The sequence below is a fragment of the Eurytemora carolleeae genome, unplaced genomic scaffold, assembly GCF_000591075.1.
Source record: "Eurytemora carolleeae unplaced genomic scaffold, Eaff_2.0 scaffold321, whole genome shotgun sequence".
Classification (NCBI taxonomy): Eukaryota; Metazoa; Arthropoda; class Copepoda; order Calanoida; family Temoridae; genus Eurytemora; species Eurytemora carolleeae.
The window spans coordinates 63,676-177,363 of NW_019396506.1; the positions used below are offsets into that span (position 1 = coordinate 63,676).

The window sequence follows — 113,688 nt, forward strand, 5'->3', positions numbered from 1 at the left end:
TTTAATACCTAAAAGTCGAAAATTAAAAGAAATATCAAATACAAATTTACTTAATTGCAATTTTTAAACACCAACAATATTATTTAAAAACTTTTTCGTGCATTATGGTGGGAGCGTGGAATTTTGCAATGCAAATTTTACAGAATTTTTCAAGAAAAATGGAAGCAGGAATATCTCACGAAATATGTTAATTGTTGCCAAAAACTTTTAATTTACACAGAAGAAGAACCCCTTACAGATAAGATGGCAACAAAAATTAAAATTTCAAGCGGAAAAAGGTGCGCGAAGCCAAGGATTTATTGCAAGGAAAGTTATTTCAAAGGTGTGCGCATCTTTTGTACTGCAGTGTACTGTCTCTGGGCGGTAATGTAAACACAAGACGGATGTCGAAGCTTGACATGGGATCCATCTTTCACATAAAAAATCAATGAAATATTCTGGTTATAAGAAACTATTATGTGAATTATCAAAATTATCAAAATTCAATGTTTTAACCTCCTCGGATATTAAACGAACACTGATGCATCTATTCATTTTTACAAATTCCGCCCAGAGAGAACTGGTTTCAATATGTACGCAGAGTATACGTAACTGCAATTAACTTTCTTTACACGAAGCGAAGTGTTTTTAAAAGTACAAACTTAGAATCGGAGTCTCGTCTGTTGGAGGGAGCCCTGACATTACTGTCATTAAGAACACGGTCATGTTCAGCATTGTCGAGATACCTCAGGTCAAACACTTAATAATCACAGTAATACAAAGTGTGCACGCTTGTGAATAAAATCGCCGAAATGTTTCCAATCAGACATGAAGGTAAAATGAGGATTTCTTAATACTCATTTCTCCTTATTGGCTGGATAATGATATATTGCTGTGGCTTCTGATTGAAAAACAAATTATTTATCCAGTGAGAACCAGGCGCGCAACTATGGAGGGGCATGGGGGCCCCCTAGCCTGAATAAAGGGGGGGGGGGCAAGAAGTCTTTTATAGGGGGTCAATATTCCTTATTTAGTTTCAAAAATAGCTAGTTTTCTCGAAAATTTGTAAAAACTATGCCACCACAGTAATTTTTTCTTAAACCTACACTCCTTAAGCAAACTCAAATTCAACTATAACATTTTACAATATAAACTCAGATTCTTCAATTTTCCCCTTTTCTTAGAAAAAAACCCCAAATTCGGATTTTTAAAATTACATTCACACATTCTTATTCAAATTGCCTCACCAGACTTAAATTTGCCCCTTTATTCAACATTTGTAACCCTTGATTTTTTTAAATAAGCCACCAATTATTTTTAAATTCATTTTTTTTATCTCCTAATGTTTTATAAATACAACCAACTTTAGAATTTACAGCCCTTGTTAAAAAAAGCCCCTTATTTTATTTAGAGAATGCAAAAAAATAACCCTTAGTTTTAAAAAAGCACCTTTATATAATTTTAAAATAATAAGGAAAATTTGACCCCAAAATAAAGATTTAATATTTCCCACACACAAAATTTACCAAACTGAAAAAAGTCCCTAAAATAAAATTTGCCCCAAAACCAAAGATTTAAGATTTCCCCAAACTTGCCCCAAACTGAATTAAATGTCCCAAAATATAAAAATTTTCCCCAAAAATATCCTGAATTGGTAAGCTAGTTTTTTTCATGGTTGAGTATAATACACATTTTGCTTGTCCCCCTCCCCTATAAATGTTTAGGGCCGGGGCCAAACGTTTCTTCGAGCTACGCGCAAGATAACTGCTCTTTGCCCCCCCCCTAACTTAATGTATAGTTACGCGACTGGTGAGAACGCCATTGATATTTTGCGGGCAAAATAAACTTCTCATAGAGCCAACATTTTAATGGTTTCAATGAATTCGTTAATCTACTACATAGTTTAACAATTTTTCAGTTTGGGTCTTCTTTTGACTTACCCATTAATTTGAACTGTCTAAACCAGCACTTCAATTGCTCTAGGTTTAGATTGAACAAATCTGGATATAATGTAAAAGTTATAATTCTTAAAGGGAGTGTTAAGGTAAAATGAAAGGGGGTATAGGCTAAAGCCTAGGAATTTTAGGACTTGATCGTAACAAATATTCAATAATAGTTCTGTCTGGTGTCCCTGTCTCGAGAAATTGATATAAAACTGTGTCCGAGTTATACAAAAACTCAAATTTACTTGGCATGGTATTTGAACAGGGAATAGGAATAAAGGGAAGGGAAATAGCGCTGGTCTGGAATGAGAAAGCCAGTCGCACTACTTTGCAGACGAGTTCGGTATCACACACGCACATTCTTTTGGTACAGACACACAACATGACTACAGTCAAGGAAATTGCATAACAATGTCGTCAATTTTAATTAAGCTTTAATAACGAGTATTTTATTGTAAACTTTAATCAAATTATATTCTTTGCATGAAAATTTCGCTTATAGTGTTGACTTAAATATGTAAATAATATACTACATGTGTATAAAACTTATTTTTAAGTAAACATTTTCAATAAACAAATGTACTCTCCTAAACCGAGATTCATATGTACTGTATATACCTACAGCACACACCTTCGATTCGGTATTCCTTACACACACTCTTTTTGTACAGACACACACACATCACGTTTCCACCCCCTGTATTTGAATCAAAGTTCAAACAGATAATATTTAGCAAATACGGAACGAATCTGAAAATTACGAAAACCCAAAGATGCCTATCAAAATTTAAATGTTATTGTTTTTCATTTTTAGGTTTCTTTTTATCATGCGATGGATTTTTTAGTGCAACTTTTTAGCCGCTAGATGTTTCTTTTCTCAATATTTCAGAGATTCCATTTTGGAGAGACACCTAGCGGCCAAAAAATCTTTTAAAAAAGTAAATTTCTAGACTTTATCCTACACCCCCTTTCATTTACCTAAAATGAAACTTGTATTTAAACCGTTTTTGTCAGGTTTGAAAAAAAATTATTAAGTTTTATGCCTAGAGTTATCTTTTCCCCCGACTCTGCTGGGAGCAGGAATACAAACCTAAACAAATAAATATTAAAAGGGAGTATTTCTGAAAAGGTTATATATTGAGGATGTGCTCATTCTAATCGGTTTGTTGATAATTACTTAAATCAATTTAAGAAACGAAGTAAAAAATTAGAGTGCTAGGGAAAAAAACAAATGGGGGGGGGAGGGTTAAGTTAAATTATTAACTTACAATGCTAAAATATTGATGAGAACTACAGGTTGTATATAATTAAACAAGAAGAAGGTTGGTCGTCTCCAGATTACAATATAAAATCTAAAAAAAAAGTATTTTATTTAAAGTAATTCTCAGCTATAGCATTTCTTTCTTTACAAATACTTCACAGAAACAGCGATAAGGCCTTCATATAGGCACGCTGTGGCATTGACAGACCAAGGTTATAATGCAAGGAAAGTTATTTCAGAGGTGTACGCATCTTTTATATTGCAGTGTACTATGTCTGGGGAGTCTGGGTGGTAATGTAAACACAAGAGGGATGTCGAAGCCTGACATGGGATCCATCTTTCACATAAAAAATCAATAAAATATTCTGGTCATAGGAAACTATTATGTAAATTATTAAATTATCAAAATGTAATGCTTTTAACCTCCTCAGATACTAAACGAACACTGATGCATCTATTCTTGTTTACAATGTCCGCCCAGAGAGAACTGATTTCAATTTGTGCGCAGAGTATACGAAACTGCAATTAACTTTCCTTGCATTATAACCTTGGTTTTTACTAGATTAAAGTATAGTTTATTCAAAAATGAGATTAAATGTAGTTTAAATATAGCAGAATTTAAAAGCTTTTTATGAAAACACGACACTTACATAATTAAATGTTGTATTATTTACACAGCAGCTAGATATCGGCTTCAACTGTTCACAATTAAAGCTTCATTTATGAAAATATGCGTCAATAATAAATATTTTTAAAAGGAAATGAGTCTTTGACACAAACATTTTCTAATCATTATATATTTGCTACCTGATGGTGGAAACCTTTGATATTTCTCAAACTTAGATTATTAATTGATCTAACAGAATTTTTAGTTTGAAATGCGTTGCAAAGGATAATCAGAATTTGTGGCAAAGACTCAATTCCTTTTGAGCTTTTAAAAATTTGGCTGTCCTTGTGAGAACTTTTTTCCCTTTTACTTACGTAACATCACTGAAGGTTCTTTCACAACAAGGATCTGGCATCTTGTTCCCCCTTGCAAATATCTTCTTCAGTTCAAAAACGTCTAGAAAACGGTCAAAACGCTCTTTAAAACAGTCAAAAACGTGCATTAAACGGCCAGTGAATTTCATCTTTTGAAATCAAATTTCTTTAAAAAGACTATTAAGTTTTTTTTGGGGTGGTGGGGGTTTGAATTATGGAGATATTTAAATAGTCCAATTATTTAAGCTTAATTATCAAAAACGGTTTAGGCCATTCAAGACTTTTTCATCACCATTCACAATAACTTTATGAATTGAAAAAATAACCATTTTTGCTTTAAAAAGAATCTTAAGAATAATTTGGAATAAAAGTAAAAAATATGTATTCAAAAATGAGAAAAGCCTATTAACTATCAACTATAAATATTTACCTATCAAATATCAACTATCAACTATCGATCATCAAGTATCAACTCAATTATTAACTATCGACTATCAACTATCAACTATCAACCATTAACTATCGACTATCAACAGTATACCTGATGGTGAATACATGGCTAGTATTGTCTCGCGTTCAACTTTAGTCATCGTTATGTTCATCTACAAAAATTTTAACACAATAATTTTGTTCATGAAAATCATCATTATTTTGTATAAAAAGGGGGCAATTGTAATTGGTCAATCTTATTAAAGAAAGAGGGTTCGTAATTTATCAATAAGAATTTTCAAATGTTTAAAACTAAAATCTTAAAATTTTTTCAATAACAATATGATATATATCTTTAACCTTATTTCTACTAACGATACGTCCTAGCCCTAGTGTAAAAGAGGGGGGGGGTCCCAGAACTCAAGGCCCCGGCCCCCACCCTCTTTTTCCTTATTGTTACACAAATCTATGTCATTTCGTATATTTTGGAAAGCCCCTGGGGTCTTTATTATATATGCAAAAAAATAGTGAATTTGAAGAAAACAACCATATTTTTAGAAAAAAATGTGCATGAACAAAAATTGGACAAAATATTAAACATTATACATTTTTGGAATTATCAAAATATATTTGTGTATTAAATAAAAACTAGGAATGTGCACAAACACTATGCAAAATGATTTGACAAAACTTGTGCATAGCCCAGCTTTTACCCTAAAGTGGGGGACTAGTGATGGTTAAAATTAATTTGAAAAAGCTTCAGACCAAAAATTGTTCATGCAGTTATTTCCAAAAACATTAGATAGGAAAAGGGCTAAGACAATTGCGAAGGAAAAAAAACAATTTAACAATAAGTATCTAAATACCCTGTGTTTCAGCGCTCTGAGTCCAAACTTTAGTTAAAATGTGATTAAAAGTACAAGAAGTGCAAGAAGTGAAGGAAGTGCAAAAAGTAAAAAAATTGCAAGAAGTGCAAGAAGTGTAAGAAGTGCAAGAGGTGTAGGAAGTACAAGAAGTACAAGAAGGGCAAGAAGTGCATGAAATGCAAGAAGTGCAATAAGTGCAATAAGTACAAAAAGTGCAAGAAGTGCAAGCAGTGCAAGAAGTGCAAGAAGTGCAAAAAGTGCAAAAAGTGCAAGAAGTGCAAGAAGTGTAAGAAGCGAAAGAAGTGCAAAAAGTGCAAAAAGTGCAAGAAGTGCAAGAAGTCCAAGAAGTGCAAGAAGAGTAAGAAGCGAAAGAAGTGCAAGAAGTGCAAAAAGTGCAAGAAGTACAATAAGTGCAATAAGTGCAATAAGTGCAATAAGTACAAGAAGTGCAAGAAGTGCAAGCAGTGCAAGAAGTGCAATAAGTGCAATAAGTGCAATAAGTGCAAGAAGTACAAGAAGTGCAAGAAGTGCAAGAAGTGTAAAAAGCAAAAGAAGTGCAAGAAGTGCAAGAAGTGCAAGAAGTGCAAAAAGTGCAAAAGTGCAAAAAGTGCAAAAAGTGCAAAAAGTGCAAGAAGTGCAAGAAGTGCGAGATGTGCAAGAAGTGCAAGAAGTGCAAGAAGTGCAAGAAGTGCAAGAAGTGTAAGAAGCGAAAGAAGTGCAAGAAGTGCAAGAACCTTAGCCAAGTAGCGAAAATGACAAATACAAGAGAAGGAGGAAAGAAATATAAAGATATCTCAGAGAGGAATGTTTCACCGTTGTAAATCTAACATGTATTTCTTTTATTAAAGGATCACTTCAAATTACATTAACAGTCCCTTTAAATGACATGTTTAACTGACCCTTGATATATCTCTGGACCACGAGGCGAACTTGAGCTCACACTGCTGCGCGTCAAACGGATAATATGTTACATCTAGCGCGCATTTGCTCATATAAATAGATTGGGTCGCGAGCAGAACATGCCCTGTATTCCAAACCTGAAAGAATATTTAAATATCAATGTATATAAACACAGTTGAAATCTATTTTTGTTTGTCCGATCATAACTCAGGAACCCCTGGACCTACTTGCGTCAAATTTTGATTGGGGAACTCGGGAGAGTCTCGGAAATGTTCTTAGCTTTGAGATCTAAGTTGAGTGGGTCCACTTTTAACTGGAAAAATGGCTAAAATCGTTATTTGCGATAAATCAACGGGACTATAACTATGACTTCCCTGGGCATCAATGGGTTCCCAAGCTAGTTAGTTTATTATAAAAATGGATGTTTCTAGAAAATATGAGCCGAAACTGTAGTTTATTTGAGTTATGGTTTGTCAATTAATTTTTGAAGTTCCGTAAATAAGAGTCGACAGTGCCTTAACTTGTATAAATAAGAGTCAACGCGGTCCCATCTTGAAAAATTCAGAGTCGACAGACCCTTTAAGTTCCGTAAATAAGTGTCGACAGTGGTTTTAAGTTCTGTAAATAAGAGTCGACAGTCCCTTTAAGTTCCGTAAATTAGAGTCGACAGTCCCATTACGTTCCGTAAATAAGAGTCGACAGTCCCTTTAACTTCCGTAAATTAGAATCGACAGTCCCTTTAAGTTCCGTAAATAAGAGTCAACAGTCCCTAATTAAGTTCCGTAAATTAGAGTCGACAGTCCCTTTAACTTCCGTAAATTAGAGTCGACAGTCCCTTTAAGTTCCGTAAATTAGAGTCGTCAGTCCCTTTAAGTTCCGTAAATAAGTGTAAACAGTCCCTTTAAGTTCCGTAAATTAGAGTCGACAGTCCCTTTACGTTCCGTAAATTAGAGTCGACAGTCCCTTTAACTTCCGTTAATAATAGTCGACAGTCCCTTTACGTTCCGTAAATTATAGTCGACAGTCCCTTTAAGTTCCGTAAATAAGAGTCAACAGTCCCTTTAAGTTCCGTAAATTAGAGTCGACAGTCCCTTTAAGTTCCGTAAATAAGAGTCAACAGTCCCTTTAAGTTCCGTAAATTAGAGTCGACAGTCCCTTTAAGTTCCGTAAATAAGAGTCAACAGTCCCTTTAAGTTCCGTAAATTAGAGTCGACAGTCCCTTTAAGGTCCGTAAATTACAGTCGACAGTCCCTTTAAGTTCCGTAAATAAGAGTCAGACAGTCCCTTTAAGGTCCGTAAATTACAGTCGACAGTCCCTTTAAGTTCCGTAAATAAGAGTCGACAGTCCCATTAAGTTCCGTAAATTACAGTTGACAGTCCCTTTAAGTTCCGTAAAAAAGTCCCTTTAACTTACATGAATAAGAGTTCGTAGCTCCCGACCTTGTTCTCCATCTCCTGCACTATTGTACAGAACTATATCAGGCGACCAAACCTTAAACAAATTATTTTTAAAAACCTTCCCATTTTCCTAGGATTTGGAAAACTAGTTCTTAAACGCTTCGGAAAATTAGTGTAACAGACAATCACATTACTGTTAAGTTTAGGAATCGAAAAAAATATTAATTTTCTTTGTTTTATTCATTTTCAATAAAAAAACTGAATTGTTAACGAAAGTTAGCGTAATCCCATACTTACCTTACAATTTTTTTCGGAAATAAAGTTCTAAATTTTGGCACTTAAAAAAGTTCATTATGATACTTTTTTCTAGGACTTTTTTCTGGTTTCAGTATTGCCTGTTGTACTCAGTACACTGAACCTCTATAAATATGTACTCTGTGTGCAATAAATCTATGTAATTTTATTAAACTTTTCTATTTTTCTTGGAATCTTGGAATCGAGGTTTCGTGAGATGATTTGGCTAAGAGTCTATAGTTGTCTATGATACGTATATTATTGTTCGGGATTGGGATAAATATTTTCAAAACATTTTATTAGTCAACGTAACTTTGTCCAATCCTACCTTTTCCCAAGGAAGCCAGGTTTCAGTAATGTTGTCATAATCTAAAAAATTTTATATCATAATTTTTTCTTTAAAAAAAGTATTTCAAGAAAATAGAGAAAAAAACATGTTTAAAACATTCCTTCTGGATCCCACATGAGAAAAGCATCATGCCATCTTGTGATTATTTCACAACTTGTTGTCAGTGTCTGATCTCTCTCATTCTAAAAAAACAACATAAGATTTTACTGTAAAATAGTATAACACTCTGTGCTATAGATCGACTCAAATAATTGAGCGCGTGATTGAGCCTGCACACATGAGACCAATTGTTGCATGATCCAATTCAGTACAAGAATACCGGTCTTGAAGTACAAGGATACCCGTCTTGTAGTACAAGGATACCAGTCTTGTAGTACAAAGATACCAGTCTTTTAGTACAAGGATGCCCGTCTTGTAATACAAGGATACCCGTCTTGTAGTACAAGGATACCCGTCTTGTAGTACATGGATACCCGTCTTTTAGTACAAGGATGCCCGTCTTGTAGTACAAGGATACCCGTCTTGTAGTACAAGGATACCCGTCTTGTAGTACAAGGATACCCGTCTTGTAGTACAAGGATACCCGTCTTGGAGTACAAGGATACCCGTCTTGTAGTACTAGGATACCCGTCTTGTAGTACAAGGATACCTGTCTTGAAGTACAAGGATACCCGTCTTGTAGTACAAGGATTCCCGTCTTGTGTCTGCAACTCGCACCAAGGCGTCACTATAGTGTACCCAGAGCCAAAAACTTAAGACAGAGTATTTTGAAATAACCCATGGTATTGGCAACCCGGTCTTATAAATATAGGGTCAAGCAGTTTTGTAGATACCAATATTATTGTTAAATAAAATTATTTTATTTGGTTTCTTTCCTTTTTTTTTTCTTATTTCTGACATTTAAATCTACACAACCTCATAGACCCCGGAAAGGAAATTTATGAGTTTAATTCAACAATACTCTCTTAAATATCCGACTCAGTATGTACTTGACCCACCTGTCAAGTACACGCAGTCAGCTGGTTCGACTTGGAGCTCAGTGAATAAATTCATGTATTTTTAGGGCTTACAATAGTTTAGTTTGAAGAAAAAAAAACAATTTTTATGAAATTTTATTAACGACAACAAATAATGCATAACATCATTTTTATTGTTAGCTGATTTATTAATATTTTGTAAGAATAAGCAGTCTGAAAAATTAACACATGAATTGAACACTGAAAACTAAAATATCGGAGGTTTACCTGGTTGCAAAGATGGATTACAAAATTAGAGTTTACGGTATCTGTTTAGTTCCTTTATTAATACTTTATAAATCCTTTTCTTGCAGTTTTTAAGTCTTCAAATCAATGAAAAAAAAATTCTAAATCAGTTCAGATCTTATCTATAGAATTTCATTACTTGTCCGTCTGTATTGGTGTTTGTTTGTTTGTCTGTCTGTCCGTTTGAATCCAAATAAACGTCAAAACAGCTAAACCGATCAGGCCCGATTTTTGTGGTACCTTGCGCGCGTTGTTACCTCAGGGAAGGTTTATGCATAATCGAATCTTTAAAAATTTGCCTCTAACAAAATTCGATTTTTGAAAATTTGAAAAATCCACGTATTTTTTGTTTTGTTTTACAATGTACACAAAGAAAACATGTTCACAATTAAAATAAAAGATGGGCGCGAAGCGTCCTGAAAGCCTAATGCTTTCAAAGCAAAATCTTACCATGTCAACAATATGATATAGAGCCAGCTGAATACTCACGTTTACAATATCCATTGCATCCACAACTAGAACATATTGTTAGGGTCAACAACAACAACAACAACAACAACAACAACAACAACAACAACAAAAGAGAATATTTATACCAAAACACAAGAATATTTCTTTAAGAGGAAAACTGTTGATTTTTTTTAAAGAAATAATATCAGGTGACTAGAATAAAACCAATGAAAAAATTGTAGCATATTAATCTTCTTGAAAAAAATATAGTTCACTCATATCTTAATTGTCTGAGAGATTGTCCAGAGCTGGGAACTATTGTATTTTGAGTTTCGAAGTTTCATCCTCAAATTGTAAGTGCACACAGTGGATATTGAGATCAAGCTATCGAGATTATGAGTACCCAGCTCTGGCTACAAAATAACGAGAAGTTTTTCAAAGAGTAACGGATGTGTGACCCAGTAATTAGGACTAGAGTGCGACATTTTTAAAAGTTCTAAAACCCTAGTCTTTGAAAATTTTGGTCAGTCCCTGATTTTCTTTGTCAATTTAAGAAAGAATTTGTAATACTGCAAGGAGAATTAGTAAAAGATAAAATTAAATCAAACCATGAGTACCAAACACAAAAATTCTCATGAAATGTTTTAAAAGGATATTACTATGGATACCCAATACAACTATTTATACCTGGTAGGATATTATAGCCAGTAGGATATCCATTAAGTAGATCTGTGGACAGCTAAAATTATTATGCAATATATTTAATATTTAATCTATATATAAATTTGGCTTGTCTTGGTGTTTGTTTGTTTGTTTGTCTGTCTGTTTGTATCCAATAAACGTCAAAACGGCTGAACCGATTGGGCCCAATTTTTTTTATGTGACATTACGTGACCACAGGGAAGGTTTATGAATGATCAAAATTTCAAATATTTTTCTCCATCAAAATTCGATCTTCATTAAATTTTTGAAAATTTTGAAAATCCACGAAATTTTTTGTGAAAATCCGCGAATTATTTTTGTTTTGTTTTACGATGTACACAAAGAGAACATGCTCACAATTAATTTAGAAGATGGGCGCAAAGCGCCCTCTAAGGCTAGTATTTAATATTTAATTTTATTTTAGAATTTGGTTCAGCATTTCGAAACTTTTAAAGCGATTAAATGATAACAATTTAAACAATTTAAAAATCTTAAAACTTTATCAAAGCCAGAAATTTTTAAGAACAAATAAATTTTCATACTTCCACTTTACAAAAATGCATTGAATAAAGTTCATTTCACTATAGTTTTAGTAAAAGAAAATATTTCCATTTACTGATAGCGCCGATGGAGGGATTCATAACTCTAATTGGATAATGAGCTAGATAGAAAGATAAATATTACTGCCATACTATTTCTATTGGTTCAGAATAGACAACCAACACATGACTAAACCCTGATTGGATAAGGCTCTAACGGACTCGACATACAGGACTGGAAAGATGGGGATTAAAATTTACCCTGTAGTCAGCTGTTTTTATTTCACGTCTGTAACTACTGAGTTTCTTGTTTGGTCTTTCAGTTCCTAAACATTGCAGATATACAGTGATAACCAGAAAACTATGGAATAGGAATTCGACTATTAGACTCTATTTATGACTTTAAATAGTACAACGAATAAGAGGAACGGCAATTGTGCAGTGTAAACAGACTAATGTTTCACCTAATAAGTGATTTGATGACATTCTGTAAAGCTATTTGCCTTTTAACAGCATCAAATTAACTTCAGATTGCTTTAATGTCGTCTCCCTATTCAATAGTATTCCGGTTATAACTGAATTACTTTAGGTTCCTATATATAGCAGATATATTACTTTCAGTTCCTATATATAGCAGATATATTACTTTCAGTTCCTATATATAGCAGATATATCACTTTCAGTTCCTATATATAGCAGATATATTACTTTCAGTTCCTATATATAGCAGATATATTACTTTCAGTTCCTTTATATAACAGATATATTCCTGTCAGTTTCTAGATATAGCACATATATTACTTTCAGTTCCTATATATAGCAGATATATTACTTTCAGTTCCTTTATATAACAGATATATTACTTTCAGTTTCTATATAGCAGATATATTATTTTCAGTTCCTATATATATAGCAGTTATATTACTTTAAATTCCTATATATACCCGATATATTACTTTCAGTTCCTTTATATAACAGATATATTCCTGTCAGTTTCTAGATATAGCACATATATTACTTTCAGTTCCTATATATAGCAGATATATTACTTTCAGTTCCTTTATATAGCAGATATATTACTTTCAGTTTCTAGATAAAGGAGATATATTACTTTCAGTTCCTACATTTAGTAGATATATTACTTTCTGTTTCTAGATATAGCAGCGATATTACTTTCAGTTCCTATATATAAATAGCAGATATATTACTTTCAGTTCCTTTATATACCCGATATATTACTTTAAGTTCCTTTATATAGTAGATATATTACTTTCAGTTTCTATACATAGCAGATATATTACTTTCAGTTCCTATATATAGCAGATATATTACTTTCAGTTTCTATATATAGCACATATATTTCTTTCAGTTTCTATACATAGCAGATATATTACTTTCAGTTTCTATATATAGCAAAGTTGGACAAAGGGCATGTATCAAACTCCCCTATCTCAACACTAAGGGCAAAATCATAGTGGGGTGTCTGGAAAACACCCCCCCCCCCAAACTTTAGCAAACAAAAATAATCCAACCGTTAAAGACCCAATCTAAAGTTCCGATGGTTTAACTCGACTAAAAAAAACAAAGTTATTAACCTGCAGGGTTACAAACTTGAAGAAGAAAAGAGAATAATGTGAGAATTCTCATTCTTGATATTTATAGAACTGATAATATTTCAACCCAATATCATATCCAGATCTTACAGGGAGGATGTAAATAATGTACACTGTGCAAACTCCGAGATAATTGAAATATAGAAATATATAAATATATGTCTAAGGCTAAAAGCTTCATAATTTAAAAATTAAGCCAAAAAAGTGCATCAAAAATATAGATTTTCCTAATTAAAATAATACTGTTTGTGCGTGACACCCTGTATTTAGTTACAGATGAAGAAAGATGTTTATTTAAGGAGATTAGCAATAAAAGATAAGAATCTTAAAGGGACTGTAAGCGTAATTTCTAGTGACCTTCAATGTTAAGATGGTAAATTCACAACGGTACTCAATAACCCTTCATCTAATCTAAAATGTGATAGAATTGTCGTTGTATACATGTATACATGTATACATGTATATATAATATGTATATGTATTTGTATACAGACCTCACTGAAGATTGGTCCATGACAATTGATCCATGAAACATTGTGTTTGCGGATGTTTATCTGTTTTTTGATTGAACAATAAATATTGGTAAATTTTCGTGTTCTAAATCATCCAATTTTTAATTCGTGGGCGATTGCGCTAATTTCTAAAAAAGGAAAAATCGATTATTCCTTTTCCGTCTCTGGGTCGTTGAACGAAGTCAAACCTTATAGAAATCCAACGTATAGAAACTGCTACGTAAAGCAACAAGGCGTATTTTCCGGGAGAACATTTTTTATATCTTTGAGAAATTAAACGTTTTTGTAAAACATTGTAGCTTATCATTATCATTATCATAATTTCTATTTTTTTTAACATACTCTAGACATTAAAGGATCAAAATAGTTCAATACGTACATTTGTACTGCTATAAATTGTGTTTAAGGTCCCCCAGATTTTATTATGTACTGACAACATAAATGAATGATTATATGGTTAAACATAAAAATGCGTGTTACTATTAAAAAAGATATTTTGTAAAAATGCTATCTACAGTTTTATTTTTAGAAAAAAAATTCTTAAAAGTATAAAAAAAGTTCTCCAGTAATGCTAATATGATTTCATAAAATTCCGTTTTACCATTTAAATAAAAGGATTTTATGAAAACTATATCTATTTTACACTGATTATTTAATTTCTCAAAAATATAAAAAGTATTCTCCCGGAAAATACGCCTCGTTGCTATACGTACCGGTTTCTATACGTTGGATTTCTATAAGGTTTGACGCCCCGTTGAACTACCCTCCGCCGATTCAAATACAAATCAAGAATCACCGATTCAAGACACATAGTTGAACCGTGCTTAGATCTAAGTCTGGTTCCTGTATATCTATATCGTTGATAAAATTTTCATCATCGGATTAATTTAGAGAAACTCACTTAAACCATACTTGAATATTTCCTTTTCTGTACTTTCTGAACTTTTAAAATACACGGATTCCTGTCCTGTTCTAAGTTACATGTTAAGTTAAAAAATGTTTTCTTATCTTTAGACTTCGGAGATACAAAATGGAGGCACGGCAACTACAGGGTGTCCCAGGAAACATGAAATAATTATACCTTTTTTTAACGAAATGAACTGTAAAAGTATTTAATATACAAAAGAGTATTTAAAGAAGCAATTTTTTCACCAACTATCATTTAGATAATTATCTCTCATTATCTACACGTCTTTAAAGTACATTTATCTTTATATTCTATTCTGAAGAATAAGCAGATTATTATAATATCTACGGTTTTTTTCATATTGATAATTATGAATTCAGATATTAAGTAACCTTTTATTTTAATGTATGCTTATTAACTGTTTATGCAACAAAACTGCGTTATTAAATGACATTAAAGATAAGGAGTTTATTTACTAATAGAGTACAAGTGTTTTATGATAAATATTTGTTAAAATGATTATTTTATCTCAGTTTTTCTCTGTCTGGAAGGTTACAGGCATAGGCGTTAAGTTTTTGAAGTGTAGACCAAAAAGTTTAAAAATAAATTATGAAAACATTGTTTAAAACAGTGCAAAACTGAAAAAAAAATAACAAAACTGCAAATTTTCGTTGTACCCTATCCATTAAACTAATCAAATGCGTTTGAAATTGATTTTCGGATAATTAAGAAAAGAACCGATATAGTTTTCATTTTAAGTAAAACCGCTAAATTGTTTAATAATACAAATAATATTTATCTATATATAAATTTGGCTTGTCTGTCTGTTTGTCTGTTTGTTTGTGGCTGAACCGATCGGGCCCAAATTTTTTTGTGGGACCTCACGTGACCTCAGGGAAGGTTTATGATTGATAAAATTTAAAAAAAACGTTTTATAAAGGTTTTTAATTTTATAAAAAAATTTAAATTCTTGGAAATCCGCGATTTTTTTTTTAAATCCGCTAAATTTTTGTCTTCTTTGTTTTTAAATGTAAACAAAAAGAACATATGTTCACAATTTAAATAGAAGATATATTACATGTAGCGAAGCGCCCTACAAGCCTAGTATATATATATTAGAAGACTGGCGAATCTGAACAATTCAAGAAAATTGACAAAACTCATAAAATGAATCCACAGTATATGACCTTCTGAGTACAAAAAAGTAGTTCCAAGGAATAAAACAAGAACTGTCAAAAAATATAGTATACTGAGCTAAAAACTTCAGAATGAGATATCACGATCGCTTAGTCTGATTATCTGTACTTTTGATTTTCTTCTTATAATCCTCATTTTGTATATTTCTACTCATAAAAGTTACGTTTGATATTAATTACAGATATTAGACTAATATTCGATGCGTTTAGAGCATTTTAACAAATATAAATTTAATCATGTTAATATATGCAGACATTTAAAAAAAAACATATTTTAGGACTATTTTAATTTTAAACTTTAGTCTTGATAAACATTAATCCAATGTTTATCAACGTTTAATCGATGTTTAGTTCAATTGATATGACACCATCAACTCAACACCAGAATTCAAAACCGGTTTTTTAAAAGCTTAAGAGTACATCTTAACAAGACAAGCTGATTGATTACATTTTTAACTTCTTTCTTGGATATCAAATGCGTTATAAAATAATCTTGGGTTTATTAAAACGAGGAGTTTAAGCATTAATCTTGATATCCACCACTCTAAAGTTCTAGTTCTAGTGTTGTCCTTAAACGTCACAGCTAAATCTAAATAACCCCTTTCTCACTCATTAGCTCACTCATTATAACCCTTCTAAACCAATCCAGTCTCAACCTTTGTGGATAACCCTGTATATTGTTTAAACACAGGTAGTGTTTACATAATTATCTGGACGTACAGACACAGAACCTCCCTAGTAACTAACTGGCCCTTGGATATTATGTTAGATCCCAGTCTTCAGGGATTCAGGGATTGTAGGGGTTCCATGCCCCGGAGATCTAGTTAGTCATCTTTCAAGTGATTCAACGCCTTAGCCTTTGGTTTTATCTCACCAATTCACTTATACTTTTTTGGTAGCCTTAGACATATACATTTTAAAACTGCAAAGCGCTTGTTTTTAGCATAAATATAAAGGAGTATTACTGCTCGAGTTTTGCGTAAGAGCGTGCACACATCATGGTTTATAGCGATGCGCTCAAACTTTTATTTAATTTCAGGAAGGTTTTATCAATTTGTAATATAAATAATTGCCTTAAATGATTAAAAAACAATATGTTTAAAGGTTAAATTTCAAGAATACGTTGACTTTGAAGTGTCGCAACGACTTGGGAGGTTGGTGTTACCTAACCAACTTGCTTATACTTTTTGTAGCCTTGAACATGTACATTTTAAAATTGTAATTGGCTTTTTTCTATAAGCCTTAGTTTAGAAGGATTATTTTTGAAAAATCCTGTTAAAACTGTGACAGACTACAGTACCATTTCACTTATTTAGTTATCCGCAGATACTCGTAAAATACTTGCTTTCTAACAGTATTGGATTACATAGCATTGCATAAAATTCGTCTTTCTATTCCACAATTAAAGAAGAAATGTAAAATGAATACATATTTGAATTATATTTAATGATTGTGAAACTAGACAAAAATGTCGGGGTTCCACACATTGGAGTCCAACAGTTCAGTCCATGCTAATGAGACTGGACTGACAGCAACTCATGTTCTGAAGGTAAGATATATATTTTGTGAATGTTGGTCAAATATTTTTTTACAAAGAGTTATAAATAAAGTAATTGAGTTTTTTCCACAAATTCTAATTTTTAAATTCCTATATCTCTGCAATATGATGGTGTAAAACTGTGATATTTCAAACTTAGATTTTTTATCAAAAATAATTCATATATTTAAAAATCTATGGTCTACGACATCGAGTTGCAAAGATATAGGGATTAGTACATTTGAGTTTGTGGCAAAGATTCAAATCTTTTGAATTATTTTTAAATAATTTACTTTGAGATAATTAATTAAGCCTACAGGTCACCAATCAGTAAATTATGGAAAACATATTTTATTAAATTTTAGATTATGGGACGTATGCTTTATATTATGGACCCTAAGGAGAATGCATTCAAGGATATGGATAGTATTCCGGAACAGACCTATATTCAGCAAGTAATGGTTTATGATTATTTTATTATTTGTTGGGTGATTAAGTGACTTTATCGCCCTACAACAGGGCGAAAAAGAAAATTTTTCACAACTATTTCTATATTTCAGACTCTTCCCTACTTCTTCACAATGATAATACTTGAATGGATTGTACTTATACTCAAGGTAAAACATGAAATTAATATTTTAGAGGAACTCTGAGTGTAATTTTAAGTGACCTTCCATGCAAAGATTCCAATGCTCGATTTGCAACAGTACTCTTGAAACATTAGACGGATAAGAAATTTAGAAGATACTCTCGTTTTTCTGACTCGACTCCAGGGCTTCTTAAAACAAAGAATGCATAAGTTGAATTCGAAAAGAAACCGCAAAAGAAAATAAACAGTTTAAAGAAACAAAATCAATGATATCTCATTCATACTTGATCGGACAATGCTTTCAAGGGTACCGTTGTAAATCGGACGTTGCCATCTTTGCATTGAGCTAGGGTGACTTAAGATTACGCTTACTGCCCCTTTTTGTAATTTGGCCGAAGTCGAACACCCATAGTTGCGAAATTGCGATAAGATAAATTATACGGATTTGAACTCATTTGAAGTTCTATATGAGATTGTGTACTGAATTAAAAATAAGTGGAATACCCACATTTTTGGAACAAGGAACATATTTCCTATCGCACGGAACTGTTTCAGAGTGAGAAACGATTTAATACAGTGAATCCCATAAAACTGTGGGATAGGGAGTTAAGATTTAAACAAGTGTATGTGATTACGTTATTATAATGCAAATAAAGTAATTGAGCCTTTGCCTCAGACTCTGATTTTATAATCCCCATATCTTTGCCACCCAATGTCGTGGAACTCAAATATTTCAAATTATGAACTCTGTTAGATCAAAAATATAAGTTTTAAATTTCAAAGGTTTGTAACAATCATATTGCAAAGATACATGGACCAGAAAATTTGAGTTTGACTGAATTCCTTTACTAGTGGCTTGGGGTCTGTGTGCGACGAAGACTGCCTAAATTCAGTTTGTCATGTCCTAAGATTAGTCTAAATGGTTTTAAAAGATTAATTTTTCAGAACAGTCCAAGGTACGGAAATCATAAAAAAAATTGGCAAAAACTAATAAAAAAGGTTAAATGAGTATCTCTAATTCGCAAGATTGGCTGGGTTGTGTTCTTAAGTCCAAAATATCAGGATAATGTGTTTATTTCTAAAAGGCTGCACACTGAACTAGATGAAGGATAATGTCAAGTTCAAGATGCATTACTGGCACAGGACTTTGTGACCTGTAAGCTCAGCTAGGAAAGGAATTGAGTCTGTGTCACAAACTCTGCTTTTCTAAATCCTTTATCTTTGGATTCCAATGTCGTAGACCTTAGATATTTCAAACTATGAATTCTTTTAGATCAAATAATATAAGTTTGAAATATCAAAGTTTTACAACATTGGATTCCAAAGATATTGGGATTATTAGATCAGAGTTTGTGGCAAAGACTCAATTCCTTTATCCAGTTATCTATACTTGTTATGTAGAAATTTAAAAAAATTTCATTCTTTTCAACAGCTCTTCAATAAAAGGAGTTGATATTGAAGACCATACACGATTTTAATTTAATGCATAATTTATGTTTGTTTGATGTGATGGATGAATTCCTATAAAAATATTATCTCTGTGAATGTCTAGGCTAAGACTCCCAGACTAAGTGACGGAGTGAGGATGAATAATTTCTATAAAAATATTATCTCTGTGAATTTCTAGGGTAAGACTCCCAGACTAAGTGACGGAATGATGAATGTTGCCCATGGTCTTATCATGTCACTTACAGAGTAAGTAATAAGTTTTGAAAATTACTTATTATTGATTAATATTTTGTACTTTTTGAACAGTAGTTATTAATTTTTCATATTATGTAAGTTTTAAGCAGTTAATATTATTTTTTTTCATATTTGTAAGTTTTAAAAATACTTGTTAACTCTTCATCTTGTTTAAGTTTTAAACATTAATTATCAGTTTTTTTTCTTCATGTTTGTAAGATTTGAATATTATTTACAATTTTCAAACAAGCTTAAATTTAAAATTACTTGTTCATTTTTCATATTTTGTAAGTTTTAAACATTACTTACCAGTTACCAATTATCATTTTTGTAAGTTTTGAAAATTACTTATTTTATTTTCATTTTATTTAAAAATTAATAATTATGATCAACAATATTATATTTAGCGTGTATATTTCCGGTTTTTTATTTATTGTGTTTACTTCTGGTTTTATATTTAGTATGTTTAATTCCGGTTTTATATTTAGTGTGTTTAATTCCGGTTTTATATTTAGTGTGTTTAATTCCGGTTTTATATTTGGTGTGTTTAATTCCGGTTTTATATTTGGTATGTTTAATTCCGGTTTTATATTTAGTGTGTTTAATTCCGGTTTTATATTTGGTGTGTTTAATTCCGGTTTTATATTTGGTATGTTTAATTTCGGTTTTTTATTTAGTGTGTTTAATTCCGGTTTTATATTTAGTATGTTTAATTCCGGTTTTATATTTAGTGTGTTAAATTCCGGTTTTATATTTAGTGTGTTTACTTTCGGTTTTATATTAAGAGTCTAACTTTTCATTCATAGAAACTTCCGTATTTAGTGTGTTTACTTCCGGTTTTCTATTCGGAGTCTACCTTTTCATTCATAGAAACTTCTGTATTTATGAACTGCCCTGGGATTCGACATTTACATGGGTGGGTAAATATATACTTTTTTATATATATAGTTATGGATATAAACATACAGTGATAACCAGTAAATATGGAATAGGAATACGACATTATAGCAATCCATAAGCGTTCTGATGTTACATAAGCAACTAACTTAGCAAAGCAATTAAAGTAAAAAAGGGTCTATTGTTTAAGTGCTATGTCTAATGTTCATTGAACTAGTTTAAGTCCTAACTTGAGATTAGAAGTCGGCTTCCTCTTTAAGAGTTTTCTGGTTATTACTGTATGATAATAACAATTTTAGCTCTTAACTGTTTATTTTCAAGCTGCCATTTTCTTTATACACCTTTAAGCACATTTTTTTTAGTGAACAGAAAATAACTTTAATTAGCAAAGGGATTGAGTCTTTGTTAGATCAAATAATCTCAGTTTGAACTATCAAAGATGTACCTTTCAGGTTGCAAAGATAGAGGGTTTAGAAAATTTGTGTTTGTGGCAAAGATTTCCCTTCTGACATTTTTTTAAGTCAAAATTCTTATTCTTAATTTTCCCAGTTTTAAACCCAATATTTTGCTTTTTTTAGATTGTTGCAGCAATAGGAGTTGATTTTGGATACTATTGGGTTCATAGAGCAGCTCATGGTTAGACCAGTTTTTTTTTTATTAATTGTCTTTCCAGCATTACAAATTGTTTTTTTTAATGATTAATTCGGGACGGACCAAAATTTTCTTAAACTGGGACAACCGTAACGCTTAGCCAAAGTTAAATACAATCTTCCTGGGAAATTCGGGAAAATAAGAATATTTCTTGAGATAGGTTTGATACATAATTAAAACACAAGCCATGGAAATAATGCTCATGAGGTGGATTTGATGAAAAGTAAATGTCATCTAGATTTTTAAATGCACTGTCGTCTCTTAGCGAACCCCCCTGCCCCCACCCCCTCCACTTAATTTGTGAAATCTATGGTTTTCAATGGGCGATAAGCCCTCCCTCCTTATAGAGATATAAAAATCACTAACTACGCCCTCGTCTGTCACTGTTCGTCACACTAAAAAGTAGTTCATCTTTCGGTATTTCGTTCAACTACTACTATAGCTATTCTTTAAGAACAAAATCGTGACGGATAGCGCTTAGTCTTACCGATAGATCTGGATAACAAATGTGTATAATCATAAATTAAAGAGTTTAGCGCCCTTAATCAGTGCAAGTTGTCCATCCCGTGGGCCCTGGTTGGCACACAATAAATAAAGTGGCATTTTTTAGTACTCAAGGATATTTTTTTAGAGATAAACTTGCTCTGGGCAGCTCATCAGGTTCACCATTCATCTGAGGACTATAACCTGTCCACAGCACTTAGACAGTCAGTGTTTCAAGCATTCGGCAGCTGGGTAAGCATTTAATTGATTTTTTAAGGGAGTGTTCGCGTAAAATGAAAGGGGGAATCACTACTAATCTGGCTTCTATCTGTTGCATCTATAAGGAGAAAATCATTAAAAAGGACTTGTACCGAAGAATGTAGCGTCCATACAAATTGAGAAAGTTGCACAAATTATTTAGATATTTAAACCTATAGTATCGATTATTTTTCGATGCATTCGTATAGTTAATATTTCATAGTATTTGTTTTATATGCCATGCACTTAAAACGACGTGTTTTTCCGCTTGGTGTCTCTGCCACGTGTAATCATTCAAAGCATAGAGAGCAGAGATACTTGACGGCCAACTATTTCGTCGTTTTAAGTGTTTGGCTTTAAATTGATTTTTTTCGATCCGAGTCGTATGTTGCAACTTTCTCAATTTGTATGGACGTTATGTTCTTCAGTATTAGTCGTTCTTAACAATTTTCTCATTTTCGATGCATAGATAGAAGTCAGATTAATAGCGATCAAAAGCGCTTATTTTTCGCTGTGAGCTTAAACCCCCTTTCATTTTTCGCGAACACTCCATTTAAGAGGCAGCTATTCTGACTTTCAATGCTACTCCTTAGTTTTCATAATTATTTATTTAAGAGGGTTTTTAGCGTAATTTCTGGTGACCTTAAATGTCTATAGTGAGACATTTTCGATTGTTAGCGGTACCCTTTTAAATTTACACCAACCATCGATGTCAGGATATCCCTAATTTTCCAGCTGACATGTTGGCGACGGAAAACATGGTTCTAGGTCCAGAATTCGCCGAGTAAATAAAGGAAAATTTCTGTCTTCAGCGATTACCAGTAATACAATTCCTAAGACACAAAAAAGTACAGTTAAATTGTTGCAGTGAGTTGAGCAAAGAAAGTTTAAAACTAAAAATAAAAGAGCATCGAGAGTACTAGAATGATGAACTCTTCTCACAATATTTTGGCTAAATTATCTTTAAATTTCAACCCACTTACAAAGAACATCTTACTACTTTTATCATTATTACAATTTCAATATACCAATTCATAAAAATAATTGTTCAGGAACTTGCTTTTATGATACAGATTTAGCACTTGAATAGAGCTGCAAACTTTTAAATGAACGGAAGAAATTAATCTTATTGGTTACATCAAATGAACCATCCCCTTCCAGGGAAATTCTTGTAAGAAGTGGTTAACTTTAGTGTACATCGATCAACTACTTCTTTCCATTAATTTTATCTATTATTTCTAAATGTGTTCTAAATTGTAGCCGTTCTATCTTCCCCTGGCTTTCTTTATACCTCCTCAACACGTTGTAGTTCATCACGAGTTTAATCTGCTATATCAGGTAAACCGTTAACTCTTTCTTTATACCTCCTCAAAACGTTGTATGTAGTTTATCATGAGTTTAATCTGCTATATCAGGTAAACCATTATCTCTTTCTCGGTGGGACTATTTTTGTGTAACATAGGGGGGGGGGGTTGGTGGATTTCACCTTCCCCATATGATCTTGTCCTGAGATAAGATAGGGGAGGTTGATACATGTCACTAGTCCATTTTTAAGGCCTACTTATTTTGAAAATGGTAGACACCTGTTTGATAATGTAAATTTTTGTAAAGATGTGAAAAATAAAAAAAAAAAACTACAAAAGATCATGCTTTTCTTCTAATGCAAAAAATATTTGACATCAAAATCAAATATGGCCTAGGGCCCAGAATTTGAATAATAAGTTTTGGGGGGTTTTGACTTAATATTTATAAAAAATAACATTACATGAAAACTGTTTTCTGTAAACTTCACTCTCCATTTTAACTTTATCTTAACTTGATTTTTATTTAAAAACTTTAATTTTGGATTTCTCCGATCCCAAGATCCCATAAACCTCCGGAGAGTGTCGAGCTAAATTTTAAATAAAAAAAGGTTATTGATGACATCCCCTAATCTTCACATAAAGATTCATATCATAATTCATAATGAACTATTCAAATATTCATAATAATGTAAAATTTATAATTTTTTTTATAATTTGTGTGAGAAAAACTAATTAAAATTCATAATGAACTATTCAAATATTCATAATAATATAATATTCATTTATTCTGATTCAGAACATTTGTTCTTCTCGATAGCTTCTCAATAACATGAGTTAGTAATAAAAAAATTGAAGATTTAAATCTAATATACTTTTCCATTTAATTTGTGTCTTGTATCTCTGCTATTTGGCAGATTATTATATTTGATTCAACTTTCTAGTTCTGGATTCATACCGAGGTTGTGAAAAATATAGGATTCTTGGAGAATATACTTAACACTGCTAGTCATCATAGGGTTCATCATGGTAAATTTAACTTTATGTTGTAACATTACATACAATACAATACATTTGTTGTAAACTGCAGCAACACAAGAAGAAATAAAAGAACTTCATAATAATATAACATTCTGAACAACATATATATTGTAATTTAATCTATATTTGTTGAATACAACATCAATACAAGAAGAGTGAACTGAACTTCATAAGAAATATAACACTCTGAACAACATATATATTGTAATTTAATCTATATTTGTTGAATACAACAACACAAGAAGAGTGAACTGAACTTCATAATAATATAACACTCTGAACAACATATATATTGTAATTTAATCTATATTTGTTAAATACAACAATACAAGAAGAGTAAACTTAACTTCATGGTAAATATGCATTCTGAACAACATATATATTGTAATTTAATCTATATTTGTTGAACACAATAAGAATAAAAAAACTTCATAGTGAATATAACACTCAGAACAACATATATGTTGTAATTTAATCTATATTTTTGAATACAACAGTACAAGAAGAGTTAACTGAACTTCATGGGAAATATAGCACTCTAAACAACATATATGTTGTAATGTAGTCTATATTTGTTGAATACAAGAATAAAAAACTTCTTAATAAATATAACACTCTGAACAACATATATGTTGTAATTTAATCTATATTTGTTAAATACAACAGCACAAGAAGAGTAAACTGAACTTCTTGGTAAATATAGCCTCTGAACATCATATTGTACTTTAAACTATATTTGTTAAATACAACACAAGAAAAGTAAAAACTAACTTAATATTAATTATAACACTCGTATACTTTAATCTGTATTTGTTGAAAAGCAATGCAAAAGAACTTCTTGGTAAATATAATAGTTTGAACATCATATATCACGTACAGCCGGGTGTACAGTAGAATATCCGAGCTGTGCCAAACTTTGCGGTCCTATTTTGGACTATACCGCCAATTTACAATTACTAACGCGGCAGTCCTGTGTGATATGTTGTAATTCAATTTACCGTTGTTGTAAAGCAATGCAAAAAAAGATTATTCTCTTAGGTGCAAACAGATACTGTCTGGACAAAAACTACGCTGGTGTTCTAATTATTTGGGACAGGTAACAGGGGTTAATGATTATTTTAAAAACTAAACAATAAGATAATTATTGAGATTGAAATAAAAAAAACCATTATTTTAGAATGTTTGGAACTTTTGAATGGGAAAGAAGTGACATCAAGATAGTTTATGGATTAGTGGATCAGCCACAGTTCTTTAATCCTATCAGCCATCAGGTAATAGTATTTTTGGATTAGTAGATCAGCCTCAGTTCTTTAATCCAATCAGCCATCAGGTAATAGTATTAATGTATTAGAGGATCAGCCACAGTTCTTTAATCCAATCAGCCATCAGGTAATAGTATTAATGTAATAGAGGATCAGCCACAGTTCTTTAATCCAATCAGCCATCAGGTAATAGTATTAATGGATTAGAGGATCAGCCACAGTTCTTTAATTCAATCAGCTATCAGGTAACAGTATTAATGGATTAGAGGATCAGCCACAGTTCTTTAATCCAATCAGTCATCAGGTAATGGTAGTTTTGGGTTAGTGATTAACCTCAGTTCTTTAATCTTTCCAATATGCCGCCATACATACAAACATAAATAATTCGGCCTTTAAATTTTTTTTATTTCATGGATTTATTCAAGTTATGTATATTGTACAGGTTATATATGACATAGTGACATATCTGTAAAAAATTGCGTTAAATGGTTTCTTGGTTGTCAATACTCTTTTTGAAAAATACATACATTTATAACAACTAAATTATGCTTTGAATTATGTTTTATTCAAAACAAAAACTATTATATAATTTTAACTAATAGATAAAAAAACTAATCTACAAAACCTAAAAGATAAATAAGCTATATACAGACAATAAATTTACAAAAACAACTTGAGATCCGCAAAATTGTACATTGGAATAAAAAGAATGGGGAGAATAGTATTTAAGAAAACCCTTTAAATTATTTCATCAAATTGGCCCCTTTTTTCTGAACCTATTGATGATTGTTTATCAGTAAATCCCGCATTGAAGATTTTATAGAAAAAAGTAGAAAATATTTATTTGTGTCATCACAATTTAGACTGTTCCAGTTTCACTAAATGTCTCCATATGTATGTGCTGTTCCTAAAGTATTAAAGAATAAAAACTTGACATCAAGAGTTTGTTATGATAACTTTTGAGCGCAACTATTCAAAAGAAAGATATGTGGATTTATTTAAAATTGTCAAAAATTCGTCAAAATTTCTTTAAAATTTATATTTACCTCCATAAATGAAACTCCATGCCTTCGTTTTCTTTTGTATCTTCTCTCCTGAAGTTTATTTTTGATAAATTGGTATATTAATTAGAAATAAAAAAAATAAAATTTGAAATTTGAAGTTTGATAGATGTAAATAAGGATGGTTTAGGTTTTGATATAGCTCACCCTGTCATGAACCGTTTTTGCTCTTAAAATACTTTTCTGGCCCTTTGGTAATTCATCATATATCTCTTCTAAAATATAATTTGTTGCCTAAAGAGACTGTAAACATGAAGGTACTAAGGCAAGGAAAGTTATTTCAGAGGCGTATGCATTTTTTGTACTGCAGTTTACTGTCTTTGGGCGGAAAAGTAAACACAAGACGGATGCAACAGCCTGACATGGAATACATTTTCTCAAATATAATCTATGAAATATTCTGCTAATAGGAAACTATTATGTGAATTTTCAAAATTATCAAATTGTAGTGCTTTTATCCTCCTCAGATACTAAACGATCACTGATGCACCCATTCTTATTTACAAAGTCCGCCCAGAGAGAACTGGTTTAAATGTATACGCAGAGAATACTCAACTGCAATTAACTTTCCTTGCATTAGTACCTTGGTAAACATAAACAATAGATTGACATATCCGATTCATTTGCTTCATTGTCTTTGCAGTTTAGACAAGTTACTTTACAGAGGAAATCGCTTTTGACATGACTCAATTTTCAGGATAAAAAATAGGAATATCTCATCTAACTTTGATCAGGTTTAAAAAGTACCGTTGTGAATTGTCCATGCAGCACTTTAAAAATGGATAGACACCAGAAGTTCCAAATACAGTTCCTTTAATCCTTATCTGTATTTATTTATTTTATTATTTTGTTTTATCTCTTTGCATGAACAAAAATCTAAAGTAATATATTGACAATGTACACTGAACAGACTTCAGAGATAAAACAAGAAAAAAAAGATTCTAAGATGCTTTTAAATTGTTTTTTAAAAATCTTAAAATCTAAAATTTTACTTTTGGTCTTTTCTTCTAATTGGAACATGTTTCTCTTTGAAAGCATGATTACCTTACCGTTTAAACTGATAGAGCTGACACTGAACCCTGAATATATAGAGGCCTGGCTCAACTTCTTGCACTTCTGAAAATAATATTTTAAACAAACATTCAGTAATTAACTTACTGCCTGTTTTTCTTTCTTTTTCAAAGATTCCCTTTGTTAACAACTTCAGTTTTATAAACGGCGTTAACAGAAGATATGTTAACGGTGTCAGCTGTTACTGAGCCATTAACGATAATTTCAAGTAAAAACAGTTGGAAAAGTTGGAAGACAGCATTCAAAAACATCCTAACACATAAAAAACGTCACATTAAGTTAAAAATCAATAATTTTGTTTCAACAACATCTATTTCTGTCTGTTAACGTTTTCAAAATTAACGGATGTTGCCATTTATTAAAAACAGCCTCTTCAATCCCCCCAACACTATATGCCCCGTTTCAATAATAAATACAACACTGGACTTTTTTAAAACTATTAGAGTTTCCATTTTTCGAATGATATGATCCAGCTTTGCGTATCATCTAGGAGGTAGATTTATAAATAAATCGGTTAAAAAGAGCTTAGAAAAAGGTTTGGTATGGCAGGCCTTTACGGATCCAAATTGATCCAGAAAAAGAAAAAACCCTAACCACTGGGCTCTGCTAATTACACAACTTTTTACCTGACTGGGTTTAGAGAACGGCTGAATAGTTTCAGAAGTCCTAAAAATACTAGAATAATAATTTCTTTCAAATGTGTCCCAAAAATTCACTCCCCCCCCCCCTAGAAATAACCTTGTCCCGAAAAGTAGTGCACAGGTGCATCATTGTTTTTTGAGGTTGTAATACAAAATTTTATTTTAGGGGAAAAATTTTTTTGCTATAACTTGAAGGGGCTGTAGACAACATTTCAAATGACCCTCTAGTCATAGAGCGGCAAGTCATATTCACAACGGTACCCTGGCTAAAGCTTCGTCTTATCAATAAGAATGGATAATATATCTATTGTTTTCTCTTTAAATGTGAATCAGGCATGACCTTTTTCTTAAAAAAGGGTCACTTGAAAGTACAAGGACAGTCCCTTTAAGTCAAATAATTAGGTATAAAAAGAATATACCTTCCGAAAGAAGAGTTTGCATACGATAAGTCATTGTAATTTGAATCCCTGAAGAAAAAAAAGATTCGGTTTAGAAAGCAGCGATTTCAAAATTATTAGAAATTTAAATTTTTATAATAAAATCATTTCTTAAATGAAGGGATTGATTGTAATTTCAAAAGAGAAGGAATGCAAACCAGAAATTTGTTAAATATATTTTTGAACTATCACCTTTTCTCTGTAGAAATATCTCTTCTGTTGAATGAACTATTGAGACTGCCAGAGTTGCTTTCACTTTTTCTCATTTCACTAAAAATAGGGAATATATCTATAAAAGTTATAGCAAAGAAATAAGGATCTCAATTTAGTCTTAGTTTTCAATACTTTCAAATTCCAAACTACCAAAACATAAAAAAATACAATATTCTTAAAAACAAGAAATCAAAAAATGTCTGAATAAGAATATTGGTCTTTTAAGATTGGTTACAATTTACAAAAAATAGTGATGATTTGTGTATTTAGAGGAGGTTAGTTAAAATCTTAAAAAACATTTATGTTTCTACAACCTTTGTAATTAATGGTGTACCTCAGTTTTCTGATTTTTATCTTGATATTGTCCCAAGGATTTCCCCAAGATGTGGATGGTACTTCATAACCTTTTTAAACCATTTTCACAGCTCTTTTTCATAAGACAATTTTTTTTTTAAACTGGCTTACCCCTTTCCCCCCCCCCCCCCACTCCGTGGTCACAGCCAAATCGTTTGATCCCCTTAAGCCAGTCTATAGATGTGGCAATTGTTCAGAATCCTGGTTTAGAATTGAGCAAAAATTTAAACTTTCTAATTATGAAACTGGAAATAATGCCTAAAGGGATTGTTTCCATCGGTTGATCTGGTTCCTCCTCCATCCTTCCTCCACATATTTTACATTTTTATTTTTTCATCATTTCAGTCAAAACTTGACAAGAACAAATGTATAGCCTTTTGAAGGAAATTGTTTATTTTTTCAAAAAGGAAACTAATTGTGTTCTGCTAAACTACCAACTTCTGAAATCTTTTTTTTAGATCTAGATATTTATTTTGTAGTAGAGATTAAGATATTTCAATTGTATTACAAGTTTACAACTTTCATAAATGGAAAAACTACATTATTTATTTTCTATATAAATGATTCATATGATAGACACAGATTAGACTTTGAATGCCAGTGCAATATTTCGCAGCTGACTCCCTCGTCATCCATTGCTGNCCCCGCCATAGCAACAGCTAGCTGGGTCAGCTGGTATCTGGCTAGGAGACAGAGAGTCACAGAGATGTGTTGTTGCTAGCAGGGTTAGGGGGAGACTTCTAAAATCAAAAGTTTAATGAATAAGTTTGAGATAGAATCCATCTCATTTAAAAGTTTCTGTCTCAATAGAGATTTGTATTACATATTTTCTGTATTAAAATTTAAAATCCCTTGGGGATTCCATTATTGATCTCCAGATAGTTTCAGCCTCGTTGTCAAATTTTAGATCATCATAATCAGGTTCTCTAGAAACGTTATAGTGTCTGTTATATTTTCTCACAAGTTATCAATCAAGATTCTTACCTTGATTCTACAGCTATTTTTACAGCTGCCCTTTCAGCATACATGCTTGGAAGGTAGTCATACAGGTTTTTGATCTGAAATATATTGTTCTAAATAAAGGTAAACAATTCAATATAGCACCAAATCAATAAGGAATCAATGAAACTTCCAAGATTTTAAAACTGAATTATTTGAAAGTTTGCTTTTAATAAGTTCTGCAATATATTAATCCTAAAATTGGGAGAATGATCCAAAAACGATATTGACAACACGTTTGTTTTTGGGTTGTTTCTTGGATATATGAATTTGGTTAAACTATTAAATTGAATAAAATGCTACTAATGTACTGTCCCATCTACACTTCATGATATTGTTACCTCTGCAAATCCACGAACAACCTCTTCTGTCATAGGTATACCATCCATCATATTAGTTGGTAACGAATCAAAGAATCCATCTTCCTCATTCATAATTCGGGATCTTCGCCTTGCTCTAAATATATTTATATCATTTGCCATTATAAACATTTTTAAAGTATGTTTTTTTTATTTTTTTATGAGCAACACCTTTCTGTGAATCATTTCTTATTTATCTCTTGGTTCATCCCAATTTAAAAGTTTACTTTGTGAATATAAAGTTCAAAACCAAAAAAACCTTAGCTTTTTATTAGAAATATAAACTTTTTAAAAACTACCTCATTTTGACAGTTTTCCCTTCAGAGTAGGTGAGAAATACAAGAAGTACAAGAGATACCCAACAAATTCCTAAATCTCTTAATTGTACTTTTTATGGAAATAAAATAAAACTGAAGAAATTCCAAATTATTCATTATTGCCCATCTTGAAAACCCCACAATTTCAGATTAAAATTACTTAAGAAAAACCTCATTATCTTAATCTTAATAATTTTTAAAACTTGATGTTAGTTTTATGTTAAATTAGCAAGTTAAAAAACATAAAAAAGTTTTTACTTCCAAACAATTGACTCAAGATTATACAATTATTTCAATAGATTTTAAATTAAGATTGTTCCTATAAGTGTAACAGCTAAAACAATCAAGGTTTCCTGGAAATAGTTTTTTTAATGATTTTTTACATTTTTATTGAGTTCACATGTTTTATTGAGTTTCACGATTGATTTTATACATTTAGGTTATTTGCACACTCTGCACACTAAAAAGGGTAAAAACAAAATTTCATTAAGTAAAAACTTTTGCAGTAAACTTGTTTTTAAAAAAAATTTCCCCGCCCCGAAAAAAGTCCTTACTTTATAAGAATCTAACCTTTTTTTCCTAATCGTTTCAAATCATCTTTTTCCCGTGATTTCATTTTATAAATTAGACTAAATTCCTCTACATAATTTGTGAACACAAATCTTTCCAGATATGTATTGGTATACAGTTTTTCCAATTCCACTCACCTCAAAGAAGGACGGGGCCTGACAACAAACAAGAACTTCTTTTAAAAATTGATTCTCTCCAGAAACAAGCCTTTAAATATAATGATTTTTATATGTTTAACGAAATCATCATAAACTTCAATTTCACCATCCAACCAAAAATTTTATTAAAAAATTGAACCTGAGTAAAACATCTTTCTCTTTTAAAAGCTTGTCACACATAAGATCTGTATTCCTCGGAAACCCATAGGTTAATGAGTACACACACGGGTTCTAATCACTTTTTTTTTGGTAAAATTCACTATTTACTTTCTACGCCAATTAGTCTGTTTAAAAGACATCCTGTCCTTATTCTTTGAAACGACACTGAACCAGAATAATTACATCACAGATAATTAATTGCACCATAGAATTATAATTATGCAAATTAGATATCACTTAAGTTTATAATGTTTAAATAACAGGAGCTAGGTAGCATGCAAGGAAAGAGTAACTGAATATGGATTAGGATAAGTTGAAGTTTGACGGTGCAGTTGGATCAAATTTCAATTGTTAAATTAGGAGTTTGTATAATTTCAAAGGTTATTGGTATAAATCGACAATCTAAAAAGTGATTCACTTACTAAATTATCTTTTAATTAAAAAAATATTGTTTAAAAAAAATCTGCAATGTTTTCGTTTTGCAAAAATGCTTTGTTCGGCGACCTTGTTAATTTTTGCAAACAAATATAGGACATTTGACCCTTTTGATTGCAAAATTAACCAGCTGTATCGTTTATTCAATTTTGAAAAGAACGAAAATAAAGTTTCATTAAAAAAAATACATTTTTAGGGTCTTGAAAATAAGAAAAAAATTTTATTTGCTCAACTCTTGGAGTAAGAATTAATGCATTGGCTTTATTCTATTCGACAATAAACAACATAACAGGATGTCAAGTATTAAAACAATTGGCTTGAAGTTCTTGTATAAATGATATTTGATATCAATGAACTAAGCAAGCATCTGCATTCACGTCATACATTGTGTATCTATCTTCCTTATATTCTATATGTAACTTAGGTTTATGTAACCTAGAGATTTCCTTTAAAGTTAACATTTCTAAGCCTGGGCACATTCCAATTTAATGGTTAAATAAATTAACGAGACGTACAGGAATATCATGTCACCAGTTGTTTAGTTTGTTAACGAGGGTTGTTTATCAAATCAAATGAATTGTTTTGATTTAAAATTTCAGAAAATACAGAACTCGACAACTTATCGAACAATTAATACAAATTAGAAAAAAAATATCTTTCATGTTTTATGCGATTTAAAACATTCAAATTGAAAAAAAAAATCCCTTTATTTTTCGTTCATTTTTCCCATGAAGGATATTTTTCGTTCAAAATTGTCAAAGCGCCGTTTATTCTTCATTTTATACAATTTAATTTAATTTGATACAATTTTACAATGTTGGCAGGAAGCTATATGTTTTCTATACTAAGCTTTTAAACGAGGCTTATTTTCTTTTTTTGATTCATTTGTTCCTATGTTGTACATAACAATAACATTAAAAAAAACATATTTCAACCTCAATATGAAACTGTTTAGCAAGCTAAAAGCGTTTTATAGAGTAGGATCAAAGTTCTTTTAAAAACTGAAAACGTGCTAACTGAATCAACGAGGTTATAGTGCAAAGAGTGCTTGTGTACGCTAATCCTTTACTAATTTTATTGGCCATTAACTATACCAAGAGCGTACTGCATATTTGTTGATTCTGGCCTAACCTATAGGATATCAATATTAGTAAACAGTTGTAAGTGTACAGTACAGCTTTCTGAGCACACAAGTAGAGAACTATCATCCCCCCTGGACTGAATTATCTAACAAATATATTTTTAGTTATTCTACTATGGAAAAGTTTTGGAGAAAGCGAGATCTATGGATAATTGGATGGATTTCTTTTTTGCTTTTGTGAAGGGCCCAGGCTGGTTTCCAGGAACAGAAAGGTTGGGAGATATCACCTTCGTACCAGAGGTATTCAAATTCAAAAGGAATTGAGTCTTTGCCACAAGCTCTGATTTTCGAATTCCTATATCTTTGCAACCCTATGTCTTAGACCTTAAATGTCTCAAACGATGAACTCTGTTTAGTTTAAATACAGTGGTAGGCGATTATATCAATAGAATGAAGACGACTTTCGATTTTAATTTTGATTTATATCAACAGCAAGGATTAAAATAAACATAGAAGACTTGTAAATTTCAAATTCGAAAAATGCTTATTAACAATTAAAACTTAAATTGAAAGTCGTCTTCATTGTATATCTATAATGGCCTATCACTGTAATTAAAGTTTGAAGAATAATAAAACTACACATCAGATTGCAAAGACATTAAACATTTGGAGTTTATGGGAAAAACTCAATTCCTTTAGTATTTACAAATAATAACCAGACTTTTAAAGCGCTTCGCGAATTATTTTCCCCAGAACTTGTACCCTATACTGTCAAAACAATCTACACTGGTTAGGCGGGTCCAATCTACATGGTAAATTGGGATTATCTATTTGTTTTATTTCATGCTTTGTAGTTAAATAAAAATATGAAATCTAAAACCAGTTTAATTTAGCTTTTTCTACTTTTATTCGACAAAACATGGAATGATTCTTTCGGTGAATGATCCATCGTCAATGCAAACTACAGTGATCTCCAAAATGCAATAGAATATGAAGACGACATAATAGAAATACTTAAGTGTTTATTTGATGTTGTTACAAAATAAACTAGACGCTTAATAAAACATAAAAATAAGGGAAATGGGCCTGTTTCCACTGCACGATTGCTGTGTCTCACGCTCATTGGACTTTTTAAAGTTATAACTTGATTCTAAAAGTCGTTTTTTTAAAAAAATTTTCTGATTTTATGTTTATAAACCCGTCAACATATAAATAACGACAATACTGATTACTAACAACAGGAACCAGTTCGTGATGTTTATAAACCCGTCAACATATCAATAACGACAATACTAATTACTAACCACAGGAACCAGTCCGTGATGTTTATGCTCCCAAGATATCCCCTCTCCTTCATGTTTACACAGTTCTACACTTCATTATCAGCATCATCGCCGCAGATCTTGTTGTTAGGACTTTACAGGTAATATAACACTTGTGCCCGGCCGGGGAATTAAAAAATCCAATTTTGAAAAACATATAAATTTTAAAAAAGAAAAATTTTTAGACTTTTTAGTTTATTTTACCCCCAGAGTACCCATGGGTTCCCTCAAAAAATGTCAGCCTGTTTGGTCAAGACATAGCTAACATATAAATATATATACAAATATATAATCAATTTAGCAATGTTTCATAGACCAATTGACATTGACCAATCTTCCGTGAGGTCTGTTCTCTACTTAATTATATAAAAGAAGAATTTATTTTTATATTAATTAGAGAGTTTTAAAACATGGGTATTAAGCATAGATATGGTATTAAGTAACGACTTCTATATCGTCCTTAATACAACCAAAATTGTTTCGCTAATAGCCATGGAATTTCCAAATTGTGGTCTACCATCTTAAATTACATTAAGAATTTGTCAAAATTTCAATGTATCTTTATCAATACAAATAAGCTATAAGTTCAAAATTTAAAAAGCTTAAAACATCTACAAGTTGTAAAAAGTATGAAACCAAAGACGATTTTAATGTTGTCTCAAATTGTCCATGTTGATTAAATGGTTTACTGTAAAATGAAACGTAAGCAGAAAACTAAATGTATGAAAAAATTTAGAATTATATTTAACTGATTCAATTCATCAGCAGATGAATATATACTGACTGTGACAAAATAATAAAATTTCATTTTTAATCTAAAATTTTTATTAATATCTATACATTCTTTAAGGATATGGAACAGTGGACATCTCTTCTAGTTATTCTCTACATTATTGGTACCTTGACTTCATTAGGTAATCTTTTATTTATTCATTTTCCTAATTCATTAAACTCAGCTTTGAATTTTATGGAAAGTATATTTACTAATGTTAGTAAATATACTGAAAAAGTTCTAAAATTTAAATTTACAAAAATAGTTTTTTTTAATTCCATGGGCAACGTCTGGCCAGTTAGCTAGTTTAAAAGAGAAATCAAATAATAGAATAAAAACACTATAAAGCAGAAAATGTGATGTCTAAAACCCACTTGTTTCAAAGAGGCTATCAACTCAAAATCTTTACGGTCCAGAATCAGACTTAGAAAAACTCTATTGATCGATTCTCTAAACTCTCAAATTTTGCGGATTTTCTGAATTTTCTCCGAAACTACTCATCTGAACTGTTTAAGATTTTAAGGTGTGATATAAATAACATATTCCCGCACTTCTGTTTTTGTACTCATCTAATTTAAGCTGAGCTGAACACCTTTGAATGGTTGGTTAATTACATTAAAATCCGAGACAGTGTCTAAACTGCAACTAATCAGAATGTCGATCCAATTCAAAAGTTTAGCTCTGAGTAATTCATTTTCTTTTATTTAGGTGTTCTTTACGACGGTACAAGATGGGCTTGGATAGCAGAACTATCAAGGTCATACAGTTTCACCCTCTCTTTTTATTCAGATATTTTTTACAAAAACTACCTTTTTCGCAAATTTGTGCAAACAAAGTTGTGCAAAACATAAAGAGTTCTTGACAATATCATTTTTTAATGAGCAAAGGTAAATGCAAAATTATTTTTAAACCTAAAAAACTAAATCTGACAATAGGATGTTGGTTAAAATAGAAATTCAGTTTTCATATAGTGAATCCCAGATATATGAATACATAGACCGTCATAAGTTTTTGATAATTCTAAAGAAACTTCTTCTTATTTTTAATTCAAGGTAAATTAATATCCCTGAAATAAGAATGCATTTGATATTTTAATATTTAACTCATTTTTCCGCGGCATTTGATCTTAAATATATAATACGCGCGACATTATATTATGTATTCATATATCTGGGATTCACTGCAGAAGAAGAGTCAGGCATTCAGGCAGTAGTATACCTGAGGATCGATTGCTAAGCATTTACTGTCATGTGCCATTTTAAAGCGAGACATATAAGCATTTTGGAAAAGACAGAAAATCCGAATAATGTTCGTTTTGAGAAACAACAAAAAAATGTTTGATAAACAATATTAATTTTCTACATACATGAAATTAAATAAAATATTAAAGACTGACTAACAATATTAATTGTAATAATTGTATGTTTTTCTAGATTTGTTTTAGCATTTTGTCTTTAATATATGACATTTAACATTAACTTTACCATTTGTTTACATTTAATCATATGATGTACATTACATGCACAATGAGTGTATGCATCACATGTACAATGTAAAAGATTGTACAAATGTATTGCATAAAGTACATATTTCAGGTGTATGGTTAGTTTAGTTTATCTGGATGTTTTGGCTCAATTTATGATCTTTCCACCCCATACTCTTCAGCTGGCCTTCACAGGTTAGAATATTTATATCAGCTGTTATCCACATACTCTTCAGTTGGCCTTCACAGGTTAATATATTCATAACAGCTGTTATCCACATACTCTTCAGCTGGCCTTAACAGGTTAGAATAATTATAACAGCTGTTATCCACATACTCGATCTTCAGCTGGCCTTCATAGGTTAGAATATTCATAACAGCTGTTATCCAAATACTCTTCAGCTGGCCTTCACAGGTTAGAATATTCATAACAGCTGTTATTCACAACAAATAAAAATTTAATGACGACCTTTACAGCATACACGGGGGCTGGAGAACGTTCCTTAAAAAAACGGAAGTATTGAAAATTAACCGAAGAGTCCAAAGCGTATGTGTTTCAAAATAACGGCGACTTTAGTTCTTTTTTTCTGCTTAAGATTGCAGAAAATAAAAAAAATTGTTTGGTAGAGTATTTAATTGTAGTTTATTCGTCATTTGAAACTTGTAATTCGTTTAAAAGATTACATAGTGATCTGAAGTAAACATTTTTTACATTTAAGTTCAAACATATCTGGAGAATTTAAAAAATGTCGTATTCATAACTTTCTGATAATGGAATGCTAAAGATATTTCGTTTTTTAATTAAATAATTATATGGAGCTCTTTAAAAATGTACCCGCATATTCATGGCTATTTATTTATTTTTGCAATTTCTGAGATTTACGTAAAAAAAAACATTAAATCTATTGAAAAATTGGTAAGACAACATTTCAAAAATTCTTTCGATGACTCAATATATCTGGGGTAAACTGTATCTTAACCATTCTTTGCTAGGATCTGCTATCGTGGCTTCTGCTTGCTTGGCTTCTGATCTAATGGGAAAGAAGGAAAAAGCTGAATAATTGGAAGAGTGATGAGAGACAAATTATTGATTTATCAATTTTAATTAAATAAGTACTAGTTTGTGATTAAAAATAAATAAATATATAAGATAAATGAAATCTAAAATTAAATCTAAAAAGGCTTAAACCTTCTCTGTCCAAAAATATTCTAACACTGCGAACCAAAATAACAGTTTATAAATAGTTAAATTATTTAGAATTGAAGGGTTAACCACAGTGAGACTTTAATTACGACCAGAAACTCTGTAAATATAACAAAGTCTTGAATTGTCTTTCAAAAATTGAACAGTCTTTGAATGCCACATTGATACATTTAATAAGGAAAGAAACTGGTGTTTAGTCACCTTAAACCATAAATGTAAGTAAAAATGCTTTTTTTGTTCGTCTCATCTTTTATGTATAATAAATTGAAGCGGTCTCTTAAGTAGGAAGAACAATTTATAATCATTGGAAGAAGAAGTTGGAATAATTAAAGATTTGCTCAGTAAAGAGGCGCCATTTTTAAGATATTAAAAAGATAAGAAGAAGTTACAATACTTGAAGATTTGGTCGGTAAAGAGCATTTTTGAGAACTAAAAAGATAGGAAGAAGTTACAATACTTGAAGATTTGGTCGGTAAAGAGACGCAATTTTTGAGAACTAAAAAGTTTATAAGAAGTTACAATACTTGAAGATTTGGTCGGTAAAGAGACGCCATTTTTAAGATATAAAAAGATAATTAGAAGAAGTTACAATACTTGAAGATTTGGTCGGAAAAGAGGCGCCATTTTTAAGAACTAAAAAGATACGAAGAAGTTACAATTCTTGAAGATTTGGTCGGTAAAGAGACGCCATTTTTGAGAACTAAAAAGATACGGAGAAGTTACAATTCTTGAAGATTTGGTCGGTAAAGAGACGCAATTTTTGAGAACTAAAAAGATACGTAGAAGTTACAATTCTTGAAGATTTGGTCGGTAAAGAGACGCCATTTTTGAGAACTAAAAAGATACAAAGAAGTTATAATACTTGAAGATTTGGTCGGTAAAGAGGCGCCATTTTTAAGAACTAAAAAGATAATTAGAAGAAGTTACAATACTTGAAGATTTGGTCGGTAAAGAGGCGCCATTTTTAAGAACTAAAAAGATAAGGAGAAGAAGTTGCAATACTGAAAGATTTGGCCAGTAAAGGCCAAGGGACACCATGCTTTCATGAAAGTTAATCAATGTAAAACACTTCATCTGACATACAGTTAAACCCTAAATGAGCCATACCTCAAAAGAATTTATCAAATGTCGTCTTGACAATTTTTTATGGGTTTTATACTATTTTACGTAAATCTCAGTATTTGCGAAAATAAAAAAATAGCCATGAATATGCGGGAACAGTTTCAAAGAGCTCCATATAATCATTTAATCAAAAAACTAAATATCTGCAACATTCCAATATCAGAAAGTGAAGAATACGACATTTGATGAATTCTTTCCATGCATGGCTTATTTAATCTAACTGTAAGATACGAGAAAATTTGTGCATCTTTTTGCACCATCATTTGATACTTTTTAGACATTAAGGACTTAATAACAAACAATAAAATTTTATTTTCATTTAATAAAATACTGAAGAACAACTAACAACGAAAAAGATTACAATTAACATTACTATGAGTTTGAGATTAAAGTTTTCAAAAAGTATGAATTTAATTGAAACATTTCTGAGTAAATGGGACCTTTGTTTGAAATTTTCGAAAAATTGGAGGGTAAAAATAAATTTTATTTAAATGGTTTAACATCGAATGGGACAGGGGATCGCCCAGGAAAAGTATTTTAACCCGACGAAAATGTTTCAATAGCTTTTATAATACATTTTAGAAATTGAAAGTGAATGTTATCCATAGAGAGGAATGTGAATCATCAGAAAATACTAGTTTATTTGTAAATTTATGTTAATTCATTGTTGTCTCATAAAGCAAAGGTACTTTGTTGTTTCAAATTGATTTAAACATATTTAATTACAAAAGCCACAAACAATGATCCTCAAAAGAGTCGAATTTACAAAGTAATTGGTGTATATATAAAATATAAATTTCAGTTTATGACGGTGTTTGTATCATTCCCTTGCAGGACCGATTTGCCGAAAAATGTGATTGGGGAACCACAGAATGTTCTTTGCTTCTTGGCTAACCAGTTAAAGTTGAGTGGTTGATATTTTACAAGGGTAATACAGGGTGTCCCACGAAACATGACAGTTGGTGAATAGTTTTCAATGTCTTCTTTCATGTCTTTTGTTAAGTTGTTTGATACCAAAGATGATGATAAGAAATACTAAATGGCAGTTATATTATGGAAAAATTGAATTCAAACAAATATATATTTGAGTATAAGTTTTGTTAAACGAAATAAACTGCAAAAAGTCTTAATCACCTTATACAGTATATTTTGAAGTTAATTTTAACATAATATGACTGCCATATAATATTTTTTATCATCGTTTTTGGTATCAAACAACTTAAAACATTATGGAAGAAGACATTAAAAACTATTAACCAACTGTCATGTTTCGTGGGGCACTCTGTATATATGGAGGAGCACATCTTACAAAGATTCCATAGATCCTTCAACAGCTTTCCTTAATCTTTGTTTGCATGCAAAAGTATAATTTCGTCATCAATTGCATTGAAATATAAACAGATCACTCAGGGTGTAAGTGTACATCGTAAAAGTTTAAAATATACAAAATAAATAAATAAAATAACAGATAATGTTTTCAAGATAAAATGAATTTAATTTAGTTTTTTTCGGAACATCGTTGAATTTGAATTTTTAAAGAGCTCCTGGGATTGTAGTAGATAAGTCCAACCCGGAAGTAATATTACAAGATGGCGCTGATGGTCCGGCCCAAGCTGGAAACTCTGACAATCCAAACAAGGGAACTCCCCACGTGTTTATTGCAAAGCTGAAATACACAGAAAATGGTAAAGTCATTTTTAACGAGTTCCATCAACAAATATAAATAATCAGCTGAATGCCTGGAGTTGTCCAGGATTATTTCATTATTCATAGTGTCAAAGATACATTTCTCCTTAAACTTGGTTATTTTTAAATGTGTTTTCTCTATAAAAGTGACTTGCGAGTTTCTTGCTACAGAAACATAAACGGAATAATGAGAATTAAAGAATGGATATTTCAATGTAGGGTCAGCTGAAATTACACGTATGGTCCCTTCGATCATTATAAAATCCCTTGAAAGAAAGTGATTCTATTTTTTTGTAGGAACTGCTTATTTTGATAAAAATGTTGAATTTTTAATCTGAAAACAGTCTGCTCATTGTATGAAAATTAATTCATTTTATTAAGGGCATTACTAAAACAGGAACATAAAAGGGGTAACACTTTAATCCAAATAAAATTTAATAAAAAATGTTGTGTTCACTTTTAAAAAAAACTTACTTTGTAGTGATAATACAAATAATGTTGAGAAGAAATCCAGCTTTCATCATATCTTGAATTAAATGTTTACATCAGTTTAACAACGTTTTTTTAGGGCAACAGGTCGACGACTACTGTTAGACTTTAGTTATAATTTTGAACAGTCTAATGAAATGTCAAAATAAAGTGAAACAATTTTAAAGTTTCAAATGTTAAAATGTGCAAAAAAACGCATTTTTATGAAAATACTGTTTAGGTTATTATTGATGTCACTTCTTGGTAATTTTCATTATATACGTGCTATTAAGTTAAATTAGCTATATATTATGTTTATAGAGCTATGCTAAAAAGTTTCAATGGTTTTCTGATTTTCTCCAAAATTTTTTGACCATTTCTATTTTCATAAATTCAAAACAAAATAAAAAAAGAAATTTAATTGTATCTTAAACATTTCTGCTTTGTAAAGAAACTTATTATATCTAGAAATAACCTTTATATCCTGACAAGTACACACAAATATCATAAAATTACCTATAACACTATTATTTTGGTACGACATGTTAAAACGTTTTTGGACTTCAATTTCGAAGGTTCTCGCTGTATGGATTATATTTTGTCCCGAGCTTTAGTGAGTTAGGTTTGAACCAATATGATAGTGTTATAATAATTATTTTGTAAATTATCTCTCATCTTCAAAAAAAAACTTTTAAAAAACCTGAAGTCTTCATTGTGCTGTGGCTAAACACAATAGCATTAGGTGCTGTAGCAACAGGAAGCATGAAAGCATAACTACAGCAGACAGCTGCTGTCATCATCAGATAAATGGGATTCTGACATAACGACAGCGACATCTAAATAATTACACATTTTAACCAGTCCACACAGGTAAAAATTACAAATAACACAGATGTGATGAGCCTGGGAAGAAATCATTAATATTGTATTATCTGAGACCCCTTCTTGATGGAGACCCCTGCCATATCATTGGAGACCCCCAAGCTTGTTATCACTAACCCACTGATTTGCATTCCCATTATCAAGCTCTATCTTGAAATTAACCAGAATTTCATTGGAAATTTAAAATATCTGTGTTGAAATAGATTGTCTCTAATGTTGCCAATGAAAATCAATGGGTCCCCGTGTCATTGGAGAGTTTTTCCCATGGCATACCAATGATGATGATTTTTCCCAGACTCACATGACATATGCATGTATTATTATTTGTAACGTCTTAAACGACAATGATTGTTTAATTCATTGTACTTCATTTAACAAGCCACTTTGTTGATATAGAAATACATGANATATATATATTTATACATAAGCGAAGAGCTTTATTTATAGATTAAAAGTTTACCTCGGTTACAAAAGTTGTTGCGCATGATATAATAAGATTGATTTGCCAGGTTTCCAGGTATTGTAAACTAATGAGCTTGCTCGCCAGGTAGTTGGATAGTCCAGAACTAAACACAGATTGAGACCTTGTCAATTCTATTCTAAATTTTCTTTAAAAAGCAACTGATCTTCCATTTCTAGAGTTAAATGTCATATTTATACCATGACCAAACCTTTGTCTACTCATCGACGGCTGAAAAGTGAGAAATTCATATTTTTCAAGCTGAAAATGGGTTGGAAAGTATTTCGAGAATCTAGAGTTTACAATAGCGTTAAATGTGAATTCAACGCAACTGACTTCAAATAATTTTCGAAAATTCTAATTGTTATATGTTCATCGCGGTTTTTGAAAATTCGGATAAAATATTTATTTTCTTTAACTTCCGGAAAGTAAAAGCTTCTAACTATAAAGCAGCTTGCAAGCTAATCTATCAACAATAACTAGCGATCCTGTGGATATAACAAGGTCAATGGTTAACAGCTCTTACATAAGGAAGAGATAAACAAACAAAATTTGCGGGAACATCTTATAACAAGAAACAATGCAAATAAAATACTAGGCTTTGAGGTCGTGTGTGTTCTTTTATTTTTACTTTTATTTAAGCTTTGATTCCCCGCAATATATCAAATACTAAATATTATTATGCAGCCTATACGCAATATCCCCCGTACTGAACTTCTCACCTACTAACTTTCCGACCTACTGCAATATCGGACCTACAACAGCTGATTAGTTGGGGGTTAGGTCAGGTTTAGATAATATCTGAGCTGAGCTCTGCGGCTAGGACAGGCTAGGGGGCCGAGCGCCGCGGCTCGAAAAAGCTAGGAAGCCAAGTCATGCGGCCAAAAGTCCGGTAAAACTGCACGTGCTATAGTAGGTTAGAAGTGGAGTATATGGGATGTGCGTAGGGTGAAGGATAAACCATCTACTAAATAAAACAAGTACTTCACCTGGCTGTAGCATCTGCTAGAGCAAACCCTCCTCCTAATAGTAATATTACTCCCCAGGGTAACCGTTTCTCAACTAAAGTACGGGCTGTTCAAGTATACAGTTGTTGACTTGAAAAGTCACTATAATAAAATAAAGAGATCTAAAATGGATATTTCTAACATTTATTTAAAACGAAAGTGTTTTGAAATATTTGCATTTAAGGCGGAGTTAAAATTGGTTGATTTAGAAATTAACAAAGGAATTAATGATGAATGTTGTGGGTACTTCATGGGAGTGATGTAGATCTTCATGTTGGTGAAGCAGATCAACAGGATCTTGAACAACAGGACTTATCCAACCTAGTAGGCAGAGATCGCGGCTTGTCATGCTGGCTATGAGCGATTATGTTGTCTCTGGAATGCATGATGAACTGGGAACCCTTCGGGTAAGAGCGTCTGCTGCTATCTGAGTATCTGCGTCATCATCATAAAGGAGTCAAGAGGCTCCCTGTGTCGGAGCTGTTACTAGTTCAACTGTCCTAACATGACTGAATACCGGGAGGGAGCTGGGATGAGCGGAGATTCGACATGTGGGCACTACATGAGGAGGAAATGGATTTGAGTACACATACATCTAGAGAAAAGGCTGGGGCATTTGAGTCGGAAAAATCGTCTTCCTTATATTTCGAATTAATTTTAACAACAGTGTTCTTGCCTGGCTTCGTTAGTTTTATTGAACGTATTGGGTCAACTTTACAATGGGTAGTCCAGACTGGGCGGTACGACTGAATGCATATACAGTAAATGCTGTACCGGCTCGAATCATGCAAACTTTCATTCAATGCAAATTTACGATTTTTAACCCGTCCTAGGTTAATATGATGCAAGCCTGCACCATTCTGTAGAACCTAATTATTCGGTTTTCTCTTTTTATTGTGGCTCAAATTTGATCTCTTACCGGGGACCGAAAATAAGGAATTTGATATAGGGCGCTGAACTTAAAGTGTTATAATATATTTATAGAAAATAGAAAAATAATTCAAGATACGTGGTTGAACCGTCTCTAGACCTGGCTCAAATTCATCACTTCCGTTTCTTAGGCAAAGTTGCAATAAGATTCAAATCAAATCAAATCAAGTAATTCTATCTTGGTTTAGTAGGTCTGGACTCAAGAGTAGATTTCCTGGAATTTGCTTTGAAAAGACGACATTTGTTAGTATTTTAAGAAATCTGCGGAAAAATTCATACAGAATGGGAAATTCAATATAATGATGAAAAAGAAATAATTGATTCTAAAATTAATTTATTAACAAATTTCTACTGACAGTTGGTAAAAAGTTTAGAATGTCTTCTGCTAAACCAATACTAATATACCAAAGACAATAATAAAGGAGTCATATCATAGTAAAAATAATTTCAACGTAAAATATACTGAAGCAAACGATTTTTTAAACGAAATAAACTGCAAACAACCTTTAATATCTAATAAAGTGAATGGAAGACGACATTCAAAACTATTTACCAACTGTAATGTTTCGTGGGACACCCTGTATGTTCCTGAACATCTAATAAGTTTGCTGTTGAGTTTTAGTTTCAATTTTCGTTGTCGTTATTAAATAATTTTTAAAAAACATTCTCAAAATTATCCCTCAAAAATAAACAATTTACGAGGATTTTAAAGATTGAACTTGAGAATCTAAAATGCACCGTAAAAACATGAATGATATAAATTCCTCTACAATACTGCATTCTCAGCTCAACTGTTCTGTCTAGACAGACACTCCCTTTAAGCTTGTTATATAACCTGTATGCCAATCTAACAATGCTTCTGAGGGTTGTGTACTAGAAACATTTTTAGGAAGAAGAAATAACATCCAGACAATCAAAACTGCAGGGGTAGCGCTGCCAACAGTTGCCTTAAAGGGACTGTGTACTTATTTTGTTAATGTGAAGGGGTTACATTTTTTAAATAAAGAAGATTGCAATTTTACAATTAGGGAGTTTCACTAAACATAATCGTCTTTTAACTTTTGATTTTAAAAAATTTCATCAAAAGTTGCATGATAATGTTATTCGAGGGTGAAAAAGATAACAGGACTTGCCGGGAAAAAAGTGCTTATTTATCTTGGATTACATTTTTTTTGTCCCATGGGGTCGTTAAATAAATTTTGTTCTCTGTTTACCTTAGTAAAGAAGCTTGCCCAGCCTGTAATAAAAACTGGATCTTGGAAGAACCAGAGAATGACCAACAGGATAAAAAGAATTAAAACCTTTAAAAAAAAAAAACAATCTTTGAAAAACGAATTTAAACTTTAACCTTATCCAGGTTCTGTTTTGTTTTGTTTTAAAACGTAACTTTGATTGTAAATCGAAAAAATGTTTTTAAAAAGTTATCGAAAAATATTAACAAAAGGGCTTTCTTAATATCTAAATTTTAAGATTTGTAACTTAATTATTAGAATAGAAATGGGCTTTTTTGATTTTTTTTATATCACCGTCCGTCTTTTAAAAGTTAAACTTGTTGATGTTTTGATGAACAAATTTGAAATCTTGCAAATTAGAGGAAATATAGAGCCCGCATTCTTGAACTTAATACCTCTAAAGTGACTCTCATAAATCTGTGGAATCGTTCCTGTTTGTATTTGATGTTGTCAATAGGAAAATGATTTGTCCAAAATGCTACTTAAGTTAAAACAAAAACAATGCAGAAGGCTGTGTTTCATGTTTCCTAGATTCCATAGTGTTATTGAACACCCCTTTATGCATATAATTCTGACCTGAATTTCATGAAGAGACATTTTCCCCAATTCTCTTTTCTTCCCCGCCAGGATATTCTTGACCTTGAGTTCTCCTTCTCTTGTTGGTTTAGGACTTCCCCGGGTAGCATAGGCCTTAGTAGGTTTTAAAGGGATTGTAATTTTAAGGGATCTTTCATTCGGGCCAATTCACAATGCACGGGCAGCCGTAGTACATTTGAATTTCCAAGCCGGGTCAACCTTTCCGGTCCCAGTTTTACCGTACCTAGCTCTTTGGACAGGACTAGCCAGTGCAACAAGGTTGACGCGGTCAGACTTTAATGCTGCATATAGGTTGAATTTACTTTTACTAAAGAGGCAGAGGTGCGTGAACGGTACTATAAAACCTGAATCTGATCAATAAGTGAAAGAAAAATTCGTTTTTCTACTTAAAAAGATGTTTATTTATTTTTTTCTCCATTGGTTTTGAAGCTAGAAATACTTGAAATAGGGTTCCCTGAGTTAGTTAAATAGACATTTGCTCAATTAATTTTCTTCCTATCTCTCTGAACTTGTAACTTTTATATCAATCAGAACAAAATAAAAACTAAAAGTTCATATTTTCTACCAAACCAAGTGTTTCTTATTTAATACCTCCATTGCAATAAGAAGGCACCAAGCTGCAAGTGTGTTGACCAGCATTAAAGGAACATTGAAGGCCATCCAAGTTGCATAACTGAGTGGGGCCTGTTTTATAAAATTTATGAAAACAAATTCATTCAAACATATTTTAAGCTCGAAATATTAACTTGTTCATCACATCAGCAGGTGACGAAATATTAACTTGTTCATCACTTCTTATAAGAAGCAGGTGACGAAGTTGAAAAATGTTTGGATTTTAATATTTATCTCTTCATTACACGGAGGGAACAGAGGGATGCAATTTATATGGGAGGGAATTTTTTATTGCCGAGGCTTCCCAAGATCTTGTTAGGTCCTAAAGCATCACGAGCGTGATATCTACGGGACCCAACAAGGTCGAAATTTAACATCTTAATTTACATTAAAATCTACCCTTTTCAGGTTATACAAACTATAAAATCTATCTAGTTTTGTAACACATTTTTGAGTTGAGAAATGAAATCTAATTAATGTTTTCAATGTTGTAAACCCGCAAGTTCTTGACAGAAAAATTCGCAATTTATTAAATATCATCCCTAGGTTAGCAATCTAACATTGTGACCCCATGGTTTCATGGTTGCAATGTAAATATCAGGGATTCAATAATTCATAATTTTGCTCAAAAGTCGGGAAAAAAAAATGTAATTGCAAAGAAAAATCAACCTTCCCGGTTCCAAATTCTTTGTTGAGAGTAGACAAGACAACAAGGTTAGGTGGAGATCCAGTTATAACCCCTGTTCCTCCTGAAAAAATCAAGACTAAATTAAAACAAAATTTTTAAGATTTTATAATGTTTGAAATTACCGATGTTTGAAGCGTATGCACATGCTAAAAGAAGAAAGTTTCTTGACTTTGAATCCCGGGGTTTTTTGACAGTTGTCTCAATATCTTTCTGAAGAAAAAAGTATTTTCGGGATTTTGTAATTAAGGTTCAAGTTTTTCACAGAGATTAACAGAAAACAATGGAATAGGAAGACGACATTATAGAAATGCATAACTTTATTTTTTTTTTAAATGAAATAGCCTTACTAGACACTTAAAAAATCGCTAATTTAGTTGCCCTGTCTCATGCTCATTGAACTTTTTATAGTTATAACTTAATTCTTCCTATTTCAGAGTTTTCTAGTTATATCTGTAATATATACTATTTCCATAATTATAATAAAAGATCCCCGTAAAATGTTACATGTTCATCAGTTTCATTTCCATTCTGATCCGAATTGATCGCCTTGTCAATAGCATCTACAATTGGAACCATCATAGCCGTAGCAGCAGTGTTAGAAATCCACATTGACAAGAACATTGCACAGATCATGAAACCTATATTTTATTGATATTTCCTTACTAATTACTATCATTAAAAGTTTATAGAAATGTAATAGTGTTTTTCAATATTTAACCAGATATTGTTGAAATTAAAAAAATAATCAAATAAAAAACGTTAATTGTCCTTGATTATGAAAAAAAGTGCTAATCAGAACCTAGCGGAATAAAAGTTGTCGCAGTCAATTCTTTAATTAGAACAACCGATAAAGGTTTTTGTTACCAGTAAACCTTTAAACATGAGATTTGATCTAGGACTTATAGTATTGGATATTCTGTTAAGTCTATATATTCAGCAGCTGAAATTGATATCCAGTTGACAAACTTTANACTTTAAAGAACTTGATATCCCGTTGACACACTTTAAAGAGCTTGATATCCAGTTTACAAACTGAATTTGATATCTAGTTAAACAATTTTAAAGAACTTAATATCCAGTTGAATAATTTTAAAGAACTTGATGTACAGTTTAAATATTTTAAAGAACTCAATATCCAGTTGACAAACTGAATATGATATCTAGTTAAATAATTTTAAAGAACCTAATATCCAGTTGAACAATTGTAAAGAACTTGATATCCAGTTAAACAATCTTAAAGAACTTGATATCTAGTTAAACAATTTTAAAGAACTTGATATCCAGTTAAACAATTTTAAAGAATTTAATCTAATTGTAGACACCAACATTCTCGCATTTTTATCTCACAATTTTACAAATTGTGTAAAACTACTTTTTCAGGAAGTTAATATTTTTACTTTTCCACATATCCCCTTGTACTAGGAATCCTTTGTTAAGTAATATTCTCTGTTAAATAGTTGTAAAGAATTAAAACGTTACACACGCAAATCTGCCCCTTTGGTAAAAGTAAATTCAACCTATATGATGCATAAAGTCTGACCGCGTCAACCTTGTTGCACCGGCTAGTCCTGTCCATAGAGCTAGGTACAGTACAAACTGGGACCGGATAGGTTGACCCGGCTCGGAAATTCAAATGTACTTTGGCTGCCCATGTACAGACTATTATATTCCGCATAATTCTGGTTTTTACTGTACATAATATATATATTTTGATGTATTGGGATAAAGGAAAATATTCCTAGCATGAGCATTCGTTTACTAGTCCCCACACCTTGAATTATATTTAGTGCAATCCTAAACAAATAAAACTATTTCAATTATAAACTTTTTTCAAAAGTAAAAATAGTGGAGGGTAGAGATTCAGAACAAGCAGAAAACAGTGTAAAAATAGGAAATGCGAATAGTTAGAACTAGGGTTTCCAACACAATTAGATTTTTCTTGAGCGCAATTGCGGGCACAGTAATTTCAACACAATTCAGAGCAATACAAGAACACTTGCCCGCAATTATATTATGTAACCGTTAATTTCAAACTAATAACTTAGAAACAAAGAGAATAGAATATATATTAGAACTTTTTTCTAGTAAATTCCACTCTAATATATATTCTTTTCTCTTTGCTTAGAAAATTGAACAGGAAAAATTGGAAGGGAAATCTCTACTCTATCATATACAATCATTGAAACCGTTAGCGAATGGAGACAAACATTAGAGATGGGGGCTTGGAAGACATCCCCCCCCCCTTACATTTATTTCACTATAGGTGGAAGAGAGGGAGTGTCAAAAATTTTTTGTTTTGATTAGTCAGATGTAACAATGATTAAACAGTTCAATACAGAAATCAGAAGAATCCCAACTAATACCATTATTATACAAAAAGTAGAAGCACCAATAATGTTAAATTTGATGTATAGTATACCTAACATGAAGACCACAGTGTTCAACAGCTATTGCCATTACTAGACCAGCCAGGAACATCATGTTAGTTCCCTTGGAGCAATTATATTTCACAAAAATAAAATTTGCTTTAATGACAGAAAAATAGAAAAAAATAATTTTTTTCCCTACGCGATAAAAATAAAAATCTAAAGTATTTTAATAAAATGATTAAATTACCCAAAAAATGAACATTTATTAACAATTTGAGTCGTAAATTCTGTTTAGAATTGTATCTTGTTAAAATTGTATTGATATCTTTTTGTAAAAAGCTGGTTTTAACATGGACCTAACAGCTTAAAAAGCTTTTTAGATTAGCGGAATTCAACAAAAATTGTTGCTTTCTATATATAAAGGATGTTTATTTTTTATAATTTTAAAAGTTAAACCACGCAGTAAACAAATTCTAACGTTTTTTCCTTTAAAACCAAAATTTACCTTTAAATAGTTGATACAAACAGCATTGGTACTGGCTACACCAGTCAAGGGTAGTAAAACCACAGGTAGTAAAGATGTAATTGCCAGGGGGGTACATTCACAAATCCAATATACTGCACACACCAGAATATTGTAGGCACACCACATAGCCTAAATATTTAAAAATATCATGTCATGCTAAAAATAACTTTAAAATAATATTTTTAAATTTTAGAAATCTTAACAATCAAATTTTTACCTTTTCATTTTCAGGATCTGCAGTTAATGGTATAGCTGTTAGAACAACAGGAGCTATTACAGAGATCCAAGATCTCCAGAACCTCAGAACCCGGAGTACAGGGTTAAACACTGAAATATAGGATTAGAATATATCAGAGATACAGGATACCCAGAACCCGGTATACAGGGTTAAACATTGAAATATAGGATTAGTATATATCAGAAATACAGGATATCCAGAACCCGGAGTACAGGGTTAAACACTGAAATATAGGATTAGTACATATGAGATACAGAATACTCAGAACCCGGAGTACAGGGTTAAACACTGAAATATAGGATTAGTAGGAGTATAGGGTTAAACACTGAAATATAGGATTAGTAGGAGTATAGATTTAAACACTGAAATATAGGATTAGTAGGAGTATAGATTTAAACACTGAATCATATAGGAGCCATGACAAAATATATATTTTAATTCAAGAATTTTGTTGAACTTACTGTTAAGCATTTTTTATAAAGTTTTGATATGATGTATTTCAGTTTTTTTTCATGCCATCCTGAAATTTTAAATCTTTAAATGATTGCTTAACCTAATCACTATTTGGGAGGTGGGGGGTATGTCCTCCCCCCGAAATACTCGAAAAAGTCTTTCACTCATCTCAACTCTATGGACAAACTCCCCCACCAACATATTTTTTGGACAAAAATTGCCCAATCGGGATAGGGTTAAATTAAACCTATAGGTTTATAGATTTCAGATTTTTGATATTCTAAACGAATGGTACAAAAGTAGTATGAAATGAAATCTTGAAACATGAAATTGAGCTTTCTGATTTTCTTTCTGATTTTTTGTAATCCATTTTTTCAAAACTAGCTATGCAGAATTTGAAGTATAGACCAAACCGCAGTTAACTCCAAATAAAAGAAATTGAATTCCCCTCTCTTAAAGGTTATTAGCCTGAGCAATATGATAATCAACCGTAAGGTAATATAAGTGGGTGATATCTGGATGATATGTGGGTGATATTTGGATGATATGTGGGTGATATCTGGATGATATGTGGGTGATATCTGGATGATATGTGGGTGATATCTGGATGATATGTGGGTGATATCTGGATGATATGTGGATGATATCTGGATGATATGTGGGTGATTTCTGGATGATATTTGGGTGATATCTGGATGAAAAGTGGGTGATATCTGGATGAAAAGTGGGTGATATCTGGATGATATGTGGGTGATATCTGGATGATATGTGGGTGATATCTGGATGAAAAGTGGGTGATATCTGGATGATATGTGGGTGATTATCATCTTTATAACTAGTTAATACCGATAAACCTGTAAATCCCCGTTTAGTTACTAATTCTGGTTTACAGAGTTACCTCAGGCATAAAATTGTAAAAAAGCACAAACCAAACATGGTTTAAGAAATGAAGATTTCATGGTTGGAGACTTTTCAATAAACTAATGTAATTTATGCTACAAACTTTGGTTTTATAATTCTTTCTTTTGCAACACAATAACTTAGACATTAGATATTTTAAACTATAAACTATCTAAGTTTTAAATATTGTTTACACCACAAGGTTGCAAAGAAATATGGGTTAGAAAATTTGATTATGTGGCAAAAACACAATCTTTTCTTTAAAAGGTTTAAATTCGGAGGGTTTACATAAACGATGCAAATAGTTTTATCAATTTTAATAAGAAAAAAGATATAAATTTTAAAGAAACATATGTAAAAAAAAAATATTTCAGCGTTCAATGACTGAGCAAAGGATTGAAAAGAAACGAAATTTTTAAATCAAAGGTTGGAAACATTTTTAATGTCTTAACATTTTGAATTAGCAAAAATAAACTTTTATCAAATAAGAAATGCCACAAATATAGAAAATACCAGTAAAGAATAAAAGAATGAAAAATAGTTTAATGTTGCATACTGCCTAAATATATCACTGATAGAACGCTTGATGACTGAAACTGAACTGATGATAACATTAAAGAACAAAACAAAGTGAATTTATTATCCAGGGGTCAAAGGTAGAATAATAGATAGAAAGGGAGACTACATTATCAAAATTTAAAAAATTATCTTTTTTTTAATGTTTACTACGTCAAAATTAAAATAAACAGTGTTAAAAAAACATAAACAGAAAGAATCCATGACAATATTTAAGGGGGTCAGTAACTGTATAATGTTTATGTATAAAAAGAATGAAACAAGGGTGTATAGGAGGGGGGAAGGTACAGTAGACTGCCATTGTATAATTAATTGACTGCATTTAGTATTTACAGTAATTTAGAGTCAACGTACGTGATAATGTAATCTGGCTCATCTTGGGAATACGGAGGGGGGGGGGACCACTTTACCCCCCCCCCCCTTCATGATATCATAAACTGATTTGAAATGGCCCTTTATTTGAAGTAAAGAGTTCAATTCATCCATCCCTCTTTTTTTTAAATGGAGGGTCATATGAAACTACAACGACAGCTGGTCCCTTTAGTTAAATAATTCTAAAAATTTATATATCAACTTCTATAGGAGGATGATATATCAACTTCTATAGAAGGATTAGGTAAAAGTACTGATGGGAGGTCCGTTTTTAAACATTAATACTTTTTCGACTTTTTAGAGGCTTTACAAGTTTCAGAGACGTTTAAAAATGTTTTGTTTGATAAGTTTGGATTCATTACATTATGCAAAATTTTTACTTTGACCAAAGATTTTGACCAAAACGAACTTTTAAAACGATAAATAAAATAGTTTTGGTCAATATCTTTGGTCAGAGATAAGTTTTTTTGTAAAAACTATTAAAAGCAAACTTATGAAACATAATATTTTAAGACAGGTTAAACTTTTTAGATTCTTGGGGAGCACTTTTAAAGCAAAAATACTTTGAATGTTGAAAAATGTTTTTAAAATGTTTTAAACACTATCTGCCTATCCTTAGGTAAAAGGACGTAACCTATTAGATAATGTATTTTCTTGAAATATATTATACTAGATTTCTATTGATAATCAAGTGCAAACTGGATAAATTAAAGTAAAAAGAATGCGTCAATCTAGTTGGATTCAGTTCACCTATACAAGAAGTGCTATACATTTTTGTGGTAAGCTATTGTTAAACACGTTAAAAAAGCTGCAAATATTTTCAAAAAATGGTAAATATTTTTTCGACACTCCCAACCACAAAAACACTTTAAAACACATTTGAATCCAAAAGAAATATTAAATGCCGAGTTATATTTCTTTCTCAAAATGTTTTTTTTATTTTATCAAATCCGGGAATAAAATATGAGTTGGACAAAAGTTGACTGAATTTCAATAATTTTGATAAATGTAATGCTGATTATTACTGGACTTACTATTAATCAATTTAATCCATAATTATATATTTAACAACGGAATACCTTGTTAACGATCTAAACCTGCCATTTTGAAATTAGTAAATCAGCACATGTGGTAAAAATATACCATAATTACATATTTAGTGATTAATGAAGAGTTTGAAAATATTTACAAACTTAAAGTGGGTAAATTAAAGTGTGTAAATTAAAGTGTGTAAATTAAAGTGCGTAAATTAAAGTGCGTTAATTAAAGGGGAAGCTCTGTGAATTTTAGACAAGACAGATAAAGAGCGAAAACTTCATGCAGCGATATGCAACATTATTTTAACTTTAAACATGGCTTCAAAGCTTTTGTTGAGAAAGATTTAAATATTAAGCTATAAGTTGTTATAAAACAAATTATTTTACAAGACACTTTTAAAATCACTAAGTTAGTGAAATGGGTCTGTTTACACAGCAAAATTACTGTGTCTCACTCTCATGATCATTTGACTTTTTAAAGTTATAACTTGATGCTAAAAGTCGTCTTCTTGTTTCAGATTTTTCTGGTTTTCACTGTGTACTTTCTTAAGTGAAAAAAATAAGAAAATTCAATATTAAACTTGTCGAATGTCCCAGAAAGCCGAAAGCCCAAAAAACTCAGCTATTTTTAAAATGGAAAAAATCACTTGTCACTTGGAGTCTTAAAAAAAAAAAACTGGATTTATTTCTTGAGCTTTGACAAAAAAACCTTGTTTGATAAAATATCTCACAGAACTAAACTTCTCCGTTCACTCTATATGTAAACACATTCTTTTCCTGAAAATGAAGAGGGAAGGCTAGCCGCAACAATTCTTCGTCCGAGCCACATTCTCCTTATTCTTTTTTCGAGCCCCTTCCAAAAGCTCATTCTTGCAATCTAGTGTCTCATAAAGCAATGAATTTTTAGTTTTAGAATCTTTATTTCAAAAAACTTTCGGTTTTCGGTGTGATTAAAAAAAATAAAGTTTTATGAACTTGGAATAATCAGCGGCATTCTATTATAGGAATATCTGATCTAAATGCTTGTATAACAAAGAGAAGACAAATCTAGGAAATAGTACTTTTATTAGGTTAAAACTAAAATTTTTTTATTTGCTATAAGTCAAAGTTGATGCCAACAGTACTTCCCCACGTATAGCCAGACTTTAAGAAAAGGATGATCACCTCTAATAATTTTACAAAGATAATATTTTAAGGACAAGCATCCGGCGGTGGAACAGACGAGAAAATTAGGAAGATATGGCTCGGATGAAGAAATGATGTGGCTGGCCTTCCTCCCCTTCTGCAAAACAAGCCATAAATTTCCAAATGTAACTGGATCGGTTCTATTGTTCACTATTCTCGATTTTTCTTCTTCTTTATTATCCTTTGTTTAATTCTCCGCAAACACAGATAACCCCCGGTGTCACGTTAAAAAACACGCGGTGTCACGTTGAAAAATGCCCATGCAAAACGTAAGCTACTTAGAATACTTTACAGTGTTTTTTATGTGCGATGGACAGAAGTTTAATTTCCTTGTTTTTTTGGTTTTTTTTTCATTTTAATAAAAACTACATTATTGCTGCATTTAAAAACTTATTTAAAGAGAGTGCTCGCGAAAAATGAAAAGGGGGAATAGGCTTACGGCGAAAAATAATCGCTTTTGATTGCTACTAATCTATAAGGAGAAAATTGATAAAACGACCAAAGAACGTACCGTTTATACAAATTCGGAAAGTTGCAACATTTAACTCTGATCGTAAAATAATCAATTTAATTCAAAACAAATCATTCAGATATTACAAACAATAGTCATGGCTTATTTTTCGACACATTCGTATATAGTCTCCTTATAGACAGAACAGATAGAAGTAAGATTAGGAGCGATCAAAAGCGCTTATTTTTCGCTGTAAGCCTATACCCCCTTTCATTTTCGCGAACACTCCCTTTCATATGGTTTAAATGTCTAAATTATTAAGAAGTGCCATGCTATCCGTAACTCGGACGTGCATAATATTATTTCTTTATTTTTTCATTCAGAAAAATCTGACTAAAATAAATTAAGAACCCATGTAATTCATCAAAAGCTTCAATCTTAAAAACATCCGGACAAAATAATGTCAATTTAAAAAAATAATATTAGATTAAACAAACCGTAAACTTCTGCTAGAATTACAAGTTGCTTTTATTGGGCTATAAATCTATGAATCATTTTGCCATGTTGTTGTCACCTCTGTTAACAGGTAGTTAAGCATGAGTATACTTTAGTAGCGATGCAAAACAAAACTCTTTACAGTTTCAAAACTTTTTTATTTGTAGAGGGGCAAGTCAGATTCACAACAGTACTCTTATAAGCTTTGTCATATAAATAATTATTGAAATATCCATGTTTTACTCTTTGCAAATTGATAATTTTCAAATGTGGCTTCTCTATAAAAGTGATTTGCTAGAAAAACAGAAACATTAGAGGAAAATGTAAGAACTTAACACTGTTCATTTTCGAGAAAGAAAAGATGTAATCTATATATAAATTTAGCTTGTCTGTTTTTTTGTATCCAATAAACGTCAAAACGGCTGAACCGATCGGGCCCAAATTTTGTTTGGGACCTCACGTGACCCACGGGAAGAGTTATAAATGATCAACATTTTAAAATTTTGGGCTTAAAAGTTTTTTGTTGATGTAAAATTTCGAAAATGTGCAAAAAATATTATGAAATACGCAAACTTTTTGTTTTGTTTTATACTGTACAAAGAGAAGATGCTCACAGATGAAGCCACAATTAAAAGTTGAAAATAAATAATGAAAGTAATAATAATAATTATAATATATTTCAAAGATGACATTTGGACTGGGTATTTTGTTAGTATTAGTAGAAGTACTTAGTACATGAATAAAATAGTATCTACAATTGTGTTGCATAAAAAGGGTAAATTTTGAGGTGGGGGACGGGGGGGGGGGTCGTCATGGCTCCGTTCAGGAACTATACTAGCTGAAGTGCCCGTCATTGTCCGTGGAATTTTAGAAACATCAAAAAAAATCCAAAAAAATTTCGATTTATGAAGAAAAAAAATGAGATTTTTTTAGCCTAGCTTTATTATATAAAAGATAATATTGAATCCCGGACCATCAATAAAACACCAAATGGTTAAATTTGAACAGCATTTCACATTTTGTTAATAACATTCTGGACGATGTGAATTTCCATATTTTCAGTTACTCAGAATATTTTGTTCAACAGCTTTATTCAGCTTTATTCTTAGACATTTTTACCTTTTACATCTAAAATTTGGCCATTTATCGTAAAAATGTAAGTTTTTTTAAATTTCTTTTGTCGCAAGTCCCTCCGCTTACACTATATATGAACCGAGTATTTTTCATAGATAAAGATAGATTGCGCATAAGACGACATTTTTCATCTTGACAGATATAAATGTACAGAGATGTTTTAAAGATATTCCTATTATATAGATTACCTAGGTCGGTTGTGAACATTGGCTGTTCTTTTGTCATTGAGTACTTGTGGTGTACATGAGTTCTGTAGAGAGAAATTTAAGTTAGTTTAGTCCTTCTCATGTCCTTTTTCAGTTCTCGCCAATATGATATATTGCTCAGTGAAATATTGTTGTTCAAATAGTTCCATTCCCGGAGGATTATTTTACACTCTATTATGAAATCTATGAAAACACCAAACCACCCCGCTTATCATTGAAGTACACTTTGACCCCTAGAAGTATGAGTTCGTGGACTGTACAATTCTTGGTGATTTTGCGTACATAAGCTATCTATGTTTATTTATTTATCTATGGTATTTTTACCTTAGTATAAAAGAACCATCTTAGAGTTGATTTATATAATGATCAATTATATACTACAATATCCTGGGGCCTTTTGTCATAATTCTCTTTTGTGTTTTGAAATTTTTCCCATGGATCCATCCTTAGTAGCTTAATCATATATTTGTAGACTAGGCGCCGCTCCCCTCCTCTAAATACTCTCATAATCTTCATTTGTTGTAGTGTTATATCATTCATTCACCTTTTATCTAGTTGCAATATAAATAATAATAAAACTAAATAAATAAATAACTGCAGGTAGAGATATATACTAGCTGAAGTGCCCGGCGTTGCCCATGAAATTTTTAAAAACTAAATTTTGAAAGAAAGAAAAATGTTAAATTAAATAAAATTAGATTTTGGAATCAAAATATCAAACTGTTTAAGCCTATTGTATGTGGCATAAGGGGTCCATATAATTCCATTTATCATCCCAAAGGAATCGGGGTTGAAAGTAAATTTAGGTTTCTATGTCATTGTGAATTTTGGCAAGTTTTTTGTGTGCGTGTACTAATCTTAGAAATGTGAGCACTGCATTAAAAGATGTTAATAGGTGTACATATCATATCAGTAATAGATATAAGAGATGAATTATGATACACAAAAAAATAAACACTCCCCTGCAGTATACATTCTGCAGTATGGAATCCTAATTGTTTACAACAGCAGCAAGGTTAATTTCTGCCTCTAATATCATTCAATCAACATTTGGGATCGTGTTAGATGGAATTATATGGACTCTATGAACCCCGGCATAACGCTCGTCAGTTCCTTTCTATTTTGGAAAATATGTCCTTGAAACTTGAAACAACCCAGAATTAATAACAATGCATTTAAAGGGAGTGTTTATACTGTGTTTTAAGCTGCCCATTTTAATAGTTTTCTAGAATTGGTAGACTGGGTTTTAAACAGCTCGTTTTAAAAGTTTACTAGAATTGCTAGACTGGGTTTTAAGCAGTCCGTTTTAATGGTTTTCTAGAATTACAAATATGGGGTTCAAAATTTCATTTTAATTGTTTTCTAGAATTAATAAACTGTGGTTTAAAAAGTCCGTTTTGATAGTTTTTACCGAACCACTAAACTGGGATTTAAAAAGACTGTTTTAATTGTTTTCTAGAATTTTTAAATTGGGGGTTAAACAGTCTGGTTTTCTAGTTTTCTAGGCTTACTGAAGTGAGGTTTAAATAATCCGTTTTAACAGTTTTCTAGAATTAATAAACTATGTTTGAAACATTTCTTTTTAATAGTTTCATACAATTACTAATCTGGGGTTTATACAGTCCATCTTAAAAGTTTTCTAGAATTACTAATCTGGGTTTTTTAAAAGTCCATTTTAATAGTTTTCTAAAATCACAATTCTGGGTTTTAAACAGTCGGTTTTAATATTTTTTCTAGAATTCCTATATTAAGGGTTTAACAGTCCGTTTTATTAGTTTTCTTGGCTTACTTGAGTGGGGTTTAGTTAGTCCGTTTTAATGGTTTTCTAGGCTTACTGAAGTGAGTTTTAAACAGTCCGTTTTAATAGTTTTCTAGAATTACTAATGTGGGTTTCAAAAATTTCAATTTAATAGTTTTTTAGAATGACGAAACTATGTTTGAAACATTAATTTTTAATATTTTTCTAGAATTACTAATCTGGGTTTTTTTAGAAGTCCGTTTTAATAGTTTTCTAAAATTCCTAAATTATGGGTTTAACAGTCCGTTTTGCTAGTTTTCTTGGCTTACTTAAGTGGGGTTTAAATAGTTTGTATTAATAATTTTCTAGGCTTAATGAAGTAAGTTTTAAACAGTCCGTTTTAATAGTTTTCTAGAATTACTAATCTGGGTTTTTAATAATCCGTTTTAATAGTTTTCTAAAATTACTATTCTGGGTTTTAAACAGTCGGTTTTAATATTTTTTCTAGAATTCCTAAATTAAGGGTTTTATTAGTTTTCTTGGCTTACTTGAGTGGGGTTTAAATAGTTCGTTTTGATAGTTTTCTAGAATTTCTTATCTGAGCTTTAAACAGTTCGTTCTAATAGTTTTCTATAATTACTAATCTGGGTTTTAAACAGTCCGTTCTAATAGTTTTCTATGATTACTAATCTTGGTTTTAAACAGACCGTTTCAATAGTTTTCTGGAATTACTAATGATTGTTGTGATTGCCTGCATCAACAAAGAATATTTCAGATTAAAGTCTGCGGTGCTTGGATTCGGGGCCCACAACTAGAAATTGGAAAGAGGTCTGAGAACAGTTTTAAACAAGTCTAGTATCTAGTGAGCTCAACGCTCGGTAGGAGTCCTCTCTACTGTGCAGCTGCGTAGATACCAGGGATACACATGCATTTTTTACTCTTTCAAAGTGATAAAAACACCATACATTCTACAGTTTTGTGATAAAAAGTGTTTTTTTTCTGGAAAAATTCAGTTGGGATAATCTTGAGAAACAAATTCTACAAGTAAGTTGTATTTTATATTTTTTTTCTAATCTATAGAACTTAGCTTTTTAATCTTGATTTTTTCATTTTCTAGTGTCATAAACCTTTTATTCTTTTCATCTAAATATATATATTTATATATCAATTTAACAATTTCTTGTGTCCACCCCCTCCCCCCCTAAATAAAATTAATGATAAAAAGACACTTTTTTTGTGAAACAGAACATGCATAGAAAGTAATTTTATTGATAATAAGAATTTTCATGTAAAAACAGATTCCTGACATGTAAACAGCTTGTAACTATATAAACAGCTTGTACAATATACACATCTTGTAACACTATAAGCATCCTGTTGCTATATCAACATCTTGTAACTATATAAACATCTTGTAACTATATGAACAGCATGTAACTATATTCACATCTTGTAACTATATGAACAGCTTGTAACTATATACACATCTTTTAACTATATAAACATCTTGTAACTGATTAAATATCATGTAACTATAAAAAACATCTTGTAATTATAAAACTATCTTGTAACTATATAAACATNTAAACTATATAAACAGAGGCTTAAAAAAAGTGATTTATTTCATATATTCTCAAAAGTAACACGTCGTGAGAAATTATAGTTTTTACGGCCTTTGACCAACCATGATTCAACAGAGGGACAATAAGCTCCTTAACGTCACTTGCAGCAATTCAAAACAAAGTACTGCTTTGCGAAGTTTTCGTAAAAAAATTCGCGCATTTTGATTTAAAAAGACGATAAAATTGAGTACATCTACTTTTTCGGGAAAATAAAAAAATTTACTGCGATTTGGATGTTTTCTTGACAATATTGTCTTTAGAACCCTTTATGAAGTCGAATTCCCTTAACTAACCTGAGCTGAAAACTTTAGAATGGTTGATATCGAGATTAATGCATGATCCTCTCTTTTTCTTAATATCGAGACTAATCTAATCTTGTACCTTGTATCCTGAAAAGAGTATAAAATTCAACCAATCAGAGTCGCGTATATGAAGCCGATAAACTTGAAATTTTGCGCGCCATTTAAGATTATATACATAAATGGGAGGAACTCTCTAATTTAGAAAAACCGGTTTTTGATTTTTCTCTACTATATCCAAGAAAGATCGGTTTAAGAAGAAAATCAGAAGTGTGTCCATTGGATACTCAGATTAAGATATCTCATTCTAAAATTTTTAGCTCTGTAAAGTAATTCTTTAATCAACACATTTCTGTTCAACCAAATAGATTCACTCTCAGTACAGCTGTATTCTGACGTCACAAGTGTCAATTCAGTTTTTGTGTCCAACAAAATTATTAATAATAGTGATAATATAAGAATAAAGAGCTTATCTTACAGTGAAATATGTGTAATGATATGCGTTCTTTATTTTCTGTTTTTACACTTTATTATTGAATCTTGGAAAACATGTCAACTAATGTGAGAAAATTTTGTTTTTCTTGTTATATTTTACTCTTGTGACGTCGTGCATAATTGGTTCATTTCTTTGTTGCCTCCTATTGTACTTGATAATCTATTTGTGCTCAACTAAATTACTAAAACTAATGAATTTTTGAATGAATACAAAAATTATTAAAATTCAAACAATTCATTCTATCTTTCTATCACTCATCACCTGACATCGCATAAATGTAGTAAAATAAGCCCGCCCTTTTGGTTCATCATTACACACAATTTATGGAATTTAAAATAAAATTTTATTTTAATTTTAACTTCATCGGCTGCTTATAATAAATATTGTTTTCTCTAATTTGGTTCTGAGGTTACAATTATTATTGTGTTTGAACCTTTGAAAAGACTAGCGACGTAAACTTAAAAAATTATATTTTAAGCTGCGCGATTTGTTTTGATTAAATGACTCTAGTTATTAAATCAAAGTCATATCGACTTCGTCAGTCATAGTAAAAAATTATATTATATAGGGGGGGGGGAGCAACGATTAGCAATGGGGGAAGTGGGGTAGGTTTCCATTAGAATTTGAATGCCAGTATTGAATATGAGGTCCGAAGGAGTACATCAACGGAATAAAATGCAGTATGCAGCTGAACCCGAGTTAGCAAATCTTGTTGCATTTATTCAAAAAATCCTAACTCGGCAGTACAAATGCAATATCAGGAAAGATTAAAAAAATAATAAAGAATCGCAATTTTGTTCTCAATTTTTGAGGGAGAGAAAAATTGGTATTTATAAAAACAAACATTTTTTTCTTTTTTTTATCAGTAAGCTTGCGGCGGTAGAGTTAGCGGCCAGGTTTCTATCCGAGTTAAAAATACGGAAAAAACGCCAAAAACATTTTTTTTCGGTTTTTTTAAAGAAAAAAATCGTATTTAGCCAAAACGAATTTTTGCTTGCTTCACTGGCAGACTATGCAAAAAGAAGAGAAGGCCGAAAAACCAAAGAATCAAGGATTGATACTACATTCATTTTATTAAAGGGAGTGACCGGCTATGTAAGGTAGTTGAACTGAGCATGCAGTGCTGTGGAAAACTTCTTTCGGATTCAGTTGAAACATATTAAACTTTTTAAAGATCTGTAAATCCTGAGTTACTTTGGAGGTGGATACGTTTTCAGAATCAGTTTTGTCTTAATTGTTAAATAACGACAACGAAAAATAAAGTAAAAATTATACAGTAATCTAATAAGATGGTTAGGAACATATTTCTCAAAAGAAATTTGTCAATAAATCAATGCTAAAATCGATTATTTCGTCTTCATTATTATATTGAATTTCTTATCTTCTTTGAATTTATTCGCAGATTTCTTCAAATTCTTCAAATGTCGTCTTTTCGATAAAATTATAGAAAATCTTCGAAAATCTTTGTGAATAATGAGAAACCAGAATAATGAGAAAATAGAAACTGTTTTTAAGATCTATATATTTATTAATGTATCGAGGTTATATTACAAAATTGTTTATATGGATTTAACAAAAAAAACTTTTGTACGATAGTATCGTGTACATACATTATTTAAGAAGAAATCTATTAGTTTACGGATACATTTTTTCGTTTTTTCTTGCCAAAATTAATGTAAGATTTATATTCAAGTATTGACGAATGCAGTTCAAAAGAAAAAACTACATTATATTTAATAGAATAGCATGCTTGTATGCAATGTGACTTAGGAATACGATAAATACGGTGTGTGTTATCAATTATTAGAAAATGCTATAAATAACTTTGTGCATGTTTTCACATAAACATGCTACGGATACGAGTTCTCTTTTTTCTATTGAAGAAAATTGTTGTTAGCTTCATAATGAGGAACATTGACCGTTCCTCGTTAATATTGATGCTACATAATATAGTATAAAAGAAGGAACATTATAATTATGAAAATGCTACAAATAACTTTTCACAGAAAATAGAAACTAATAATTGAACAAGATTACTTATTTTCGATGATAAGAAACATTTTTATTTTCTCAACATGTTCCTGTAGTTTATTGTAGAAATTTTTTTACATTTTATGTCGTCGTTGTTTAATAATTTCAAAAGACTAATTCTGAAAACGTATCCACCCCCTAAGTAGAAGTTTTGAACGTCGAATTTGCGCTCAAACTCAGGATTTACAGATCTTTAAAAAGTTTAATATGTCTCAAATGAATCCGAAAGAAGTTTTCCACAACACTGCATACTCAGTTTAACTACCCTACAAACCCGGCCAGTCCCTTTAAATAGGTTTTCATTGCAACATTCCATACACTTTTTAAAATCCAAATTAACATTAAAAAGGAAAAATGATTAAAACATTGAAGATATTATAAATACTCGATATTGCCTACATTTTTTTGAGAGAGGGGGGGTTGTGGGTAGGAAATGGCGGGGGTAAGACTGTCTTAAATCTAAACGGACGACAATTTTTCTGTTCATTTCATCTTTGCACAGAACTCTAAAAAATGTCACACTTTCATCTAACAAAAGTTGTTGGAGCACTGGAGCCAAATTTAAAGCATCATTCGTCTTTTGTGAAATGAAATTTATCATTCATCAACATTTGAAGAATCAAGCAATCATCTTGGCTCCGGTATTTGGTACTTCAACAAATTTTGTGAGATAAAAATTTAATCTATCTAAGAGTGAGGGTCAAAATTATCATTTTGAAATTTTCACATTTATTTATGGAGTAAAAAGTGACAATTTTATATATTTTTTTCTCATCCAAAATCAATCAACAAATTTAAGGCAGTCATGCAATTTACACAATGCAATTTTGTTCGCGAATTATAAAATCTATTGAAAAATGGTCTAACACAGATAGGTTCTAGTACAATTGATGGCAACATTGATTCTAGTACAATAGCAGTACAGCTGTATTCTCACGTTAGAAGTGTCAATTCAGTTTTTGTGTCCGACAAAATTGTCAATAATAGTGATAATTTTAGAATAAAGGGCTTTTCTTACAGTAAAATAAGTGCAATTTTATGTGTTCTTTATTTTCTGTTTTTTCACATTTTTATTTAATCTTAGAAAACTTAACTAATGGGAGAAAAATTCGGTTTCCTTGTTATATTTTACACTTGTGCCGTTATGTATAATTGGTCCATTTCTCTGTTGCCACCTATTGTATTTGATATTCTATTTGGTTTAACATGAATATCTATAATCAACAAATTAAACGAAATAGATCAAATATCAATGTAACATTTGAAACCCAGACAAGTAGAGGCCCTAGAAACCAAAGAATCTGAAAACGTTTTCTGTTCAAAAAATTCTGAACATTGGAAATATTGGGATTCCGAACCAGAGCCTAGCAGCAAGGAAGGTTAAATTTTTTTTGTTTATTTCAATGAAATGGTTATTTATAAATCATAGTTATCATACAGATAAAACTAAGTGGTTCATTGGGAAAGTTTTAAAAAAACATTTTATATCTTCTATCTCGGTAAATATTACACTGTAAAATACACTAACTAGTAACTATAAACAATGAATCATTCGAATTTTAGTAACAGTCTAAACCTGTACTCCAGGTTCTGAGTATCCCGAATCTCTGATATACTAAACCTATATTTCAGTGTTTAACCCTGTACTCCGGGATCTGAGTATACCTGTATCTCTGATATACTAAACCTACATTTCAGTGTTTAACCCTGTACTCCGGGTTCTGAGTATCCTGTATCTCATATATACTAATCCTATATTTCAGTGTTTAACCCTGTACTCCGGGTTCTAAGTATCCTGAATCTCTGATATATACTAATCTTATATTTCAGTGTTTAACCCTGCACTCCGGGTTCTGAGTATCCTGTATCTCATATATACTAATCCTATATTTCAGTGTTTAACCCTGTACTCCGGGTTCTGAGTATCCTGTATCTTATATACACTAATCCTATATTTCAGTGTTTAACCCTGTACTCCGGGTTCTGAGTATACCTGTATCTCATATATACTAATCCTATATTTCAGTGTTTAACCCTGTACTTTGGGTTCTGAGTATCCTGTATCTCTAATATTTACTAATCCTATATTTCAGTGTTTAACCCTGTAATCGGGTTCTGAGTATACCTGTATCTCATATATACTAATCCTATATTTCAGTGTTTAACCCTGTACTCAAGGTGGTTCTGAGTATCCTGTGTCTCTGATATACTAATCCTATATTTCAGTGTTTAACCCTGTACTCCGGATTCTGAGTATCCTGTATCCCTGATATACTAATCCTATATTTCAGTGTTTAACCCTGTTCTGCGGGTTCTGGGTATCCTGTATCTCTGATATATACAAATTACTAATCCTATATTTCAGTGTTTAACCCTGTACACCGGGTTTTGAGTATCCTGTATCTCTGATATATACTAATCCAATATTTTAGTGTTTAACCCTGTACTCAAGGTTCTGAGTATCCTGTATCTCTGATATATACTAATCCTATATTTCAGTGTTTAACCCTGTAATCCGGGTTCTGAGTAAACCTGTATATCATGTATACTAATCCTATATTTCAGTGTTTAACCCTGTACTCCGGGTGGTTCTGAGTATCCTGTATCTCTGATATACTAAGCCTATATTTCAGTGTTTAACCCTGTAATCCGGGTTCTGAGTATCCTGTATCCCTGATATACTAATCCTATATTTCAGTGTTTAACCCTGTTCTGCGGGTTCTGGGTATCCTGTATATCTGATATTTACTAATCCTATATTTCAGTGTTTAACCCTGTACTCCGGGTTCTGAGTATCCTGCATCTCATATATACTAATCCTATATTTCAGTGTTTAACCCTGTACTCCGGGTTTTGAGTATCCTGTATCTCTGATATATACTAATCCTATATTTCAGTGTTTAACCCTGTACTCCGGGTTCTGGGTATCCTGTATCTCTGATATTTACTAATCTTATATTTCAGTGTTTAACCCTGTACTCCGGGTTCTGAGTATCCTGTATCTCATATATACTAATCCTATATTTCAGTGTCTAACCCTGTACTCCGAGTTCTGAGTATACCTGTATCTCTGATATACTAATTCTATATTTCGGTGTTTAACTCTGTACTCTGGGTTCTGAGTATAATTGCAACCCATATATAATAATCCTATATTTCAGTGTTTAAACCTGTACTCTGGGTTCTGAGTATAATGTATCTCATATATACTAATCCTATATTTCAGTGTTCAACCCTGTACTCTGGGTTCTGAGTATAATTGCAACCCATATATAATAATCCTATATTTCAGTGTTTAAACCTGTACTCCGGGTTCTGAGTATCCTGTATCTCATATATACTAATCCTATATTTCAGTGTTTAACCCTGTACTCCGGGTTCTGAGTATCCTGTAACTCTGATATACTAATCATATATTTCAGTGTTTAACCCTCTACTCCTGGTTCTGAGTATACCTGTATCTCATATATACTAATCCTATATTTCAGTGTTTAACCCTGTACTCCGGGTTCTGAGTATCCTGTATCTCTGATATACTAATCATATATTTCAGTGTTTAACCCTCTACTCCGGGTTCTGAGTATCCTGTATCTCTGATATACTAATCATATATTTCAGTGTTTTACCCTGTACTCTATCCTGTATCTCATATATACTAATCCTATATTTCAGTGTTTAACCCTGTACTCCGGGTTCTGGGTATTATGTGTCTCATATATACTAATCCTATATTTCAGTGTTTAACCCTCTACTCCTGGTTCTGAGTATCCTGTATCTTATATATACTAATCCTATATTTCAGTGTTTATACCTGTACTCCGGGTTCTGGGTATTCTGTATCTCATATGTACTAATCCTATATTTCAGTGTTAAACCCTGTACTCCGGGTTCTGAGGTTCTGGAGATCCTGGATCTCTGTAATAGCTCCTGTTGTTCTAATAGCTATACCATTAACAGCAGATCCTAAAAATGAAAAGGTAAAAATTTTATTGTTCAGATTTCTAAAATTTAAAAATATTATTTTAAAATTATTATTACTATGACATGATATTTTTAAATATTTAGGCTATGTGGTGTGCCTACAATATTCTGGTGTGTGCAGTATATTGGATTTGTGAATGTACCCCCCTGGCAATTACATCTTTACTACCTGTGGTTTTACTACCCTTGACGGGGGTGGTGAGCACCAACGATGTTTGTATCAACTATATGAAGGTAGGCTAGAATATTGGCAAATTGATTTTTTAAAACAGATTATTGCAACAAGATTTTTAATGCCAAGCAGAAGTTGTTACCAATATTTGCTTTCTTGCAATGAAGAAATATTTAATGATGAAACTCTTTAAATTTTGTTATTTAAGAGTAAATTAATTTGATGTTTTAAAGACGACATTATTTCAGGGAACAAACATGATGTTCATGGCCGGCCTTGTAATGGCAATAGCTGTGGAGCACTGCGGACTTCACATCAGGAAACATTTAGAAATACATTTAAAAAAAGAAAAAGTAAGGAACAGTAGACATAACTTCCATTTATAGAGTGCTATATTTGATTCACAATGCCTCCCTTGAAAACTTTTTCTGGGGAACAGTAAACAAGGTAATTTTTTTAACGTACTGTTTCCTGGCAATTTTCGTTTTGTTTTATCAGCCTAGATCCACAATTAAAAATAATAAATTTTTGGCCAGACAAATGTGAATATGGCAATCATCCTTTCTCAGTCAAAGGTTGAAAGGGTGCCATTGTGAATCGAACACGCCCCTACACAAATGTTACTTGAAATTAGAACGACAGTCCCTTTAATATATAATAAAGACCAGCTTAATTTGAAAACAAATGCACCCATGCAAGTTTCTGCTTTACAATGAGTTCAATCAATTATTGTATTACGATGGTTTTAGAATTGCGCTCAATATAATACAAGGAGTTGGGACCAGTAAGAGAATGCTGATGCTTGGTAATTATTTATCAATAAATCTAATGGGATATATTCTAAATCTAAACATCCCTGATTCATAGTAGGGACGGCTTATGACCAATATAGCGCTGTTACAAAAGGATTTTAAATGGCCCTTTCTAAATTACTTAAATGTATTCTACGAATTTCTCTATTTCATTAACTCAATTGAACTGCATACTGTACTGTATAAGTATTTTACTGTATAAGCTGCATTATAAACTAAAGATAAAATTGCCAGTGAAATTCTAAAAATAAAAAATTTAGAGTTTTATTTTATTTTTCAAGAAAATTTTGTTTTTAATTTTTTAGCATATGTTACTCCCAGGGTATTAATGGGTTCCCTCAAAACATTTCAGCCAATTTGGTCCAGTCGTTTGGGCAGCTATTATAGCTGCCCAAACGACTGGTCATGATAGGTCATGTATATATATTATATAGATATGTTTAAGAAGCCCTCTGGAAACCTCAATATCAAGCCGTATTTTTCCTGTGGGATCACATTTATTGCCCCCCCCCCCTATGGGGTATTAGGAGTGGGGGTCAGCAATATTAAGTTTACACCATAAACCTTTCATTTAAAGGGAGTGACCGGCTATGTAATGTAATTGAACTGATTATGAAGTGTTGTGGAAAACTTCTTTCGGATTCATTTGAGACATATTAAACTTTTTAAAGATCTGTAAATCCTGAGTTTAAGCGCAAATTCGACGTTCAAAACTCCTACTTTGGGGGTGGATTCGTTTTCAGAATTATTTTTTTAAATTAATAAAAAACGACGACATAAAATGTAAAAAAGTTCTACAATAAACTACAGACGTCATGTATAGGAACATGTTGAGAAAATAAAAATTAAACTTATCATCGAAAATAACTAATCTTGTTCAATTATTAGTTTCTATTTTATTATTATTCTGGTTTCTCATTATTCACAAAGATTTTCTGCAGATTTTCTAGAATTATGAATGCAAAGACGACATTTGAAGAATTTAAAGAAATCTGCGAATAAATTCAAAGAAAATAAGAAATTCAATATAATAATGAAAATGAAATAATCGATTTTAATATTGATTTATTGACAAATTTCTTTTGAGAAATATGTTCCTAACCATCTAATTAGATTACTGTATAATTTTTCTTTATTTTTCGTTGTCGTTATTTCATAATTAAAAAAACAGTGATTGTACAGTGATTTGGAGTTTTGAAAAAACTCACAATTGTTCGTGCATTTTCTCACGATTCAATACTTTACTATTCTTGCCTTAACATAAACAAAAATCTGAACTGGAATGTACTGCAGTGTACAATCCAATCAATGTTTATAATTCAAATAGTAGTGTCTATCCAAGGTTATAATTATAACCTTGTGTCTATCTAACTATTTATACAAATATACAATTATCTACATTGAACCACCCCCAAGAATTCGATCACTTAATATACAAGTGTACATATGTTACATATGTAAATACAAAGAATTATGTGGAGATGTTCGCAAGCGACCATCCTATTTAATTAAATGGGTTGTGGGTTGCGTACATCTAAGGTAAGCCTATACATCTTTAATTAATGTTCATTAAAATCTATTTATATATCAAATTTATCCTGAATCCGTTGTAATTTCTTGTAAAAAAAGCTATAAAATATATAGTTTTTACCTTTGAAATAATTGCTTTAACAAAGACGACATTCGGCAACAGGATCCATTTAAGGAAAAATATATGAACGGGAAAAGTAGTTAGAAAACATTGAAAATCAACGTAAACTACAATTAAGCAATACAATGTTTGTAAATGAAAAAATTATCAGTATCTAGTCATTCTGTCCATTCTCCTCATGACTCACAAGACAAATGAATTGTATGAGTATTGTGACAAAATAAGTCCCCCCCCAAAAAAAAAAAAAAAACAACCAAACGTGTCCCCCCCCCCCTCCGGATTTAAAATGTATTGGTCTTATTGCTATAGTCCTTGCCAATTTGGAGATCGATTCCTTGATAAATTCCCTCGAAAAAATATATATTAATGATTGAAAATTCGAAAAGGTATTGAGTCTTGGCCACCCACTCTGATTTCTAATCCCTTTATCGTTGGATTCAAATGTCGTAGACCTTATGATATTTCAAACTATGAATTCTGAATAATATAAGTTTGAAATATTAAAGATTTACGACATTGGGTTCCAAAGATATAGGGATTTTAAAGCAGATTTGGTGGGAAAGACCCAATTCCTTTACAACGTCTTTATGTAATAGACTAGATCACAATCTAAAACAAGCATACTCCTAGCTTCTACAAATAATAAAATAAACATGTTTAACTACTAGTTAGAAAATGCAAAACCTAGTTATAAAATGCAAAACCAACCAACCAGCCAAATCAGTTTAATCTTTCAAATTAAAAACTTCACAATATTTTTAGGATTCATGCTTTGTGCAATGTTCCTCTCCATGTGGATCTCTAACACTGCCGCGACCGCCATGATGGTTCCGATCGTTGACGCGATCCATAAAGCGATCAATACATCTAAGGAAGACGAACTGGAAGATGGAAAGGTACATACTTTATTAATCTAGTTTTTTCTCAAAAATTTTCAACATTTTTTAGAAAAATCATTTAGTTCCATTACGAGTACAGTGTTAGGCGATTATATCAATATAATGAAGACGACTTTTTAAAAAATTTTTGATTGTTAACACGCTTTTTTCGAATTAAAAATTTACTAGTAATCAAAGAGAAGCTATTTTAAGTGACAGCTTCTCTTGACTTCTATGTTTTTGTGTATCTATGCTGTTTAACAGCATGACATAGATAAAAATTGAAATCGTAAGTCGCCTTCATTTTATTGATGCAATCGCCTACCACCATAGGAAAACTGTAGTTATTTCTGCAAATTGTAGATTTCTCTGCAGCCCAGGGGTAAATTCAGTTCAAACTTGATTCACGCTGAACTATGGTTTAGTAAGTTTTAGCAACATTTTTCACCCTGCAATGGCGTAAGATACAAAATGATAAATTACGTTGTATTTATAATTGAAGTTTACCTTTAGTATGATATGATAAATATAAAAAAGAGGCGATATAAGGTTTCAAAGTCTCATTGGTAAAACCCTTGGGCAAACCCCAAAAATAAACTTGTGTGTTGTACCTTCCACCTAGTTTAGTGTTGTTCCTTCCACCTAGTTTAGTGTTGTATCTTCCACCTAGTTTAGTGTTGTACCTTCCACCTAGTTTAGTGTTGTACCTTCCACCTAGTTTACTGTTGATCATGAATCATTTCTTTGGATACAAAATTAATAGGTTTAGAATCTGTTCTTAAGATGTTCAAGCATGCAGAGATAAGCAGTTAAAGGGACTTACAAACGTACTATTATTTGACCCTTTATTAAAAGAATTACCTACCCGATTCACAACAGTATCCTCTAAACATTATCCAACTGAACACAAGTATGGAGATATCCCTGGATTTCTATCAAAAAAATGTTAAGTTTCAATTGTGGTTTCTCTGTAAATGTAACTAGAGGATTTTTGCAGCAGATTTCACAATAATGTTAATTGACGAAATTTAGTTCGTTTCCAGATAAAGATAGTTCTACTCAGATGAAGGGTTAAAGAGTACCTTAGTGAATTAAACATGCAACTCACTTGAATCTACGTTGACAGTCCCTTTAAAGGGATCCTTGAAATATTGGAAATTATCAAAAAGAAAAAAAATAATAAATCCAAACCTTGAAGCAAAAACTATATTTCCCAAGATGTTGATAAATTTGTTGATCATGATATCCTGTTCAAACTATTTAACGCAGAGGAAGCTTGTCACGCAAAAACTAGAATAAAGTTCAATCAATATATATATATTTGCGATCTGTGGACTTTTAAAAATTATTTAAAGTTCTTGAAGGGAGTGTTCGCGAAAAATGAAAGGGGCTATAGGCCAACGCGAAAAATACGCGCTTTTGATCGCTATTAATCTTACTTCCATCTGTTGCGCCTATAACACTATTTTCGCAAACACTCTCTTTTTCAGTATCTAAGTTCTATTTTATATTTGTTTAGAAATTAAAATGTAACCAAAAAAGGATAAATAATATTTAAATTAAAAAATAACTCAATTTTCCTATTCTTTTTGTCACCTAATTACTTCCGTTCCAAACAGCGAAAAATTCTCACAATTTAAACAGAACGTAAGATGAATGTTTCTTTTGTAAATAGGGCAACATATGCATTACTTCAATCGAAAATAAACTGTTTTTCCTCAAAGGATTCACAAATGATAGAAATTAGCATAATACATCTTTGTTTGACACAGTGGCGGCCATAAGGGGGGTTATTGGGGTTATTTACGCCAAATTAAAAATATTTACCCACCCTACAGAATCCTTATGTCCGCCCCTGGTTTGACTGTTTCTAAGCTTTTATAATAATCACTAAACTAGACATAGAAAAAAGTATTCGGCAACAGGCTGCAAAGTATTAAGATTACTAAAAACTTGAGGTTGATGCAAGTGTTCAATGCATTTTTCAAGCTATTAAATATTAATGTTATTGTTTATTAGTATTAGGATTGGTACACTTTTATATAAATTGTTTTCACTCACTTCAGCATAAAGAAGAAGTTTATTTGACGTTAGTTACTTTCCCAGAGTGATTTTCCCAAGCGGCATCTTCCCATGGGTTTTTTTACCAAGTAATAACTTGTCAAATGTGCAATTTCCCTGGCGGAATCTACCCAAGTCTGTCATAGCCATAGCGCTCGGCCACCGAGCCTGTTCTTCCCGCAGCGCTCGGCCATCTGACCCATCCTTTAACTTTTAGGAAGTTGCCTTCGGAAAATATCTCAAGTACCGTATATATGATGTGAAGTTACTGGTTGGACTTTACAACCTCGTAACATCACCAGTAGTCGATTAATAAGAAAAATGTTAATATAAAAGAGAATTAGATTTAGAATTGTGCCTCTTTTTATACATATTTATGTCTATAAATTCTATACAAGTAAATCTAGAATAGGGGCCAAGGATTTATTGTGAATTTGTAATCTGGGTCAAATAAGCTGAGAAATACTTCAAGAACTTTCATTTGCAAAATACTTTCAATGCCTTTAATTGTCTTGTGACTGTTTGGAGGAAAGAAAGCGGGAGAGGAACAAAAAAAGTTTATCTTAAAATCGTACCACAAAGGTTGAATTATCGATGAAGCTACATTTTTCGACACGGAAGGAATTGACTTCAGAAATTAATCTCAAATTGGTTATTCTTATAGTCATCGATTAATAATATATATATATATACATATTTGGCTGGTTTGGGTGTTTGTTAGTTTGTTTCCAATAAACGTGAAAACGGTTGAGTATAGATATATAGATGGGGGAGGGGGATGCACTCTTTTGCCCCCGCCCCTTAGTTACGATCTTTTAATACTTCGGTGGTAGGCAATTATATCAATATGATTATTTTGACTTTCAATTTTTTTATTTATATCAAGCTTTTAACAGCATGAATGCATACAAATATTATAAAAAAGCTTATTAACTCAAATTTGGGAGTGATCGGCGATGTATGACGTAGTTGAACTTAGAATGTAGTAATGTTGAACAATTTTTTAGGATTCATAATTAGTTTACTGTAGAATTTTTGTCACATTTTTTGTCGTCATTATTACTTAATCGATTCTCAAAACGGAACCACCAAAATGAGAGATTTTAAAAGTTGACTTTGCGCTAAAACTCAGTAATTATACATAATTAAAACATTTTATATGTCTCAAATGAATCCTAAAAAACTCTTCCCAATAGTACATTTTCAGTTCAACTACCATAAATTGCCAGTCACCTCCTTTAAATAAAAAAGTCGTCTTCATTGTTATAATCGCCTACCACCATATGAAAAACGAATTACTCTTTATAGACGCAAAAGATAGAAGTAAGTTTAGTAGCAATCAACATCAAATACTTTTTGACGTTAGACTATACCTCCTTTCACTTTTCGCGATCACTCCCTTGAATGAATCTCATATAGTCGCTTCTGCAGAAGTCTCATTTCTCTAAGAGTAACTTTTAAAAAATTTCTGTCACTTTTAACCGGGTAGAAATTATCTTTTAAAACTTTTTGTTATATTTTTAATTTTCCGGTCTTTTATCTTCCCAAAAGACTTAAAATTAAAAACAAAATAAAATAAAAAAATTATATTATTTATTTAGAATAATGAAGAACTCGAGGCAAAACTTAAAAATTCTAAATCTCGAAATTTCCTTCTCCTTTCAGTGGCATATGCGTCAAATATAGGTAATATACAATTTCAAAACACGATAGATCATTTTTAATTTTAGTGTTTTTATATATATCATAAAGAAATCTAGGCCATGGTATATATTACCATTTGTAGGTCATATTATATTCACAAGGACCTAAAATGCCCATTTTCATAGATAAAATTTAACTATTAAAAAAGTTTATGCTTTTCTAAAAAAGAACCGATCTTATACATAACGACGTAGAAAAAAACAAAAAACGAAGCGATCGTTTGATCGTTTTTAAAAACGATTAACAACCCTTTATGTAGGGGGTACCGGAGTACTGACAGGGTCTCCTCCTAACCTTGTCGTTGTCTCCTCTCTCACTAAAGAATTTGGACAGGTAGGACTAATTGTATCTTTTCTCCTCGTATTGATATTTTATCTCTCCCCCTTTACTGTATTTCTTAAAATCACTCCCAGATAAATATACTCTCCCAAATTAGCTATATGTGTACATTTAGGTCCGAGGTCAGCTAGATATGTATATTTCAAGTCGCCTGTCAGCTAAATATATATATTTCAAGCCCCCTGTCAGCTATATCTGCATATTTCAAGCCCCCTGTCAACTGTATATGCATATTTCAAGTCCCCTGTCAGCTATACATGCATATTTCAAGTCCCCTGTCACTTGTCAGCTATATATGTATATTTCAAGTCCGAGGTCAGCTACGCTACCTGGTTGGCATTTAACATTCCTCTGATGCTTCTCAATACGTTCGCAGCCTGGGTCCTCCTCATCGTTATAGAGGTCAAATATTTTCACTTACTTACTCACTTACTGGACACTTACTTACTGAACCATTTACTCACTCACTTTTTGATCACTTACTTACTTAACCACTTACTTACTCACTTACTCGAAACTTACTTACTTAATCACTTACTTGCTCACTTACTCAACACTTACTCGACACTTACTTACTTAACCACTTACTTACTCACTTGCTAGACTATTTACTTAACCACTTACTTGCTCACTTACTCGACACTTACTCGACACTTACTTACTTAACCACTTACTTACTCACTTGCTAGACACTTACTTACTTAACCACTTACTTGCTCACTTACTCGACACTTACTCGACACTTACTTACTTAACCACTTACTTACTCATTTGCTAGACACTTACTTACTTAACCGCTTATTAACTCACTCGACACTCAATTACTTTATCACTTACTCACTTACTTACTCGACACTGACTTACTCAACCACTTACTAACTTTCTTACTCGAAACACACACTTAATTAATTACTTACTAACTCACTTACTCGACACTCACTTACTTAATCACTAACTCACTAACTTACTCGACATTCACTAACTTAACCACTTAGTCACGCACTTACTCGTCACTCACAATTACTTAATCAATTACTCACCTACATAAGTTTTTACTCACTCACTTACTCGACACTCACTTACTTGATCACTTGTTCAAACACTATCACAAACACTCATTTACTCGCTTACTCATATTTTTCCGAGCTTACCCTTTATCATTTTATTTTAGTTTTCGATTGTTAACCCTATTCCAACTAACGTCTGGTTTACTCAAAATAGACTGGGGGGGGGGGGCTCATAGTGGCCCCCTGGCCCCTCTATTCCCTACAAAGTTATAACATTTGATACATTTTTCAAAAGCTCTTGGACTCTACTTTAATAAACTGAAGAAAAAATTCTAATTTGCTAATTCCAAATATGTATTCCAAAATCTATGTAGTTGTTTTGCCAAAAATGTACAAAAAACAAAAAATTCGCAAAACATGACAAAGTACATATTTTGAAAAGCCCATAACCCAGCAAATTCAAATATGTAAAAATATTTGCAAAATTTTAAAAACCTAAATGTGAATAAAATAAAAATAAAATTGTTTTTAATACCCTTTAAAGGCGAAAATCTACGAGAAATTTCTTTGCAGAAATTTGCCAATTTGCTTCATTTAGTTCCAAAGAGCTATAACATGTTGAAATCATATGCCTAAGGACTCAGGCAGTAGATATAAAAGCCCAGCTTTTAGCCTAGTGAGGGCATGCATTAGTAAGAGAAGTAAAATAAAATTCAACAGCCTCATACCAATGCTTTATATGTTTTGGCAAAAAAAACAATAGTGGCTCACATATCTAAGTTCTTTTCTATAAAATACAACGTGAGGAACTCGTGCAAAAGTAAATTGTTTAAGCATTTATAATACAAAACTTTAAACATGCATAATTTCTAACCAGTAGACAAATATTTTAGTTTGCTATTAGTACTGATTAGTGATAATGATTTTTTTTTCGTATGAACTACAGACTTCAAAGTCAAACAGCCAATAAAAAGTTTGCATTCTAGAATCTATAAATTACCACAAAGACTCGAGAGAGAGAAATAAAAATCTGGTAGAGTCAGCGAAGCGAAGAAAGACCCCGGATAATGCATCCGGATATATCTGGTTTAAATCCCCGGTTTCCTGAGAACAATTGCGTTCATGGAAAGGGAAATCACCGTTTTCCATTGTTACTCATTTGGCAAGCACTCTTGACTTTCTAAACTCTCTATAGGCTCACTAAACTCTCAAAAATATTTAGACTCTCTAGACTTTTTAGATATATACTCTAGAGTTCTAGACTCTCTAGACTTTTTAGATATATACTCTAGAGTTCTAGACTCTCTAGACTTTTTAGCTGTATACTCTAGAGTTCTAGACTAGCTAGACTTTTTAGATATAAACTCTAGAGTCTAGACTCTCTAGACTTTTTAGATATATACTCTAGAGTTCTAGACTCTCTAGACTTTTTAGATGTATACTCTAGAGCTCTAGACTTTTTAGATGTATACTCTAGAGTTCTAGACTCTCTAAACTTTTTAGCTTTATACTCTAGAGTTCTAGACTCTCTAGACTTTTTAGATATATACTCTAGAGTTCTAGACTCTCTAAACTTTATAGCTGTATACTCTAGAATTTTAGACTCTCTAGACTTTTAAGATATATACTCTAGAGTTCTAGACTCTCTAGACTTTTTAGATATATACCCTAGAGTTCTAGACTCTCTAGACTTTTTAGATGTATACTCTAGAGTTCTAGACTCTCTAGACATTTTAGATATATACTCTAGAGTTCTAGACTCTCTGGACTTTTTAGATGTATACTCTAGAGTTCTAGACTCTCTAGACTTTTTAGATATATACTCTAGAGTTCCAGACTCTCTAGAGTTTTTAGATATATACTCTAGAGTTCTAGACTTTCTAGACTTTTTAGATATATACTCTAGAGTTCTAAACTCTCTAGACTTTTTAGATATATACTCTAGAGTTCTAGACTCTCTAGTCTTTTTAGATATATACTCTAGAGTTCTAGACTCTCTAGACTTTTTAGGTATATGCTCTAGAGTCTAGAGTTCTTAGACTCTCTAGACTTTTTAGATATATACACCAGAGTCTAGAGTTCCTACACTCTCTATACTTGTTACCTATATACTGTAGAGTTCTAGACTAACTAGACTTTTTAGCTGTATACTCTAGAGTTCTAAACTCTCTAGATTCTTTAGATGTTTACTTTAGATTTTTAGATTCTCTAGACTCTTTGATGTTTACTTTAGAGTTTTAGATTCTCTAGACTCTTTAAATGTTTACTATAGAATTGTAGATTCTCTAGACTCTTTAGGCTTCGTAGACTTTCTAAAGCCTGTAAACTCTGAAAAGTTATACTATTCTTTATTATGGTCTAATGATCTAAATGATATTATTATGTAGAGGTATGTGAGCCGGCATGAACCACAACCAACCCCCGAGAGTGAACTTCAAGTAAAAATTATACTTCAAGAGAAAAAGAAGGAGCTTGGATCTATGAACGCTCATGAAATTCAGGTTTTACTTTTTTACTTTTTCTCCCCAATATTTCCTTTTTTTGGACCACGCATATTTTCCTCGTAATAAAAAATCTACCTTGTACAAAACCTCCTGGACATTTTGGTAAACACAAACTTCCCATAACAACGACCCAAGTTTATCCACTGTCCAGTCTGAGCTAACTTTAACCCTAATTCCCGGTTTGTTTGTTTGGGTGTGTGTGTGTTTGCTTTTCCGATCAAAACTCATTGAACCCCGGGGACCGTGGGGACTCCGGTTCAAACACAGAAATGTGTTTAACTTAGTATAACGTTCTAAGTTAAATGTTTTTTAACCCTCCCCCCCCCCCCCTTCCTGTAGTCCTAGCACTCTCATTTTTGACACTATCACCGTGAAATTTTGTGAGTTTTAATGAATAGAAATAAAAGGCTATTTTATATCGGTCTAATTTTTTTCTATGAGCTGGCCTTAAGAAATTGGGCTATGAACATGCATTTCAACCCTATACCTATTCTTAAAGGCCTTTTTCTAGGGAGGGGCTATTATACATAAATTGAGACCCCCCAGCCTTTTTAGGGTTAATGGCTTATTTAATGATTAGGCAAAGAATAAATGAAGTTTATAGCTGAAGGGAATCTTGAATATAAAGAAACAGATAGTATTAGTTACGTACAGTCGTCTCTGAAGTATCATCCTTTATATGCACCCCTTTAGATGTAATGTAATTTAGGTTTTAATCCTCTTTATTCTTCTGGTTCTACTTTGGTTCTTTCTGGAACCTGTTTTTATTACAGGCTGGGCCAGCTTCTTCGAACCGGTAATTTATTTAATTTTGCCTTTTTGCTAAATAAAAAAAATAACTTTTTGTTGATTATTTTAAGTTCCTACTTTTGTTTATTTTGATTTTTGATAAGTTCATTTTAAAGTGCCGTTTAAGTATCAAATTATCAATATTTAATTTTCAAAAAAAAGTTGTTGATAGAAAATACATATTTAAGACTAAAATTAACACCGCTACCCCGGCAGTATTTATCGTTTGGCTTCTGTTTCTTCTCCCCCAGAAGTATGGTACAAAAGAACCATCTCCAGCTCTACTAGACTGGCATACAGGTATCATCATCATCTTATTAATTGTTAATTCGGTTTCTGAAAGTGGACTCCAGACGTAATTTCAAATGACCAATATATTCACAGTGTGCCATGTCAGAATTACAACGGTACCCTATAAACATTTATCAGCAACAATAATGAGAAAGATTCTAGTTTTCCTGAAACTGGTTGAATTCTGCCAATTTCCTACATTTGTTTCAGATGAATAATTTGGCAATTACTTTTTTATGGAAACTAGGAAAAACTGGTATATCTCCTTAAACGGTATGATTTTGACACGGCTGTCAACTCTTCAAGTAATGAATTGCACTTTACAAACACTTTAAACCTATGAATATTGGATCCGGGTGGGTTTTCTGAAATGCTACAGTCATAATCAGAAAAACCCGGAATTAATAAAGAATTAATCATGCGATTTCACATACAGGTATATTTTTGGCAATTTTAAATGCTCAAAAAATGCAGATCACATTTTGGAAATGGCAGGATTATCGTTTCTTCCATCATATTTGTATAATTAGATTGTACAGTCGTTTTATGATTGTTAATTAATTCCGTGTCTCTCTGATTAGCAATGTAGCTAAAACAAAAAAAAATGAAATAAAGTTTTACCAAATTAGCATTGAAATATTTTTCATCTTATTCTAGTTGAGAAGAAACTACCCTGGGGAGTAATTCTTCTGCTAGGAGGAGGGTTTGCTCTAGCAGATGCCTCTAAAAGGTACTTTTTGAAAAGCTTATTTCACATATATTTCATCAATTATATTTGCATTTGTTAGAATGTTTAATTTGTTTCAGTTAATGAAGGATTTAAAACTTTGCTTCAATCTCAAATTTTCTAAACCCTGTATCTTTGCAACCTGATGGTGTAAACCTTTGATATTTCAACCTAAGAATATTTGAACAGAATTATTAGTTAAAATAGGTCTACTCCATTGGGTTGCAAAGATATAGGGACTAGGAAATCCGAGTTTTGAAGAACTAAATTCCACTGTATGTAATTTTATATGGGCGCAACAAGCTTTTTTAGCTTGTTCTATACTTAGCAATATATCTATAATCTACTTTTTCTATCTCTAGTTTATTAAGCAATATATCTATAATCTACTATTTCTAGCTCTAGTTTATTTAGCAATATATCTATATTCTACTATTCCTAGCTCTAGTTTATTTAGCAATATATCTATATTTTACAATTTTTATTTCTAGTTTATTTAGCAATATATCTATACTCTACTATTCCTAGTTCTGGTTTATTTAGCAATATATCTATATTCTAATGTTCCTAGTTCTAGTTTATTTAGCAATATATCTGTATTCTACTATTCCTATCTCTGGTTTATTTAGCAATATATCTATATTCTAATGTAGATATCTCTAGTTTATTTAGCAATATATCTACAATCTACTATTTCTAGCTCTAGTTTATTTAGCAATATATCTATATTTTACAATTTTTACCTCTAGTTTATTTAGCAATATATCTATATTTTGATATTTCATAGCTCTGGTTTATTTAGTAATTTATCTTTATTCTACTATTTCTAGTTCTGGTTTATTTAGCAATATATCTATATTCTAATATTCCTAGTTCTGGTTTATTTAGCAATAAATCTATATTCTACTATTCCTATCTCTGGTTTATTTAGCAATATATAAATATTCTATTATTCATATCTCTAGTTTATTTAGCAATATATCTATATTCTTCTATTTCTAATCTCTGGTTTATTTAGCAATATATCTATATTCTACTATTTCACTCTCTGGTTTATTTAGCAATAAATCTGTATTCTACTATTCTAATCTCTGGTTTATTTAGCAATATATCTATTTTCTACTATTTCACTCTCTGGTTTATTTAGCAATATATCTATATTCTACCATCCCTAGTTCTGGACTATCGAACTATATGTCAGAGCAGTTGTTGAGTTTAAGGGATTTAGAAGTTTGGCAGATAAATCTCCTTATTTCCTTCATAGTAACATTCGTTACTGAGGTAATTAATAAATATTTGTTTAATAATTACGTTTTTGCCGCCAATAATAATTATACTTTTAGCTGAAATTTTTCAGCTTTTTTTGCAATTAGAAATTGTTAATATTTTCGGATATGAGAGTGGAAAAGTTTGTAAATATCAATAATCTAAACAAAAATAATTGAAATTTTCACAGGCTCTGTGGCAAAACCTATTTCTTGGCAACGTTTGTGAAGAAAACTAAAAGAAATTTGTTCTTTGGCACAAACTTAAATTTTTAATCTCTATATCTTTGCAACCTGATGGCGCAAACCTTAGATATTTCAAACTTAAATTATTTGATCTAACATATCTAATGTCTCCGACATTGGGTTCAAAGACATAGGGATTAGAAAATAAGACTCATTTTCTTTTGCAGAAGATTTTCAAATATCATTTAAATTCTTGAATTCAAAAGCAAGTGGTTCAGTTCTCCATAGAAAATCTAAAGAAGGAGTTTGATATGAAATTTATTTTTGCCACTGATCAACCAAAATGAAAAAATAAATAATCTAAAATTGAAACATTTTGTGTGAAAAATTGTATTGTTAAACACTTTACCAAATTGTATTATTTTATTATTGAAAAATCGTACTCTTGTAGTTTTGTATTATTGTAATATTGTATTATTGTAATATTGTATTATTGTATTATTTTAATATTGTATTATTGTAATATTGTATCATTGTAATATTGTATTATTGTAATATTGTATTATTGTATTATTGTAATATTGTATTATTGTAATATTGTATCATCGTAATATTGAATTATTGTATTATTGTAATATTGTATTATTGTATTATTGTAATATTGTATTATTGTAATATTGTATCATCGTAATATTGAATTATTGTATTATTGTAATATTGTATTATTGTATTATTGTAATATTGCATCATTGTAATATTGTAATATTAATTTAGGTTGCCTCCAACACAGCTACAGCAACTATTGTTGTACCAATCATCATGCAGGTAACATGGAATTAAAAACCCTATCTTACATCTTATTTTGTAAATCAATTAAAAATCTTAATTGTATTCCGCATTAAAGGGACTGTAAGCGTAATTTTAAGTGACCTTCCATGCAAAGATGGCATTAATACCCGATTTACAACGATACCTTTGAAATTAGGAAAGTGTTTAATTCTAATCATTTCTCCATGGTTTCTCAGAAGCAAGAAAGTCATATGTCACTTTTGCAGAGGAACCACAAATAAAAATTAACATGAAAAAAAAAAATAATAACTTATTCATACTTGATCAGACAAAGCTTTTAAGGGTAAATTGCCATCTTTGTATGGAGGGCTGCACTTGCTTACAGTCCCTTTAAAATAACAAAAACTTTCTACATTTGATATTAATCTAATAAAAACTTTGAACATTTGATATTGAACTAATAAAAACTTTGCACATTCGATATTGAACCAATAAAAACTTTGCACATTCGATATTGAACTAATAAAAACTTTGCACATTCCAATAAAAACTTTGCACATTCGATATTGAACTAATAAAAACTTTGCACATTTGATATTGAACTAATAAAAACTTTGCACATTTGATATTAAACTAATAAAAACTTTGCACATTCGATATTGAACTAATAAAAACTTTGCACATTTGATATTAAACTAATAAAAACTTTGCACATTCGTTATTGAATTAATTTTGCACATTTGATATTAAACTAATAAAAACTTTACACATTCGATATTGAACTAAAGGAATTGAGTTTTTGGCACAAACTCTGATTATCTAATTTCAATATCGTTGCAACCCAATGTTGTAGACCGTTAATATTTCAAACTATGAGTGCTATAAAATCAAATAATGTAAGTTTTAAATATTAAAGGTTTACATCATAAGGTTGCAAAGATAAAGGTTTTACAAAAACTGAGTTTGTGGCAAAGACTCAATTCCTTTGCACATTTCCATTTGATATTAAACTAATAAAAACTTTGCACATTTGATATTGAACTAATTTTTCACATTTCATATTAAACTAAGAAAACTTTGCACATTCGACAATGAACTATATAATCTTTCCATATTTGACAATAAACTATAAAAAAAAACTTGGCATATTTTATTTTTTCATTATAATTAATATCATCTTTTTAAATTCCATTAAATTTCCTGAAAATCCGTGTACACTACAATGCAACAAAATGAAGGAAATTGATTGAATTGAACACTTTAAAAAATACAAAACAACGATTTTCCTTTGTAAAGCAGTCGCAGTCCCTTTAATGTTAATTATCTAGATGTCGGTGTCCCTGTGTGAGAATCCTATCTATATGATGATGACAGCAGCTATCTGCTGTAGTTATGCTTTTATGCTACCTGTTGCTACAGCACCTAATGCTATTGTGTTTAGCCACAGTACAATGAAGACTTCAGGTACAATGCTTTAACTAATGCTTTAAATAAATATTGGGGAAAAGTTAAGTAAGTACGAAGTAAGTAATCATTTATTTATGAAAAATAACAAAAATCATACAAAATTAAGTGATTCAGGAGAAAATATTTGAAAACCTCTAAAAATAGAGGTTGTGGGAATATTTTCCCCCAATTCTAACATAAATATAAAAAATAGAAATAAAAGGAAAAGGAAAGGTAAGAAAAGGAAAAGGAAAGTTACATTTTTTGTTTACATCGTATTTAATATAAACTAGTGGTGGATTGTTAGTATTTTTCGACGATGAACTAACAACTTTTAGAAATAAAAATTATAGATTTATTTATAATGTTTAAAAAAATCTTAAAACCTCTGGAAACCAAAAAAGGCTGAATATTCCATTTTTGTAACGGCCGGGCCATTTTTTATAATTATCATATTTTCAATAACTAAGGAGAGATAAACTTACAATTTTTCCAAATTACCAACTGTCCAACCATATAACCCCATGTTTTAAAAAAGATAATTCTACTGTTTTTCAAGAGTTTTTTTTCTTTAAATTAATTCATACTTGACTTAGACACTTTGACCCTATCACGATTCCAACCCCCTGTGGTTTTTCTTTTTATCTTTTAAACGGCTAACACTAGAATACTCAAACTTCTTCACTTTTTAAACTTCATAGTTATGAAAAAATTTTGCAAATCAATTTTTGATGCATAGGGTATGGCGGAGGACGGTTAAATGGCTATTCGATCACTCCTGTATGCCGATTCCGTTAGCGTCTGATCAAATCAGGGTTCAGTCATGTGTTTGTTGTCTATTCTGAACCAATAGAAATAGTATTACCGTAACATCTATATTTCCATCTATCTCAATATCCAATTAGAGATATAAATCCTTTAATCGGCGCTAACAGTAAATGGAAATATTTACTTCTACTGAAATTAAAGTGCGATGTTGCAAAAAAGTAATAAAAATCAATAACTTTTAAAGTAATTTAGAATTAAAATTTACATACCTGAAAAGCCCTAAAAAATGGGAATAATATCATGTGTCACATATTAATATTTGTCGAAAGTAAAATTAATTATTTGTCAACATTTTTCCGTCGTACTTTCTGAACTTTCTGATCTTTTTGAACTTTTTTTAAATACAGAATTAAATGAATACAAATACTTTCTTGACATTTTGCATTTTTTCTAATTTAATGAACAGACGCCGCTGTCTTAAATGAGACAAAAAATATACCTAGAAGAAAACATGTTGTGATAAAAATAAAAAATATTTTTTTTTTCGAATTTTATTATAAGAATCTTATCAATTTGTATGAATACTGTTACAGAAAAAAATTATTTTCTCTCTAATAGATTATTAGAAAAACAAATTCAGCAGAATTTTCTGAAATTATTGTTGATTTTTTTCAAATTTTCCGTTCCTCTGAGGAGCAATAAAGCTTTATTAGATGTGCCATCTTTTATTATATTCTGCCATTTTGATGTTTATTTAGAGCAATAAAGCAGTATTAGAGGTGCCATCTTTTAATTTATTCTGCCATTTTGGCGTTTATTTAAAGCAATAAAGCAGTATTAGAGGTGTCATCTTTTAATATATTCTGCCATTTTGGTGTTTATTTAGAGCAATAAAGCAGTATTAGAGTTGCCATCTTTTAATATATTCTGCCATTTCGGCGTTTATTTGTTTAAATAAACAATATAACCAACCAACCAACCAATCAACCAACCAACCAACCAACCAACCAACCAATCAACCAACCAACCAACCAACCAATTAACCAACCAACCAACCAACCAACCAACCAACCAACCAACCAACCAACCAACCAACCAACCAACCAACCAACCAACCAACCAACCAACCAACCAACCAACCAACCAACCAACCAACCAACCAACCAACCAACCAACCAACCAACCAACCAACCAACCAACCAACCAACCAACCAACCAACCAACCAACCAACCAACCAACCAACCAACCAACCAACCAACCAACCAACCAACCAACCAACCAACCAACCAACCAACCAACCAACCAACCAACCAACCAACCAACCAACCAACCAACCAACCAACCAACCAACCAACCAACCAACCAACCAACCAACCAACCAACCAACCAACCAACCAACCAACCAACCAACCAACCAACCAACCAACCAACCAACCAACCAACCAACCAACCAACCAACCAACCAACCAACCAACCAACCAACCAACCAACCAACCAACCAACCAACCAACCAACCAACCAACCAACCAACCAACCAACCAACCAACCAACCAACCANACATTAGATAGATTAGATAGATTAGATAGATTATATACATTAGATAGATTAGATAGATTAGATAGATTATATAAATTAGATAAATAATATTAAAAACGCAAATTAGATTAAACATTTTTATATCTTTAGGAAAAGCCTGATTTAAAGATTATACTTTTCTTTTTCAGTTTTGCGATAAATACCTGGGGGGCTCCTATTTTTGGTTTATCGGAGTTTCCAGAATGGGCGGTCAGGCCTGGTAATAACTGCACCAGTTTCTATAATACAACATTTCAGGAACAGTCTCTTCCGTCACCAATATTGATTTCATAGACTTATAACGCTATCTTATTATAGATCTAGCTATTTAATTATATATCTAGCTATCTAATTATAGATCTAGCTATCTAATAATATACCTAGCTATCTTGTTATATATCTAGCTATCTAATTATATATCTAGCTATCTTGTTATATATCTAGCTATCTAATGTTATATATCTAGCTATCTAATTATATATCTAGCTATCTTGTTATATATCTAGCTATCTAACTATATATCTAGCTATCTTGTTATATATCTAGGTATCTAATTATATATCTAGCTATCTTGTTATATATCTAGCTATCTAATTATATATCTAGCTATCTTGTTATATATCTAGCTATCTAATTATATATCTAGCTATCTTGTTATATATCTAGCATCTAGCTATCTTGTTATATATCTAGCTATCTTGTTATATATCTAGCTATCTAATTATATATCTAGCTATCTAATAATATATCTAGCTATCTTATTATATATCTAGCTATCTTATTATATATCAAGCTATCTATCTATTACAGAGAAATTTCATGCCTTATCCCGGTTTCATAATCAAAACAATTTTTCCATTTTTCCTTTTTTTTAAGATTTTATGTTAAATGAAAATGCGATAAAATTTGCTTAAGTATATTTGGTTTGATTAAAAATCTATGTACAAAGTTATTTTTTAAGATGTAAAATTCTGTTAAAAAATTCACTGTTCAATTCACATATATTTATATATTTGATGTATAATCATTTTTCACAATACATATCCATTTCACATAATCTCCCCCGGTTAAAATTTTTTTTTTATAATTTACTGATAAATATTAAATCTAAAAAATACACTCTTCTACAAGAAAATTAGTCATTATATATATGTAATTCGATATCAATGCACATAATATGTAATATGTAATATGTCTAGTTGAAAAAATGTATCTGTTTCAATATTTAATCAAAAAGTAATCACAATATTTTTTTGATTTTTCATTCTGATAATATGTTTTTCTCCATTTTTTTGTGGTAAAGTCTATTCTATATTTTTCATTTTTAAAACAGGGTTTTCATCAGATTGATTAGCAACATTCAGAAATGAACTAAATTTCGTAACTTTACTCATTCTTTAATGAATTGTACATCGTTTTGCCAGATAAACCGGATGTTGTGTATTTTGTGAAAACTTTTTTATAATTTAAAGTTTAAAATGATTATTACGTTGTTGGATTTGAAAATCAGAGGCCGAATTTTAGGAATTTGAGCTGCGGCTTAAATTTGAGACGTGACTGAAATATGGTTGGTTCCACTTAAATTGTAGTCAATGTTTCAAGATTCAAGCCGGCGCTCAATTCAAACCGATATTTGGCAATTTTGAGACGCCGCTCAAATTCATTAAATTCGAACTCAGTATTCATAACTTTTGGAAAGAATTAAATATTAAATATTAAGATATATCTACACAGCAGATTGACACAATATTTAAAAAATCCGCGAATGAGATGGTTCTAATGTAAAAACTTTTGCTTATGCACCTGCACCAGTAAAATTACATTCTTCATAAAATTCCAAATTTGATATTTAATATTTCTTTAAGGTATAAAGGGCATATTTGCAATAATAAAGGTAGTAAACTTTTCAAATTGTATTCTTCGCTCTTATTGAATTTATCGTATCAAAGTAAATAGATGTGTTTTAGAATAAATACACAATTATTCTTGTTCTGACCTTATTTATCAATCATAAATTTTATTCTTTGCAAGTCTATTAGATTTTCCAGGCCGCTTCGCGTCCATCTTCGATTTTAACTCTTTAGTGTTGTTCTATCTGCGGCATTTTCTTTTCTTAAATCTTTAAACAAAATACAAAAAATACTGTCCGATTTAGCGATTTTTGACAAATCCAAATTTTTGAGGCAAATTTCTTAAAATCTGACCATTCATAAATTAACTTAACGTGGAGTTTTTTTTAAATTAGTAAATAAAATGCTGCAGTTAATTTCCCCAACAGTTTAAAAAGGTTTATCATTCTTGTAAATAGCTTTATTTATAAATTCATCTTATAAACACAATAACAATCTATATTTCATACAATTCTTTCAACATGAGTTAGTTAGATAGTATTTAATTTATTTCAAATTTTAAGCTTTGCTTCTTCCTGCATTCTCGCAGTTCCATGTACTTTCTTCTTCCGTTATAAACCCTTTCCCTTTCTAATGCCGGCAAATGTTTTGCTTCCTTTTCCTTCTCTACATTATCTTGATGAATACAGTCAATAAGTGTGACGTGACTTTCTTGAGTTTTCAACTCTTGTATTTTATCCTCACTGGTTTCTTGTGATGTCTCATCATGAAACTTCTCGTTCAAGAAGATGCCAATTTCATTCTCAAGTTGATGACATTTATACATCTCCGTCCTCCGCAGTTTTGATTTTTCATATTTTCGTCTTAAATTTTCCTCTTGTTCTTCCTGTTTTCTTTGTTCTTTTTCGTCTTGAAAACAAACTCTTTTTACAATCTTGTTTGCCGCTCTATCAATATTTTTTCTTTTCTCCGAAAATTCTCTGACAATTGCTGGACTATGACTGTGTTTCAGATACTTAGAATTCTTCAAATACTCCATCAATAGATTTTTTTGATTTACTAAATCTTTTTTTGTGTTTTGGATTTCATTCAGATGTTTTTCAATATCTTTGATTTTCTGCTTAACTAGAGTAATCTTTGTATTCTCGCTTGGTTGTTCTTCTTCCCTTTCTTCTTTCCATTCTACTTCCCATTCTTCTTCCCTTTCTTCTTCCCATTCTTCTTCCCATTCTTCTTCCCTTTCTTCTTCCCTTTCTTCTTCCCTTTTGTCTTCCCTTTCTTCTTCCCTTTCTTGTTCCCTTTCTTGTTCCCTTTCTTCTTCCCATTCTTCTTCCCATTCTTCTCCCCTTTCTTCTTCCCTTTCTTCTTCCCTTTCTTCTTCACTTTCCTTGAGCTGGTTATTAGTTCTAATTCTCTTTAGTTTCCAATATTCCATCTCCTCAATATATTGCGGACTATCTCTCCGTTGATACATTGTATAGTTCCCCGCAACCAAGTCGTAGATTTCATCACTTTCTTTCCAACCCTGGCACTTGACTACAACCTTCATAAAGATGTGGTCCACGATGAATTTTTTCCCATTTAGGGATATCTTAACAATGTCCGACCACGGAATGTTAAATTGCGATGTTTCCTTGTTGTCTGGGGAGCTGATATTAATCCCCAGGTTATGAACCCCTAGGGTAACTTGAGAATGTTTATGAAAAACCTGAAACTTAGTAATTCCAAAATTTTCCAAAGTTTGAGCAATTTTCAAATATTCAACTCGACACCTGTTTTGTGACATTCCTCGGTGTTCAGCGTGCTGTAAATACACTTTTTCTTCCAATTCCTCAAAACTTAGCTTAGCCATTGTAACAGGAAGAATCTGACAAATTGGTAAATATCCTCCTAGTTTATGAATTTCAGGATAAAAGTTTCCATATATATTCTGCATATCGTACGCGGCTAAACGAATTGCCTTGTCCATTGTACAATACAGAGATTCATCCAAAATTTTACTTTTTATGTCATGATAGAAAAGAGTAAATGTCTGTCTCTGAAAAATCTCTTCGCAAAAGTTTTGAGGAAAGTATCTGATTTTTAACTGCAAAGGAATCAGCATCTTTCGGACTAGGATACGATGATCTACAACATTTCTTTCAAGTCTCAACCAGTTTATTCTCCCTTTTAGATCTATGTATTGTAAACCAAAATACCAAACCTCGCTGACTCCTATCTTTAAACCAATTTGATCCATTAGCATTGATCCTGTAGTATTGGTGTCAATTGTAAACAATTTCTTTTCATCATAGATTAAAACTTCAATATTTATCCTAGAAAGTCCCATTTCTGACCAAAGGTCTCTCTGCAGTTGAGTTCGGTTTGACTCTATCTGGGGAAAAAAAGAAAACCTGTATTTTATATGAAACACAAGACATTTGAGAGATATGAACAAATTACGTCAATATTTACAAGGATTGTCAGAATGAAACTCGTGAGAATTGTTTCTAATTCAACACGAACACGGTTTAAAGCATTACCGAGGAGGGGGGGGGGGGTTGATAATACCCTCCCCTTCCTTTCTTAATTTTTGGAATGCAAGTCTAAAACAAAAAACAGATCAGAAAGTTTTTGTCAGGAAGGTGTCCATGCTGAAGGTGTTTGTCAGGGAGGTGTTCATTCTGGAGGTGTTTGTCAGCGAGGTGTCCATGCTAGAGGAGTTTGTCAGGAAGTTGTCCACGCTGAAGGTGTTTGTCAGGTAGGTGTTTATGCTGGAGATGTTTGTCAGGGAGGTGTCCGGGCTGAAAGTGTTTGTCAGGGAGGTGTCCATGCTAGAGGTGTTTGTCAGGGAGGTGTCCATGCTGAAGATGTTTTTCAGAGAAGTGTCCATGCTAGAGGTGTTTGTCAGGGAGGTGTCCATGCTGAAGGTGTTTTCAGACAGGTGTTCATGCTGGATGTGTTTTTCAGGGAGGAGTCCGCGCTGAAGGTGTTTGTCAGAGAGGTGTCCATGCTGGGGGTGTTTGTCGAGGAGGTGTTCATGTTGGAGGTGTTTTTTTCAGGGAGGTTTCCAATGTCCATGCTAAAGGTGCTTGTAAGGGAAGTGTCCATGCTGAAGTGTTTGTCAGGGAGGTGTCCATGCTGTAGGGTGTTTCTCAGGGAGGTGTCCATGCTGGAGGGTGTTTGTATGGGAGGAGGTCCATGCTGGAGGTGTTTGTCAGAGAGGTGTCCATTTTGGAGGTGTTTTTCATGGAGATGTCCATGCTGGAGGTGTTTTTCAGAGAGGTGTTCATGCTTGAGGTGTTTTTCAGGAAGGTATCCATACTGGAGGTGTTTGTCAGAGAGGTGTCCACACTGGGGGTGTTTTTCAGGGAGGTGTCCATGCTAGAGGTGTTTGTCAGGGAGGTATCCATGCTGGAGGTGTTTGTCAAGGAGGTGTCCATGCTGCAGGTGTTTGTCAGGGAGGTGTTCATAAAGGAGGGTGTTTGCTTCACCAAAATGAGTACGGTTTCTTAAATTTGAATTAAAATCTCTCGTATCATTCAACAATCTTTAAACTTACAGAATTGCCTTCAATTATATACTTTTCATCTAAAAATGGCTACGCTAAAAAAAGTATAAAAGAAAAGAAGAAAAATTTATGTTTAAATTGTCAAATTTTGATCAAAAGTGAAAAGTTGATAGGTCAAGGACTGAACAGTTAAATCAGTGTCGTAAAACTTAGAATTGTTTGATCACGTGATTACGTCCTCTATTAAACAAGGCGTCATTTAGTTATCTTTAGAGATAAAACTAATTTATAGCATCAGAAGGAAAGTCCTTAAATTTTACGTAAGCCGGAGATAGATAAAAATAACAACTATTATCCAATGGTCTAAGATAGATTTATTTTAACTTTTAAAGTACTATTCCTGAGTTACTGTCATCGTCGTATATATCAATACAATAAAGACGACTTTCGTTTCCAATTTTGATTGCTTCCCCGCTTTCAAACAGCAAAAGCACTTAAATAAAATCGAAAATTTGTTAATTTACAACTTCTCATTGTTTACTTTTAAACTTGTTATTTAAAAATGTTTGTCTGTGCATCACAGCATTATTAATAAAAATTCGTCCTCATTGTAAAAATATAATCGTCTTCTACTGTACTTATTTTATTATTCACACGTTTCTACCTCGTCTACTTTGTACTTTTAAACTATTTGAGATCTAGTAGCTGGAGGTTTGTCTACATATTTCAATTAAGTTAAAAGCAATTTAAAAAATTTATTGAAATCCACGATTCCAAGGTTACAGTGTTTTTAGAATGTGCATAGTGGAAAAGTATTTGTCACCGAAGTGCGTCTATACTTGAAGAGGGGTTGGGGGGAGGGGGGTCAAATTAAATAAGAAAATTTAAAATTCTATAGGAATGTTGAGAAATGTAAGAATGGTTCTGTGATTTATGAATTAGTATAACATTTTCAGATTAAATGTGCCTTTTAGACGAATAAAGAAACTTGTAAAACGTAAATATGTCTTTTAACAGAAAATACAGAATATTATTTATACTTGATGATATGTTCTTGCTTGCACAGACTACAGAGATCCTGGAGATCTTCAGATTAACTGAAACAAGTTTTTGCTTAGGAAAAGTCTTTGGTTTGATATATTCTAGACATTACACCCGAAACTAAGCTTTCGGTGAAGATATTGTAGCGTTTAGTGGAGAATGATGGTATACTAAATCCGCATGTTGAACAAAACACTAGCATTGCCTTCCAACGTGCTCATTAATCACTATAATCTTGTCCTGGAACTGTAACTTCGCCTTCAGGACTTTATCAGGGTCCTCCGTGGAGGACATGACCTCCGATACGTAGTCGGAGGTCCCAGAGCTAACCTCTTCCATGTGGCTGGGAACCTCACACTGAGAGACTCAAATGTCAAATATAGAAAAATAAAATAAAGTTGAAAGTTTTTATTTTTTGATGTCTTGTTGTAATGGAGAGGAAAAAATATTTGAATTTTACCGAAACAAATATGAATTTTAAATCCTAAAAAAATATTTAAGTGTGTTGATTTTGTAAAATGATAAGCCCTGATTGTTTTATAAAAAGTATAAAATGAAAACGTATAATTTACTATGACGTTTATTTAGGAGAAAAAAAAATACAGAAAAAATAAACTAACCCTAATTCTAATTTACAATCTACATATCACGTAAATACATTGTAGAGAGTTCATAAATATAAATTTACTTTGTATGTATAAAGAAAGTATCAAAACACAAACATTCTGCACCCTTCAGTAAAACACCTTTTTAAAAGAGCAAATGCAAAATCCTGGATATGTCTCGTCTAAGAGAGGATCTCTATCAATAAATTTCAATAGTAAAAACCAACTTTTTCGGATGAATTTGGGATTGAAAAGGTTTGGCATTTTGATATCTCTGTTCCTTTTGCTTTTCGACGTCTAGCATCACCGCTTTGACCTCCTTGACCTCTGTGACCTTCTTGTCGGGGATTTCAATGGCGGCTAGCTCGTACTCGGAGAGGTCAATCTCAATTTTATCTAAAAACAAAAGTTGCTCAAAAAAAGCTAAAGAGAAGAAAAAATTTAAATATCTATAGAGAGAAAGATCGGTCGATACATAGATAGGTACGTAGATAGATATATAGTATATATAAGTAGAAGATATTACAGAATATTTTTTAAATACTTGACATTTCTTACTGTTTCTACAATGTTTCTTTAAACCTATGTTTTTTTATATAAATCCTAAAAAGCGTTTAACACTTTTTTGAACTTTTAGAGAACTTTTATTGACACCAAAGAAATAACAAAAATTGTTTTGCTAGACCTTACTTCTTCCTTGAGCAGGGGTGTTTGAACTCCTGAAATTCACAATTTTTTTTTATAATTCTTACACTTGCTATAAAGCCATGGACTAATGAAATATGTACATATTTATTAAATATTTGATAAATTTTGTTTGATTTCTCTGCTTATCTCGAATATTTTATCTTTGACATCAAGGAAGATCTGCCAAAATCTTCGAAATCTTTTAGTTTATCCAATTAACGTAAAAGTATAAACTTATCAGTGTTTTATCTAGTTTCTAACATTTTCACCCTAACACAAATAAGTACTTTAAATTTAAAAATGGTTTCAATCCTTTTTTAATTTTTTTGGTGTTTTAAATGTGATATTACATTTGTCTAATCTTGAATTTTAGATTCTGCCAGTGCAAAAACCAAGTAAAAACAAAAATGTCTTTTCGCTTTAAATTATAAAATTATGCATGTTTGAAAAGGCCTTTGACCCAGCTAATTCAAATTTGCAAAAACTTTTGCCAAATTTTCAAAATCTGAATGTGTAATCAAGAAATACTAAAAAAGCAATCTGTTTATATAATGCAGTTTTCTTTAATCACAATGGGAACATCATTACATTTATTATCCATTATTCCTCCAGTCAGATTGTTAGAACAGTGAGAACCAAAAAACTGTGGAATAGGAAAACTACATTATAGCAATAATTCATTTTATTTCATGTTGTTACAAAGGAAATAGTGACTTCTGAAATCACTTATTAAGTAGAATTGGCCAGTTTACACTGCACAATTGCTGTGTCTCATGTTCATTATTTAAAGTCATGACTTGAGTCTAAAAGTGGTTTAACTGTATCAGTGCTAATCCCCTGCAATATTATCGATTCTTAAGGCAGTATTCTATGGTATTTAGTTTGCCCAGTAACTGAGAGTATACTTAGGGTTGTTTATATAAGAAGCTGAGAGGTTTATTGTTTAAAAACGGGCTTAATTTACACACATCTGTAAAATGGAAATGTTATTCAAATAAAAACAGAAAATGGAGCCTTTCTTGCTCATACCTTAAAGCACATCAAACACAACAAAAGAGGTTAAAAGTACGATTTTGCGATCTAATAATCTAGTTTACAGTATTAACTTTTAATTTTTACATGGTTCTCAACATTAACATTTTTTACAGGACGCCAAGATACAAGTTCAAGCTGCATCATAAATGTTTGTGGATTTATCTATATATCTAAATACTTTGCTTGGTTGCGACTGAACCGAACGGTTGAATGGTAATTTATATAACAAATGGGAGGGTTTGCAGCTGAATTTTAATCAACTTATTAGTTTGCAGCTGAATTCTAATTAATTTATTAGCTTGCAGCTGAATTCTAATCAATTTATTAGTTTGCAGCTGAATTCTAATCAATTTAGTAGTTTGCAGCTGAATTCTAATTAATTTAATAGTTTGCAGCTGAATTTTAATCAATTCATTAGTTTGCAGCTGAATTCGAATCATATTATAAGTTTGCAGCTAAATTCTAATCAATTTATTAGTTTGCAGCTGAATTCTAATTAATTTATTAGTTTGCAGCAGAATTCTAATCAATTTATTAGCTTGCAGCTGAATTCTAATCTATTTATTAGTTTGCAGCTGAATTCTAATCAATTTATTAGCTTGCAGCTGAATTCTAATCTATTTATTAGTTTGCAGCTGAATTCTAATCAATTTATTAGCTTGCAGCTGAATTCTAATCTATTTATTAGTTTGCAGCTGAATTCTAATCAATTTATTAGCTTGCAGCTGAATTCTAATCTATTTATTAGTTTGCAGCTGAATTCTAATCAATTTATTAGCTTGCAGCTGAATTCTAATCTATTTATTAGTTTGCAGCTGAATTCTAATCAATTTATTAGCTTATAGCTAAATTCTAATCAATTTATTAGTTTGCAGCTAAATTCTAATCAATTTATTAGTTTGCAGCTAAATTCTAATCAATTTATTAGCTTGCAGCTGAACGGAAATTTTTTGACAGTATTTCCACGTGAGCTTTCTACATCTATTATCTTTCTTTTTGTGTATTTGCTATCTATCTATCATTTAAGTAGTTTCCCGACCTTTCCTTGAACGTCAAACACAATAAAGTTGGAGATTTTCCCAAACAGGGGGGTGGGGCCGATTTCTTTGTTGAGAAAATTAGTACGCGACGAAATTATGTACTGTTCAAAAATTTGGCTTCATACAGAACTTTCCTGAAATAATCTATAGCTTTTGAACCGCATTTGCCGCATTTGACCGCATTTGCTACAAAAATGGTCTTTCAAATTTAGCAAAAGTGCCAATGAAACTTAAAAGTTAGATTATATAATTCAAATGCATAATTTAATGTTTTCTAGATTAAAGATTCCGTACAATAAGCTTTCCTAACTGTGAAATGCCTTTTTGCATACGCAAACTTACTAGATTTGAGAAAAGAAGGCCAAATTCTTGAAATGATTCCCCGCTAACTGATTTGGATTAAAATATGAATTTGAAACTAGCTTAGAATTCAAAATTTGAAAACTCGTCTTAAACTCGAGTATATTTTTTTTAATCCAGCCCTAAATTTACCGATGCATTAAAACAATTTTATATCAAATGATTAATGTCATCATTTGGTAAAAATAATCGACTCCTGGAGGTAAAAAGTCGAGTGATAAAATGGTAACTAAATTCATTATCCACTGTAAACTCCACGGTTTATTTCAAGTACCGGGCCGAGTTTAAAGCTGCTGGAGCAAGCAGAACAGTACACGTAAAGACTATATAAGGCAAACCGGGACATGACACCAAATGAATGAACCCCTTGCTAGGGAGATTCTAGTGTATAGTTTAAGTAACTTTTCTCATAATCATCAAATAGAACAAAAGTACCGATCGAGACATAATTCTATCATCTTTATCCTAAGACCTTTTTTCGAGAACACTCCCTACAAACATAATTTCAAGTAACCCTCCTTGCAACGATGAATATGCCCAATTGACATCGGTAACCTGAAAGCTTTGTCTGATCAAGTATGATATTCATGCTTTTGTTTTTTTAAATTGTTTATTTTCGCTTGCGAGTTCACTGCAAAAAGTGACTCTTGAATTTCTTCTTTAAAAAAAGCATTATATCATTTACTCTCAGACAAATTAGAATCAATGGAAATTTAATCCCGAGGGGGTTTAAATTTCCATTGATTCTAATTTGTCTGAGAGTAAATGACATTCCTTTGTAAAAATAACAAATTATTTTTATTATTTATTATTGTTTTTAAAAGGGGCGGGATTAAATGAAAATTGTTGCATACCAAAAAACCAGCTTTTTATAAAGGAATGAAGATTTAGAATTACAAACTTTTCTAGTCTGGAAAGCGAGCATATCTTCCATATTTTAAGTAGATTAAGGCTTCAATGGTACCGTTGTAAATCAGGCATTGCCATCTTTGGATGGATTACTTCTAATACGTTTACAGTCCCTTTATGTACTTCTAATTTACCTGTACAGTCTCTTTATGTACTTATAATGGAGCTGTACAGACTTTTATGTACTTATAATGTACCTGTACAGACTTTTATGTACTTGTAATGTACCTGTACAGTCCTTTTATGTACTTATAATGTACCTGTACAGTCCCTTTAAGTACTTATAAATAATGTACCTGTACAGTCCCTTTTTGTACTTATAATGTACCTGTACAGTCCCTTTATAAACTTATAATATACCTGTACAGTACTTTTATGTACTTCTAATGTTCCTGTACAGTCCCTTTGTGTACTTCTAATGTACCTGTACAGTCCCTTTATGTAATTCTAATGTACCTGTACAGTCCCTTTATGTACTTCTAATGTACATGTACAATCCCTTTATGTACTTCTAAAGTACCTGTACAGTCCCTTTATGTACTTGTAATGTACCTGTATATTCTTTTATGTACTTCTAATGTACCTGTACAGTCCCTTTATGTACTTCTAATGTACCTGTGCATTGTACTTGTATGTACTTGTAATGTACCTGGATGAGGTTCAATATAAATACATTTCCAGTTCATGAACCCTGGGAACTCTATGAGGAGTTTAAAGAAGGCAAGGAGGAGAAGGAGGAGGAGGGTGAAGATAAACAACCAGACTACAGCATCAAACATTCTAACCTAAATAGACCTAAATAAACATGGATATTCAAAAAGTTTAAAATCTCATTGGGTTTCCAAAGTGGGGGTCTTTCTTTTTTTGAGAATTCTGATTTTTTAAGACAAAATGGATATCTGACCAAATTTTTATCTTTCTTCCTCAATTTTAAAGGCAGACCACATTCTGGAAATCCCAAGACGTTGTCGATGTTAACTGGATTAAGTGTGATACTACTTCATTCACAGATAAATATGGCACTGATCGCAGGCGATTTGAAAATAAAAATTATACACCCTTTAAATTCATAAATAAATAAAGTTAAATTGACAAGATACATCATTATCTAATAAAGTTTAAAAAGGGTGTTATTTAGAGTCATGGAAGTTCGTAGTAAGATTTTGACTCCACTGGAGACCACCGGAGGGAATTCTTTTTCACTGGAGGGGTTTGAAAAAAAATGCTTTTTACAATTCAAAACTTTACGCAGGGTGATTTACATTCCACTGGAGGGATTCAGATATCTTTCCTAGGAGTTTATAATTCCACTGGAGGGATTCAGATATCCTTCCTGGGGGATTATAATTCCACTGGAGGGATTCAGATGTCCTTCCTGGGGGGTTAATTTTCCACTGGAGGGATTCAGTTATCCTTCCTTGGGGATTATAATTCCACTGGAGGCATTCAGATATCTTTCCTAGGGTTTATAATTCCACTGGAGGGATTCAGATATCCTTCCAAGGGGTTTATAATTCCACTGGAGAGATTCAGATATCTTTCCTAGGGGTTTATAATTCCACTAGAGGGATTCAGATATCTTTCCTAGGTGTTTATAATTCCACTGGAGGGATTCAGATATCTTTCCTAGGTGTTTATAATTCCACTGGTGGGATTCAGATATCTTTCCTAGGGGTTTCTAATTCCACTGGAGGGATTCAGATATCTTTCTGGGGGATTTATAATTCAATTGAAGGAATTCAGATATATATCTAGGGGTTTTATATTTCCAGTGGAATTATAACCCCCCAGGAAGGATAACTGAATCCATCCAGTGGAATTATAAACCCCTTGGAAGGATAACTTAATCCCTCCCGTGGAATTATAAACCCCTTGGAAGGATAACTGAATCCCTCCAGTGGAATTATAATCCCCTAGGAAGGATAACTGAATCCCTCCAGTGGAATTATAACCCCCCAGGAAGGATATCTGAATCCCTCCAGTGGAATTTTAAACTCCTAGGAAGGATAACCTAATCCCTCCAGTGGAATTATAACCCCCTTTAAGGATATCTGAATCCCTCCAGTGGAATTATAAACCCCCAGGAAGGATATCTGAATCCCTCCAGTAGAATTATAAACCCCTAGGAAAGATATCTGAATCCCTCCAGTGGAATGTAAATCCCCCTGCGTAAAGTTTTAAATTGTAGAAAGCATTTTTTGAAACCCCTCCAGTGAAAATAAAATCCCTCCCGTTGTCTCCAGTAGAATCGAAATCTTACTACGAACTTCTTTGAGTCTGTTATTTATTATAATAATTTTAGAACTGCGAAATTTTCGCATTTTTTGAAATTTTTTTTTAAAAATCTGTTAGAAGGTTTAAATAACTAAAATATGAACCCTTTGTAATATTCCTAAACAATCCACAAATTTTACTGAAAAAAAATCCGCAAATCCATGAAAAATTTCATTCTTTTTCATTCTCTGCCTTTCGAGTTTTTGTCACTCACTTTAAAGTTTTTAAAACAAAAAACATCTCCTTGTGTCTGTAACTGTGAGTGATGCTAACATTACTAAAATAATTATCTAGATCTTGGCAGCTTAATCCCCATATTGAAACTTAACTTAAAGCGCAGGATTTGTGTATTTTTGACATGAATATTTGCAGTTTTTCTTTGAACATCAGAAACCGTTCTTGATTCAGTATTTTTTACTTCTTCAGAAATGACAAAGATATCCACAGCTATTTCAAAATTACTAAGAAATTATTTCTATTCAGTTTTTATCCAGCCAAACTTATTTGATTATGACGTATCTTGTTATTTCTATTTGATTTGTTATGTACTTTTGTGAGGTAAATTAATAGTTTGAACTATTTTAATTATATGCATCTTTTAAAAACTGCATATGATGGAAAATTCTTTACATTAAATGCATATCTTGGGGAAAATTTCTTAAAAATATCGATTTTAATTGAACATTTTGTAAACTTAATGTTTTGAGCTGAGCAGCTGAAAGAATTTGGGCTGACAGTTCAGGTTTACGTTTCAACTTCTAAAAAATCTTGTTGACAGTGTGCACCCTTTCAAGTTCTATTCAAATGGCCAGGAGAGGGATGGGGGGACTTTTTAGAGCTGAAAATATTAAATAATTAGGATTAATTTGATTTAAACAAAAAAAATTTGAAAAATAATTTAAAACAAGATAAATAATGATTTTGTTTTCCCCTGGGGATATTCAAATATTGCAACACAAATACTTAAAAAGCTAAAAACAATAGTAATTGGAGTTAGGGGTTGCGAAGGGAAAAATGGGAGGAAATTAAGTTTACTTAAGAACAAATATCAGCACCATATCAAGGAAAACTACAAAAAATATTTTTAAATAAAATTTTTCAATGAAAAATCTTTAAATTCATGCTTGGCGATCAAAAAAAAACCCTTTAATCGTTGAAAAGCTTAAAGTTTAATAAATATGAATAATTCGTTTACATAATGTCTTGAAATTATATAATTTTTTTTTTTTAATTTTATGGATGAAATTATATAAAAAAAATTATAAAGTTTAGGGATGAAATTATATAAAAAGTTGTATTTCTTGGTTTTTCCTCGACTTTCGGAACACATGGCAAAAAAAGTGTTTTTAGTCAATTGCAAATTCATTATTAGTACACCTGAAGTAAAGGTGATGTTACATCACCATTGATTTGATAAGAATCCATCAATAACAGCTTGTACTGTCAGCTGTTGATTATGACGTCGGCTGTTGATTATGATGTCAGCTGTTGATTATGATGTCAGCTGTTGACGTCAGCAGCAAATTGTGTATTCGGCAATTGTTAATGACGTCAGAGGTGTAAGCGGGGTAGGAACAGTAGGTTCTAAAATGGCCACCATAAGTCTAAGCTCTACAGGGACACGAGGAAACATTATTGTTTTGTTAGCTTTCTCGTATACTTCATTAGTGGACCTGGAGTTATAGGGGATTAGGGGACATGCATAGAAGGAAAAGAGGAGAAGCGGGGGGGGGGGGTTATGTCCAAAGTTTTTTTTATTGAAAGAACGAATTTTTCCAACAGATTTGGAAAAAAACGATTGTTTTTTACTGAACGAACGATTTTTTCGAATAAATTTTTGAACAAATGATGGTTTGTTACTGAACTAACGATTTTATTGAACATACGATTTTACTGATGAGCAATTTTATTTACTGAAATAAATGGAAAGTGCACGGTAATTTTAATAACGAATTCGAAATCAATCTTTTTAACGATTAAAATTTTTTTTTGAAATGGGTCGTTCATGAACGATGAACGAAGGAAACGAATAAAAGTCTGCCCAGTAAGGAGAAGGGGGGGCAGAGTGAGAATAAGGGGGGACAGGATCAGTGAGAATACGGGGGGACAGGACCAGTGAGAATAAGGCGGGACAGGAACAGTGAGGAGTAAGGGGGAAAGGACCAGTGAGAATAATGGTGGACAGGACCAGTAAGTTAAGAAGGAAATTTTAGAGCAGAATTAAAGAACATAAGTGAAAATTCAAAAAATATGGAAGAGATGAAAAACATTCTTATAATCATGATGCAAGAAAAGGAATTATAAACAGCAGATGAAGCAAGTATTTAGAAAAGAATACAATTAAGACATTTTACAAAAAAAAAGAGAAAGGACTTGGAAGATGAAAAGATATAGAAGAAAAGAAAGATCAATATGAAGGAAAGTAAAACAGAAAGATTGCTAGCAGAAAGTGGAAAAGAATTTGTGAGACAGGTACAAGAGAAAGGAAGAGAAAGACGAAGAGAAAGGAAGCACAGAAATTAGAAAGGTATATAGAAGCAGGACAATGACCTCGGCTGCGGGGAAAAGATAAATTTTTAAAGGGCGTTTATAAGAAAAAGGAGAAGAAGGATTAAAAAAGCTAAGAAAACAAGAGATTAGAAAAAAAGGAAAAAATTTTGTTAGTATTTAACAGAAGCAAAAATAACGATTCACTTGCCGTAATGAAACATATTTATATTGTACAAAAGCTACGAAAAATAGCTTTAAAAAAATTATCAACGAAAAAAATCTTACCAATTTAAATTCAAATAAGAAAATAGAGTAGAGGCCTTGCAACAAGTCTGATTTTGTAATTCCTATATATTTGCAACGCAGTGTAATCGGTAGAACTTTGATATTTCAATATTAATTCTGTTAGATTAAATAATCTAAGTTTGAAATATAACAGGTTTATACCATCAATTTGCAAAGTATATGGATTAGAAAATTTTATTTTGTGACAACATTAATTTATCTTTTTTTTGTCAAAATTTAAATTGGTTAGAGCAAGTGATAACCTTTAATGAGTGGATACTGGATACTATGTACAGCTTTTAGATAGGGTTTCCAGCGAAAAGGAAAAATCATTTTTCTGCGACCATATCGCTTCATTTTCGCAAAAAATACGAAGATTTTAAAAAAAATAATGCAAAAATTTCGCGAAAAAATTGATGCAAAAATTTTGCGAAAAAATTCAAAACTTTAGCGAAAAAATTCTAAACTTTAGCGAAAAAGTTGCAAAATTCATCAAAAAAGACTAAATTTCGCGAAATTTTCGCATTTCGCGTTATTTATTTTTGCGAAACGTTTCGTTTGCTGGAAACCTTACTATTAGAGCGACGGTTTTCGTTTGTTTTTTACATACTTTATACAACATACAACTTTTTCGTACAGTTAATAGAGCCGACGGTATATTCATATAATAACATACAATAGACAACTGTTATGTACAGTTATTAGAGCGGTGATCTATTTTATTTTGTACATACTATGTACAGCTGTTATGTACAGGTATAGGTGCAAATAATTTGCTTTGTTCTGTACATACTATGAACATCTGTTATGTACAGGTTTAAGCAAAGTTACCTGAAAGTGTTCTACTGGAAATGTTTATCGGTGTCAGGTTCAGTTTCAGAAATACAACAGTCACACGGGCACATTCTAATCAAAGAGAAGAGATATATATATAGAGTGGAATTAACATGAAAGTGTAAAACCGCCATTTTTTGGTTCTGTTTCCATACTGCAGGTGTACTTCACAAATTTGTGGTACATAGCGTCCCATATCATATTAGATTATCTCCACGCTTATAATGCCGAAACATGCACATAATATAAAAAATCAATCGTATTTTTTGCATGTAAATCTGTATGTGAGCAATATAAAATTTATTTAATGATTCGTTCGTTTTAGATTTTCTGATTAGTCCCGGAAATCGTAATTTGGGCCCCGGAACATCTTTTTATAGAAACAAATTCTTGAACATTATTTAGTCTTCTCTAAATCAATTCTCTAACAACCTGGCATGCATACAGATTCAAAGTTCAGTTTCATTCTAAATTCATATTTGCAAAAAAAGATCCGTGTAAAGAGTTGCATAACATATTTGCAAAGAAGAAGAAAAGAAATGTTTTACATCTCTGCAAGGGTATAATGCAAGGAAAGTTAATTGCAGTAGCCGTATACGTTGGGTACATATTGAAACCAGTTCTCTCTGGGCGGAATTTGTAAACAAGAATTTTTCAGTTTTTTGATAATTCACATAATAGTTTCCTATTACCAGAATATTTCATTGATTTTTATGTGAAAGATGGATCCCATGTCAGGCTGTGACATCCGTCTTGTGTTTACATTACCGCCCAGAGACAGTACACTGCAGTACAAAAAATGCGTACACCTCTTAAATAAATTTCCTTGCATTATAACCTTGAATATTACTAAGAAGAATATTTTTTACACTTGACAAAGCAAAACCTGCACTGGATGCTTTGTTTATAACCGACTTAAGATGATGGTTCCAGTTAAGATTTTCGTCTAAATGAACACCTACAAACTTAGAAAATATTTCATGATTTGATTTGCTGCAATTTTTCTAGAAGTTTTGAAAACGAAGAGAGCAAACTTATATATAGGCCTATAATTTGTAAAATTATGCGTTTCCCCAGCTTTGAAGATAGGACGATTTTTGCAGTTTTAAGAATGGTAGGAAGAAATAAATTTTTGAAAGATAAATTAAATAAATGACAGATAGGACCCATGATAGTTGGTATGATATATTTCAGTAAATTTGTTGAGATTTTGTCTGGTCCAGAACTGTTTTTACTTTTTATTTTTTTTAAGAGCATCATTTATAAAAATCGGGGGTCATATTTGCAAAAACAAAGTTTTCATCTGTTCCCTCTGACAAATAGTCAGAAAATTGTTTTTTTTAGTGCCTTTTATTATTAAAACCCTTTGATATCTCTACGGCCCCTGAGAGAACTTTTCCATTGCTCACAAATGCATCAAGAATGTTAATTGTTTTACGTCCCCTTCCTAGTACACTATTGATAGTCAGCCATGATTGTTTACAATCTTTACTGTATTCTTAAAATTTATCATCAAAGTATTTTTTTCGTGTTGCCCTCACAAGGCGAGTATATACTGTATTACATTCTTTACATCTAGATTTAGTTTCCTGACAGGGTTTCCTCAACTTTTTATTAAACAATTTGGCTTTATGTTTTCTCGATATCATCAGTGCGTCAGACATCTAAGGGTTAAAAGGTCTATTTTGTCAGGGAATGAACTCTCAAAACAGTTATCAATCGAATCAAAAAAATTATTAAATGCATCGTCCTGGTCTCTATTCAGAAGAACATTTCCCAATTTTTATCTTCTAAAAATTTTTTGAATTTGAAAAAAGACTCAGAGTCAAACTTTCTAGTTTTTTGTTGGCACTTTTTTTCTATGAATTTATCTTTAAAATCTCGAATATATAAAACAGGAAAATGATCAGAAATATCTTAAACAATAATGCCAGAATCAAAACTGTTAGTGCAAATATGATCTAGAATAGTTGCTGAATTGTGACTTATTCTAGTAGGCAAAAAACTATTCTCAAGAAGCTAAATAAGTCTCTGTGTGGGTTGCTTTAAGCAGAAATCATAAAATCAAAGAAGAACATCTATAGAGACACAAGCATGTCACAGAAGTTAGGTCAATATCATATAATAGAAAATAAATTACTTTTGTGCTAAAAAATGTATGAATACTAGATTTTTCCTGAATAATTTCTTAGTATTGTTCGAATTTTCAAAGCAATCTTTTGCTCACCTTTTTTATTTTAGCTTAGTCAAATCCTGGAGTTTACAAGTTTATCTGTTCCAAGAATAACAGGTGAAAGATATGCCCTAAGAATTGTTGCATAATCAACTAAATTAGTCCAAGTGCAATTTTTGTGTTCACGCTTAAACGCCTAAATATTACAAAATAGAAAATTCAAGAATTTGCTCGAAAAAATATCTTTTGCGCTAAATGTTAACTCTAGGACGGGGTGTGGGGGGGGGGTGGCAGAGCTTGAAGTCACATTAACATTTATAAATAAAGCCAATATATAGAAAGGTCGTTGAAAAATTTTGTTCTAAAAAATCACTTTTTTGGAGAACATAGAATTTTCAAGCAAGCGAGCTTTAAACATACAGTGTCAATTCGATATCACCCTTTTAACATACAGTGTCAATTCGATATCACCCTTTTATTTTTTTTTGCAAAAATCATTGAATTTTTTTTCAAATTAAGTTTATTTTTTGAAATTATCATATTAATTTAAAAGAAAATATTGGCAATCATTGATTTAATTTCAAATTTACCTGAAATCGTTGAATATCTAATACCATATCATACCACATGTAATTTCTTGCTACAAATTCGACACTTGCATTTTTAAGTATTCGTCCCCTGTAACTTGTCTTTACAGTCAAATTGAATTAACTAAACGTTGTTAATAAACTTCTCTACTAACTTAGCACACTCTAAAATCAACAACTTAGAAGTGTACTTTTTCCAGTACGCGAGCTGTACATTAGAACTGTTCTCTATGTGAGGTAAGCTGTGTTGACCCTGCTAAGCTGGAAGCTGAACTAAACTGAAAGAAACTGACCGTATTGTCATCCTCTCCGGTATTACGGAGGAGGGTTGGGCTCATGTCACATCCTAACACGCTAACCTGGCGTGTAAGGGTGGGGGGATGTGTACAAAGAGGAGGGGGGGGGGAATAATGCAAGAAGGGAGAAAGGATGAGATGGATGTATAGTGTTACAAATTGGCAAGAAAATCAGGGAAAAAATCAGTATTTTCGTTCATTAATACTCCACTTTAATTCTAACATTTTTTTTGGCCATTCATAATTGTCGATGGTTTAAGCGATTTATAGGTTTAAAGATATATTTTCATCGTAAAATAAAAAGTAATAATTTGGAATAATTGATTCCCCTTGAATAATAAAATGTAAAATTTTTAAAGATCCGAACCATCTTTCATATAAAGCAATTTTGCTCAACAAAGATCTAACTTCAATGATGTTTATATGAAAGAATGAATGAGTAGAAGTATTGGTCCGGTTAGGTTTCCAACTACCCGGTAAGACTAGAGTATTTGTATTAACCTGAAGTGCGTGTGGCATATTTCATTTGTTTAATTATCTGTCTCTCTCTGGCTTTCTACTGGAACTTTTTTGGACGACAGTACAGGGATTTTAAAGAATTGAAGTTTACTATTAATTACTAAACTTTCACTTTTTAATAAAAAATATTCAAATATAATTTTCTATTGTAATAATAGTTAAGAAAAATTTTAAAATTTTTTTTTTTAAGGACTTAAAATTTACTTTTTGTTGCAAATCCATTTGCTAGCCAAAAATGAGATTTTTTGACATTTTCATTTTCAGCTATTATAAAATTTATACTCCTACTCCTGTAATGATCGTATAACACTATATCTGTAAACCTGAACTACCTTGTACATTATTAATTATCTACATTTGTAAAAAACTACGTAAACCCCATATCATGATTTATCTTAACTGAACTGAAAATAACTACGTAACATGAACGAACAGGTTTAATATCGTCCCCTTTAATTTGGGATCAATGTATAGGTGTAGTAAATGCCGTACTCTTAAAAGTTTGTCCCACAAACTGTATCAGTCCAGGCTCAACCAGTCCACTATCCAAGTTAACCAGAACGCAATCCACCTGGCTCTAAATGCCACACAGAGACACAAGTGTAGCTTATCAATTTACCTTTTACTCAGGCTCTAAATTCCACACAGGGACACAAGAATAGCTATAAAACCAAGCTATTACTCAGGCTCTTAAGAGACACAAACGTAGATATCAACAAGCACTTCCATCCGCTTTAAATGCCACACAGGGACACAAGCTTAGTTATCAACAAGCTTTTACTTCCACTCTAAGTGCCACACAGGGACATAAGCTTAGCTATCAACAAGCTATTACATCTGCTCCACATGGCACACAGGGACACAAGCTTAGCTATCAACAAGCTATTTCTTAAACGATCTCTACCCTAAACGTGGTATGATCTCAACTCAAATACTCAGCAGGATACAATTACTTTACACTGAAATCTAAGCGGAGTTCTGATTCTAATTAAAGTCTATTCTAAATATTCATGTTACATGTTAAGTCAAGTTAAGTGCCAATACGTATTCTAAATATTCTGCAGGTATATAATCTAATCACAATATAGTCGTATAGTCGTACAAGTTTTACGTAGCTAAGGATTAACGCAGTTAGATCCTTAGACATTGTACAACACATTTTATAACAGCATTTATTACATAGCTAGTTTGATAGCTACGCTTGTGTTCCTGTGTTGCATTTAGAGCACTGGATCGTCCCCATCATTTAGGATCGATATATAGCTAGTTTGATAGCTACGCGTGTGTTCCTGTGTTGCATTTAGAGCACTGGATTGTCCCCATCATTTGGGATCGATATATAGCTAGTTTGATAGCTACGCGTGTGTTCCTGTGTGGCATTTAGAGCACTGGATTGTCCCCATCATTTGGGATCGATATATAGCTAGTTTGATAGCTACGCGTGTGTTCCTGTGTGGCATTTAGAGCACTGGATTGTCCCCATCATTTGGGATCGATATATCTTTTTGATAGCTAGGCTTGTGTCCCTGTGTGGCATTTAGAGCACTGGATTTGATAGCTATGGGTATCGCGCCAAGTGGTATTGGTGTTGGTAGTTCGCGGGATTGTAACCGTGTGGATCATCGCCTGGTTGACTTTGATAGCGGACGGGTTGTACCTGGACTGATACAGTTTGGGACGAAGTTTTAAGAGTTCGATATTTACTAACACTCTGATCAAATTGTATATAAACTGTTTCAGGCTGATCAAGCATTTTTCATCTTGTAATTATTCTTGAGTATTTCTTAGAATTTTTCAGGAAATGTGTCTTCGAAAAGTTACAGATTCAAAGTTCAGTTTCATTCTAAATTCATATTTGCAAAAAAATATCCGTGTGAAGAGTTGCATAATATATTTGCAAAGAAGAAGAATAGAAATATTTACATCACTGTAACTCTTTCAAGAAGATAGAGTTTGTTTCTCTTTCAGCTGGAACTCTAACATAATATAGATAAATACTATCCATCTGATTAATATTTCCAATTTGTTCTTCAATATAAGGGTGAAATTTTTTAGGATATAATTTTATTTATTAACTAGCAAACTAATTCTATCGTAATTCCTGGTTTTTAAAAATTACATTCTCGGATACGCATATTTATGATTATGTTCTCTTAAATTAATTCTTATTAGATTGGGGTTCTTATTCTAACCGGTACCGGTAATGATATGTTGGGGAAAAAAAGATGTCCAGGCAATGCCGGGTACCCACGCTATTGTCTGCATAAACATCGCGAAATATTTGAAGTAAAAACAGGTTTTGTTTGTTTACTCACAGTTGGAATGTCCTTTAAAATCTTTTCTTTTATATCTGATGTGTTCTGTAAACTAGAAGATTAATTAACAGCGACCTTATTATTTTAGATTGTTAGTAGACAAGAGATTGCTAACAGCTGTCAATCTTGTGAAAATACAAAGAATACAAAGAATTCACCCCTCACCTTGAAATATAAAACAAATTTGTCCAAGGTTTCGGGGATTTTCTCACCTTTGCTAATTAAAATCATACAAACAATGATTCGGATTTCTTACAGCTAGGTAAGGTTATAATGTCAGGAAAGTTATACGCATCTTTTGTACTGCAGTGAACTGCCTCTGGGCGGTTATGTAAACACAAGGCGGATGTCAAAGCCTGGCACGGGATCCATCTTTCACATAAAAAATCAATGAAATATTCTGGTCATAGGAAACTATTATGTGAATTATCAAAATTATCAAAATTAACAAAATTTAATACTTTTAACCTAAGCGAACACTGATGCATCTTTTCTTGTTTACTAATTCCGCCCAGAGAGAACTGGTTTCAATATGTCTGCAGTGTAGACGCAAATGCAATTAACTTTCCTTGCGTAATAACCTTGCAGGTAGGGAGTCCCCATCGCAAGAGTGGCATGTCATATTCACAACGGTACCATTAAAAGCATTGTCTGATCAAGTTTTTGATCTTGTTTTTGATCTTGTTTTTGATCTTGTTTTTGATCTTGTTTTTGATCTTGTTTTTGTTTTTGAAAACTGTTTTTTACATTTGTGGTTTCTCTGCAAAAATGACTTGTGTATTTCTTACGTCAGAAGCAATGGAGAATTATTAGAAAAAAAAACGTATTTTTGACAAAGAGAATAGAATATATATAAGAGTGGAATTTAGTCAATCCTCGGTATGAATTTTGTCAGTCCCTTTCAGCATGAAAGGGACATGAAAGGGATTTCAAAGTGTACAAATCATGTAAATGTTCACAAATTATATATAGTAGAGTACATTAATACAGTATGTTCCCTAGACTATCCATTTCAATTTCGAATTTTTTACAGCTGTTAATTAAACTTTATAAAATGAATTAGGTGAATAAAAAAATTATTTGATTTATAGTTATAACGGAAAATCATCGTTTGTAAAGTGAAAGGCATAAAGTCTATGTGAAATGATCATTGGTTAATTATGAAACCAGCCTATTTCATAATTTGGTTTTCTTTTAATAATAATTTTAGATTTTCTATAAAATGATGTTCCAGGCTCAAAAGGTTATATAGCACAAATATGTGAAGTACACCTGCAGTATGGAAACAGTACAACAAAATGGCCGATTTACACTTTATTCTAGTAAACTCCCCTCTAATATATATTCTATTCTCTTTGATTATTGATCAAATTCAGGATTAAAGGATACTTATGTGACGTGGCCCGTGGGCAATGGTCACAAATAATTATCTTTATTTATTTACTTTTAGCAGTTTCCCATTTGTTTAAAGCTTAATAATTTCGCAAAACTTTGTTCATCAGTTTGTAAAGACATAAGGTTTAGAATATTATCCTTTGCATGGATTAAAATTTCGCTTGCAGTCCCTTTAAACACTGTTATTATCTCATTCGATAAATCAGACTTGAATTTCTCTTAAAACAACAATCGTACTTTCAGAGAAAAAGCTAAAGATTTGAACAACAAAAACTAATTTAAGATTCTGTGTTTTCTTATTTTTTTACGTAAACACTCTCCGACAGTTTAAATTAATTAAGCTAAGAAAGAAAAGTAGAAAAAAAACAGATTTGGATTCTTACAGTTTACAAAACGTTTTCCATTAGCTCCTTCAGAAAACACAAGAAAAAGATTGAACAAAAAAAAATCTCTATATATCCTATAAAATCTCTATATATCCTGTAAAATTTCTAGATAGCCTATAAAATCTCTATATATCCTGTAAAAAAAAAACTTTTTAAATGGCAATATATGAAATGAAATGTGTACTACCTCGATTGTCCCAAAAACTGAAAATTGATTGACGATTTCGAGATCGTCTAAATTGACGATTTATTTTTAATTCAATATTTTGATGTCAGCTAAGCAACCCTATTATGTGCCTTTAGAATTTTAAACATTTGTTTGTTTATGTTTTGATTGTATGCTGTACTCTATTACAGCATTTAATAAAAAAAATCATATGTATATGTGCATTAACTAAACATACTCATTAAAACATTTTTCAGAGGCCGAATTTAAAAAATTTGAGCCGCGGCTCAAATATGGTTGGTTCCACTCAACAATTGTATTCAATGTTTCAAGATTTAAGCCGACGTTCAATTGAAATCTTTTTTTGGGGGATTTGACACGCGGCTCAAATTCATTAAATTTGGACTCAGGACTGTTCGTCGTGTTTCGTTTTAAAACCCAGAATAAAAAATCAAGATTTTACCATCAAAGGGACTGTAAGCGTAATTTCAATCGACACCGACGGGCAGCCGTAGTACATTTGAATTTCCGAGCAAGGTCAACTTTTCCGGTCCTAGTTTGTACTGTATCGCCCGGACATTGGGTAAATAAAGCAGACACTCAATAGAACTCTAGCCGGTTTAACAATATTGACGCGATCTGATTTTAGATTGAATTTACTTTTACCAAAGGGTCAGGGTGCGTGCCCCCTCAATGCAAAGATAGCAAAGTCTGATTTACAACAGTATCCTTAAAGCTAAAATGTCTGATAAAGTATGAATTGAATAGAAATGTTTTTGATTATTTTCATTTGTGGGTTCTCTGCAAAAGTGAGTTGCACATTTCTTTCTTACAAGAAGCAATGGTGAAATTCACAGAAATAAACATTTTTTGAGTCTTTCATCCATTTTCACAAAATAATCTATGAAATATTCTGGTCATTGGAAACTGTAATGTGAATTTTAACAAAAAAATGTTCAATATAAAATGCTTTTAACCTCCTCGGATACTAAACGAACACTGATGCATTTATTATTGTTTACAAACACCGCCCCGAGAGAACTGGTTTCAATATGTACGCAGAGTATTCGCGACCGCAATTAACTTTCCCTGCATTAGTACCTTGACAAAGACGATCTCAAAGTCGTCACTGGAGAAAACTAGAAAAAACCTGAAGCAAAGTTTATCCTCGCCCCACTTAAGTAAACTAATTACATTTGGCAGATAGAAAGCTAAAACATTTAGAATATTTATTTTTAATTCTGTTCTTGGAGTGCTAATCCCTAGGGTAGGGGGAGTCAGGGAACACACAGAGTGGTTAAAAACTGCAAAAAGAAAGCAAAAATACATTCAAGAAAATCCATAAAAGTTTCCATTTCAAGAGTTATATGTTTAGATAGATATATATTTAGGACAACATCGCAATAAATTCATTTTAAATTTCATAGTTTATAAATAAATTATCACTAGCCATTTCTACTTGTTTTGATTGACTGACCCTGTAAAGTTTTTTACAAACATTTTATTTTTAGAAATTCACAAATGAATATTACATGACACAAAGCACAAAATACTATTACAAGAAAAGAAAAAAAAAAGAAAATAAAAGTTTGATATACTCTTTAAACCTTTGTAAGTAACACTGATAGAAATATCGTTATTTTTCATTCTTAAAGATTGAATATTTTCATTGTGGATATTCTACAAAAATGAAAAGCTAAGTGTTATAAAACTAACAAAATTTTTCATTTTTGTAAAAAGAGATTACAAAATTAGCTTTCCACCAAATTTTCAATTTGTTAATTAACAAATATAAAATGCACAAATTTTTTTTTATTTTTAACCCTATTCCTTCTGGGGGGGGGTCAATTTAACCCCCCCCCCTGTAGTTTTTTTACATAAATCAAAAAGTATTGGTCTGAGGCTGTTGACATTTTTTGACTTTTCCTACATACCCAAAGCCCTCCCTTTAGGCCTAAAACCGGGCTTTAATACTAACTGCCTGAGTCCTCAGGCACACTGCCTGAATGACTACTTTTTCCTGTAATAAACTAAATCTTTGTTTTGACCCATTTCCACTTGTCAGATTTTGATTAAATTTAGCTTTTTGGAAAGTCTTTGACATAAAAAAACGAATTGCACAAGTTTGCGAAAAAAATTGCAAATTTTTTGCAAACAACCTGTCAAAGGAAATTTGCACATTTTTAGTTTTTCTTGATTAAAAATCAGGTTATTTAAAATTTTGCAAAATTTTTTGCATATTTAAAATGGCATGGTCAAGGCCTTTTCAAAAA

General features: G+C 31.6%; 8 protein-coding genes across 14 annotated transcripts in view; 2 read left to right on the plus strand and 6 right to left on the minus strand.

Moving 5' to 3' along the window:
* Positions 1-8,416, minus strand: part of LOC111704545 (neuronal acetylcholine receptor subunit alpha-7) — a 20,362-nt gene extending 11,946 nt beyond the window's left edge. The window contains exons 1-8 of the mRNA XM_023476807.1: positions 8,380-8,416; positions 7,774-7,851; positions 6,359-6,496; positions 4,706-4,766; positions 4,165-4,246; positions 3,191-3,274; positions 2,966-3,012; positions 642-725 (exon numbers count right to left, since the gene is read on the minus strand). Coding sequence (XP_023332575.1) covers positions 642-725; positions 2,966-3,012; positions 3,191-3,274; positions 4,165-4,246; positions 4,706-4,766; positions 6,359-6,451 — 451 coding nt within the window. The 5' untranslated portion in view covers positions 6,452-6,496; positions 7,774-7,851; positions 8,380-8,416. The remainder of the gene's footprint in view (positions 1-641; positions 726-2,965; positions 3,013-3,190; positions 3,275-4,164; positions 4,247-4,705; positions 4,767-6,358; positions 6,497-7,773; positions 7,852-8,379) is intronic.
* A 73-nt stretch (positions 8,417-8,489) lies between these two features.
* LOC111704537 (neuronal acetylcholine receptor subunit alpha-9-like) lies at positions 8,490-13,031 on the minus strand. Its single transcript, XM_023476794.1, has 5 exons — positions 12,949-13,031; positions 11,615-11,679; positions 10,800-10,851; positions 10,113-10,177; positions 8,490-8,582 (listed from the first exon to the last, which is right to left on the minus strand). The coding sequence occupies exons 1-5, from the start codon at positions 12,998-13,000 to the stop codon at positions 8,490-8,492; spliced, it is 327 nt and encodes a 108-aa protein (XP_023332562.1). The 5' UTR covers positions 13,001-13,031.
* A 3,987-nt stretch (positions 13,032-17,018) lies between these two features.
* Positions 17,019-37,870, plus strand: LOC111704547 (alkylglycerol monooxygenase). The gene is made up of 17 exons (XM_023476814.1): positions 17,019-17,130; positions 17,484-17,573; positions 17,679-17,735; positions 19,335-19,402; positions 20,213-20,306; positions 20,866-20,923; positions 21,570-21,673; positions 22,940-23,017; positions 23,925-24,009; positions 25,060-25,117; positions 25,199-25,292; positions 33,304-33,438; positions 34,448-34,561; positions 35,311-35,374; positions 35,941-35,989; positions 36,828-36,910; positions 37,709-37,870. Exons 1-17 carry the CDS (start codon positions 17,050-17,052, stop codon positions 37,774-37,776), a joined length of 1,380 nt encoding a protein of 459 aa, XP_023332582.1. The 5' UTR covers positions 17,019-17,049; the 3' UTR covers positions 37,777-37,870.
* Positions 25,827-32,318, minus strand: LOC111704548 (uncharacterized). Of its 2 annotated transcripts, XM_023476816.1 has the most exons (16): positions 31,603-32,312; positions 31,443-31,512; positions 31,055-31,088; positions 30,718-30,787; positions 30,401-30,515; positions 30,045-30,118; positions 29,912-29,986; positions 29,319-29,362; positions 29,041-29,110; positions 28,686-28,763; positions 28,476-28,523; positions 28,042-28,081; positions 27,394-27,460; positions 26,492-26,559; positions 26,330-26,377; positions 25,827-26,190 (listed from the first exon to the last, which is right to left on the minus strand). In XM_023476816.1, the coding sequence occupies exons 1-16, from the start codon at positions 31,641-31,643 to the stop codon at positions 26,143-26,145; spliced, it is 990 nt and encodes a 329-aa protein (XP_023332584.1). In that variant the 5' UTR covers positions 31,644-32,312; the 3' UTR covers positions 25,827-26,142. The 2 variants fall into 2 exon arrangements, with proteins under 2 accessions (XP_023332584.1, XP_023332585.1); XM_023476817.1 differs by lacking the exon at positions 28,476-28,523 and having other exon boundaries at positions 31,603-32,318.
* A 2,371-nt stretch (positions 37,871-40,241) lies between the features above and the next one.
* Positions 40,242-51,255, minus strand: LOC111704538 (solute carrier family 13 member 2). Its single transcript, XM_023476795.1, has 17 exons — positions 51,198-51,255; positions 50,716-50,825; positions 50,478-50,627; positions 50,023-50,093; positions 49,342-49,397; positions 48,108-48,241; positions 47,726-47,813; positions 47,585-47,664; positions 46,895-46,987; positions 46,283-46,396; positions 45,689-45,775; positions 45,310-45,421; positions 43,527-43,599; positions 42,538-42,643; positions 41,896-42,031; positions 41,202-41,253; positions 40,242-40,707 (listed from the first exon to the last, which is right to left on the minus strand). The coding sequence occupies exons 1-17, from the start codon at positions 51,205-51,207 to the stop codon at positions 40,575-40,577; spliced, it is 1,605 nt and encodes a 534-aa protein (XP_023332563.1). The 5' UTR covers positions 51,208-51,255; the 3' UTR covers positions 40,242-40,574.
* Positions 51,256-60,048: 8,793 nt separating this feature from the next.
* LOC111704549 (solute carrier family 13 member 5) lies at positions 60,049-84,404 on the plus strand. 3 transcript variants are annotated; one of them, XM_023476819.1, is made up of 16 exons: positions 60,049-60,327; positions 67,599-67,708; positions 67,797-67,946; positions 68,133-68,199; positions 68,630-68,689; positions 71,110-71,243; positions 74,888-74,972; positions 75,250-75,323; positions 75,639-75,731; positions 78,724-78,837; positions 79,550-79,636; positions 79,818-79,929; positions 80,578-80,650; positions 81,823-81,928; positions 82,873-82,923; positions 84,216-84,404. In XM_023476819.1, coding segments are annotated over exons 1-16 (1,467 nt in total). In that variant the 5' UTR covers positions 60,049-60,326; the 3' UTR covers positions 84,366-84,404. The 3 variants fall into 3 exon arrangements, with proteins under 3 accessions (XP_023332587.1, XP_023332586.1, XP_023332588.1); XM_023476818.1 differs by having other exon boundaries at positions 60,050-60,327; positions 68,133-68,203; positions 68,634-68,689; XM_023476820.1 differs by lacking the exon at positions 60,049-60,327 and adding an exon at positions 64,829-65,110 and having other exon boundaries at positions 68,133-68,203; positions 68,634-68,689.
* Positions 84,405-89,069: 4,665 nt separating this feature from the next.
* Positions 89,070-92,580, minus strand: LOC111704539 (moesin-like). The gene has a single exon (XM_023476796.1). It carries the CDS (start codon positions 90,855-90,857, stop codon positions 89,070-89,072), a length of 1,788 nt encoding a protein of 595 aa, XP_023332564.1. The 5' UTR covers positions 90,858-92,580.
* A 178-nt stretch (positions 92,581-92,758) lies between these two features.
* Positions 92,759-106,615, minus strand: LOC111704550 (uncharacterized). Of its 4 annotated transcripts, XM_023476822.1 has the most exons (7): positions 106,342-106,615; positions 105,806-105,882; positions 103,576-103,650; positions 101,347-101,553; positions 98,345-98,480; positions 93,945-94,060; positions 92,759-93,416 (listed from the first exon to the last, which is right to left on the minus strand). In XM_023476822.1, exons 4-7 carry the CDS (start codon positions 101,392-101,394, stop codon positions 93,255-93,257), a joined length of 462 nt encoding a protein of 153 aa, XP_023332590.1. In that variant the 5' UTR covers positions 101,395-101,553; positions 103,576-103,650; positions 105,806-105,882; positions 106,342-106,615; the 3' UTR covers positions 92,759-93,254. The 4 variants fall into 4 exon arrangements, with proteins under 4 accessions (XP_023332590.1, XP_023332589.1, XP_023332592.1 ...); XM_023476821.1 differs by lacking the exon at positions 105,806-105,882; XM_023476824.1 differs by lacking the exons at positions 101,347-101,553; positions 105,806-105,882 and adding an exon at positions 102,745-102,806 and having other exon boundaries at positions 106,342-106,614.
* Positions 106,616-113,688: the final 7,073 nt, after the last annotated feature.

Excerpts from the sequence above, each read along its gene's own strand:
- LOC111704538 (XM_023476795.1), bottom strand. Across the intron at positions 49,398-50,022 it reads CACTGTGGTCTTCATGTTAG|GATTGCACTAAATATAATTC; the intron begins GTATACTATACA and ends TTATTTGTTTAG. Across the intron at positions 42,644-43,526 it reads CTAGCAGATGCTACAGCCAG|TTCTGGACTATCCAACTACC; the intron begins GTGAAGTACTTG and ends ATCTGTGTTTAG.
- LOC111704539 (XM_023476796.1), bottom strand. The coding sequence starts at position 90,857 with ATGGGACTTTCTAGGATAAATATTGAAGTTTTAATCTATGATGAAAAG.
- LOC111704537 (XM_023476794.1), bottom strand. The coding sequence starts at position 13,000 with ATGAGAATTCTCACATTATTCTCTTTTCTTCTTCAAGTTTGTAACCCT. Across the intron at positions 11,680-12,948 it reads TCAAGTTTGTAACCCTGCAG|GAACTGAAAGACCAAACAAG; the intron begins GTTAATAACTTT and ends TGCAATGTTTAG. Across the intron at positions 8,583-10,112 it reads TATATCATATTGTTGACATG|AATGAGAGAGATCAGACACT; the intron begins GTAAGATTTTGC and ends TTGTTTTTTTAG.
- LOC111704550 (XM_023476821.1), bottom strand. The coding sequence starts at position 101,394 with ATGGATTCTTATCAAATCAATGGTGATGTAACATCACCTTTACTTCAG. Across the intron at positions 94,061-98,344 it reads TTATATTGAACCTCATCCAG|ATAAAATTGAGATTGACCTC; the intron begins GTACATTACAAG and ends TTTTGTTTTTAG. Across the intron at positions 93,417-93,944 it reads TAGACGTCGAAAAGCAAAAG|TGTGAGGTTCCCAGCCACAT; the intron begins GAACAGAGATAT and ends TGAGTCTCTCAG.
- LOC111704547 (XM_023476814.1), top strand. The coding sequence starts at position 17,050 with ATGTCGGGGTTCCACACATTGGAGTCCAACAGTTCAGTCCATGCTAAT. Across the intron at positions 17,736-19,334 it reads GGATTGTACTTATACTCAAG|GGTAAGACTCCCAGACTAAG; the intron begins GTAAAACATGAA and ends GTGAATTTCTAG. Across the intron at positions 25,118-25,198 it reads GTTCTAATTATTTGGGACAG|AATGTTTGGAACTTTTGAAT; the intron begins GTAACAGGGGTT and ends CCATTATTTTAG.
- LOC111704548 (XM_023476816.1), bottom strand. The coding sequence starts at position 31,643 with ATGTGTGACAAGCTTTTAAAAGAGAAAGATGTTTTACTCAG. Across the intron at positions 30,788-31,054 it reads TTTAGCTGTTACACTTATAG|GAATTTGTTGGGTATCTCTT; the intron begins GAACAATCTTAA and ends TAAGAGATTTAG. Across the intron at positions 28,082-28,475 it reads GCAAACTCTTCTTTCGGAAG|GACTTCTGAAACTATTCAGC; the intron begins GTATATTCTTTT and ends TAGTATTTTTAG.
- LOC111704549 (XM_023476819.1), top strand. Across the intron at positions 80,651-81,822 it reads CTAGCAGATGCCTCTAAAAG|TTCTGGACTATCGAACTATA; the intron begins GTACTTTTTGAA and ends TACCATCCCTAG. Across the intron at positions 81,929-82,872 it reads TAGTAACATTCGTTACTGAG|GTTGCCTCCAACACAGCTAC; the intron begins GTAATTAATAAA and ends ATATTAATTTAG.